General features: G+C 36.9%; 9 protein-coding genes and 1 long non-coding RNA gene across 14 annotated transcripts in view; 8 read left to right on the top strand and 2 right to left on the bottom strand.

The window, feature by feature from the left end:
- sardh (sarcosine dehydrogenase) overlaps window positions 1–12,425 on the top strand; it is a 36,543-nt gene extending 24,118 nt beyond the window's left edge. Inside the window, exons 16-22 of the mRNA XM_077498090.1 lie at window positions 2,024–2,137; window positions 3,256–3,403; window positions 7,052–7,145; window positions 10,085–10,247; window positions 11,049–11,217; window positions 11,758–11,893; window positions 11,968–12,425. Of these exons, the coding sequence (XP_077354216.1) occupies window positions 2,024–2,137; window positions 3,256–3,403; window positions 7,052–7,145; window positions 10,085–10,247; window positions 11,049–11,217; window positions 11,758–11,893; window positions 11,968–12,096 (953 nt within the window). The 3' untranslated portion in view covers window positions 12,097–12,425. The remainder of the gene's footprint in view (window positions 1–2,023; window positions 2,138–3,255; window positions 3,404–7,051; window positions 7,146–10,084; window positions 10,248–11,048; window positions 11,218–11,757; window positions 11,894–11,967) is intronic.
- Window positions 12,426–15,806: 3,381 nt separating this feature from the next.
- On the bottom strand, window positions 15,807–30,947 carry dbh (dopamine beta-hydroxylase (dopamine beta-monooxygenase)). Its single transcript, XM_077497844.1, has 12 exons — window positions 30,461–30,947; window positions 27,085–27,231; window positions 25,449–25,706; window positions 24,049–24,225; window positions 21,206–21,308; window positions 19,447–19,613; window positions 19,179–19,322; window positions 18,810–18,848; window positions 18,166–18,225; window positions 16,346–16,473; window positions 16,079–16,238; window positions 15,807–15,944 (listed from the first exon to the last, which is right to left on the bottom strand). The coding sequence occupies exons 1-12, from the start codon at window positions 30,839–30,841 to the stop codon at window positions 15,831–15,833; spliced, it is 1,878 nt and encodes a 625-aa protein (XP_077353970.1). The 5' UTR covers window positions 30,842–30,947; the 3' UTR covers window positions 15,807–15,830.
- LOC144002535 (protein FAM163B-like) lies at window positions 29,692–57,765 on the top strand. 3 transcript variants are annotated; one of them, XM_077497848.1, is made up of 4 exons: window positions 29,692–30,855; window positions 36,500–36,576; window positions 50,588–50,703; window positions 54,731–57,765. In XM_077497848.1, the coding sequence occupies exons 3-4, from the start codon at window positions 50,611–50,613 to the stop codon at window positions 55,199–55,201; spliced, it is 564 nt and encodes a 187-aa protein (XP_077353974.1). In that variant the 5' UTR covers window positions 29,692–30,855; window positions 36,500–36,576; window positions 50,588–50,610; the 3' UTR covers window positions 55,202–57,765. The 3 variants fall into 3 exon arrangements, with proteins under 3 accessions (XP_077353974.1, XP_077353972.1, XP_077353973.1); XM_077497846.1 differs by lacking the exon at window positions 29,692–30,855 and adding an exon at window positions 35,820–36,323; XM_077497847.1 differs by lacking the exon at window positions 29,692–30,855 and adding an exon at window positions 35,820–36,323 and having other exon boundaries at window positions 36,505–36,576.
- Window positions 57,766–62,020: 4,255 nt separating this feature from the next.
- On the top strand, window positions 62,021–65,382 carry swi5 (SWI5 homologous recombination repair protein). The gene is made up of 5 exons (XM_077497542.1): window positions 62,021–62,186; window positions 62,722–62,770; window positions 62,852–62,955; window positions 63,093–63,187; window positions 65,192–65,382. Exons 1-5 carry the CDS (start codon window positions 62,083–62,085, stop codon window positions 65,254–65,256), a joined length of 417 nt encoding a protein of 138 aa, XP_077353668.1. The 5' UTR covers window positions 62,021–62,082; the 3' UTR covers window positions 65,257–65,382.
- Window positions 65,383–66,614: 1,232 nt separating this feature from the next.
- Window positions 66,615–82,007, top strand: slc27a4 (solute carrier family 27 member 4). The gene is made up of 14 exons (XM_077497541.1): window positions 66,615–67,071; window positions 68,220–68,381; window positions 69,666–69,876; window positions 69,969–70,152; window positions 72,193–72,351; window positions 72,759–72,828; window positions 72,923–73,014; window positions 73,388–73,497; window positions 73,595–73,804; window positions 75,076–75,202; window positions 75,280–75,417; window positions 75,490–75,654; window positions 76,238–76,384; window positions 77,336–82,007. The coding sequence occupies exons 2-14, from the start codon at window positions 68,221–68,223 to the stop codon at window positions 77,491–77,493; spliced, it is 1,932 nt and encodes a 643-aa protein (XP_077353667.1). The 5' UTR covers window positions 66,615–67,071; window position 68,220; the 3' UTR covers window positions 77,494–82,007.
- An 845-nt stretch (window positions 82,008–82,852) lies between these two features.
- ptgdsa (prostaglandin D2 synthase a) lies at window positions 82,853–86,385 on the top strand. 2 transcript variants are annotated; one of them, XM_077497367.1, is made up of 7 exons: window positions 82,853–83,045; window positions 84,531–84,670; window positions 84,760–84,836; window positions 84,945–85,055; window positions 85,141–85,242; window positions 86,105–86,133; window positions 86,222–86,385. In XM_077497367.1, exons 1-6 carry the CDS (start codon window positions 82,950–82,952, stop codon window positions 86,131–86,133), a joined length of 555 nt encoding a protein of 184 aa, XP_077353493.1. In that variant the 5' UTR covers window positions 82,853–82,949; the 3' UTR covers window positions 86,222–86,385. The 2 variants fall into 2 exon arrangements, with proteins under 2 accessions (XP_077353493.1, XP_077353494.1); XM_077497368.1 differs by lacking the exons at window positions 86,105–86,133; window positions 86,222–86,385 and adding an exon at window positions 85,758–86,097.
- Window positions 86,386–86,578: 193 nt separating this feature from the next.
- On the top strand, window positions 86,579–88,544 carry LOC144002431 (protein AMBP-like). The gene is made up of 4 exons (XM_077497653.1): window positions 86,579–87,489; window positions 87,559–87,701; window positions 87,911–88,179; window positions 88,316–88,544. Exons 1-4 carry the CDS (start codon window positions 87,388–87,390, stop codon window positions 88,450–88,452), a joined length of 651 nt encoding a protein of 216 aa, XP_077353779.1. The 5' UTR covers window positions 86,579–87,387; the 3' UTR covers window positions 88,453–88,544.
- A 1,179-nt stretch (window positions 88,545–89,723) lies between these two features.
- Window positions 89,724–95,260, top strand: LOC144002430 (protein AMBP-like). Its single transcript, XM_077497652.1, has 10 exons — window positions 89,724–89,924; window positions 90,077–90,219; window positions 90,849–90,919; window positions 91,923–92,039; window positions 92,142–92,243; window positions 92,534–92,583; window positions 93,898–93,994; window positions 94,067–94,234; window positions 94,865–95,032; window positions 95,119–95,260. The coding sequence occupies exons 1-10, from the start codon at window positions 89,808–89,810 to the stop codon at window positions 95,142–95,144; spliced, it is 1,059 nt and encodes a 352-aa protein (XP_077353778.1). The 5' UTR covers window positions 89,724–89,807; the 3' UTR covers window positions 95,145–95,260.
- Window positions 95,261–96,084: 824 nt separating this feature from the next.
- On the top strand, window positions 96,085–107,843 carry LOC144002432 (uncharacterized). Of its 2 annotated transcripts, none has more exons than XR_013278737.1 (4): window positions 96,085–96,234; window positions 102,140–102,171; window positions 102,283–102,415; window positions 105,988–107,843. It is a non-coding gene; the product is annotated as an uncharacterized LOC144002432 (long non-coding RNA). The 2 variants fall into 2 exon arrangements; XR_013278738.1 differs by having other exon boundaries at window positions 102,283–102,309.
- Window positions 107,844–136,750: 28,907 nt separating this feature from the next.
- nrarpa (NOTCH regulated ankyrin repeat protein a) lies at window positions 136,751–138,970 on the bottom strand. The gene is made up of 2 exons (XM_077498115.1): window positions 138,807–138,970; window positions 136,751–138,669 (listed from the first exon to the last, which is right to left on the bottom strand). The coding sequence occupies exon 2, from the start codon at window positions 138,371–138,373 to the stop codon at window positions 138,035–138,037; it is 339 nt and encodes a 112-aa protein (XP_077354241.1). The 5' UTR covers window positions 138,374–138,669; window positions 138,807–138,970; the 3' UTR covers window positions 136,751–138,034.
- Window positions 138,971–141,713: the final 2,743 nt, after the last annotated feature.

Genomic DNA, 141,713 nt, shown 5'->3' on the forward strand with positions numbered 1-141,713 from the left:
CGCACTTTTTTACAGTTATTTGAAAGGAATAAACGTCACATACTAGAATAGTTTCAAGTTGAACTTAATGCTTCTGAATTTATCGGAAGTGATGATCCAGCAGACTGGTAGTGTGGGAAATATCCAATCAGGTCCAGTAGTATGAGGACGTTTTTTGAGCATTTAAAAAAAAAAAAAAAAAAATTTTAAAAGGATTTTTCCACCATGTATTAAAGTTTAAAGGGCCTATATATATTCAGGGTTTTCGCAGGTCATTATAACGCATTAAAAGTCATTAAATGGATTTTGCTAAAATGACGGCTTTAAACGGCATTACGGAGCATGAAATACGATGTCCATTGTTATTTATGCTTTATTTTACATACAGTAAAGGAGTCACTTGAATGCAATTTAGCAATAATAAACGTGATAAAAATGTATTCATTTGTGGTGACTGGTGATTAGTTGTAATTTAGTTGATTTGATTTGATTTGATTTCTTGAACATATAAACATACAAACAAACAGCAGAGAAACAAAAGTTAAAAAAGAAAAGAAGAGGAAAAAAAACAAAGTCATCATAGAGTTGCTTCATGAATACCAATTACACTGAAATTTTTTTGGGGAAAAATTTACTGTTCCTGTCAAAAACGTCCAACATGAAACACTATTCTCACCTAGTGGCATCGTTTTGGCTGTTTTAATATATCGTTTCAACTTGAAATAATACATTTGTATAAAATTACTGTACAGAAGTTGAAAATATGCAACCACATTTATCCACTTTTATTTTAACAAGAGTATGAAAAAAACTTAAAAAAAAAAAAAAAAAAAAAAGTTTTCTTATATTTTGTCCAGACGTAATTAGATAAATCAATTGTGCTGAGGAAGTTGATAACGACCAATCATGGCTCACTTGGTTTCTGGGTTTGGTCAGCAAACTGAGCCGTGATTGGCCGTTACCCATTTCCTCAATACAGGTGATGTCATCTTCAGTTGACAGCAAGTGGCAACATTAGTTTTTAAAGGTTTTAACTTTTTACTGCAGAAAATGGCTCAATGCGTCAAGTGTCCCTTTAATGTGCATTGTCCGAAATAAATAAATAAATGAATAAATGGTGGGAGCGGGTACTAGTTAGCCCCAAGGACAACATGTCTTGCCCATGGCTCCGTTCTAAAAATAGCTCATCAGCGATTGGACACTGTGACTTCTTAATAAGATTTATAACAGGAGAATGTTGACGTTTATTTATTTGTTTTTTCACATGATGTGTTTTGCGTTGGATCATTCTTTGTCGTCATTTTGTTTTTTTCTTTCTATCCTTTTGATATAACCGGCGGTTTCCGTAGAAACTATCACTTTCCAAATGCCGGCCTCGTTCCATTATGCCGAGAGAGGCTCGTGACATAAACATCCTTCATTCCCCCTTATCTTGTTTGAACTAATCCGAAATTGCGACGCCGTGTTGAGGCGCATCAGTCCCGAGTTGCGTTCCGTTGCCACACCGAGACGCAGGACGCTGTCACGCCGACGTTTGATGCAAGTCATTCATTGCGGCGCGTGCCGGCTGAAGGACAAGCGGCGGTTTAGCTTTTTGTCCTCCGGCCAGCCGGGTGACGGACGGACACGTTATCGTTTGATGTCTCTCGAAATTACACACACGCGTCGCTCGACACGAGGTCGCCGGCGGTCCCGCGGTGACCGCTTTTGTGCGCCGGGTTGACGTTCTCGCGCTTTAATGGGGATTCACGTGTTGGTACATCTTGTGACAGTCTGACAAACGGGAATCCCGCACAGGCTTCAAATGTGTGTCAAACGCAAAAGAAAGAAACGAGGCAGATCTGACGTGTGCTGCTTTGCGATTTGACTTCGGCCTTTGAAGAAATTGTCGTCTGTCTGAAAGGTGCTGGGGGCTGACAGGCTTTTTCACATTGTACAGACAAGCTAACTCTTACAAAATGGCGCTAATCGACATTTGGAATCGCGCCAATCAGTCTTCGTTGTTTGAGTAGCCTCCACACTAATTTTTTTGTGCGTGTTCCAGGTTCCACTGTGTACACCTGCATGCTGAATTCACGAGGAGGGACGGAAGCTGATCTGACGGTGAGCAGACTGCAGCCCGGAGCTGCCAACCTCCCGCTGGCGCCCGAATCCAATGGTGAGTAAACTGTGTATGGCAGGGGGGTCCAAACTTTTTCATTCGAGGGCCACATACAGAAAATCAGAAGGACGCAAGGGCCACATAATGTTATGAAGAGAAATCGTGTTTTGTCTTAATAATTGTACGAATAATTTACTATTTCGAAAAATGCTACAGTATATAAACCAATTTATTTGTAATATGGCAGTCGGGTTATTATAGTTTTGGAAATTTTCATTTTAGTTTTTATTTTGTTTTGAGTTTTTTTTTTTTTTTATTTAGTTAGTTTGAATTAGTTTTCAAGGTGGGGCTGTTAGGTTTTTTTTTTTTAATTAGTTTTACTTCTTTAAAAAATGCTTAGCTTTAGTTAGTTTCAGTATTAGTTTTAGTTTTTGTTTTTTGTTTTTTATGTTTTTTTTTAAATGTGTATTACTTGTGTGCAATATTTTAAAAAACACCATGGGCGCAACGTCATTATTCCGGTTTATATCTAAATAAATCTACTAAAAATCACATTTAAAATCATCCCCAAAGGCTCATGCATTAAATTTATTACCAAAGATTAAAACGAAGGACAGTTTTGCTATAATTATAGTTTTATTTTAGTTTTGTAAACATAAAATGTTAATTTACTTTGTTTTTAAAAGCATCTTCGTTTTTATTTTATTTCGTTAGCGAAATTGTTGTTTTGAATTTTAGGTTTTTTTCCATTAGTTTTAGTTAACTAAAATAAACTTTAATAGCGCCTGTATTTTTCGACACCCTCCCTTCTTACTTTGACCATCTCCAAACATTTTTGTTTTTATTTTATTCTTTTCGAATCTTGCGCCGAAAAGTTCGCATTCTGCAATGTGTGGTTCGTCCTCGCCAATTTTGAAGTATTTCCGAACCGGAGAAGTTTCGGTGGAAAATGCAGACATACTCGTGGGCCCATTGTTGTCAAAACAGGAAGTGATCGTCATGATTTGCCATGGTGTTAAACTGCTGCAGGGTAGCGCCAGATACCCTGTATCTGTACTCGCCCATCTCTAAAATAAATAAATAAATAAATAATAATAATAATAAACACGAGAAGACCCGAAGGACCACACAACGCTCACGCTGACCTAAATTTATTAATTTTGTTTCCACTCCAGGTGACGCATACTACCTGGCCATCGGTGGCGGTGTTGCCGAGCACAACTGGAACCACATTCGAACGGTGCTCCAGGACCAGGGCTTCCGCTGCCAACTGACGGACCACTCGGAGGACATGGGCATGATCAGCATCCAGGGGCCTAAGAGGTAAAAGTGCAGGCCAGAAAAAAATAGGATTGAGGTGAAGTAAGTCGTTTTTAGACGTCACAAATAACCCAAATTTTTACAATCTTTTCGTCTGTTTGTTTATTTTTGTTTTTAACTCATTCACTCGCAGCCATTTTCACAGAAGCAATCCCGTTCGCTCCCGGCTGTTTTACTGGATTTGGACTGATTTTGCAAGGCCCACAGAATATTGTGTTCTATTGCTATAAAAGCATGGAACCTATCGAAAGAAAGATTAAAGTCTCTTCTTTCATCAGGAAAAAAAAAAAGTATGTTTCTACCTGTTTCCGTTTTGCAGCAATTAGCATTAGAAGAGAGCTAAGTTTCATCAGTTTTCACAAATCTATTTAAAATTCTAAGTAATTGAGCTTTTTTTTTTCTAGATGGCCCTGGTTGATCTCCTTTGCTCTGCTGCCACCTGCTGGCTGTTTGTGTAATAACTACCATTTCAGCAACCGTTCTTTGCAGTTGAGAGGCTGCATCAAAGCCCTCTGTATGCTCTAGCATAAAAAAAATAAATAAATAAAAACTTAAAAAAAAAAAAAAAAACGTCTTTGGGACACTTAGAACATTAAAAAAAAACGTATTTACACGTTATTGGGAGCAAATGAGTTAATAAACTGTGCATTATGTTCATGGTGATTGGTCACCAGTGGATGGATTTTAGTAGCATTTGAAGGGCTTATTTAAGTTTTTTTTAGATTTTAAATTCCACAAGGATGGCGGCCACTTGTCCCGTTGCTACTTGTAGGTGTCTTTTGCGCTACCATCCGGATTATCTTAAATGATCTTAAACAAGCTCACTGGGTTTAAGACCAGATATTGCAATTGATTTAATTCTGAAATGTACATCATTTTTCAGTTGTGACCCTGCTTACCCTTTGACCATTTCAAGCTATCCGCTGGACTTGAACTGCTTGACTTTGAAAATGAAAAATGCCAAATTTGCGGCGTTCTTGAGCTTTTAACGTGTGTGCGTATAAATGAGTTCTCTCCAAAATACTTCTGACTACGTTCTGCTCTGCATGTGTGTTGTGTTGATGTCTTCCCCTTGAGGAATAACCCCCCCCCCCCCCCCTCCCCTCCATCTTCTCTTCTTCTCTTCATCTTTATATCAAACCTACTCTCCACCATCCGCACTTTTCTTTCATCCTCCAACAACTCTTATAATCTTAAACCTCCATGCCCCCTTCCCCTCTTGCTGTGAACGCTTGCGTCAAAGCAGTCTCGAGTGCGTCACGGGCTCCAGGAGCCTACTGCATACACGCGTGTGCGTGTATGTGTGTGCTAGTTTGATTGCATACACTCACTCAACTAATTGAATGTTGACTGTGGGGATTATTGAGTGGATCTTGACTTGTGTGACCGTATGAGCTAATTAAGGCATGTTTTTAGCTCCAGAGAGAGAAAATTTGAGTGCTTAGGGTAATAATGTTTTCATTGGAATTCTGCCGGGCCATATTTAATAAGGTTGTGAGAATTCAGTAGGACACTAATTTAAGTGCTGTTTTATTGAAAGTGCTCTCTTATTAATCAATATGAACCTTGCTGTGCTAGCTCTACGGTTTGCATTGATAAAACATGTTAACACATTTGCTCCCCAAAAATGTATAAATACGTTTTTTTTAATGTTCTAAGTGTCCCAAAGACGTATTTATACGTTTTTTTGTTTTTTTTTTAATGCTAGAGCATACAGAAGTCTTTGCTGCAGCCTCTCAACTGCAAAGAACGGTTGAAGAAATGGTAGTTATTACACAAACGGCCAGCAGGTGGCAGCAGAGCAAAGGAGATCAACCAGGGCCATCTAGAAAAAAAGCTAAATTACTGACAATTTTAAATAGATTTGTGAAAACTGACGAAACTTAGCTCTCTTCTAATGCTAATTGCTGCAAAACGGAAACAGGTAGAAACAATTTTTTTTTTTCCTGATGAAAGAAGAGACTTTAATCTTTCTTTTGATAGATGCCATGCTTTTATAGCAATAGAACACAATATTCTGTGGGCCTTGCAAAATCAGTCAAAATTCAGTAAAACCGAACGGGATTGCTTCTGTGAAAATGGCTGGCAGTGAACGAGTTAATTGTTCCTCCTTGTGTGTTCGTTCTCAAGTTGAATGAACAAAGCGTAGCTTCGGGGAGGACAAGAAGTCGGACGCCATTGCTGCATGCGCGACTGCACGCTTGCCTTCTTCTTCTTCTACCAGCTACAACCGCATTGATTGCTTTTTGAGAAAATAGATAACGTGTTCGCGGAACTTCACTCGCGGCTTCCTTTTTTTGTTTTTGCTCCTGCAAAAAATATCCTTCAGAAGCGTTTTGTGTTCGATCGCTGCCCCCTTACAAGTGTACAGTACAAGAAGCAAAAGTAAGCTAAACTTAGTCCTTTTTTTTTGCTGCTGACTCATTTTTATGTAATATCGATTTTGTGCGTGTGCGCGTTTGTGGGAGAGGTTACCACAAGAGCACCCTTTTAGATTGCTTGTGCGCGTTTAAAAAAAAAAAAAAAAAAAAAGTCTTATCACATCTATCTTGGTGCAATGCTTCTTAGAAGGGAGCAGGATTTTCAAAGTGCGGCACAGCGAGCTGCTTTTCAAATTAGCATCCCAACATTGTGTGTAAATCCCTTTAATATCAGCCCTCTTCAACAAAACTGCTTTTTCTGAAACCGCTCTGCTCTCACCGTAGGAACCATCAAAATCAACCATATAGAGGTTGGATCACTACACTGGTGTCCAAACTATGGCCCCGGGGCCATTTGTGGCCCGCCATCCATTTTCAAAAATGACATATGTGACTAATACATGTTTTATATACTGTGTAAAGCTTTTCTAAAAAAGGCAAAGATGTTACAATTAAAACAAGTAACAATATTATATATCATAATTTTACAAGCAAACATGGTTTCCTCCACTTTCTGCTGTGTGTCAAGGTCCAAATTGTGAAAATATAAACAATATGCAATTGCTTGGCTGAGCTTGGTGTGATTGTGTGATTGATAAATTAAATAAAAAAAAAAAAAAAATTAAAATAAAAAAAAAAATACAAAAAAAAAACTGGCCCTTGATATTTCTGTATGTGGCCCTTGGAGGAAAAAGGTTGGACACTCCTGGATTGCTAGGTTTAAAAATATTCCTCATTATATTTTTTTTCAAGCTGCTTTATTCTAGTTTTGCAGTCCATGTAGTGTTAAAGAGGAAGTCAATAAAAACATTTTCTTTATAATTATGTTGTATGTGTCCCTATAGTCTAAACACGACATTCTGATTAATATTGCCTGTGTGGAATTTGAGTTAAGCGAAAAAAAAATTAAAAAAAATCCATCTATTTTTAGCCATCTCAGTGGGCGGCCATTTTGCCACTTGCTTTCCATTGAAAATGACATCACTGTTGCTCAGGTCACAACCAATCACGGCCCACCTCTTTTCTGAAGCTGAGTCGTGATTGGTGGTTGCCTGAGCCCTGAGCAACTGTGATGTCATTTTCAGTCGACAGCAAGTGGCAAAATGGCCGCCCCCGAGATGAATAAAAACAGGTGGATTTTTTCTTTTTTTTTTTTGAAAGAATAGATTTAGAAACTAGATATTTTGAATGAATCTTATTGATGAGTTCTTTTTTTGGTCATCTTGTGCAGTCGGGAGGTGCTACAAGAGGTGTTGGACACAGACCTGAGCAATGAAGCCTTCCCTTTCTCCACCCACAAAGTTGTCAACGCGGCCGGCCATCAGGTGACAACACACAAATATATTCACTGGCTTGACTTGTGTTTGGAATTCATGCGTTGAACGGCTTCAAAGTAACCAACTTGTAAGCAACTTGCGCTGTCCCAGGCACACGCAAACGTCCGTTATTCAACTGTTAGTCCAACATTAGAATGTAAGAGAAACTTTGTGAAATTCTTATGTTGTGAAAGTACCCTGGATGCACACTGTTGCTTGTGTAGCAAATGTGTGACCCTTTAATGGCACCTCAGTTTGCTCTAATATGAAACTAAACGCACAAAACAAAATGCTAATGCTAGCAGTCAATGTAAAATCCCATTGACAGGCTAGCAGAAGATTAGCATTGAGTTCCAGAAGTGATATTCCTTCGAATATTTACACACAAAAACTGTAACTATGTACAAACAAGTAAAATAGCAATACTCAAAGGCAAATAATCTTTCTAATCTGTGAAAAATTAGCTAATATAATAATGCTCAGTCGCTAATTTATTATATTCTTTTTATCGCAATGTGTCTCCATACAGGCATAAGCCCATTACTGCCCCTAAGAGGCAAAAGTGTGCACAGCAAGAAAAGCCAGTATTTTTTTTTGTTTTTTTACTATTATTTTTATATGTTTCCTCTGTTAATCATTTTGTTCTGTTTTTTTTAAGTTATATTTAAAGCTGAGTTTTGGTAGTTCAATAAAAAATGACTTTTGAAGTCAATAATTGTGTTTATTAACTCATTCGCTCCCAGCCATTTTCACAGAAACAATCCCGTTCATAGAAAAAAAAAAAAAAAGAAGCAATCCCGTTCACTCCCGGCTATTTTACTGGATTTTGACTGCTTTTGCAAGGCCCACAGAATATTGTGTTCTATTGCTATAAAAACATATAGCACCTATCAAAAGAAAGATTAAAGTCTCTTCTTTCATCAGGAAAAAAAAGTATGTTTCTATCTGTTTCCGTTTTGCAACAATAAGCATTAGATTAGAATGTAGCTAAATTTAATTAATTTTCACAAATCTGTTTAAAATTGTGAGTAATTGAGCTTATTTTCAACATGGCCCTGGTTGATCTACTTTGCTCTGCTGCCACCTGCTGGCCGTTTGTGTAATAACTATGATTTCTGCGACCGTACTTTGAAGTTGAGAGGCTGCATCAAAGCCTTGTGTATGCTCTAGCATAAAACAAACAAAAAAAAAAAAAAACGAATAAATACGTCTTTGGGACACTTCAAACTTTTTTTTTTTTTTTTTTTTTTAGCACAAATGAGTTAATTGTGATTTCAACATAAATATAAAAAACAATTGTGATTATTTTTTTCCCATAATTTACCACCTTGTTCTTTGTAAAGAGCATGTGCGAATGTCTGCAACTTGAGCCTTTGAGCCTGACCAACACGGTCACTGGCCTGCCACCAAAGCAAGCGTGTTGTTCCGGCTCATGCAGCGACTAACACATGCCCGAGCCCTCTTGTCTTCGTTGCTCTTGCGTGAATTATTCAAGGCACAAGTGACCGCGGACGGCGCGCGTGCACAAGTGTGTGTCGCTTGCGCAGCGTTCGGTGCTGCTCGCTAGTCTCGTCCGGGTTGACATTTTCGTGGTCGCGAGAAGACAACCCGGCAAGTGTGCCCGCTCGCCTCGTCGAGACGTTTGAATTCTTCTCGACGTGCGTTTGCGTTCGGCAAGTGTGTGCGTGCGTCTCCAACATCTCTGCAGGTTTGCGAGCGTGCGGTTTTTGTGAACGCGCATATGGGGCCCGGGGTGAACCTCGGCCGGCCAGATGGCCCAACTGTCACAGCGCCCACTGGGGAAACTGTTGGAGACATTTCTCTCCGTACTTCACATCATTTGCTCACTAACCGACTTTCTCTATCTTGCTTCTGAGCTTTCGCGTTGCCTCCTTTATCAAAGCATTATTCGAATACAGTCGAACCTCCAAGGATGGACGCAGTCTATTTTGGGACGCTAGTCGACCGCAGATTTGTTCTTATTTAATTTCCCATAGGGCATAATGTAAAGTGGATGTCTCTGCGTCAGTGTTAAAATGCTTTTTCTTTTTGTCACGTGCGCAGGGAATTTAAACAGCCCGGCGAACGTGTCAGTTGCGTGACGTCACTCCCGCGGCAATTTGAAAGCACGCACGGATTTTTTTTTTTTTTTTTTTTTTTTTTTCACTCACTCACTCACAGAAGCTCACATGTGTGAATGAGTGAGTGGAAAAAAAAATCCCTGCGTCACGCAGCTGACACGTTCGCCCGGCCCCGTTTGCGAACCCCCCCTGGTGGTGTGGGGGTTTAAGGACAAAATCACCCCCGCACGTGAAGAAAAGCCCATATGTATAAATTGAGAAGTAGTTTGTTTGTTTAAATCCTGTATTTAAAAAGTGCATTTTCCTGAGTGAAACCGGCAGACAGCCCCTTTAAGAAAAGCAAGCTATCCTGTGTCCTGTGTTGGAAACTGTGCCACGTAGAAGTGTCTGTTTTCCAATGACTAGCTTTAGAGATGTTATCTCGCATCCTCGTCCCATTTTGGGACTCCTGAAATCTCTGCAATAGAGATTGCAAGATGAGGATGATGATAGGAGATCAGCCAATTTTCAAATGCTGCTTTTTCTATTAGAATCCAGATTTCGTTTTAATTCTTTAGCTTTTGCTTCAATGCCTTAAGCTCTTCTGTCCTTTTCCCTCCTCTCTCTTCCATCATTTCAACTTGTTTTTAAATGTCCTTTGAACATGCTGTTTCCAAAATTAAGATAATAATTGCATCTTTCTGGTTTGCTGTGGGGTTTTATTTGTGCTTTCGATTCATTTTGCTTCTCCTCTTCCTGGCTTCTTTCCTCCGTGTACAGTCACTATTCAAATGCAAGTCAATGTGGAGCCTCGAGATTAAATGCGCGCGTGCGCGTGTGCGCGCGCCGCATCCTTTCTAAGCCTCCTCGTCCGCCTCTCCCTTCCAGGTGCGAGCGATGCGTCTGTCCTTTGTCGGCGAGCTGGGCTGGGAGCTGCACGTTCCCAAACATTCCTGCCTTCCCGTCTACCGCGCCGTCATGGCCGCCGGCGCCAAGCACGGCATCATCAATTCAGGCTACAGGGCCATCGACTCGCTCAGTATAGAGAAAGGTGACTTGAAATCTTGAGTGGAGAAATTATTTTGGATTGGGACGGAAGCTTTCATTTATTCGTGCTTGTATTTTTTTTTTTTTTTTTTTTTTTTTTAAAGAATATTTCTAAGTGATCATGGACATACTTAACTCATTCACTCCCAGGCATTTTCACAGAAGCAATCCCGTTCGCTCCCGGCTGTTTGCAAGGCCCACAGAATATTGTGTTCTATTGCTATAAAAGCATGGAACCGTTCAAAAGAAAGATTAAAGTCTCTTCTTTCATCAGGAAAAAAAAAGTATGTTTCGATTTGTTTCCGTTTTGCAGCAATTAGAAGAGAGCTAAGTTTCATCAGTTTTCACAAATCTATTTAAAATTGTAAGTAATTTAGTTTTTTTTTTTTTTCCTACATGGCCCTGGTTGATCTCCTTTGCTCTGCTGCCACCTGCTGGCCGTTTGTGTAATAACTACCATTTCTGCAACCGTTCTTTGCAGTTGAGAGGCTGCATCAAAGCCTTCTGTATGCTCTAGCATTAAAAAAAACAAACAAAAAAACGTAGAAATACGTCTTTGGGACACTTAGAACATAAAAAAAAAACGTATTTATACGTTATTGGGAGTAAATGAGTTAAAAGCTTATTATGGAGAAATTCAGAAAAATAGTCAAAAATCGTGATTGACTCGGTGGTCACAAAAAAATCCCACCTGTTTTTTTGTTTTTTTTTCCGTTAAGTGATGGGTGAGACCAAACCTAAATATTTGAAACGGTTGATCGGTTCCTATATTGGATTTGTAACCGTCCCCTTCTACTTTTGTCAGGGTACCGCCATTGGCACGCCGACCTTCGCCCGGATGACACGCCCCTGGAGGCGGGGCTTGCCTTCACCTGCAAGTTGAAAAGCTCCATCCCCTTCCAGGGTCGACATCGGCTGGAGAAGCAGAAGGAGGAGGGCCTCAGGAGGCGCATCGTCCCCTTCACCATCGACGAGTCAGTCAAGCTCGCGCAGACAGAGAAAATGAAGGAATTTATTTATTTTAAACATTTTTATTAATATATGTATGAATAATATGGGTGTCAAAATTAGTGTGTTAATTTTTAGTTAATTTAAAGTTCCTATAGCAAATGCAATTATGCCATCTAGTGGCAGAAAAATGACCTAAACACAAATCAATATCACACTTTTTTTCAGTACATCTTTTTTATTTTATGAAATATGAAATTACTGTGTCAATTACTAAATGATGCAGACATATTTCTATCAGTTTAACATTTTTTCCACTTTTATGTGAACAAGGGTATGAAAAAAAAATAGTGTACACTTTATTGTACATTTAGAACAGATATAAAATGTGTGATTAATCGTGAGTTAACTTTTGGTCATGCGATTAATTACGAATAAAAATTTTAATCGCCTGCCACCCTAATTAATGACCAAGCAAGAATAACGCCGCTAATCATGAACAAACTTTAAATTAAGAGATTTTTATGCTTTTTTTTTTTTTTTTTTTTTTTTTTTTTTTAATACAGGAAAGTACCAATGTTCGGGCTGGAGGCAATTTTCCGTAATGGCGTCCCCGTTGGTCACCTGCGTCGCGCCGACTACGGATTCTATATCGATAAGACAATCGGTTATGGATACATCCGCAATCCCGATGGAGGAGTGGTAAGCTTTTACAACAACGACGTATTTCTCGGCTGCTCGTTTTGGCTCCAGTTTCAACTGTGCCCCTTTTTCAGGTAAGCGGAGATTTCATCAAGAGTGGCGAGTTCACCCTGGAGCGGATGGGAGTGACGTACAAGGCCAAGGCCCACCTCAGATCTCCGTTTGACCCCGAGAACAAGCGCGTGAAGGGCATCTACGATTGACGTGGACCTCGCCGGAGTGAAATCTCCGACGTTTGGCATGCAGGTGCAAAGGTTCCGATCGTCTCAGGCAAACGCAGAACTTTCATTCCTGCTGTGAATGGATGAAGATTTGATGGACTTGATATTAACTTATACCGAGAGGTTCTGATATGAATTGAATCTAGTTTGAGTGACGTATCGCTGAAGGTCCTCTCTGCACTCGGCTGCTCGAGTTTAATGGTGAGTTCGCTAATCATTTCCGAATCAATAACGCAGAATTGATCTGGAATGATGAAAGGCGGGGTCTTCCGTTTTCACTCAGGAAAATGCACTATATAAATACAGGATGTATACACATGAACTTCTTCTCAATCGACACCTCTGGGCATCTGTTAATGTGTGGTGGTGATTTTTCCCTAAACACCCCCCAGCCTGTATTTCGCCATTTTGTGTTTGTTTTGGTCAACAGCAGGAAGTTTCTGTGGACAGACAGTTGTTTACCCCTCCAGCCAATCGCAGAGCGGGGGGGGCGTGTCACTCGCTGTCTGCAGACGGGCCAGGCGAATTTGTCGGCCGCATGACGTCACTCCCGCGGCAACTTGACAGCACGCACGGATTTTTTCTTTTTTTTTCTTCACTCACTCGCAAGCTTCTTGTGTGAGTGAGTGAAAAAAATAATAATCCGTGCGTGCTGTCAAGTTGCCGCGGGAGTGACGTCATGCGGCCGGCAAATTCGCCCGGCTCCGTCTGCAGAAAGTGAATGAAACCCCACCCCACCCCCCTGCTCTGCGATTGGCTGGAGGGATAAACAACTGTTTGTATACAGAAAGGTCCCGGGAGGGGTGGGGGTTTAGGAAAAAAATCACCACCACACATTAACAGAAGCCCAGAGGTGTCGATTGAGCAGGAGTTCACGGGTATAAATCCTGTATTTTTATAGTGCATTTTCCTGAGTGAAAACGGAAGACCCTGCCTTTTAAATTAGAGAAGTTTTAAAATTCTGGACGAGCCACTAAAGTAGCAGCTCGCTTTCATCAATAATTTGTTAATTTACATTGGAAGCAGTTTTAAGTTCATTGCTTTTGGCTAAAATGTTTATGTTTAGCCTCAGGTCACTTGTCTGTCTGTGGTAAATACTGTCAAAGTAAAGAGTGATCATGTGATTTATTGACACGAAAATGTAAGAGAAGTCAGTGTTAATATCGCTTCATGTCTTAAAATGTATCAAAAAGAGTTTTTGATAACACAGCGGCATCCACTATGATCCGCCAATTGAATAAAATGAGCTATTACAAGATGTACCCATCTCCTTATAACGAGGCAAAATTCAATCAACATGGTTTTGAAGCGAAAAAGTATGACAGCTTGTTGCTTTACATTCTCAATTTGGAGGTTAAGAAGAATATCTGGTCACAGTCAAACAGTCAGTTTGCCCTGTGTGGCAGGAGACCTCAAAAGTAGAACAGAAATAACCTCCTTTCTGGCTCATCCTGTGCGATCTTACCGTATTACATTCTCCAGTTACACACTACAATCCCTGCAGGCACTTTTGAGTCACATCACAGATGACGGATGCCTATTATGAGAATCATGACTTGAGGGAAAAAAAATATATATATATATATGTGCACAGTATGACTTCAATGGCATTGGCGAAAGCAATCGTTTTGAGACGGCTCCTTTTGGTGCAGTCGCAATGACTTCATGTTTTACCATCCGGAATGAATTAAGAAGCACTGTTGAAAGGCCTGCTTACTTGAAGGACCTTCTTGCCTAATTATGTGGGGGGGAAAATTGTTTACAAAAACAAATTGAGTGACGGCGCTTTCAGTTGAATTGAGATGATGGCGCCAATCCATCCTTCTAATGGGCCATCGGGTTTTTCAGCTTCTACTGGATGAATCCGACTTGTGTGATTGACTGGGTCTTAACTGTGGTTGTGTTCAAGCAAGCGGCCGGTCCGTATCGCTAATGCGGCAGCTGCTGGTACGTGTATTAATATCAACACACTGTGATTGATATATTGTTAGTTACTTGCTAGAACGCTACTGAAATGCTCTCATGCACTGTGAAAATTCTGTCACGTAGCTGAAAAGTTTTTCAGCGGTGCGTGTGAGAGGATTTTATAGAGAATCATATTAATCCAGTTTTCATTTCACTCAGTGGTGTCTTTTTTTTTTTTTTTCCCAGAATATTTTTGGTCCAACTACAAATCAAATGACCTCAAAGGTATTCGGGTTTCAACTATAAAATTTCTACTAATTACTTTTCATCCTACTAAGGCTAAATATGAATACAATAAAGTCAAACTCAGTCTGGGTTATTCTCAAATGTTTAATAATGACGTTGAATATATTCATGCTTTCAAAGACAATTGTTGAAATTGAATTGAAATTCTATTTGTTATTGTATAAAAGGAAATAATGAAGCCAGACATATAACTGCAGTAAATATTTGTTTTACTTTTTTTTTTTTCTTCACAGTACTTTTCCCGCCTGCATCAAGGTTATTTTAAACAAAAACAAATGCAAAAACTAATTCTAATTTCTAAAAACAATTTTGTTAACAAAATAAAATAAAAATGAAATGCTAACTATAATTATAGCGAAAATGTCCTTTGCTATAGTCTTTGGTAATTAATTTAATGCATGAGTCTTTAGGGGTGATTTAAAATGTGATTTTAAGTACTTTATTTCAATATTAACTGGAATAAGGACATTTGAAAGTGTGATTACATCATCTAGCAGCAGCCAATAGAAAAGCACCTTCAGATGATGTTGCTCTTAGGCGACAGTTTTGCGTGCTTGACTTTTGGCTCGGCTCGCCTGCGCTTTCATTTCACTCAGCTGAAATGCAACGCTAGGTAAGAAATGCCTTACTTTTTTTTCCTTTTTGCCAAGGTGTTTATTAAATATTGTGCACAAATAAAACAAAACGAAAACTAATACTGAAACTAACAAACTAAACTAAAACTAAGCATTTTTTAAATATCTAAAACTAATCAAAACTAACAGAACTACCCTGAAAAATAATTAAATACTTTACTAATTACATTATAATTTAACTCATTCACTCCCAGCCATTTTCACCGAAACAACCCCCTTCGCTTCGCTTTGCAAGGCCCACAGAATATTGTGTTCTATTGCTATAAAAACATGGAACCTACCAAAAGTAAGAGAGTATCTGCCTTTATCAGGAAAAAACAAGTAGTTGTATATGTTTCTGATTTGCAGCAATTAGCATTAAAATATAGCTAAGTTTCATCAATATTCACATTCCTGGTGAAAACACTGGCAAAAAGAGCTTGTTGCAACATGGCCCCGGTTGAGCTCATGTAGTCATAAATACCATTGCTTTAAGCCACCTCTTCATGTCAGAAGCTGCATCAAAGCCTTCTGTATGTGCTTGCATAAAAAAAAAAAAAAGCATAAAACACGTATAAATACGTTTTTTGTGAGTGAAGGACAAAGTATTAAAAAATGTGTTTACACATTTTTGGGGGTTTGAATGGGTTTATTATTATAAATAGATACTAATTAAGTTTTGAAACAAAGTAAAAACTGACTCAAATGAAAATTCCAAAACTATAATAACCCGGCCTGCATCAGCGCAACACTCCAAACAACAAGACACAATGACTTAAGCGTATAATTAAAGTGGGAAGTCATCATTGAACTGACGGAACACATACATCGAATGCAGCGTAACTTTTCCCCATGCAGAAGTGGGACTTTCCTTCCTAGGCCGAACGTGGCTCAGACCGGGGGCACATCCGGGCGACCGGTGGGGCGCGCGCCAACCTCACACGGGTAAGGGGGCTTCTTGAGCGGGGAGGTTACCGCAGGTAGAGTCTGTTTATCCCATTCTCCCTGGAGAAAGAAACATGATGTTAGTTTGGTCTCATGAAAATAAAGGAGGAATTTATTTAAAATAAAAAAATAGTTTGTACTGAATACATGGAGTCATTAAAAAAAAAAAAGTCAGTTGAGTGTTTGAGACTCACAGGAAAGAGGCGTGCAGTGGATTGGTTGCAGTGCATGGAGACGGGCGCCGTGTTGTAAAGCGAGTCCAGCACTTGCGTGGCGAAGTCGTCCCACCGTAGTCGGGAATATTGCTCGGTCACGCCGTCGTTGCCACAAACGCACTGCTCCTTTCCTTGGAATCTAACAAACAATCACGCACTTTGATGTCACAGGACTGCTAGGGAAAGTGTGAGTCTAACGATCGATCGATCGATCGATTGATTGATTGATGGATGATTGCGCGCGACCTGTTGATGAAGCTGAAATATTTGTGTAGGTGATCCAGGTCCACGTGACTCTTGCACAGCTCCAGCTGAGTGCGAGGGTAGTAGTGGACGTAGTTGACGCACATTTCCTCCATGATGCCGAAACCACCCTGAGGAGCCGCGGACAAGACGACCATTATATTACTTGGGTATGCCCCTTTATTATTATTATTATTATTATTAAAGGGAAGTCAACGCAAAAACAAAAACTTGACAATATATATGTTCTATGCAGTCAATTTTGGTTAATACTGTGTTAGTAGAATATGAGTTAAGCAGCAAAATCTATCCGTTTTTATCCATCTCAGGGGGCGGCCATTTTGCCACTTGCTGTCAAATGAAAATATCACCAGAGTTGCTTAGGTCTCAGGTAAACCACCAATCACAGCTCAGCTTCAGAAAACAGGTGAGCTGTGATTGGTCGTTGCCTGAGCCCTGAGTAACTGTGATGTCATCTTCAGTCGACAGCAAGTGGCAAAATGGCCGCCCGCCCTGAGATGGATAAAAACAGCTGGAACGGCCAATCACAGCTCACCTGTTTTCTGAAGCTGAGCTGTGATTGGTCGTTACCTGAGACCGAAGCAACTGTGATGTCATTTTCCCTCGACAGCAAGTGGCAACATGGCCTCCCCCTGAGATGGATTAAAAATGGTTGGATTTTTGCTGCATAATTCATATTCCATAAAAGTAACACTTAGAATTAGTGAGGCCACATATAACATATTACTGTCGAGAAAAATTTAAGGTTGACTTCTCTTTAAATGGATACTTCACTTATTTAGCCCATTATAGCAATAAAAAGTACAATTTTTGTCTATAATTAATTTGATACTTTCATTCTTTTTCACATACAATTAGTACCATTAAAAACACATTTTGCAACTTGCTGTCGACTGAAAATGACATCACAAGGGCTCAGATAACCAATCACAGCTCACCTGTTTTCTAGGTTTGGTCATGTGACATTCACAAGCTGAGCTGTGATTGGTTACCAGAGCCCTTGTGATGTCATTTTCAGTCGACAGCAAGTTGCAAAAATGTGTTTTTAAAGGTACTAATTGTACATGAAAAATAATGAAAATATAACATTTATTATAGGCAAAATATTAATGTTTGACTGCCAAAAATGGCTAAATAAGTAAAATATCCCTTTAAGGAATAAAGATGTGACAATTTCATTCATAAATGCATTATACTGTATATCACTAATAATAGTCACATTTTGCCCTTTTATCGGCAGCCCCTAGCTGAGATTTATCCTGCTCTTTTTTTTTTCCCGTGTTGTTGACAAAAGTGAATGAATATCAGCAGTAAACTTAAAAGCATATCTACATACTGTGCAAATTTACAATATAATGCAATATGGTAATATATGGTTACAATAGCAGCAGTGAAGTGGCAACGAAGGCAGTTGTGCTACTCGTGAATATGTAGATGTCCTGTTGTGTTTCTCTCCAGTCTACAACGCAATGCAAATATACAGGAAAGTGTGAGTGGAATTTTCCCTTGAGGGATTATGAGTACAATAAATACAATTGAAAAATAGTCTGCAGTGGCGTACAACTGCTTTGTATCGCATTGAGAGCTTTTTCTAAGGTTGTGATTACAGATGCAATAGAAAGATGGATTAAAAAAAAAAAAAAAGATATTTCATTCATCCTGTGAAGGAAATTACATCACTTGATGACATAATAGGTTCATTTCTTCATCACAATAATCAAATGAAAATATTGTTTCTATAGATTTTTTTATTTTTTTTAATTATTATTATAGATGGCATTTGTGTTGTAAATAAGACTCACCACAGTGGGCTTGTCCCTATCTTCTGTGTTGTAAGTACACTTTGTTATGAGGACATCGCCCTGTCAGAAGATGTACACCATTTCATTTTTTTTTTTTTTTTAACTATAGCTTATTAACTCTTTGACTGCCAAACGTTATACAAAAAAAAAAAAAACAACGGTGCCAGCCGATTTCGAGCATTTTCACTCACCTTTCAAAGCAAATAGAATATTGTGCGGTATGACTACATAAACATGGTGGTCCATATGAAAGATTGGATTCCATTCTTTCATGAGAAAAGAAAAAGTATGTACTTTCTACCTTATTTCGTTTTCTAGTAATCACCATTTGAAATTAGGTCATTTGTGACATAAGCGAAAATACAATAATATAACGAGAAAAGAGGCTTTTTGTAAAATGATAAATTTTTTTGCACAACAGGGACTTTGACACTAATATTTTTTTGTTTAATGACAAGGCAGCGCTGCACAAGATGTTGCACTGCCCATTGAGAGAGAAAAAATTTAATAAACGTAAATTAACGTTTATGGCGGCATTCATTAGGATTTTAAAATACGTCATTAAACGTTTTTGGCAGTCAAGGAGTTAATGGCACTTTTTTTTTTTTTTTTTAAACAGAAATTCTCGGCATCTTCATACTCACCGGTAAAACGTTTGTCATCTTCCTCAGAACTCGGATAGTCTAGAAGAAAAAAAAATAAAAAAATAAAATGGCACAAGGAAGGAGCCATATTTGGTTACTTGAACTAGCGTCAGAATGGACGTCACACAACCATGTGACTTCATCAGCCAATCAGTGAAGACGACTGAATTAAACCATTATAAAACAGGTTAGAAGTCAAATGTTTTTTTTTTCTTACTTTAAATTATAAGGATGACATGACTGAATCGTTGATTAGCGCTAGTTTAAAAAAAAAATAATAATAATAATTGAAGCAATATCCCGAGCACTTCCTTGAATCTGTCAGAATAACACAGCTCCTGCAAGAGCGGGTCTTATTTTGTCGCTCACCTGGTAGTGTGTGCTGAAGTGTTGGTCCTCCTGCACCACCTCCACCTCTTTGCCCCCCCTCACCAAGACGGTGCGCACCCCGCGGCCCGCCAAGTGCGTGTGCAGCTGAGACGCGAATATGAAGATGCCGCCCGGAGGCAAAGCCTATTAAAAGCGGACAAGGTGATCACTTATCCGGGAATAGATTTTGCTGCACTAGCCAGTGCTGTAAAAAATCTAGATGATGAGCCACACTTTGAGGACCACTGCACATGTCACGTGTGCTTACGGTGCGTGTACACTTGGAGGTGCAGTAGCCAGTGAGGTAGAAGGCGTGTTGTTTCGGCGGGACGGCCATGATGGGCGTGTAGACCAGGCCCAGCTCCATGATCCCGGCGTCGTAGCGCCGCAGACTGGGGGTGTAATGTAACCTTATCCCCGACGAGTCACGTCTGCCTGCGCGCATTCAACGTCGCGGGATGGTTAATGCGCCTTAACGTGCGAGTCCGCTCGCTCCCTGCAACATATTCACATGCTCGCGGGGCAGAATCATTCCAGCGTTCATCAGTGAGTGTGTTTGAAGGCGGATGTTGTTTATCTCTCGTAGTTTTGTTAGGGGACAGGGATGACGGAGGAGGAATTGGGATGTCACTGACTTGGGGCGAAAAAGACAATGTCATCATTACGATTTCTGATGTGCAACATCTTTCTAGTGAAGCAGTGGCTCTGGAGCCACATGTGGCTATTTGGTCCCTCTCCTGTGGCTCCCTGTGTATCTCTAAAAAAAACAATAGAAGAAATTATTATATTTTTTAAATATTTATTTGTATTTTTTTTTTAGATAAAATAGTCTTCAAATGAATTAATGCTTTAGATAAAAAAAATACAAATAATTAAATAGTCCAAAAAATGTCAAATTTTTTTAGTTGTCAGAAAAATAAATAAAAGTTTTTAAAAATTACCTTTAAATGTCCAAAAAGTGCCCATACAATGTCCAAAAAGAGAGAGAGGAAAAGCAGGAAAATACCATAAAATGTCCCGAAAATTGCAAAAAAAAATACATCAGACAATTGAATGAAAATGCAGAAAAGAAAATGTTGAAAAAGTAAGTTAGCAAGAATGTCCAAAAACAAAAGAAAAGCACAAAATTACCATAAAATATTGTTGGAATTGCCCCCCCAAAAAAGTAAAAAAAATTAAATAAAAATGTATTAACAATTATAATATTTTTTTAAATAAATAAATACAATCAGAAAAGAAAATATAAAAAAAAAAGAAAAGGAGAAATCTCTCATAGTCAAAATTTAAATACTCATACTGGTATTAGTCTGGGGGGGGGGGAAGTTGTATTAAATATCCCTAGCATAATAGCACAAGTTGTCTAAGTCATATTTGAATGTTTTTGTATTTAAAAAAAAAAAAAAAGGTGGGGGGGGCGGGGGGGGCAATCCAACAAATTCATCAAGCAAGAGCCTCAATTCAACCTTGGTGGTTTAAGAGTTCAAAAGTTCAGAGTTTGTTGCAAGGATTTGGTCTTAATTTCCTCATTTTGCCTCTAACTTAATTTTGTGGTTTTACCTCCAATAGTAAAGATTGCACTGACAAAACCAGCAATTTGAGAGTCATTTCAAAACTTTACAACTGAACCACTCTAACATTGTTTGTGCAACTTGATGGATGGTTTGTAGCTTATGTTTAGGCGACCCTGGCGGAGGTCGGCATCATCATATATTCAATAACGTGTATTTTCACTGCATGACAACAGTATATCTGCTCTGTCCTTCGCCGTGTTGAATACAGTAATATGGCGCCGCAGTCTTACTTGGTGAAGAGTCCTCAAATATGGAAAAAAAAGAGATAATATAATATGCAAACATGACATTGAAGGTCACATGAGGAGAACACAATGTAGAGTGTGTCATGACGAGTGTGGCCAAGATGAAACGCGTCATCTGGAACATTGAAAATGAATTGCTCTGTTGGAAATTAGCCTGCAGCTTCTCAGGAACACTCTCCTGCTGCTTGCCCGTGTGCATGCGTGTGCGTACCAGATATTAGCAGAGGGTTGTGGTAATGGACTTCCAGGCGAAGGAACCTTGAGGAGCCTGGCCCGCCAATAGGGAGGCCTGCGTCAGGAGGGTAATAAAACGCCTGCAAACACAAGCAAAATATGTTAGAACTAGGGGTGTCGGGGGATTAAAATTTTTCATGAATTCAATTGTTTTTTGTTCCCCCCCCCCAATTCAATTCAAATTTTTTTCATTCCGTAAAAACTGAGAAATGAAAATGGACAAAAGTAAAACTTATGTTATCTGCCCCTGACGTTAACTCACGATTAATAACAAATTTTATTTTTTTTAAATGTGCAATAATATATATATATATATATATATATATATATATATATATATATATATTTTTTTTTATAGATTTCCTACTCTTGTTAACCTACAAGTGGAAAAAATGTATGTTAAACAAGTAATTTCATAATATAATTATAAAAAAAAAAAAAAAAAAAAAAAAAAAAAAAAAAACATAACTACTGTACACATACAGTAGAACACAGCATTAGATCATTTCTGCTTAAATACGCAAGTGGAATAGAAAATGCCATTTTTACGGCCATATTTGGGCGATGCGGAAGCCGGCTCTGCTTAGTTTTCCGTGATGTTCCATGAAATAACAAGCCTTTGGGGTATCTTCGTCGGGAAATCTCGATTCAATCTTAATCATCATTTAATCTTGCACCAGATGCACCCCACATGCCTTCTGCTGATCCAATTGAAGAGTGTTATTTTCATATATTTTCTAATGTTATTGTTCTTATCGGCGAAGCAAAAATATTTGAAGACTCGCTGTCTCCACTGCACGCATGCACACTCAAGTTTGTTTATTTTTTGCAAACTCGCATTTTTTTTTTGTGCGGCGCTGCCAGGGAGAATTGAACAGCGCTATTACGAGGTGATGAGAGAGGCCTGAATATTTCCCACCTAATCTCGTCTTCGCGGCTCACACAAGGCAGGCAAGGGAGGCATCCCGCTTGTTGTTGTTTGGCTGACACATAATCCAATCAGAGAGCAGCCTGGCTGGGGAGCACAGAAATATGGTGACAGGCTCCCTGTTCCCCTGTCCTCTTTGTTTTACGTGACACCCCCCACTGCTTGCTGGCCCTCTCACCTACTATCTATTATTTAAACCGGTTTCCTCATGGCCTCTGCAAATGTCCATAAGTCTCATTAAACGATGAAGAGTCCCACTAAATGTCCTATTTTTGTGAAGTGATACTAAGGTCCTCAGGACTTCCATAAGAAGTAAAGTGCAACCTCCACATTTCAAGGCGCCAATTAAAATTTTTTGAATTTGGTCCACATTTGGGGATCGTTGGGAAGTTGACCCCAAATTTCACCAAGTCTCGTGAATCGTGAGACTTCAAATACTACGGGACTTCTTTTAAAGATTATTGCAAACCTTGTGAAGCTTCAAAAAATCTTAAACAAGTCTTACAAGACCTCAAAAAAATCTCATGAGAATTCAACAACTCTTGCGAGACCTAAACAAGTCTTGCAAAAACCAAAGCACATCTCGCAAGACTTCAAGTCACATGAGACTTGACAAATCCTTCAAGTAAATCTTGCAAGACTTCAGCAAATCTTATGAGACCTCAACAAAACTTGTGAGACCAAGAACAACTCTCTTAAAACCTCAGCAAATCTTATGATATGCCAGTAAATCTTCCAAGAGACAAACAAATCTTAAAAGAATTCTTCAAGTCTTCCTAAATTCTCGCGAAACTTCACCAAATGTGAGACCTAAGTCTTGCGAAGTCTCAGTAAATCTTGTGAGAATTCTGCAAATCTTGTAAGACCCAAATAAGTCTTGGAAGACTATCAAATCACATGAGCACCAAGCAAGTATCATGAGACTATCAGATTTGCCAGACTCTGGCAAATCTTGCGATACCCAAGAAAGTCTCACAGGAACTCAGCAAAATCTCAGGAGACATAAGTAAGTTTGGTAATAATTTATCAAATTTGATCAGGACATTATTAAATCTTGTAAGGCTCCAGCATGCCAGATTCAGTCAACACAAGACTTGTGCTAATATTTTGACCCAAGACGTCTCAAAAGACCTCAAAAGCATTGAGATTTCAGCCGTCTTTTTTTTTTTTTTTTTTTAGACCTAAAAAGTCTCTCGAGACCTAAGCAAATCTTATCCGACTTAATCGAATTTTCTCAGCAGCACATCTTGGAAGACACAGAATTTAAAAAAGAAAAAAAAAAAGTTTGACCTAAACAGGTCTCACAGGATTTCAGCAAATCTGAGTCTTTCACAAGTCAAGCAAGAATTCAGCTCTGCAAGGATCTAAATTAACATTTGGGGGGGAAAAAAACAATCAATCAATTTACATTCAAAACATACACATCAGACGTTCTTTATCTATTGTTGAGTTTATTGCAATTTGAGTCCAATGCCCCTTTAAAACCTGAACCTACTGTATATCTTTCAGTTTGTTTTTCTCCATGTATGTGTGAGGCCGTGCAAGCCTTTGTGTGTGACTGCTTGCATGTGAATTGTCTTCCCACATGCCGACTGGCTGCACAGTAATAGACTTTGCGCAGACACTTCCAGGCTTTCACATTATTTGAGTAGGAGTCTGTGTCCAATGAATAGAGTCGAGGATTGCGCCAAAAAAAAAAAAAATCTAACTGAATTCCAAGCTCTCCAATTAGCTGCTTCTTGCGACTGAACTCTATTGTTGGGAGAATCCGACGTCTACGATTCTGATTGATCTTCAAGGCTCTTTGTCATTTCTATTCACCACAAAGACGTTGACGTTTAATTTCACAAGAACCGCTGCATTAAGGGGAAAACATCCAGATTTCATCATACCTCGGCGCCCATGGCCCAGGCGGCCAGAACATGGCGGCAGAAGTTGAGATTTGCCGGCACCATCGTGTTGTCGCACGAGCCGCTGTACTGGGGGACGTCGCCGTCGTCCGGCGAACATTCAAACACCTCGATGTGGTGCACGATGGCCTCATTTCCTGGCGTTATCGCTGACTCGTACTTGCGTAGAAAAGAACGGAAATGCTCTGTTATAGAAGCAGTAGAGTCTTGTGAACATTATTGTCTCATACTCATTAGTATTCCGTTATTGTACCTACAAGTTAATCAAGAAAATAAAAATACACACAAATAATTAAGATAATAAAAATAATATTTGCCCAAGTCAAGCATTGGCTATCATAAAACCTTTACAACTGCACAGGCAACGTTTTATGTAATGTTTTAGTCAAAATGTCATACTACAAAACACTACGCACGTACCTTTGATATTGCGTTTTGGAGGCAAACAAGGGTGAGTTTACTGTCTTAAAGTTGTAACAAAAACGTTTACTACTGCAAAGATAATACACAAAACCACTCAACTTTCGATAACTGGCATTGCGCTGTTAGCGAGTTGGTGGCTAGCTAGCTAGTGGCCGCGCAACTAAGTGGGAAAATTAGCTAACAGCTACAATAACATATTAAAACTGTAAAGTACTTTAACTTTGAGAACAAGTGACAAGTTCGGTTACAAGTTAGACTTGACTGTCTTCTAAGTATACTGCAACACTCATACATTCAATGAAAGGCAGCTAGCAAGTATAGCTGCCTTACAAGTATGAAAATAGTTGAACAACTAATGAATTAAAACATAAGTGAAGATCTAACCTGTATCACAGTTTAATTTGAATTTCCCTTTGAGGTATTATGAGTAAAATAAATTAAGTATCAGTAAGTTTTTTAAAATATATACAGAAGCTATGTGGAACACTAAACCTAGCTAAACAAATTGACTGTTTTAAAATTCTAAAAAAACAAATGTGCTAAGTAAAACTTGCAATGCCAGTTAAGTGTCATATAAGTGTTGTAGAATTAAGTTAACCGCTCAAACTAATACTCTGAATTACAAATGACCACAAATATAACAGTATTTTAAGTAACAGCATGTTTTAAAAAATAAAAGCCAATTCCTTTAATAACATGTACAGTAATGTTGATAAATCAGTTATCCTGTCTGCAGCAAATCTAGCAGATATTTTATGGTGTAAAGCATACTGTATGTTAAAGCAGATTAGCATAGGAATGAAATTTGTGGGGGGGGTTCTGCATTTGCCATAATGTATGCTTCTTCCTGCCAAGCATGACAATCCATCTGTTGTTTGCTTCCTCCAGATGCTACCAAAAAAAGCCGCAATAATTGCAGCTTGTGCACTATCTCCACGCCTTGACACCCCCCCTCGTACCATGACGATGTGATTCTCGCCCATGTTTTCGGGCAGCTTGTGGATGGAGCACCAGTAGGTGGTCTCCTGAGTGGGGATGACGACGTTGGGCGCCAGCACATCCAGCGTCTGCACGTCGGGGGGCAGCGCGGGGGCCGGCGTGTCGGGACGCAGCATCAAGATTCGTTGGAGGCCCGTGTGGATGCGCGACAGGTTGAGCTGCTCCGGTGAGGCAAGTGGTTGATCCAAGAGGCCGTATATGATGTGCACTGTTCCCTCCTAAACCAAAGCAAAATTATTAGGCTAATAGAAGAACAGGATCTAGTCTGTTGGCTGTAATGCTCTTTAATCAAAATATTTGATTTTAAAAATAAAATTATAAATGACAATGAATAATTATATATATATATATATATATATATATATTTATATATATATATATATATATATATATATATACATACATATATACATATACATATATATATATATATATATATATATATATATATTCAGGTTCATTTGCAAATTATGCAATAAATTGAGTAATTTTAAGGTTTTTGTGCTCATATTTTCTTACGTTACATGAGAAAATTCTTGTTGGAACATTTTATAATGTAACAAAAAATAGTCATTGAGTAAATTAAGTTTTTTGCTCATATTTTATTATATTTTATTAGGTTATATGAGAAAATTATTGTTAGAATATTTCATAATGTAAAAAAGAAAAAAAAAGTCATTGGTTAATTTCAGGGTTTTTCTGCTCATATTTTATTACATTATATGAGAAATTTGTTAGAATATTTCATAATGTAAAAAAAAATAGTCATTGAGTAAGGTTTTTTGCTCATATTTTATTACGTTATATGAGAAAATTATTACTAGAACATTTCATAAAGTAAAAAAATAGTCATTGAGTACCGGAATTTAATTTTTTTTGCTCATATTTTGTTACTTTATATGAGAAAATTATTGTTAGAACAATTCATAATGAGAAAAAAAAGTCATTGAGTAATTTACATTTTTTTTTTTGCTCATATTTTACTACATTATGAGAAAATTATTGTTAAAACATTTCATAATGTAAAAAAAAATAGTCATAATGTCATACGAAAAAAATCATATCAAAACATCTGTTATAGGAGCAAAGTTGTAATGCTTGAATGTCATAAAAAAATTACATTGTAATAGAAAAAAAATTACAAGTAGCATTATTACCAAGAGACGATGAATTCTTATTTTACAACTTTAGTAAATGTTATAAAATAATGTATAAGAATAAATATGTTATTTTATGAGACTGAAATCATATAAGAATAAATGTATATAAGACTGAAGTCATAATTTGAGAAAGCTGGTAGTACAATCACATGCAGAATAAAGGGAAAAATATTGTAATTTTGCAATTTTACTAAAGTTTATAAATTTAGTAGGATTAAGTCGTAATATGACTAGAAAATATATGTAATGTTACAAAATACTATTAGATGCAAATGTAGATTGCAATACAAAAACTTTTCAATAGTTGGAATATTACTGCCATTTTTTTTTTTTTTTTTATCTTGTAAAGAATTTTCTCATAAGGCTTTTTCTGACTTATTCTTGAACAGTTCTTTAGTCCATCGTGTAATTGAATTGCTTAGATGAGCGGCATCACCTCAATGAGGTAGTCTCTGGGGTCACACGTGCTAAAGGGTCTCTTGAAGAGCAAGTCGAGGCCTCCGGACTTCCATTTGGCTTCTATCAGCTCGTAGTCCTGTTGGCCGTCCAGCGTCACCTTGCCCTCGCTGTCGCTCCAAGCGTCCTGACGGGAAACGCCGCAAATGGGGAACATTAACAATTATGGCCAAATGACTTCCAAACCGGGCAGAACACGCTGCGGCAACAGATTTGTCTCGGAAAGTCCAAAATGTATTTTTATAGCACCCTGGAATGTTAAAGTAGCCAATTTACTTATTGACGATTTAGAATATTCACCCAACCTAACGTATGCTTTTGGAGGACGGATGTAGGAGGAAACTAAAGTACCTCTAAACGCAACAAATGCAAACTCTGATTAGAAAGTATGGAAAAGAACTATAATAAATCTCATAATCGTTTTTGCATTATTGCCTTTGTCACCGCAGTGTGTGTTTTGCAGCAGCTGCGCGTGTCCGCTGGTGTTATCTTTCTCACCTTTTTTTTTCTTTGGCATTTTAGTCCGGAATAGCGCCCAAGATCCAGCGCTATACTTGTCTGTGCTCCTCTTACATAAGAGCCTGCACACATCTCACCATCCATCCGTACACTCTTTCATGTCCATCGAAAATACATGTGCGCAAAGACACAGTTTGCGGCGGTCATGTATCGATTGCTCTATTTCAGGTTCTCAAAAGTGGTATACTGTATACAGTCTTGCGTTTGATGATTGATTCTAAATTTCTCACACGCAGACAAATAAAAATATACAAATCTGTGGGAGACAAAGAGTAGTCTTCATTCAGTACTTGCCATCTGCAAAATTAGAAAAAAAAATTTGAATCCATGTTCAAATTAATTTAGTTTAAATAATTCTTAATTTGAAAAGAAAAATCTGCTGTTCTTGTCACCAACTTCCAGCATGAAACACTAATGCCTTCCAGCGGCAGAAAAATTAACTCAACGCACATCTGACTCAATGTTTTACACTCCTTTTAACTGTATAGTATATCTGTGTAACTTCAAATAACTTAGTACTGCATCATTGAACTATAAAGATGCAGCCATATTTTTATTAGGTAAACATTAGTCCACTTATATTAATTAAGAAGAGTGTTGGACCTTTAGAACAGATATAAAATGTGTGATTAATTTGCGATTAATCGCGAGCTAACTATGGAACTATATAATAAATTAGGATCAACTCATTTGCTCCCAAAAACGTACAAATACGTTCTATTTTAAACGTATTGTGTCCCAAAAACGTGTGTGTATATATATATATATATATATTTTTTTTTTTTAACCCTAGAGCATACAGAAGGCTTTGATGCAGCCTCCCAACTGCAGAGAACGGGTGAAAAAAATTGTAGTAATTACAAAAACGGCCAGCAGGTGGCAGCAGAATATAATAAATCAACCAGGGCAATGACGAAAACAAGCCGTTTCTCCACAATTCTTAGCAGATTCGTGAATAACGATGAAACTTAGCTATATTCTAATGCTAATTGCTGCGAAACGGAAAAAGATATAAATATACTTTTTTGTCCTGAAAAAAGAAGAGACTCTAATCTTTCTTTTGGTAGGACAAGGGAATTGTATTTGTTAGATTGGGTCAGTCCAGGGTGTGGTCTCCCTTTTGCCCAAAGTCAGATGAGATAGACCCCATCTCAAAAACAAGGACAAGTGCAAAAGAAAATAGCAAAATAATGAAGATGAAGAGTTTCTCATTCAACCCCCGATCGATTAATGCATTGATGACGAGGCGTGTACAGTCCCAGTGCAGAAATCATTTGCTCTTGCAGCCGTCCTCGAAACGTGTCCGCCAGTTGACAACAGCGTTTTCAACAGCGGACGAGCACAGGTGGTGACGTCCTCCTCCTCCTCCTCCGTTACTCGGGTGTCATTTGTGCTCTCGAATGGCCTCCGGCGCGGAGGGTCGCGTTTGTTTGCACCCGGCGAGCCGCGCGTGCACCTTATACCGTTGATTTGTTTCAAAGCCATTACACAGAACCTGATGGAGGTCTGCTCTCTGCGTCAAGCCACCACAACCTGGCACCAAGCAAAAAATGCATTTTGTTCATGATTTCCGCTGCAGTATTAAACAGTTTAATTTAGTGTCGTCACCATTGAATATTTTTAGAATTAATCTATCGATTATTCAATTGATTAATCGACTTATCAGATTCATTTTAATTTTGCATTAAAGTCTCTTCTTTCATCAGGAAAAAAAAAGGATATTTCTATCTGTTTCTGTTTTGCAGCAATTTGCATTAGAATACATCTAAGTTTAACCAATTTTCACAAATCTATTTAAAATTGTAAGTAATTGAGCTTTTTTTTTTAACATAGCTCTAGTTGATCTCTTATACTCTGCTGCCACCTGCTGGCCGTTTGTGTAATAACTACAATTTCTGCAACCGTTCTTTGCAGTTGAGAAGCTGCATCAAAGCCTTCTGAATGCACTAGCATAAAAAAAAAAAAAAAAAAAAAAAAAAGCATATAAATACGTCTTTGGGACACTTAAAACATAAAAAAAAAAACATTTATAAGTTACTGGGTGCAAATGAGTTAATGTATATTCACCAGTGATTGGTGGTTATTTTGTGCTTTGTATTTGTGATTTTTATTTTTATTTTTTTAATGTTTACGTTACTGTTTCAGTCACATAATTCAGACACAGAATATAATCAATCTTATTTCATCAAAAAGTACAGAAATCAGTCAACAATTACGGTGGATTTGCTGAAATCAGAGGATTTGGACAGTTTTAAATTAAAAAAAAAAATGGCTCCACATGGTTTACGTGATTATTGGGTTTAGTTTTTTTATTTTGTTTTTCAATTCTATTTTTTTGCTGCAGTAGATTATTTATTTATTTTACCTGCCTGTCCAAAACTAATGTAGTTTGGTTATGTTGTTTGATCAATGTCAGTTTGTCCATATTTTGTAGAGAGTGGGGACTGTTTATAATTTACAATGGAAAAAAAAGGGCACAGGAGTCCACGGGTTCCTTCATGTTCCAATTAATTTGCTCTTAATTTGAAAACAAAAAATGGCCTGTTCCTGTCACCAATCTCGCACAGACTCAAGCGTCAGATGCACTATTCAAAAATGCATCTAAAAATGAATCTAAAAATCCATTTAACGTAATTTAGTGACTAATCTGTTCTATTATTTATAGTTGAGTATTAAAGTGACTGTATTCTTCTATATCGAAGCCTTCTTAAAATAAACGCTTTAAGTCATTTTTTCAGATTTTCGGAGATAAACAAAAAAAAACAATCAAATGTAAAAAAAAAAAAAATGACCTGGCAACAATTTTAAGAGGCTGATGACATTGCTGATTGACTCACCCCAAAGTAACTTTTCCTTCCCGAGTCCCAAAGCATCACCAGATCAGCGTTGGTCAGCTCCCCCCGCTCGGACATCCCCAGCACCACGCCGTGCTTCAGCTCGGCCACCTTCAGCTCCATGTAGACCTCCTGCCGGGCGTAGCTAACGTTCCACGCCAGCTGGAGCCGGCCCAGCGGGTCCAGCAGCACCCGGAAGGGCATTGGCAATGCGGGCGGCGAAAGGTCCGAGGGCTCGGCGGCGTCGGGGCGGGACAGCTCCACCACTGTGACGTGGGAGGGAGCCTGGTAGGAGGCCACCAGGATGACCATGAGGGCCGCCAGGGCGGTGAAGTACATGACGGTGACGTCCTGGAGGCGGAGTTCTTTGCTCAGGATCCTCATGGCCAAAAACACGGGTGAGTTTATTTTGTCAGGTTGACTCTAACGTTTCGAAGATGTAACTGGAGAAATGTCCTGGCAGGTCACGGAAGCTCAACAGTCGGTATCATTCCTCGCGTCGTCTCACCCGCTCGTACCCAATCTGTGCTTTTTAAGAGACTCCTCCCTTCGCGATTTGTCTGTTTTGATGCAGACTAATGCTATTATTTGTTGAGCGCAATTCAATTGTGTCCCAGAAGGCCCGCGGGGTCAAACATGATGTTGCACGTCTGCTATAGCCTAATTGATCCAAATCCTACCATGGACATTATCAATGACAATCATCACTGTTATTGCTCAGTCCTTTTTTTTTTTTTTTTAAAGATGCATATATCACATATTTTCTGTTCAAATAAATCTGACCTTTTGGCAATGTTATTTAGTTAGGCAGCAAGCATTTGTGGAGCCATAAACAACTTAATGCATTTGTAGCTTTCCTCAAGCCGCCTCCCCGGGCTGCAAGCAACCTAATTGCGCTGCCAATTACGGCCGGCACACGCAAGATGGACACTTTAAAGTTGCCTAAAAAGGTTAGCGCATCCCCTGAGGGAGCATGTGTGTGCGTGTAACAGGTGACCCCACCTCGCGTCAGAGTACTGATGGGAAGCAAATGTAAGATACTGTATAATCAATACACAAGTCAATAAGTTATATCAAATTGGGAATTGCTTTGGCTTTTCAGTTTTAAAAATTAAAGTTTTAATTAAACACTTATTTTTTTTAACAATTTTGTGGCAATTAGCAATGTACCTATTATATCTATTTAATTTTATTTACCAATTACACATTTCATTTTTTTTTTACTATTTTGCAGTAATTAGCAATTTATTAAATTTTTTTTATCAAATACACATTTTCTTTATTTATTTATTTATTACAATTTTGCGGCAATTAGCAATGTGCCTTTTATATCAATTAAACTTTATTTACAAATGCAAATTTGTAACTATTTTAATTTATTTAACAAATACAAATTACATTTTTTTACAATTTTGCAGCAATTAGCTATGTACCTATTATATCTATTTAATTTTATATTTTATTGTCCAATTACACATTTCTTTTTTTTTTTTTTTTTTTTTTTCTTTTTTTACAATTTTGCGGTAATTAACAATGTAGTTAATTTTATTTACCAAAATACAAATTTTATTTATTTATATATTTAGTACAATTTCGCGGCAATTAGCAATGTGCCATTTATATCGATTCAAATTTATTTACAAATACAAATTTGTATCTGTTTGATTTTATTTACCAAATACAAATTTGAGGTTTTTTATTTTATTTTTTTTGTACAACTTTGCGGCAATTAGCAATGTACCTATTATATCTATTTTATTTTATTTTAAATTATTTAACAAATACAAATTTTATGTATTTATTTATTTGAAATTTTGCAGCAATCAGCAATATACATATCTATTTTATTTTATTTAACAAATACACATTTAATTTGACTTGAGATTGTACCACAGAAGGGGGAGGTAATTGTGCAGAGCAAATGCATGGAAAACAGTATACAAGTAAAAATACAAGTACTTGTTACATGAAACAGAGCGTCCAAAATAACCTTACATAATAAGCCACATGCTGCTTCCCCATGTCTAAAGACAATGTCTATTTTCTGAAGAAGTTGTTAACTGGTTCTGATATATTAATATCATTTTGAGATGACATGTAGCAACCCGGTAAATTTCCGTTGCACTTGGCATAGCTCATGTTACAGTTGAACTGTAAGCGGCTAATCTGATCAATTCCGGGTTCCCTTTAAATCCGGTGTCCTGAATACAGACCTGCACTTTTTTATTTTTTTTAAATTGAATTTTGTCCATGATAACATTGAATTGTCTTTCCCTGGACCAAGGGATAGAGTTTCAGTAAACAATGACAAACCAAGGGCGGCGGAGATGTGGTCGAGATGGTTCGCATCCTGTAATACAATCAAAACGTATCGTCCACGAATGTGTTTTCCTTGAATGTGTCCCCTGGCTGTCACGTGACCCGCTCCGTGGTTTGTCACGTATGCGTACACGTTGGTCACGTTTGTGCTGACGTGTCAACAAACACAAACGAGGCCAGACGCCACATTTGTAGACATTTTCGCCACAGGGAGTGATGCACAGAGAGAGTGGTTGGGGAGGAAAAAAAAAAAAAACGGGGGATGGGCACTGAAGAAGGGATTTTGGATGAAGATGACAGAACTGTGTGCGCATGTGCTGGTGTTTATGTGGCCAGCCGGTTTTTCAATCACTGCCCCCGGAGACGACCGGAACAAGAACGTACATGATGCCATAACATGCCCAAATACATTTATTTAATTATTTTACTTTATTTTCTTTTTGACAATCAGCATTGTATCGACGAAAGCTGTTAAATTTAAATAATACATTTTGTGGAAATCGAAGAGATTCTCCAACCAGTGTAACGAATTATCCAATTTCAATTCATTTCAATGGGGAAAGATGATTTGAGATACAACACAAAACATAAATAAATACTGGGGAACCATTTAGAATCGCACATTTCCTAATCAGATGTATACTTAAAAAAATTAAAATTAAAAAAAAAATTAGGACAAAATACGTGCATACGTGCTCTTAATATATTAAATTTTTCATAATACATTTCTCAATGCACGTATAAAAGATACGCTATCCTGAAGGAGGAACAACAAAATAACCACAAACTGTGATTTCCGCCCAAGTGCAAAGGGCTCCTTTGCATAAAAGATTATGTTATGTTTGGCTGGACATTTAATTCCAAATCTGCAAAAAAAATTTTTTATCATGACTCACATTCTAGTATAGAGCAGTATAAGACCTAGTGTAAAAGTAGAACTAAGCCATGTCAGCCATCTAGTGGTGAATGGTTATATTACAACTTAAAACTATAAAAAAAATACATAAAATAATATTAATAATAAATTAATACAAAATAATAATAAATTAAAACATTAAAAAAATATTTTTACTTTTTTTTTAATTAAAAATATAAGGCTACCTATTGAATGATTATCAGTGTTTATTTAAAAAAAATATTTGGCTTAGAAAAAAAATAATAAATAAAATATTGTGAGGGGGGCATGGGGGAGGGGCACTCAGAGTGTAGTCGTGGGCCACATGCCAGTTGCCCAACCCTTGGCTAGGTTGTAGATGAGCACAGTACACTCTACTGGACATGCTTCTATCCAAAGTAAATGGCTTAAAAGAACAATCGGGTTCCGAATATGAATGTATTGAAATAGTGTTGGACTTATGATGGCATTTGCATCTGCAGACCGTTCTAACTACTAGTAGCAAGGTCTTAAAGCATAAATCATCGAGAGCCACAGGATATGAAGTAACGCGCAGATCGGCAGCGAGAGAAAAATGGAATAAAAGCCAATTTCAGCCCAACGCCGCCAATCCACCTGGACTGTATTCTCATATTCCTCTGATATTAAATAATTCAACCGCATACACTCTCCAAGTGCACTAATCTCCATGTCTTTTGAGTGTGAATAATGAATGCAATAAAAACTCACACACTCATCCGACATGGAACGTGGCTGGCGAAGGTGGACGGGAGGAAAGTGGAGATGGAGGGAAATGAAGAGACAGTTGAGTGTTGGGGAAGTGGGGGCTGACAGCTGCGGGGGACGTTTGTCACGCCCGCAGCCGAATGCCTGATCGATGTTGTCATGAGGAAGTGAACAACCCCTCAGGGGACAAAAAAAAAAAAAAAAGTGTGAGGACATGAGACTGAGTGAGACACTTGCATCATCCAAATGGAGTTAAGGAATATTTTCTTCCTGTTATTGATTTTCTAACTCATGCCTAGAAGAAAAGACTGGTAGGCTAGTGTACAAAAGTATTGGGACATCTGGTCATGACGCCAAAAAAGTTAATATTATTATTATTATCATCACAGTTTCCATGTTTTCTGTGCCACTAATTATTTATTTATTTATTTACTTCTTAGTTTGTCTATATCGGCCTCGCATTTACATTGAGTGCGATTCCACTACCGTCCACAAGATGGAGGCACACTGGCGTGGTGTAAATCAGAAAGAAGAAGAACAAAACAGGAAGTATTTCAGCTAACTACTAACTAACTAGTCGTAGTTTTTGTTGAAAAATATTGACTGTCACCGTTGTTATCCTGTTTTTTTTTTTAGTCTATAGAAAGTAGGTTCATTTTATAATATACATCTTTGGTTATTATTATGATAAGTTTGTTAGTTTCGAAAAATTGTAAGCACATAGAGGGATTGGGGACACTGTTAAACTACAATATTTGTATTATCCACTGCTCTCTCGCTATACCGTGTGGCCCAGTTTTCCGTAAAAAGGATTAATACGAAATCTAGATTAATTTGCATTTATTCCAGGATTTATTGGAATAGCTTTCATATATATGGATTAAAATAGTCAGTCCTAGATTTGACCTTCACCACGACACCACATAGTTTCCTTCACTTATTTAGTTTTATTTCCCCTCTTGATATATATATTTTTTTAAACAGTAATTTTACAGTATCATGATTACCTTATTTTATATTACCAACTGACTTTTGAACAAGGATCTGTAGACTCTTTTTTTTGTTTTTTTTATAGCCGTATATTGATGTTTATTCTGTATCAGTGTGAGTCCTCTCAGTGACAACAACACTGCAATTTTCATGTAATTTTTAATTGTGGACATATAACTCGGGTGCCCTATTGTTCCGTTATTTCCTCTGCATGGTGCTGATTTCTCATGATGACATTTCATTGCATGCACCCCTCATTCATTCATTCATTCATTCATTCATTCACTTTCCAGCCACATCCTTCCACTTACTCAGCATCCAACCAGGCGCCGCCTGCAGACTTAAAGACTCAAAAGGGACTTGTCCCCCCCCTTTTTTTTTTTCTTCTTACCCCCACCTTCTCTCTCTCTCGCTCTCTCTCTCTCGTCCCTCACATCCAATGTGAGGCTGTGACTAAAGCGCCATCTCCCCGGCTGCTCGCTCATTGAGCGCGCTCACTGGCACCACCTCTGCACGTTTTCAGTCAGCTCTGAAAGGAAACGGCGCGCATTCCTCTATTCTCTTGACACAAATCCCCCCGACAGAGTTTATTTTTGATCATGCACAGGGGGTGAATAGATCGCCGAGCTCGTGCTTCGACCGACTGTGGATGAGCCGGAACCAAGCAGCCAAGCCGGACCTCCTCGGATGTTTTTTTTATTTTATTTTATTTTTCTCCTTGAGTTTTAATTTTGGGATGGAGGTGTTGAGTTTCGCTGTCACGCTGTCTCCTCCTCCATCACATATGCCGCTGATGCTGAGGGGGGTGTTTGCGTAGGAGGTTTTTATTTGCTCCATCAGCCTCCCCTGCTCATCTTTTCTCCCAAAACAACCGGAGCTCTAATTGTTTTGTTGTTTTTTTTGCATTTGGATTCAACAGTTTTGCATGAACGTAATGTGAGAGACTAATACCTTCTCTGCACAGTCCTTTTTGTCTGTTTACTTTTTTTTTTTTTTTTTTTTTTTTTTTTTTTTTTTTAAGTCCAGCTCTTTTTTTTTTTGACTTAATTCTTTTTCCTCCCCTTTCTTTTTCATCCTCGTCCTATTATTTCGTGACTGGGGTCGACCTGAAGTAAAGATCAGCACCTGGCATCCGATCAGCCACCGCTACCCTCGATGTGACCTGCTTTGATTCATCTTATCTCTGAAGGTAAGGCTGAATTCTCAAGACTTTCGCCTATTGGGGTTCGATTTATAACGAAGGCATCCTCAATGTGTTTGTTTCCTGCTTTATATCCCCCCCCAAAGTAAAGTTTGCAAGGCGGTGGCGCATCCGATTTCAGCACCGCGGACAGTGCCACTGCCTTCTGCTTTTTATCTCCCTGTACACTGTACTCAATTTAACGCATAATTGGTTATGGTCGATCGACACAGCACTGGGTGCAGTGCCGGTGTGCGTTGTTGGACATGGAGCCGAGCACAAAGGCGAGAAAGAGCGGGTTGGGAGGTGAGCGCAAGTTGCCACATGCTGACATAACAGCATGACTTGCCAGTCACTGCGACTGTAGACAACTGGTAGTCATACTCCGTTATTTTTTAGACATTGGCCAGCAACAAAAATAACATTGTTAAAATGGTCTGCGATGCTAATGATGGTCTGTTTTTTTTGGCTTTGAGCACAGATTTTAGGATGTTCATGTTGAAAACTTGTGAGTTCAACAAGGGGTTAGTTAGCCCAAAAGCGGACTAAACTGCTGGGCCAAAAACAACCCAATTTTGGTAGAAAAAAAATGGACCGACCCCCTACTTGTATCAATCTGATCAATTTTGTATTAAAACAACCCAATATTTGGGATGATTTAAATGGGAAAATGCTCAATGGACTGCTTTTTATGTCGCACTATCTACATTATATGGTGCCCAAAGCACTTTACAAAGGCTCACATTCACACACGAATACATACACCAGTGGTCCGCTGCTGTCATGTCCACTGAGAGCTAATTAGGGTTTAGTGTCTTGCTCAAAAACACATTAACACGGTCATAAAGGGCTGAGGGTCGAACCCCACAATCTTCAAGTGAGGAGATGACCACTCTACCACTGAGCCATGCCACCTGTTTTGTACGAAAAATAAAAAAGGTTGTTTTGTATAAAAAAAAAAAAAGATTGACCCAAGTATTGGTTCGGTCAAATTTTTGACCAAAAATTGGTTATTTTTGACCCAGTAGTTTTAAGAGTGTATGATTATGAGAGCAAAAACACTTTTCCATACTTTCTGTAGTGTTTGTTTTGTATAAATGTGTACAGTAACTTTTTTTTTTTGTTTTGTTTAAAGGTAGCATTGAAATAAATCCTAATCCTAATTTTAACCCCAGAAATTGCTCAAAAAGATGCTTTTCCCCATTCACTGAGTAGCTGGCACATAATCCTTCTGTTTTTATCAAGTGTGTGGCGTCCATTTTGATCATTTTGATTTAATTGACCAAATATGGTTGTGAGACTTCCAGGTTTGGGGTATAACAAAAACGATTTTTTTTTATTTTTTTTATTTGAAAGACGCGAGTGTACCGAACCGAACTGAATCACATCATTCCACTTTGAAATATATGGATATGTGTTGATAGTTTTTTATTGGAGTGCTAAATGGCATTGACAAGTTCATTCAAATATTTGTAAAAAAAAAAAAAAAAAGTCATTGCATCATACCGTCTCAAACTGAGCCGTATCATATCGAGTCGAAATGTCACGTCACAGAGTCAAACCGAATCGACTTGTTCCACTTAGAACTCGAATCGTCCATTTTTCATGCATTTATACACCCAATTGAACCAAGAAGCAAATTTTGATGAGATCAATGTTTATATAAGCGTTGATAATATTGTCCCTCCACATTTCTCAAATGGCCCCATTGTACAATGTAGTGATGTTAAATAGTAATTAATATAACAATACTATTGTGTTTAAGTCATGGCTACTCCCTGATCATATAGTTTCTCTATTATGAATACAGTTACAACAAGGAATAATATTCTAGGAAATAATTTCCCGTTTTTTTTTTTTTTTACCTTTTTTGTAATCTCAAACAGTCTACCCACTCTACTCTTTGTGCCTTTTAAGAGGGCCTCCAGCGATGGGCGAAAAGGCGGGGCTTGGGTTCCCATGGCGACGTGCACCAGTGACCCTCCGAATAACCTTGGCCCCCTGGGAGATCAGTCACACACACACACACACACACACACACACAGACACTGAACTCCCTCAGAGCATGACTGTGTGTTTTTTTTGTTTTTTTTTTTACTGCTGATGTTTCAGCACAAGACCCTCGGCCATTAGAGAGCTGGAGTACAGATGTGGACATGAAGGGATGAGGAGGAGGAGGAGGAGGAGGATTGGAGATAACTAAAGAGTTTGATGAAAAAACATGAGGAAAGGTGCAGCGAGAGGAGGAGGAGGAGGAGGAGGAGGAGGAGAGGGCATATAAAATATGGAAGAAGGAGGTGACGGGGGGGCTTCAACAGTGGTATAAAAGCGGAGAGGTAAATGCAATTACATGTCCACTTGAGTGCTCACACAGCAGCCTTAATTACCTTTAAAACGCACCACAGGGGGCGAGCATCACTGCAGATCCGCCGCGGATCGCATGAAGAAGGGGGAAGGATGTGATCATGTTAAAACAGTCGCCACCCTGCTACCCCACTCAATATCCTCCCCCGCCCCTCACTGGGCTCCACCCAGCCTTGCTCTCTAATGGAGAGTCCTCACACGCCAGCCGATGGTCAGCTGACCTCATCCCACTGAGTGATTGGGGGGGGGGGGGGGGGGGGGGGGGTTAACAGGAAGTAGTGGGAGAGAAGCATTACAATTAGAGCTACAGTGAACATGCAGTACAGATTTTGAAGTGGTCTTTTCTATGGGGCATATTCTGTTGCACGCCCCGACGCAGTCACCGAAAGTCGACTAGATTTTAGACTACCTAAAACTAGGTCTAACTCGTGGCGCAGGTGTTGTAAAAGATGGGGTAAATTCCAGAAAAAAAAAAGAAAAAATTGTGTGTGTGTATATATATATATATATATATATATATATATTGTATATGTATAGCTAAAAAAAAAAAGAGAGAGAAAAACAATCTGAGAATATGCAAATCCATGGATGCCAAACCGTCAGTATGCAGCAGTCGCCTGTACTTTTAAGTTGCAATATCGCTGTTCACCACTAGATGGCAGACATGGCTTAGTTGTGCCTTATACTGCCCTATATTCCAAGAGCAAGACTAACCTTTTTTTTTTTTTTTTTTTTTTGTGGATTTGGAATGATATGCAGGACAAACATCTACATAATCTGTCCATTTGGACTCGTTTGAAGTCATTTTATTGCTGACAATAAGTAGGCCATAAGTGTGTCATTTTGCTCATTGAGAAACATCAACCCGATCATTTTGCTGCGCGCAGCCAAATACATTTTTGGATATGCGTCTCATTATTTCAGCTTGAACTGTCCATATCATATTTTCCTTGCTTGACGTACTTCAAGTGAGAAACAGGTTCGAACTTTTCGTGCAAAAGCGCCCACTCGAGCAACAAAAAGGCGATGGTAAGTCAACCCAGTCGCCATAGTAACACAAGCCCTCTTAAGGTTTTTTTTTCCCATCTACTTTTTCTTCAGCTGAACTGTATATATTTGTCAAGGATATCTTCTCATCCTTCCCAAGGTTTTATGGCCGTGTGTGTTTGTCCAAGTTATCTTAGCAAGTATTATTTTGATGCTGTATTATTTCATGCAACATAATACACAGCCATGTTAGCTACAGCATTTAGTAGCATAAAGTGCCCGATTATGAAAGCGCTGATGGAAGAAATGAGACACCTGTGCACATCTGGCCAGCCGCAGAGTGTGAAAGCAATGTGAGAGCGCTGTGTTCCGACTCTGAAAGGAAACCAGTCCATCAAACAACCTACCACACTCTTTAATTATTCAGCATAATTTTCAGTCACCAGGTTTTGAACATTTGCAGCCTTTTGTTTGGGCAAATGTAATACCGAGCACTGGGTTGCATTTTTAAGCAGCATTATTGTGCAGAAAGAAGCAGAAGCTATTATTTTTCTTTATTTTTTTCAAACTCCGTTCCATTGCCAGATTTTGGTGAGTCACCATGTTCTATAGTGGGAGCACTGAGGAAGACAATGTGGGTTGCTGGCAATTTTCAGCCATGTTCTACCATATATGGTCGCTGTCACGGCTACAGAAGTTTGACATTCTTAACTGTCATACAAGTTATGAAGATTAGATAATTGTGGGAATTCTAACCTTTATTATTATTGTGGGAATGCTGAAAATGTATCATTTCGAATTTTCATACAATTTGTCGTTCGTTATCATTCATTCAACACATATTTAATGCATTCAATTCAATGTTCAATGACACATTCACTGGCATTCGGCGAGACGTCCCTCAATGACATTTCACGACACTTCAACGATGACAGCAAATCTTCTAGCTCAGAGACGACTGAAGCAGACCTGTGACTGGTAAACAGGAGGCAAGGGTTCAAATCCCACCATTGGCTTGTTGCATTTCAACTTTTGATTAATGATTTATCTACTATTGATCATTTGTAATTTTCTCACAATTTATCGTTCATTTTCATTCGATTAACATGTTATATTTATTGCATTCAATTTAATGTTCACATTACTATTATTAGTAATTACTAGCTACTAGTAATACTACTACAGCCACTATTACTTACTAGTTACTTACTTTGTAATTTTCACATAAGTTATCCTTCAATTTACTTCATGAGCATTCAGCTATTAGCGTTCAGCTTTCAGCATTCCCACGCAATTTCTTAGAAATTGCACTGATTCTAGTTACTTGTTATAAAACACTGTCTTTGATAGCAAATGTCCATGTACAGTATATAGCATCTAGCTAATTCACTGTGCTATATAAACAAAGTTGAGTTGGGTTGATATGGAAATGGGAAAGCATGGTTGTGGAGTGGTGAAAATTGTGTTAAAAGTTAACCACTGTAAAAAAAAAAAAAAACACTCACTGGCTTAACTTTGCACTTTGAAAGAAGTTGTAAAGTCAAAATGAAAACACTGTAACAGAACCGTGGCTAAGCTATGTTGTGCTTCGTGACCGCTGCGCAAGCTAGCATTATTGCGTTCCGGTCACAACTTGAAACCTCGTATGTCCGGACCATCCCAAAGGAGTGAAATTTGTAGTCATATTTCCAGTAGTATGTTCACGGTAATATTATTCTGGCATTGATTCAAAAACAAGTACAAACAGAAAAACACTTTATTGAGTTGGCTACTGTCATCTCCCAGCTACCAAATTCAACTCGCATTTCCTTTTTTGTCTGAAAGACAACTACATTCCAACTTGCGAGACTTTGACTCACAAGTTGTGTCGTCTCTCCATCTGCGCATCACAGGCATTGTCTTTCGCGGCTCCGTCGCTGTTTCAAGTCACGTTGAAACAGAAGACTCGCAGCGCTTTCCGCATCAACCGAGGAAAAAGGAGGCAGAGGGGAAGGAAGAGGCTAAACTGGCAGGAAACCACCTGCTTAATGTGTCTGCGTTCGTCACGCTTTTCCCGGCAGGAGGTCGTAACTGCGCTCGCTCTATCACAACAAATCGTGTCCCCTGTCAGCACAATTTCTCACGGGCACATTTCACTGACATTGAACTTATGAGCAGTCCTGTTATGGAATATGTCAACAATGCACATGTATTGCAATGCATAGCATGAATCTAACAAAAATAATAATAATAATTTGTCATATTAATACGGTAACAAAACGCACAGATTAAGACGAGCCTCGACTCTGTCACTCTATTCTGTACTCTTTGCACTGCAGTGTAGGCAGCATGTACAGATGACAGAATGTAATTACAGGCAATTATTTTCCTATGACTGGAAGGTAAAAGGTCATTTGTTTCTGAGAGGTTGCCAATTTGTGCTTTGCATTTCTTTTTCTTTCTTTTTTTTTAACCACCACTCATACCAGGAAAGTGTTCTGCTGCAGATACTTTGTGCATTTATGGGATGTGAGAAGTAAGAATTAGCAAAACTAACTATTTCTTGATGAATATGTTGCTCCAATATGTGATTGTTGATTAATCGCAACTTGAAGTAGTTTAGGTGAAATGTAATGCACTACTTGACCAGCAGAGGAGCTGTTAGTTCACTCTCACCTAGTTTGCTGTCTGAAGAAGTCGGAGTAAAATGATATCAGCCATTTTAAACACATTCACTACCATTGACGTGTTTACATTTTTTCAACGGGGCTAGATGATGCTCCACTGTAAATGTCAAACTTGGAAACAACGTTATTGATGCATAACCACCAGATGACATCATTCATTGCCCCATTTATCAAATTAATCGACAACTACTTTAATAATCAAATAATCGTTCGGAGACATCTTTTTAATTTACAAATTGTCCATATCATCTGATTTCAGCACATCTGATTTTTTATTTTTTGATAAATAAGACTGATTATCATCTGTGTTTAATCAAGATAAGACATTTGCAAACATCTGTTTTTGCTTTGAAAAACAATGACTGAACAAATACGGGGTATCAAATGACCACCAATGGCTGGTTAATAAACATTAATCAGGATGCAAAATGCTTTTGTAATACACTTCAATGCAAAATTTAAATGAATCAGATTAGTCGAGTAAAAGATTCTAAAAATATTTAATCGTTACAGAACTAACAATTATTGAACATAATATCGCGTGGGTACTGAGAATTTTAAACTTTTCTAAAATGGCTGGAAGTGAATGAGTTAACGGAGCAAGCAAGTGCATAATTGGATTGTTGTAGTAATTTCATGTCCTGCATATTGCATACACACGTGACGTGTGTATTGTAAGTTTGGTTCCTGGTGAGGAAACGAATTTCTTTGTGCTGAAAAAAAAGTTTGGGAAACTTGAGCTTGTAACTGTCCTATTTTTTGCAGTCAAAGATGGAAACAAACCACACTGCACAGCCAGAAATGTGTGGCTCATAAATTCACTGCATGTTTTCACTCTGCGACGGAGTGTGCATTGAAACGTGGCTCTGTCGGAGTGAATATCAAGCTTATGCGGACATGGAAGTCTCTTGATGAAACGTCAAATATGGGCCTGTATTGACGTAACTCCATGTATGTTTTGCCTCTGGTTCCCAAGTTGGCATTTTTTTGTGCCTTTGTTTTCCCTCCACCTCCATTTAGTGCAGACTTGTGACATTGATGTCATTCCATGGTGTCTGTCTGGTGATCGTAAGGCACGCACTCTACGAGTGATTAGAATTCATCTAAATATCTGACAGCGTTAGATATCAGTTGCATCTCGTCTTTGCCCCGCAAACCATCTTTGGATCTTTGCTCCCGTCTTCCTGTGAGATGTACGAGCGCCGTTTTTCAGCCCGCCGTCGTGAATCTTTCACCTGCGGTGGCCCAAATCGTACATTTCAGCACGGGCTTCAAAGGGAACGTTAATCTTGGATGTTTATGACTTTGACAGGATTGACTTTTAGGCTGTTGTACTGTGGAACCTTGGTCCACAGATTTATGTCATTCTGGGACTCTTGGTTAAATCAAAGCAATTTTTTTTACCCGTTAAAATTACAGTCCAGTTATATTTATCTTGTATTTATGGGTTTAGTTGAAAATAAATTAATCCTCTATTGTCTTTTTAATCTGAACTCTTTTGCTCCCCAAAACGTATAAATATGTTCTATTTTAAATGTTTTAAGTGTCCCAAAGACGTATTTATACGTTTTTTTGGTTTGTTTGTTTTATGCTAGAGCACACAGAAGGCTTTGATGCAGCCTCTCAACTGCAGAGAATTGTTGAAGAAATGGTTTATTACAAATTCTAAATAGATTTGTAAATAATGAAGAAACTTAGCTAAACGGAAACAGGTAGAATACACTTTTTTTTTTCCTGATGAAAGAAGAGACTTTAATCTTTCTTTTGGTTGGTTCCATGTTTTTATAGCAATAGAACATAATGTTCTGTGGGCCTTGCAAAATCAGACAAAATCCAGTAAAACAGCCGGGAGTGAAGGGGATTGCTTCTGTGAAAATGGCGGGGAGTGAATGAGTTAATATTTGTTGTTGTTGTTTTCCTGACGCCAGTGTTATGCAGTACACAAAATAGTCAAGTAGGGCAGCCAGCGATGATGTTGGAGCATTTTTCTTCACTTGTGGTCATGACGCCACAGGGTGACTGCAGAACTGCAATGAGACATGTGAAATGTGACACCGGGCCAAGGCTGAATCAGGTGACGCTGCAGTCGTGCGGACGGGACATCGCATTGTGTCACGGCTCAAAGGTGTCCGATTGTCCGCCTGGGCCAAACATCCGGCGCATGGCGACCATGCGGATGATTCTGGGTTTTTTTTCGTTCCATGATTGACTTCATGTTTTATATAAATCAGTCATTTCGTTCTGCTATTCGCACAGCATAGTGGCCATTGAATATGCTAATTTTCATCGGGCTGTTCAGGCTTTCCATATGGGGGCAATCCCTATAGACTGAGCGCTATGAACTTTACCAAGCATTCATTGCCATGACAACCGGGAGTGGAGTCTGAGCATTGGACTAGAGTCCAGAGCAGTTTTACAAACCAAATGACTTTTTGGGGGGGATGATCTGCTGTAATGGATTTTTTTTTTTACTGTGAAAACCTTATTAATATATTTTTAGTGATTAAGCCACTCCTGGTTGAAGTACACTGTAACGGAAATTAATCCATTTCCGGTTCTGGTTCTGTTTAGCGAGTACAGTGTTCCCTTGTTTTCCGCTGGGATTAGGTTCCAAAAAATACCCGCAATAAATGAAATCTTCGAAGTAGTTAGCTTTATGTTTTACAACTCTTATAAATGTTTTAAGGCTCTAAAATCCCCGACCGCACAATTTATACACTTTTCTCATTGAGGCATTTACATGTTCTCACATTTCTCTCTTGTTCAAACATTGACAATGTTCAAACCTTCGTAAATTTTATAAAATGGGTATATTACTGTAAAAAAAATAATGCAAAATTGCACTTAAAAAAAATCTGCGATACAGCGAGACCGCGAAAAGTGAACCGCGTTATAGTGAGGGAAGACTGTAGTGTCCTACTCTGGACTTTTTTGTGACACTTGACATATTTCCCACCTTTTAACGAAAACGCTCGCCGAAAATAAGGCTCTCCACATTCAATCAATCAATCAAACTTTATTTATATAGCACCTTTCATACATTCAAATGCAACTGCAAAGTGCTGAACAATTAAAACATCCATAATACCATAAAAATAAAAAGCCATCCCTCCCCCCCATATCCCCATGATCCATAGACACACACGCAAACCACAACATGGCGGGGCACAGAAGAACCCTGTGAGGAAAGGCAACCAGGAGGAGTTCATCCACACTGAGAGGGATGACTGCCAACCACCACAGGGAGGAATGCCATATTAAGTTAATATTTGTTGTTGTTGTTGTTGTTGTCATGGGATGTTTGCCCTCCGGGAGGCGCAACAGGGGCTAAGCGGTGACGTCAGCTGGAAGGGTCTATAGGTGACGTGAGCCCAGCAAGCTTTTTTGGGTGCATCTCTATGAATTGGAAAATAAAAAAAATAAAAAAATTCTCAGTTTCGTTATTCAACGTGTATTGATGAGGCACAAAATGCAAATTTTGCCTCGCAAACTGCGATGTGAAACCGCTTATTCAATTTTAATCAATTTAGTTACATTCTCTTGAAACGTCATTGATTCAATAGCCACTTTGCTTTTGATTAATTAGTCAAAATGGTACCAACTATTTTTCAGTTAAATACGTTGCACTGTGGTGAACGTGTCATGTTGCTAAATTCAGTTTTCCGAACTAGGAAGTAGCTTGATTAGTAAGACTGAATGAATTAATAATGATGATGATGATGATGAATAATCAAGAACAAAAAGCTTGTTGATGGACACTTTCTTTGTAGAAATAGATTGCATTTTTTTTCAAAGATGTCACAAAGCGGCGGAAGTTATTCACAAAACGCCCCACCGAACACACACACACACACACACACACTTGCGCGTGCATGCGCGCGTATGCGTGTTGACAGCCTAAACTTGTAACAGTGCCAGTCTCATTGTTCACCACCTCGCAAGTGTTCCCGCCCCGCTCGGGCTGAGAGCCTGTCGGCGGCCATTATTTCCAGCAAGACCTCCGCTGTGATCTCTGCCATGTTCCATCAAAGTGTGGCGCTTTATTCCCGTGTTGTTGTCTGAGCGCGTTAGCGGCGACCGAGGATTTGCCGCTAACTTCCGTGTCGCCGTGGCGGACCAACACCAGCCAAAGCGGCGCTATTACGCACCGCGGCGTGTGTATGCAAGTGTGTTTTATGCGCGCGTTTGAATAATTAACACGGCGGTATAACACTCTGATCAGGTTAAGGAGGTCTCAAGAGACACGCACGTTGCTAGCTTACTGTGCACAATGACTAATTGTCATATGCGTGTTGACAGTTTCAATGTGCTATGTGTATGTTGGTTAAGAAATTGTGTGTGTTTGTGTGCGCCAATTAGAGGAGGGTGAAAGGTTAAAGACTAGCAACCACTGCTCAAGAGGAACAGCTGAATACCGCCACACAATAGGGACTGTGCAGACTAGCCAACTAGTATGGTTAGAGCTTGACATCGACTAGTTGCTAATCGTGTTTTTGACTTGAGAGGGCAGCGTAGCCTCTAGCAACATATGAGTGCGATGAATGAAATCTATCTGTTCCTCTCGAGAAACACATCCAAGCAACCCCTACAATATGTGCACACACATATGAGCTCATTATTATTCTCGAGCAAACTGTTTACGTTTAAATGATAAAATGAGTTCAGGGCACGTTGAACATTCATTTCTGAAGTTGTCATACTTGTAGCCATTAGCATAATGGTTAGCATTATTAGTGTTTGCTGCAAATGTCCTCATCTTACTATGGTTGTGTGATGAATTTTATTTCCGAAGTTGTCATACTAGATAGTAGGGGTGTTAAAAAAAAATCGATTCGCGATATATCGCGATACTACATCGCGCGATTCTCGAATCGATTCAATAATTGGCAGAATCGATTTTTTTTTTTTTTTTTTTAGGATTCGCACCTTGAGCATGGAAGAATGTTATATGAACGGAACATTAAGCCTTAATATTTTATTTTAATGCTGTTCAAACATGAAACAGATTACAACCTCTATAAGACTGAAATTTCAGATAAATAAATCATAAATTTTCATATAAATCTTACACTCTACAAGCTTACTGATTAGAATTTTCTAAATTTGAATGAAAAAAATCGCAACAATCGACTTATAAATTCGTATCGGGATTAATCGGTATCGAATCGAATCGTGACCTGTGAATCGTGATACGAATCGAATCATCAGGTACTAGGCAATTCACACCCCTACTAGATAGAATACTCATTAACGTGGTGGATAGCATGGTTAGCATATTGCATGGAGCTCAAAATCATCAATATTGAATGTGTTGGGTTTTTTTTTTTAAACTTATCCCAGCAATGTTAACTATTTGCTACACTATATAATCATGATATAAAATGAGTTTGGAGCAAGTGGAACATTTAATCTAAAGTTTTTAAGTTTTACAAGAATATCCATTAGCGTGATGGCTAGCATTATTAGCATATTGCAGTGACTTGTTTGATTTCATGTTCATTTTTTTAAAGTGTTCTCATAAATTCAACACAGCCAGAAATGGTAGCTACATGTTTTAAATTATTAAATAAAAAGCATAGATTAGGTGAATTTCTAATGTTGTCATACTGCTATCACGGTCGATAGCAGGGTTAGCCTTTGTCATGAGCCCATTTGTAAATATGACTAAAGACTTGTTCAAGGTTGTAGGACAAAGTGAATATCGCTCAAACTGTTGTATCTACGTCCTACATAATTATGATAAAAATCATTTTGAGTTGGAGTGGTCCCTACTCCTTAGCATTGTGGCTAGCATGATTAGCGGATTTGCGGGTTTGTTTTACTACATGCACCAGTTGCGTGCTGCTTGCTGATAATAAGTTGAAAATATTGATTTGCTGAATCCTTAGTAATCAGTGTCTTAAGTTGTTTGTTGGCAGTTTCATATTTGTGTTTGTGTTTTTTCCAACATACTGTGCAAAAAAAAAAAAAAAGCAATACTCTTTACTGATGTAAGGGTGAGTAAATGTTTCACACCCGCTGCAATGTAAATCTTCCACAAAATGTCTGTGCTCTTTGCTGTTTCCTCATATTGATCTGGTTGGCCCGCAGATTGGATTAGAATCCAGCTGTATTACAGCCTGGGGGCAGCTGCTGCGTCGTGTTAGTGGACTGGATGCATTGCTTTTGTTGCCTGAGCCATCTTATAGAACAGTATGAGGGGAATATACAGTACATTGAAGGGCAGTAAAATCAATGCAAATTCTGTATGTTGAGATAAGTACCATACTGTACATTATGTTGATGATATGAAGTGGATATAAAACTCATTTTCTTGCAATGAATGTGGCCTATAACCAGTACAGCTCAATTCCCCCAAAATGAATCTTTTAAAGAAGGGAAGTAAAAAAAAACAACAACAACAGGGATAATGTGGTTGCACAAATGTGCACACCCTCTTATAACTCTCATCACATTCAGACCCATTTTTGGGGGGAGTGAGCACACACCTGCCACTATTCAAAGCATCTCTGATTAACCCCAAATAAAGTCTAGTATGGTTTTCTTCTCACAAACATGAGACTAGAAATGCAGTTATTGTCCGATGAAACCAAGGTTGAATTTTGTGGCCTTATACAACTTTATTTGGCATTTTAAATGGTGGCAAATCTGTGCTGACTTCCCTTAAACATGAGTTTGAATTGCCTTTTTTTTTTTTTATTCCGAACACAGGCATATCCATAGTTTTTAGAGGATGTTCACTGTTCACTGTTTATTTTTTTCTTTTTGTGTCGTCGTCATGTTCACAATATTTAAAAGGAACGCATCTGTTAAAAAAAAAAAAAAAAGTCAGGTTGATTTCCATTTGTGCAGTTCTAGCACCCTCTAGTGGCTAGTTTATTAGTGCAATTTAATTTTCATTAGGGATGTTTTGGCCTTCTATGTTTAAAATCTATGCTAATTGTCAGATGAAGGGGAACCTAATTTGCTTGTGAAGCAATCAATGTGTGCTTGCATTAGCACAATATTGTGCTTTTTTTGGGGCAATATTGTGATCTTATTTAAATATCGCCAACCCACTCACAATATTGTGATAATTATCGTATTGTGACCTTCATATCGTGATGTTTGGATATCGTTGCATCCCTATTTTTTTTGTCCCCTATCATAAAGGTTTTTTTGATCAATTTAATTGGGATGTACAAGTTATAGGCTACATTCATGTTGGAAAAAGTTTTGAATGATTTATCGTCATCTTATTTTAGAAATTACAATAACACTCAAGGTGGGTTTTCAAATGTGTTACTATTGGTATGGGATAAGAGTGTATGCAAAATTTAATAAAGGGTTAAAATCACCCCAAATAACAGGTAAAGTATTTTAAAGAAACTAACTAATTTTCATGAAGCTGACAATTTTTGTCCTCAGGGACAAATAAGTGAGCATATTTAAAGTTGAATTGCCGAGTTGGTAAAAATAATGTGTCCTGTTTATTTATTGACGTCTTCTTTTCATGACATAATCGCACTCTTTTTTTTCCCTTTTGTCAGCATCCCGACGCTACATTTTATCCCGCTATCCTGTTTCACTTCCTCCCGGCACCTTCAATCCCGCTTGTCTTCATTTCATATGCTCTCATCATATTTGTCTCTCATCCTGACCTTCATCTCTCTCGCTCTCTCCTTCACTTTCTTGTTTTTGTTTTTTCCCAATGTGCTGGGTTTTTTTTTTTCAGCATTTCATCTTGATTGCTTGTAATCAAGCATTCTCAAACAACTTTTATTTTTCCTCCCCGTCCGAAACGCTTTCAAGTCTGAGTTGACAGAGTGAGCAGCTCTTGCTAGATGATTCTATTACATTTATTTGTAACAGCTGGATAATTCAATAAGCGGTGCTGAGATGACACGCTGGTGCAATCTACTTGATGGTGCCTCTCCATTGTGAGCCTTCTGCGCTCTTGTTTATATGTCGTCCTGCTCTTCAACTCGTTTTTTTTTTTTCTTCCTCCTCTTTGCTCCGTGCAGGCAGTTGATGGAGAGCCATTCGAATGACAGCCGGGACAGTGGTCATCACCGGTGGAATTCTTGCTACGGTCATATTACTCCTTATCATCGCAGTACTGTGCTACTGCAGACTGCAGGTGAGCGGACATGCGGAGCATCCAGCGCGTTAGTTGCATTTTAAAAAGCGACAGATCCAAACTTTGGCGACATTTTCCATTCGACAGGGACAAACACAATGTGGACTCGCACAGCCAACTGATCACAAATTACAACGGTGTAATAAAAATGTTAATTTAAGCCTGGAACAACATCTGATATGGCCTTTGTCAACCTGCTCCTTGTCAAAGAATGGTTTTTAATTAAAGTCAAAGTCAAACCCAAGCCCCGAGGTATAATTAGGAACCGGACCCAAGATTGTCTTCAAAAATATGTTGCACAATACCTCGTAGTTTGAATGTCAAATGACTTTTACATTTTATGATTACCAGATTAGTTTTTTTTCACACTTCAGCAAAGTCGAAATGCAACACAGTGTATGGCGTCGCAACCAGGGACGCGTTCTGCCGTTGCACAAAAATACAATACGGTACAAAGAAACGTATACTCTTCATATTTGTGCTTTGCTCTGCCCTCGTGATTCGCACAGTAGGGCTGACAAGTGCATAACAGCTAGCTAGGAGTGAGCGAGCAACCGGTTTTTCAGTATCTGTAGCAGAAAGATGGCAATGAAACATGTCAGCCTCCTGTAAGGCACGGCACAACCTTTGTAATATACAGTAAAGTGATTTACTAGAGCTAGCTAGCTAGCTAGCTAGATCTAGTAAAGATAGATAGATAGATAGATAGATAGATAGATAGTGGCGCTAAATAATACCCACTGCCCGTTAGATGATTTTTTTTGTTTAAGAGGTCAGAGGCCGAAGGTCCATGTTACAATCAGAAATGGGAAATTCAGGTCCAGAAAGTAAAAACCCTGCCAAAGTTTGGCTTTAGCCACAGGTGCTTTTCTCCAAAACTGGCAGGTAAACAAGGCCGGGTGAGTAGAAGCACCTGTGGCTCCAGCCAAAATGTGGCAGGGTTTTTACTTTCTCGAACAATATTTCCCATCTCTGGTTACAATATTCTACATATCAAAACAATAAATCGATAGATTTTGTGACAAATGTCATTGCCATGGACAGCTTTTAACTCATTCAGTGCCATTGACGGATATAGACGTCAAAAATTAATTTTAACTGGGCTGGCAGTGAATGGGTTAAACATACATTTTTTTTAACTGCAAGTACTGGCAGTGAATGAGTTTTAATGATGTACAGCACAAGATGGCCGATTCCTTTTCTCATTTCTGCCTATCACAAAATCGACCAAATGCTTCAATGCCAAAACAAGACCCCAATTTTAGTAAGAAAATACCAGTTACAGAAATACTTGGCATTGGTTATTGATCACTAGCGACTCATTGCAGCCATCTTTAAAACAAAAAAAAAAAAAAACAATCAGCTGCTACAAATGTTGAAGTCAAATTTTCATTATTTTATAGTAAACCTAAGTACAGGAAAAAAATTATTTTTAAGATGCATCTAGAGAGGACTGTGAGAAACGCGTCCAAATGCTGTTTGGCCGAAAGTAATGGCAGCCGGACATCACTGAGACGGACGGGCCAAAGATATATTACATTATAAAGACATTATAAATGGAGCTGGACACGGTGACCCTCTAGAATGGAAAATTAACTTGTGCTTGCCAGATTGTTTGAGGAGAGTGCGGACCAAAACTCATATCTGCACTCACCAAAGCGTGTTTGCATAGTTTTCATTTCACGCCAGCCTCGCAAAGAAAGGAACATGCGCTGCGACTTACATCAGCCATTCTGCCTCAGTGGCTCTCCCGTCTGAGCCTGCGGTAAATCATTCATGAGACTTTTTTTTTTTTTTTTGGCCAAATTCCCCTGTCACTTGTCGTCGTACATCAGTCTCATTTCCCAGCGAGTAAGTTCTCTCTTCTTAACAGTGTCTGATTTCATACGAGACAAACCTGAGATTGCTATATCACACTGGTGTGGTGTAGTTTGAGCACAAAAAAACAAAACAAAACAAAACTGTGAGAGTGGTTTCTTAATTACACACAAAAAAAATGACACAAACTTGCACATGATTTCCACTGCAAGCGAGGGCAGCATTGATTGAATGTAAATGATATTATCCTCTGTATTTAGGGCATATTATGATTGTTTTAATTGCCAGACAAGTCCATGTGATCTCTTTATTGCGGTTTGATATTAGCTGGCGGGATGCCCGGGATTCATCTGCAAGCTAAATTTTGTGAGTCACAAATAGCAGCCATAAATTGTTTTGCATAGGTACAATTGCATTTGAGCAGCTAGAACTCGCAACTGTGTGAATGCTGTGAGCTGCTGTCTCTGAACTGGATATAAAAGATGGAATAAATTTAGGATAAGAACCCTTGTTATAGATTTATAGGGAAAAGAAATGTATTTGCTAACTTATAGCACAAGGAACCATTTGGTAACTTTTTAGGGAAAATTTGGTGAGGCTGCAGGACAAGGAACCTTATTCAGTAAGTTTAGTGCATGGGTATCAAACTCAAGGCCTGGGGGCCCGATCTGGCCCGCCAAATCATTTCAAGTGGCCCGCAAAAGCAATCAGAATCAAGAATAATGTTATGTTGCAAGCAATTTTTTTTGTTTGTTATAAAACCCCCTTTTACAGTGACAATTTTCCTTGACTTCGGATTTGAAAATGAGTTATCCATCAATATGTTGTGTACGTGTAATAATATGATGAGGCGATTAAACATTCACAGTCATAAGGGAAACAATATCTTCAATGTGGCCTGGGGTTTGACACATCCGGTTTAGAGGGTAAGAAATCATATTTGACCGCATTTGACAGTTTTATATAGCAGGATCAGAAGCTCTATTTTGGTAATTTTGTCAGGCAAGGAACTACACGGTAAATTTTGTAGAGTACACAAGGGTCTGTTTGGTCCTACTCTAAACAAGAGTAAAATTTACACTTGGAAGTGAGTAAAATATTAGTAAATTTTACTCTTAGTGAGTACGACGGAATTTGCCTATCCCATGAAAAAAAAACGAGTAAAGGTTTTTCACTCAGAACTTCTAAGTAAATTTTGCAAGGAGAGATTTTGACTAAATTTTATTAGGTACTTTAAAAAAAAAAAAAAAAAGTCACTCAAGGGTTGTGGAACAAACCCACAACTTCAGGTTGGGAGATAGCCAATCTACTCCCTACTGTGTGTTTGTATATCGCTCATGTCAGATGTAATTTTTGTTCACTTCAAGACCCAAAATTTACGTTTTTGGTCTCCTCTTGGATATAAGCAAACAGTAGGAGTGGCATAGCTCAGGTGGTAGACTGGCCGTCTCCCAAGCTGAAGTTTGTTTGTGAGTTCGTTCCTCAGCCCTTGTGTAACTTTTTTTTGTTTTTTTTAAAATAAACTAGTAAAACGTATTAAAAAAAAAATCCTTCTAAAATTTACTTAGAATTTCTGAGTGAAAAAATTTACTAGGTTTTTGTCATGGTATAGGCCAATTCTCTCGTACACAGTAAAAATACTTTGAGTTAAATTTATTCTGAATATTTTACAAGTGTATGTGACCAAATAGACTCTTTAGAAAAAAAGGTACTCAACAAAATTTACTGTGCATATTTAGCAACTTTATAGACGACAAGACTTATAAATGACTTTAGAGGACACGGAAACTTTTTTTTTTTTGCTAAACATGGATAAGGAATCACATATGGCAAATTTATACAGTAAGGAAGGAAGCTATGTTTTTGATCACTTTGCCAGACAAGGAACCATATTTGGTAACGTTATAGGGCCATGGACCAAAAATGGTAACATGAGCAAGAAATTGTAATTAATAATCTTACAGGGATCATGTTTGATGACTTTACTTTTGGTCTATTTCCACTCAAACTTATTTGCCAAATCTTAATTTTAATGTGATGCTTATAGTGTTTGTTACTTAAAGGGATAGTTGACTCATGCAAATGGCTCAATGAGTCAAGTATCCCTTTAATTTCTTTTTGTATCCTTTTGAACACTCAGTTCCTTCTCTTTCCTGGATGTACCTTGAATATTTTCATTCTTTGACTTGTCTCCTCCTCCCGTCTCCAGTATTACTGCTGTAAGAAGGAGGAGTCCGAGTCGGAGGAGGAGGAGCCGGACTTCGCCGTCACGTCGCGCCTGCCGCCGGTCCACTCCAACCACAACATTGTGGCGGCCACGGCCGCCGCCTCCTCCATCCCCAATGGCCCCGCCCTCTTCCCCACCCCGCCGCTGGCCCGCAAACTGACGCGCTCGCAGACCTTCTGCCCGTCGTGCACCCACTACGAGCTGCCCTTCTACCTGCAGCCGCCCGCCCCCCCGCCGGTCCACCACCAAGCCGACGGCCTGAGGAACGGCGGCGAGCGGGTCAGCTACCGCAGCATGCCGCCGCCGCCGTTGCCGCCGCCGCCGCCGCAGCAGCCAGACATGGAACTGCCCGTGCCCGTCAACATTTCCAACTACCGTAAGCCGCACTTGGCCCGCTCGGTCACCATGAGGGACATGTTCACTCGCAGCTGTAGCATCAGCACTGATGTTTAGCTGTCCTCCCAAGATGGCTGTCTTCGTTGTGACCCCTTATAGTCCGACTTGGTTTCATCTGATGTGGACACTCAACTGGCTCTCAGGACTCACTTTGCTACGTTCAGGTCGAGGAACTCGCTCACACCCGGAACACAACACTGACTTTCGCTGTTGAAGTATTACGTTTGTTATATAACTTCTTGGCTTGATAACGCTTTTGTAAAAGATTACAAAATGTAATTTCTATAGTCAGGCCCCGCTTCTCCGGGATGACATCACGGTCAGGGATTTTCTCTCTGCCATAGCTGCTACAAAAACAAAATATGATTAGGAGCTTGTGTTTCCCTGCCATGGAAGGATCTGTCTGCTCCTCCATGCACAGATTATGGAGATTATGGAACCTAATTCAGCGCCTGTGGGACGGGGGTGCCTTGTTTTTTTTTTGCAGATAGATTTCACTTTGGCTGTGATGTGGAAATGACATAAAGGGCTCGCAGAAGATAGAAATCCTCTATTTATTTTCCCCCAGAATATTTTGTGTGCTTCGTAGATGGATGTCCACAGCGGTAGTGTGAATCTGTCAGTTATATGCTCACATGACTGTGAATGTATAACTATCTTGCTAATCCTTCAACACGTTCTCGCAAGAATTTAGTAGGAAATGGTGCAAAGGGGCTGCACGAAAACAAAAAAAATTCATTCAAAAGTGTATTGTTAAATGCGTTTTTGACATAAAAATGATCATTTGCCACAATTTCACAGGTGTAAGGTAATAAAATGTATGCATTTTGTAGCTCTTTATAGGACATGGAACCAGAATTGGACTACATAGGGCAAGGGTCTTTCCTGTATTTGGCAACTGCATATAGTAAGGAACCATTATTTCGTAAAGTGTCAGGACATGGAACCATATTTGGTAATTATGTAGGAAAAGGGTCTGTTTGGTGACATTCTAAGGACCAGGGACCGTATTTTTAGACTTCATAGGGAAAGGAACCATATTTGGCAACTTTGTAAAAGTATGGAACCACATTTGGTAACCTTATACAGAAATGATCTGTATTGGTGGCGTTGAAGTGTAAGGAACCACATTTGGTCAGTTTGTAGGGCAGGGAACCTTATTTTGTGGCTTTTCAGAGTAAGGAACTATATTTGGTAACGTTACAGAGAAAATGAGTCAACTTATGTGACTTTTTGGAAACTACATTTGGTAATTTGCAGGGCAACTAATCATATTTGGTAACTTTATAGGGCGAAGAACCATATATGGATGCACAAGATCATATTCACAAAACTTATAGCGCAAGGAACCATATTTGGTTACGTTAAAATCCCATTTACTAACTTTATAGAGAGTAGAACTGTAACTGCAATAACCCATATTTGCTAACAAGAGGCAAACAAACCTTGTTTACTTTATAGGCAATATATATAAGTATATTGCTCACACCTTTAAAAAAAAAAAAAAAGTCAGCAAAGTTCAGTATAATTTATCACGGCTATTCAAACTAAAAAGTAATCAAGAAGAAAAAAAGGACAGCTCATGAACAAAAAGCATTTATAGTATGCTTTGACTGATCGTGTTGAATTATTTAGAAAATGTTACTGAAGACAAAAGGCATTTCTTTTGTATGAAATCCTACTAAATTCTCATGGGAACGTAGCCATGTATATTATTTTTTTTTTCTTTTATGTCACCCATGTGCTAATCTGCAGCAATAATGCTGAATATGTTTTATTTAAAGGATGACAGCATGAACTGCTTTCTGTCATAACACAATTATGGACTATTCCTTAAAAAAAAAAAAAAAACAGAGAGAGAGAGAGAGACTCCAATCTCCTTTTGCTGAAGCTTCGTGGACTCTTCTAGCCTTTGTTTTTTCTGTTGACTTTGATTTGTTGATCCACGCTGAAGGTTAAGCAAGCTTTGAAGGAACTTCTCTACATATTCAACAGACCACTTTCTCTCCACTCCTAAAACGCATCAAGGAAAAGTGGGTATTCCTACTCCACTTGACCGTCCTTGCTGGAAGGCTGCCGCTCGGACAAAAGAAGCAGCGGCTTTTGAATTTGGATGGTCTTAATGAATGGAATTCATGACGGCTTAATTACAAGAGGAAGTGAAAGCGGACGTGACTACACTGGACACCCTTCCCTCTTCAAGTGGATGCTATTGCGCATCCTCATTTTTTCTCTCTCGCTCTCAATTTATCCTTAATACAGGGCAAGCTCATTTATTTTTCCAACGGATCAAACATGGAGTGATTGATGTGCTTACACACACACACACACACACACACACACAATGCTATGCTTTCCTTGTTAATGAAGCGACGAGACGGTTGCACAGGGAACCTGGTGCCATAACGAAGGTTACGAACTCTATTCTTGTTACTATTATCCCCGTTATTACAGACATGTATTCAAATGCAGTGTTGCTTTGACGTCAGAAGTATTTGAATTACTCTCTTCATTTCATGAACCAGCTGTTTTGTTTTCCAAAACGTACAAGACACGTTTATGTCCTTGTTTTTAATGGATAACAGACACAATGTTGATTAATAAAATGGTGTTAAAACATATTTGATGTCTTTGCGCCCATGATAATCAGAGGTGGCAAATCCAGTTCTGGAAAGTAAAAACCCTGCCAACAGTTTGTCTTTAGCCCCAGGTGGTAGCTAGCGAGCTCCCTAGCTAGCTACCCGGGTGCACCGTTACCTGCTAGGGAGCTCGCTAGCTAGCTAGCACAAGGGGCTAAAGCCAAACAGTGGTGGGGTTTTTACTTTCTGGACCTTTTTTTTTGCCACCTGTGATGATAATTATTACAAAAGTCTTGATTCATTTTGCTTAAAAAAAACTAAAAATAAATCATTCTAAGGTTTCTATTTTGGTAGAGTGGCGCGTATGCACTGTGTAAATAAGAGGCGAATTAAGAGTATCCCCCAATTGTTAAATCACATTTGGCAGGGCTATGAACACACAGTTCTAGACAACTTGTATAACATTAGATAGTAAAAAAGTGTGAATATACCGGTGTCAAAAAGAGATCATCTGAAAGGTTTTTCATGTCTGAATGTAGCCTGTTGCAAAAAAAAATGTCATCACAAAGCGACAATTCATGTCTGTGCCAGGGAGGCTCCTCACACGCCTCCATCTGTCACAGTCTTCTGTGCTATCTCTCATTCATTAACTCTGACTCACTCGTCTAATAAGTGCATCTATTTCCTCTCCCGGATCGTTATTCTTTATAGACTGTATATTCCCCCAGTCACTTCATTGTTGAAATAACTCCCTTCTTGTACAGGTTGTGTGGCTATCGTTCCCTCACCTCGCTGTCAGGTTGCTTCATGATCACTCCCATGCGTCTTGGGCAAAGTTAGCGATCTTCGCAAACGGGCGTCTTCGCCGCAGGGCTGACCGAAGATGTGCGCAAACTGCCAAGGCGCTTCCATCACTGCTGATTTGATCAGAGCTTTGACAGGCCGCACTGGGCTCCCATGGTAACATTTAACTGACTGGCGTGTCTGCCGTTTGACTTGAAACGCAAAACACTCGCCGGATCACCGGTTCCGTTTGTTTAAATATCTCACACGGAACAAACAGCTTGTAGCAGACAGCTGCGAAACAAAACAAAATGGAGTTTGCTTCCTTTGTGAGTCGACGTGAGGAGCAGATGTGGTCTCGTATCAAAAAAAATAAAAAAAGAGTGGCCAGAAAACAGAAGAGAACCATTAGTATGCAAAAACAGCTGTAGCATGGTGGTACACTATAACATTTTTTTTTTATTTTTTTTATTAAATATTAACTGTAAAGTTAACACAGGTGACTCGTGTGGATCCTGAATCTCTCCATTGTGAGGCAGACATGTTAACCACTAACTCGCCTTTCTCACCAATTTGTAATCTAATGTAAATTTAGTCATAATCTAATATAATTTGATTTTTGCACCACATTTCCGCAGTTTATCCCTACTGACGTTGCACTGTGGACTGGCCACTGAGTCGCGGTTCGCCTGTCAGGTCTCAGCTCAGGCCCTCTTGTGTGAACTTTCCTCTGGTGTCCGCTCCTGATCCGAAAACATGCATGTTAGGTTCCTTGAAGATTTTAAATTGCGCATAAGCGTCCACGTGTATAATGTAGTGCACCGCAGTTCGCTGGCAACCAGTCCAGCTCCAGCCAAGTAGTCCTACTCGCACCATTTTTACGAGCAATAACATTCAACGTGAGCTTCTCTTTTCTGCTGACAGCTGTCTCAGCTAGTTGTCTAACCAAAGCCTGCAAATCCCTTTTGAAAACTGCTGTTTTGCCCTCGTTTTGCTGAATTAAAGCAGAGCAATATGACAGTTTGTGCTGTATGTGTACAGCCATAATCTTAGTACACATTGCTGCTCGTGGGCTTACTCGCATGCTTTGTGTTTGTGCTGTACTCGTGTAAATAAGATGCAAATTCATCAGCAGCGCAAGCAGAAAGTAAATTGCTGTGTATTTATGTTTGTGTATATCAGCATGTGGCCATTCTTTGTTCCCCTCACCATATCTCCAGCAGTGGAATTTGGATGCAGCACAGCAGACTGGCTGGGATTGCCCATGAATTATGAAGATGATAGATATGAAGCTTTCCAACAAACGCTGCTAACCAACGTTGCCTTCTCCATCACTGTCTTTTTTTTTTTTCAAATGGGGATTTTGTATAAAAAGCTCATATGATTGAACTGCAGATGCAACTTAATAGGACAGTGTGTAATATATTGTGCCATCTAGTGGTGAATTGATAATTTGTTCATTTTAAAAATCCACTATTAATTTCAATAATGTGCAAAAAAAAAACTGTTCATAACATCAATGTACATTTTTTAATATAGTCGCAGTACTCTTGTAACCGCTAATTATATAACACAGGTCGTGCAGCACCTTACAGGAAGCTGACATGTTTCACCACTATTACGGATATCCAAAGGTGGAGAACTTCACGAACATAGCATCTGGTGGTCGTGCAGCTCATGTTGGACCCATTTGGTCAACAGCCGCTACGTTACACAGCTGGGGCCTCCTGCTTTGCTTTCGTTAGCTTTTGCTAGCTTCTCACGCTAGCTAGCCACTCCAATTAGTTATTGCTAGCCGCACTGGTTAGCTGTTGCTAGGCATTCTTGCTCACCGCTCACTCCAAATAATAACTGGTGGTAGTAATTGGTGGAGTATTTGTGGTGGGCTTGCAAAGTGGGGTCTCTCTGTGTGTGCTTAAAAATCGTCGCATTCTGTTAATTCACCACTTGATGGCACTAAATCCTACACATTGTCACTTTTTGTTTTGTTTGTTTCTACTTGGCTCCCTTCAAACTTCTTAAATTTTAATTAAATTATGAATTCAATAAATTGAGACACACACCAAAAAATGTTTGAGATAAATATAGCGATGCGATAAAATCTAACATAATTAAATATTAAATAAAATTACTGGTGTTTGAATGTACTCTGTCTTCCTTCCACATAAAAAAACCAACATGTTAAATAATAATAATTACCTAAAATTTAGCACTTAAATTGATTTAAATGAAGTCGTTTTCATGCTTGCCAAATGACATGTTTACAGGCAATTCACACTCACGGGCCACCACAACTCTCTAATGACATCCATTACAAAAGATGGATGTAATTTTTTTTCTGCAGTTTTTCTCCCTTCAAATAGAACTGCACTCTGTCATGTGCATCTTTTCATTATCTAAGTTGCTTTGGGGAAAAACATCTCTCAACATTTGATACGGGTCTTCTGTCGTAGATCTAATTAGATTTTGAAGGTGAAACCAAATGTTGTGTCCAATGAGTGCACACTTGGGCATAAACAAAAACAGCTGCTGCATACATAGTTGTTTGGGAATGTTGTGCAGCAAAACTCACATTTAATCTCAGTACTGCTCTATCAACTGGGGGATGAAATCTCAGTCAGGACGCCATGCATGAGCCATTAGCAACCGGTGTGTGTGATCTTTCTAAAAGGAGAAAAAGGCCGTGTCTCCTGTCTGAATTTTTTATCCCCACACTCTCTGTCTTTGTACAAACTGATAAATAAGCAATGAATCCTGAGGACATAAAACTGAATGGACTTGATTTTATGTCCTCCATTGCCAGAAGCGGCACATTTTCTCCATCTTTCTTTCTGGCTCTGTGAAGCCTTTCATCTTTATGTGTTTTAAAAGCTAAATCTTTCACCGTGTTCCTCTTCCTCCACTTACTCAGTGAACCGTGGTGATTGTGAACCTCTCAGGCCTCCCAATGTGTGTTGGAAAAGTCTTTAGCTCCTGTGCGCGCGTGTGCCTTGCACACGGCACTTGACCTTTTGCTTTGTTAATCCACCAGTGATTTAGATTTAGAGCGCCGGTGGCGGTGAATCAGTCTGAGAGGCAGCCTTGGAGCGTGAGATCTCCAGAGAGGCCTGGGTGTAGATTAAAACATGAATATATGTGAAAGTGTCACTCTCCGATTATGCAACATGCTTCTTATTGGAGACAGGACTGAAGAGTGCAAAGGGACAGGGAGAAGGCCTGAAGCGTCAGGGTGAATTTAATTGGTAATTTGCTGCCATCTGGTGGTTGCATTTAAAATAACCCTGGCATTTAAATCACTACGTTAGTGGCGACTCATTTAACTTAATGTTTGTGTTGTTTTTCTAATAATGCTACTTGCTTCTGTAATTATTGAATTAAATAAATATTTATATAGTTCAATAAAGTTTCGCTTTTGTCAGCCGCCGTAGTTTCCAGTCACCAAAGTTCCGCCTTTCAAAATTGAACAACCAATCACATATAAGTATGACCACAACCCGCCAGGAGCGAACTTCCTGTTTCTCTCGCGGTTCAGTGGCAGCCACTGCAAACACAAACTTCCGTAATTTCAGTGCAAATATGAATTCAGAGGAAGCGTCTGAAGATGTCGGGGAACAAAATAAGTCAGCAAGCCCAATTTCGACACCAGAAGGGAATGACCTAAAAAGAGGACCGTTTAAAAGGTCAATTTTATTGACGTTCGTTTGATGTACTGCCCGGTAAAAGTTGGACCTTGTTGTCACCAACCATACAACCTTTTAAAAACTGACTTTTTTTTCTTTTCTTTTTTTAATGCCAGTGGTTATTTATTTTGCCGTGACTCGCGCCTCGCCACTTATCGTTATTTTGCCGTGAATCACGTGAGAATAACAACCACAAATTCTGCTCGGTCACGAGTTCAAATACCGCGCTTTACATCTTTATTTTCTTACTATGTTTACATTTTCTTGGCAGCCAGTCGGGATTTGTAAGCGAGCCGTTTTGTTTCAAGTGTTTCTTGAAGAATTAAACTGTTGAGGGTTGTGGTTAGGGTTTCAGTGGCAAAACAACATGAAAAACGTCGTGAAAAGAGACAGAAATGTAGTGAACAAGAAAATGGATGGATGATTAGTTTATTACATTCATTATTTTACCAAGACAATTACTTGTCAATTATTTTCATGGTATTTTAATCAGCAGCTATAAAGAGTCCCACTCTAAAAATCATTGTCCTTGTAGAACTCCTTTCTCAACGTTGAAGAAAGTACACTCCAACTTCAAATCACCGGTAAGTACCCACCTCAAATCCAAACACATTTCTCGAATATGAATGATGTCATTTATTTATTTTTTATTTTTTGCATAACAGGGTCAAATAACCAAGCCCTCTAAAGTGAGTCCTGAAGAAGAGGTGGAGATGTTGGAAACGAGGAGAATGCAGCTGGAAGCCGAGATTGCACAGCTGGAGTTGGAGTGAGTACAGCTGCTTTTACTCCTTCAAAATGGAGTGAGCATGTAATGCATTTATTTCAGCAGCGCGATAGAAAATGATACCATGAAATTTAATCTTACATCTTCATTCTAGATGAAATAAAGTTGTGTTTTCCCAGAGGATACAAAGTGGAGGAGCTGGACTGTCACATTGATATGCTGCATGAGTACAACGACATCAAGGACATTGGACAGTCTCTCCTGGGCAGAATAGGTATGAAAAATGATCATATACACACTACAGATCAATACTTTGATGGATGTATTGTACCTGCTGTAGGTATAAAATAACAATTTGTTGTGTTTATCTGATTTTGTAAAGTGTCTTTAAATTATTGGATTACACACAGAAAAAAAAACTATATGCACTTATAGTACTGGTGGTACTCTAATTATTCAACTTTACGTAACAGAATAATTGCACTATTTGATTCCAACCTGTGAGGGACGAATTGACCTCTGGCAACATTAAAAACAAACACTACTCTGGGTTTGGGAACATTTGCGACAGCTGTTTAGACTGCAATCATGATTCAACAGCCATCTTCTGTAAATGTCATCTTCAAAAAGGTTTGTGTTAATTGTGACATCTCAATCTGCATGAATAATGTGAACAAAAATGAAAATACAGTCTTCGATGTGGACAAAAGTATTGGGACACAAAGCAACTCATTGCAAGAAGTGAAACGAGAACGTATGTGTAGATTTAAATCTTTTGACACAGAGAAACATAAATATCATATACAGTATAATACACACACAGACATATACAATAATGTACATACCTCCCCCCTTAAAAAAGATTGCAGTTCTGCAGTTAGCCAGTAGAGGCCACCAAATTGTTGTTTTTAATCTAGAGAATTCAAATACAGTATGTAAACAGTGTTGAATATTACTTGTACAAAGGTGCTTTTACTTCGCCCAACACACCACATGAAATAGCTCTTTTATAGTGTACTGTAAATGAAAATTTGTTTCAAATAGTGTAATAACTATTCACTGAATGTGTGTGTGTTTAGATAAGTCATCTTCACTCAAGGTTTTAATCAGATGATGGTGTGGTGCAATGTTTAGAAATGACAAGCTTCAAACGACTGCTTGAAAATGCGGAAGTTTGTCTAATTTAAGACTTCCTAACTGTTAGGAAAGTTTGGATGAATCATAACTGGGGCGGGGGGGAGGACTTTTTACCCACTTTTTCGCACACACTTGACAAGGTGACATCGCCACTTGTGTTCTGTTTTCATTTTCCCACATTTATTTCCAATGTCTATCATGACTCTTCAGTTTTATTTTTAAAGCTTGCCTCATCCACAACTACACTGTAGTCACGTCAATAATGACGGCTTTGTACATAGAGGTAGCATTTCCCCTCCAGCACAATGGCCGTCATTTACAACACTTGGGCACAATCACTATCTCTGTCCATCATTTACACACGAGTGCAGTCTAATGCAAACACACAGAAACTTCCTCGATTCTGACCTCGCTCATTCAGTTTAAACGCGCTCGTTCACAAAGAGCCCACGCTTGGACGTGGAGTTTGACGCCATACACGCCGTCACTCTGTGGGCGGACATGGGTGGGCAGCGTGTCGCGAGAGAATGGTGATGTGAGGAGATGCTCTGCAGTACTCGCCGGAGACAACCGTCACTTTGTCTCTCGTGCTGTTCATCTGTCAGCCACGGCATTGTACATCTCTAGAGGTGCATTTTCTTCTTCTTCTTCTTTTTTTTTTTTTTTTGTTAAACCACAAACACATTGATGTAGATAGGGATGTTCAATACCATTTTTTTCCTGACTCATACATACAAGCATCAATACCATTACTATGTTTGATAAATAGAATTTCCTCCAAAAATGACAAATTATTTTACAATTTGTTTATCACTTAAATTTGATTCTCATCAGGAATGTAGTCAAAGTAATTGTTTATAGTTTAAAACAAAATGATGTAAATAAAACATCTTCATTTGCTTTCAACTATGAAAACAAAATGGCATACGGACAAGTTTTCAGCAGCATAGCCGAGGACCAAATAATTTAAAGTGTAAATAAATCGTTTTAGTGTAAAGCCACCTCGGGTTGTCGAATACACCAGACGTCAGCATGGTCAGTGCTTTGTAGTTTGTTTTAAGAAGTCAAGAGGGTTGGGAGAGTTGACCCCACCATGAGTCAAAGACTGGTCTAACTCCTCCTGCTTTTCTGTTTCTTGCAGCTGCTCTACGCGGGACCACCACACGAGATCTCTACAGCCACTTTGGTCTGGAACTGGAGGACTGACAGTAAAAATACAGTTTGGCAAATGGGTCACACTGCTAGCTTTAATTTATTTCGATAATTACCTCAACAAGGCTGCATGATAACACATTTGTTTTAATTATTAAAATAAATAATATTCGAAATGTGTTACATCGTTGTATGTTATGGGTTTTACTCTGACCATCCAATTTTTTCGATTGGCAACGTCTCACAATTCAGCCACTTTGGGTGCAGTACTTTTAGAAAGTAGTAAGTATATTGCTTTTTAGTTTAATTTCATTCACAGCATCGATAAAGCTGTGCAGACCTTACAGCTCCATGGCGCCCTATAAAAAAAAAAAAAAAAAATTCTTGAGTAAATTCAATCACCAATTGAGCCCGGCTTGTCTGACATGTTGACTATAGACAGAGTTGGGTGTGTCCTTATCTGTCTTGAACCACAGTTTGTGGGTCCTTCACTGGAGCAGCGCGGGCATTTTTGTGTCATCCTTTGTAAAGCCATAATTTCCAGAAACCAGAAATATTCTTTGGTCTACTTCAAGGATAAAGCAGCTCTTATGTTCTTATCTTGATCTGTAGATTTGTGTATCAGATCTTAGCAGATAATCACATATTAAGCTTTGACGTTTATCTCTTCAGACTTTGCTATTGTTGAAAACGCCACCAACAGCAACTATTGATAAGGTGCTGCAAGAATATCTGCTGACAGTAAAGGGTGCGTTCCAGGCCACAGGAGGGGTGTATGCAAATGTAGCTTGTTTGCCATGAATTCTAAAAATCAATCTGATGTCAATTTTGACCTTTTTGTTTTCGTCATTGCTCAGTTATCCGGTTCACTTATGGAAGCAACTTGTGGTGGTTAAGATCTGACATACAACACGCGCAGTATTGGAGTTGCAAGGTCAATTCCATCACAACTACCACAGGTTTCCAACATTTTCACAGTACACTAAATGTGTGTAACTGGCAACAAAAGCCAGGCACTCTTGTCTGTCGGCTTCGTGGTGTTTTAAAGTTGTTTAATGATCAACTATATTACATTAAATGTTTATTATTAATGTTGTGAATTGCAAAACAAGTGTTGAAATGGTTCATTTGTTGGATAATAACCTAAATGTGGCTCAGCAAAGAGATTTTGTCCATTTCTGAGTCCACACATGCGCATTGGAGAACACAGCAATTCTAACGCATGCGTAGTTGACAGTGCCTGTTAAACTCCCTCAACAGTTCCGCATCAGGGCCTTTTCCACTACCGGCTACACAAATACTGTGTCTCTCTCTCTTGTCAACGAACAGCAGCAGGCGGTGGCGACAGGCAGGCAGGCCGCGCCGCATTTTCCTTCCCGTCAAACTCCCTCCCCTCCCAGCCGTGACGTTTACAAAAAATAGAAGGCCTCGATTGGTCGTGGTCCCTGTCAATCATCGTTTATTCCCTCTGCGCTGGCGGTAAACTACCGGCGGTGGGCGGGGCTTAATGAGAAAACTGTAAGGTCATTTTGAATTACGCCAGCTAGAGGACTGCGTCCCTCACAATGAAACGAGAAATCATAGCGCGAGTCGGCACAATGGACGGATGATGCTCGCCGGGTCAAAGTCGATACGCTCACTGAGGCCAACCGGAGCGGAGGCGCTGCGGTGTTAACAACGAGAAGAGTGGAGGGCTATCCCCGGTGCGCGTATCCGTCTCGCTGCGTCTCTTAGCGCCGCTATCGAGCCGAGCCGAGCGGCCGTGTGCGAGGCGGAGAGGAGGCGACCAGCAGGCTGGCCTAAGCCGATCAAAGTAGCTTGGCGTCTGGGATTTCTTCATTTGCACATTACATGCTGTGAGCGGGCCAGGTGAGGGGCGTTTGTGTCTCTTGTGTGTATGGAAGTAACAAAAGGTTGACGTCACGTGATGATGACCGTGTGCTTGTCCTCTGTCAACCTTGTGGGCGATCAGTGCGCTAAACCCATTTGAGTGGGAGCTCATTCGGACGCTTCGCAGCAAACGGCACACCCGCCATGTGTTTTTTTTTTTTTTTTTTTTTTTTTTTCACGCTATTAAAACGGCACCGCGGCTCCACCATGCAAGCATCAATCAACCCATCCATTCGTACAGGCCCTCCTGAGTCAAAGCGCACATGGTACACCGGGTGACGTCCCACAACCGCAATATGATGCTACGCGCCTTTTAAATTTCCGGTTGCAACAGCAGCTGCTCTTGGGGAAACGCTTTGCTCTCGTGACTCACCTTTAAACGCCTAATGAGAGATTTTCTGTCTAATATCATAAGAATGTACCCTTCAACTAGGGCTGCACAATATATCGAAAAAATATCGATATCGCGATATTGGCCCTTGCAATATGCATATCGCAAAGGCATGCAATAAGTTTTATATGGAATTTTACGCTTTTTATATGAATTTGACCAGATGCTAACTAAAATGTGTATCGCCATTCAATAGTTGAAAATTATCAAGACATAATTACAATTAATTAACTAAGATTACATTAAAGTTACTTATTTTGCCACATGAACATTTTTTTTTCTTTCATTAGGTAATAAAAATGTAATTTCTTTCGGTACATGTTAAATATCGCAATAATATCGATATCGCTATGTTCAGCAAGTATATCGGATATCGCATGATTTTCCAATATCGTGCAGCCCTACCTTCAACGACGCTAGAGCTCTTTTTTTTTTTTTTTCACTGCTGTAAGTTACATGACTGCATCCTGAAATTGAAAACTTCATCATGAGGTGTCACCGGACACCTTCCCAGCTGTCACTACACACCTGTGACCTCAACCAAGGAAGCTCGGTTTTCATCCGCATGGTGGGGGTCACAAGCTGTTTTGCACTGTTTTAGAATGTTGGTGTGTTTTGCGCAAATACAGCACAACAAAGAGTCTTATCTGTCATGTCACCTTTCTTCTACTGGGGTGTTTGCTATGAGATTCTTGTCACACAGCCTTGACCCTTTCACGTGCGTTTGCTATTGCAGGATGCTGCGTTTAGCGTGTTGCACGGCCCTGCTGTTCGTCTTGAGGCTGCTGATGGGCCTGCCCTGGTTCCAGGTCCTGCCGGCCATCCTGATCTTCTACCTGGGTAGCGGAGGATGGCGCTTCCTGCGGATTTTCCTCAAAACTATTGGCAGAGACTTGCAGTAAGTTTTGAGATGTCCTGTGTATTTTTTTTCAACTTTCTTTCTGGTCTATAGCAACACTTAGGACTTATTGAAAACATATTTTTTTGCCCATATGTGACATGTGTATGATTTTTTTTTCCCCCCCCATGCAATCAGAATAGTACAATTCTGATGTTTTTCAAATCCGACCCAGGCCTGTTTCATTTGTGGTTATGAATCAGATATCATTACAACTGCAGTCTGGATGTACAAAAAAAAAAAAAAAGGTGGACAAAGGAACAGAAAACAGTCCGTGGTGAACAGAAGATGTGTTAGAACTGATTAAATATATATTTAAATGTAATACAAGTATGGACTTACCAGTCAGTTTAATCACAAAATCCTTGTAAAAATCCACAAACTACTGCTGCCAAATTGTTACTTTATAAAAGCATATTGGCATCATGCCCTGCACTGTGAACATTGTTTATCAAAATTAAGACAAAGGTTTTATTCCTAATAAGTATATTTAAAATAATTGCAAGCGACTATCTCATTTTGTGCAGTTTGAACACCAACACTGCACTAAAATATAGACAAATAAAAACGACTTAATGACTCAAAATAATATTACATGTACAAATTAAATTAAAACAAATATTCAGAAGTTTAAAAACAAATAGTTCCAAAATATTAAATACAAACAATTGTACTAAAAAGTTAAGTAAACCTAAAGCTGTACTACTGCTTTGGTTTTTGCCTTTTATTTCATTATGATAAAACATAAGGCTGGATGGATGAATTTATTTTAAACTTACACTTGACCTAAATGATAATATAACATTGTAGCAGCAACACGATTGCACTCTCACATCCTTGTGTGGTGACAAAAAAAAAAACGTTATCACCCTTGTTCAATAGGGAATTAAACCTATTTTGCTGATTCATCAGTAATTACAGTATCCGGCACGCTGTCTATTATCCGGATCTCTGCACCTTTGCTCCATATTTGAAATATCAAGTCAAGTCCTTTTCCACCTGTGCTGTAACGTTTTATGGCAGGTGTCATTATCGTCACTATCTATACTCGACTAGGTAACAGATGACCTTTGGGTTTAAAACATAGAGATGGACGTGATACTTATGGCACTCTTGTGTTTTGCGTAATCTCATCAACATCATTATTTGGAAGCATTTGGTTGAACGTTTTTACCATTTTGTGTTTTGAGTGTTTACTTCCAGGCACCACGAGTTACTTGCAAGATTTGTTTTGCACGGTTTTTGTACGCCAACCCTGCATTTCCATTTGAAACTCTCCTACAGCGCGGCATCGGTGCTGCTGCGGGTCAAGATGAACGTCAAACGCCACCTCCGGGAGAAGAACACGATCCCCGCCATCTTCGCCGAGACGCTGCGTCGTCACGCGGACAAAACGGCGCTGATCTTCGAAGGCACCGGCGAGACGTGGACCTTCCGGCAGTTGGACGAGTACTCCAACCGAGTGGGCAACCTGCTGCTCCAGCGTGGCTTTAAAGTAAGCCACATCTATAACTGTAAACGTCCGCTTGTCCAATCTCCCAGTTGGTTTGACACTCACTCTGCTTTTTGTGTGTCTTCGCCAATCAGGAGGGCGACGTGGTGGCCGTTTTCATGGAGAACAGGTCCCAGTATGTCGGACTCTGGCTTGGCATGGCCAAGATTGGAGTGGAGGCCGCTCTCATCAACTTCAATTTGAGACTGGAGGCCTTGGTGCACTGCGTAACCATTTCCAATGCCAAAGCTGTGGTGTTTGGATCCGAGTTGACCGATGGTAAGGAGCAGTTGACTGTCTTTTGTATCAGGAAAGCTAGCAGACGCCGACGTGTGTATCCGCTTGTTTAGGGGAGCATTTACAGTGTTGACGTGCATTGCTGAGTGCTCTGACAGGAGACGTTAAGTGGAGCAACGAAAATGCACAGGGCTCTTATAAGATTGATGGCTTTGGAGGGAGGGGCCTCTCTTCGGTATCAGCCAAATGGAGCTTTTAAATGTATCCTAGATTAGATGAAAGTATGAAGTGATGAAGTGAAGTCAAGCCAAAAAAATTATTTCCAATATGTCGTATGTTCCCCCACTATTCTAAACACGACATTATGATGAACATCCATCTCAAGGGGGGGGCGGCCATTTTGCCACTTGGTGTTAACTGAAAATGACATCATAGTTGCTCAGGATTCAGATAACGGCCAATCGTGGCTCACCTGTTTACTGAGGCTGAGCCATGATTGGTCGTTATCTGAGCAACTATGATGAGATGGATCAAAACAAATAGATTCTGCCACTTAAGTCATATTCCACAAACACAATATTGATCAGGATACCATGTTTACACTACTGGGGCTGCATAGAACACACTATAGAAAAAAAAAACATGTTGTCTTATCCGTTAAAAGATTGAACTGCTAAGAGAACAGAAGAGGTGCTCATTGAAACATTTGGAATGGAGGGTGTGCAGCAGAGCTGAATGACAGATTTGCACAAATTTTATTTTTTATTTTATTTTATTTATTTTTTGTATTTTCCAACAGGTTTTTAACTTTTAAGTGCGCAGAATACAGATCACATTTTTTTTAATTTAAATTACATTTAAAAGAGATACAAATGTCTTCATAAAACGTCTCGCATTGTTTGGTCAAAATATGCAATTACAGTACAGCAAACTTAGCATCCACTTGTAACACTGATAGAAATTAGCTCACAAAGTGATAGCAAGAAAAACAAAAGAAAGGTTGAGGTCATTATTGTTGCTATTTATTTGTTTGGCTACTCTGTGTCTATTTCTCTATTTTTTTAATTAAAAAACATTTCATCTTACATTTATATTTGATATGTATGAAAGCCCTAATTATATATATTTTTTAAAAGCCGCACATATCTAGTATCATAACTACATGTTTGGTGTTTCAAAAAAAACAACAACCTGTGTCCAAATCGGTCAAGAATTTGTTGCGTTATGATTAATTTATTGGAGCCAAACAATTACCTCAAAGCAAGTGAATGGAATAAATTGCCAGTGACTCCCGTTTCAAGATGGCGGTTAGGTCTACGCCACTGATAGGCCAAGACTTTTGAAGCCCCAAGGCCACCATATTGCCACTCCCAAGAAGTAGTTAGTTAGTTAGTTAGTTAGTCGAAACAGCATGATTTATGATGTCTTAAATTTGTTAAACATAAGAGGATTTCAGACATTTTACAACCTACCTTAAATACATGTATAAATTATATGCTTAATGATGTTTACAGGAGGAATATTTTTTATTAAAGATTGATACCGCAACTTTATTTATAAAGCACCTAAAAACAAGCATTGCTGTATACAAAGTGCTGTACATGACATATGAGTTTTAATTGACTTACTAAGAACTAACTGAACAAACAACCTGTAATGTGTTATATATTACCTTACCTTCAGTATTTTTGCTTTTAAACATCAGAGGCTGACTTAGAGTTGGGAAAACTGCAGCCCAACATTGTGGAGTGCTCATAAATTAATCTTTTACTGCCTCGTGGTGCTTTTTGGTTGGCTGCCCAATGTTAAAATCAAAAAAAGGTGCTGATCCCAGCCTCTTTGAAGAGTGATTTAAGATGGACGCTTTCCATCAAATCCTCACCATGTTCATTTCTTAATGGTTGTATCTAATTTAAAAGGTAGTAGAAAGGGAGCACAAGAGCAAATTTTAGGGCGGCATGTTTCCTTATAAGGCTTGTTGTTTTGAAATGATACAAATAAGCAGTTATGTGAAGTTCAGTATATTGCAACTCATGCTTGTTTTTCTCAGCTAGGATAACAAATGTGCCTTATTTCCTCCAGCTGTGTCCGAGGTTCACATTTCAATGGGGAAGACGGTGCAGATGTTTTGCTCCGGAGACTGGGACCCCAAACGGGTACCGCAGGGTACCGAGTGCCTCGAGCCGCTGTTGGCCGCGGCCCCTTCGCACCTGCCCAGTCGACCACAACGCTGCTTCACAGGTAAGAATGTGTTCTTTTTGTTGTGACTAACTTAATTGGAACCATTTTTTTTTTAAATCCACAGAACGAACAGGTTATATCATCTTTACATGAATAAAAAGTATCAATGTACTACTCATTTACTCCACATCCGCTCACTTAATCTCTGCGTGTGTAATCAGTGACGACCATGATGCAGCTGTGGTGGCAATAAAACTACTGACCTTCGCCCATGTTCATACTTGGTAAATAAAGGTCATCCCGACAGATTAAAAGCAAGAGTCATTTGGATCAGTCACTTCAGGGTTTGATCGGAGTCTCTTTATGCTGCATAACATACACACATTATGAACATGTACTACAAGCCATTTCGTGAAAAAAAAAAATAAATAAATAAAATGCCATGACCTCACTCGACTGTCTTCCAGATCGCCTCTTCTACATCTACACGTCAGGAACCACCGGGATGCCTAAAGCGGCCATTGTTGTGCACAGCAGGTAGGAAGCAAGCACGCTGCTTCATGTGGCCTTTCATGAGTGGTGCACCAAAAATGTAGTTTTGACTTGACTCGCACATTCTTCTGGTCAAAAGGTATTACCGCATGGCTGCTCTGGTGTATTACGGCTTCAGGATGACACCAGATGACATCTTGTACGACTGCCTTCCACTCTACCACTCTGCAGGTGAACACGTGACTGTACAGTAGGATATATGTGACGAGATACAATTCACTGTAAGAAGAAAAAAAAAAATCTTAAAAAAAAAACTGTAGTTTCACGGCAACTCGCGTGCCAGAAAAATACTCAACTCAACCCAACTTTATTTCTAAAAAAAAAATTACAAATTGCTGTACATAAAACATAAATCGGTTGTGCAGTAAAGAATAAGGTAGTGCTTGTACAAGGTTTTTTTTTTTTTTTTTTTTTTTTACACAGTGTAGTGTACAGTATAGTTTTGGGAGCGCAAAAATACAAACCAAAGTCTGATTAATTTTGCTTTTCATTTCATGTCGTCAACATCATGTCCCCAGTGTATCTAATGCAAATTTGTTGACAGGTAACATTGTGGGAGTGGGTCAGTGTATCATCCATGGCATGAGTGTTGTCATCAGAAAGAAGTTCTCTGCCTCCCGTTTCTGGGACGACTGCGCCAAGTACAACTGCACTGTAAGCAAACACACAAGTGATTTTTTTTTATCTTCATAATGTTGATTTAATTATCATAAGCTACAGTTGCCTTCCATCCGTATTCTTGTCCAATCAGATTGTGCAGTACATAGGTGAGATTTGCCGCTACCTGCTCAACCAGCCAGTTCGGGACACGGAAAAACGGCATCGTGTGCGCATGGCGCTGGGTAACGGCCTGCGTCAGTCCATATGGGAGGAATTCATGACGCGCTACAACATTCCGCAGATTGCAGAATTCTATGGCGCAACTGAGTGCAACTGCAGCTTAGGAAACTTTGACAACAAGGTGGGCATGTGAGGTCATCAATCACTTGAGGTCTTGGCGAATGGTCCAAATGGACGCACAAGTATTTAGTCAGCATGTTTTGCATATAATTGTGAACAGTAGGAAATAAGAAGTGTGTCAAATCATTTTAATTCAGGGGCCACTTTCACCCAAATTTGATCTCAAGTGGGCCGGACCGCTACATCCATGGACTATTAAGCTATAAATAACAGTTCCAAAACATTTCCAGTTATTTTTAGTGCAAATAATTACACGTCCATTCAGAAATAATGCAGAGTAATCTGAAATGTTTTATTTTGTCTATAATTAATGTGGTAACTTCATTATTTTTCACGTACAATTAATACCTTTGAAAAGTAATTTTTCGACTAGCCGTCGACTGTTGATGACATTACCTGTGCTGAGGAAGTAGGTAACGACCAATCATGACTCAGTTTACTGACCAATCCCAGAAAACAGGTGAGCCATGATTGGCCGTTATCTACTTCCTCAGCACAGGTGATGTCATCATCAGTCGACAGCAAGTAGAAAAATAACTTTTTTAAATGTATTAATTGTACATGAAAGTTTTCAATTTCATTCAAATTCATTCTGGACAAAAAATTTACTTTTCACTGCTGAAAATTGTTCAATGAGTCAAGTATCCTTTTAAACATTTCTTAACAATAATATGTTATATGTGACCTCACTAGTCTAAACATGACATTTTGACTGTACATTTGTGCAATATGAGTTATGAAGAAAAATCCAGCCTTATTTTTTTCTTTTTCTTTTTTTTTTTCTTTTTTAATGTCCATCTCAGGCAGACAGTTTGCCATTGGCAGTCGACTGAAGATGGGGCTCAGGCCCCAATGACCAATCACAGCTCACCCGTTTTGTGAAGCTGAGCTGTGATTGGTTGTTACCTGAGACCCAAGCAACTGTGATGTCATTTTCGCTCGGCAACAAGTGGCAAAATGGCCGCCTTCTGGTGTTGATATAAACTGCTGGATTTTGCTTCTTAACTCATATTCCACTAACACTATAGAACATATTACTGTCACAAAATGTATTTTAGGTTGACTTCCCCTTCAACAAATACTAGTGCAAAATGTCCCCATCAATTCCCCACAGCCATATTTCAGAATGTCATTTATGTGGTCGCCCGTGTGCCCTCCAGTGGGCAAAATTAGCAACAACAGGTAATTTAATTTCAGTGAAAGACTGGACCCCTTGTTGGGCCGATTCTAAATGACTTTCCTCAGCATTTTTGGCGTCGTGGTGTCCTGCAGGTGGGAGCGTGCGGCTTCAACAGTCAAATTCTGCCCTTCATCTACCCTATCCGACTCGTGAGGGTAGACGAAGAGACCATGGAGCTCATCCGAGGCACCGATGGTGTCTGCATTCCCTGTAAACCCGGTGAGTGTCTTTAGAATTACTTGATGCAGTGACACTAGTCTGCTAGCTCCTCACTTTTCAAATGTTCTCCTGTTTAGGCGAGCCTGGTCAGCTGGTGGGCAGGATCATTCAGAACGACCCTCTACGCAGGTTTGATGGTTATGTCAATCAATCGGCAACCAGCAAGAAGATTGCTCATAGTGTTTTTAAGAAGGGAGACAGTGCTTATCTATCCGGTAAGTGCATGTACTGTATATGCAGTAGTATTTGTAGAGCATCGTATATTTAATGTTTCCTCCTCTCACCAGGCGATGTGTTAATCATGGACGAGTACGGCCACATGTACTTCAAGGACAGGACAGGAGACACGTTCCGCTGGAAAGGAGAGAACGTCTCCACCACCGAGGTGGAAGGGACCCTCAGCAGGCTGCTCGACATGAAAGACGTCGTGGTCTACGGGGTGGAAGTACCTGGTAAAATGTTTAATACTCATTCAGTGCCACTGACGGCTATAGACGTCAAAAATCTATTTGAACTGGGCTGGCAGTGAATGAGTTAATGTGTTGGTTCAGTTCTCTTGTTGGAGTTAGTCATCAGTACTCACGTCACATGAACCTGCTTGATAATACCATTTTTTGTTATTACAGTGTAGAATACATGGTATTTGTGTCGTGTTTGGATGTGGATACAGAGACCACACTAATCCAATATTTATACAACTAAAAACTTTCAAATTCAATGAATTGATGGAGTTTAACCACCTTAAAATGATGTGTAAAGCCCATCATGAAATTTTACCAACTAACATGCAAATCAAATTTAAAAAAAAAAAGGGAACGTGAGTACAAATTAAGAGGTACAGATATTTTTTTCAAACCTAAATACAGAACCAAACAAAAAGAACGATGTATTTCAACTCAAGGTGTCAGTTTGTGGAACAATCTGGATTATAAAACTAAATCATTTTAGTTCATTTGTATTTAAAAAAAAAAAAAATGATTGAATTGAATTGAACACAGTTGACCAATCCTCCATTTTTTGTGTGTGTGTATTTAGGAGCAGAAGGGAAGGCTGGGATGGCCGCCATCGCTGATCCCAATCACTCCTCTGACTTGGAGAAGTTTGTGAAGGATCTGGACAAGGTTCTTCCTCCATACGCCAGGCCGGTCTTCCTCCGCTTTCTTGCAGAAGTCAACAAGACTGGTAAAAGAACTCCCTTTTAGAAGATTATATGTCCGTGCACGTCAACAAACAAGAATATTGCACAATAGTTCTTTTTTGAAGTGAAACTTGTATATTTTTCAGCTATATTTAACTTAAAAAAAAAAAAAAAAAATAGTAGAGCGACTCATTCACAGTTTCATTTGATGGTAAATAATGGGTTTTCGTTAGTTGTAAGTTTATAATAATTATGAAAAGTAAAATCCAGCAATATTTCATTTTGTGTGCTGAATCTATAATGTGTATAATGTGTGAGGAGTACTATGACTGAAAAGATAATATCTCCTCTACTGTATATGCTTATTTATTGAGATGCATCAAGTTTGGAAAGTACGCTACTGTATGCTTCAATTTAAGCAAACTCTGGTGGCCACTTGTCCACTACAATTCCATGAAAATGTATAGTAACAGTGAGGTTTTATTTTATTTATTTATTTATTTATTTTGTCTAATGTTAAAATGTACAGTTAAATAGGGCTGCTCAATTATGAAGAAAATATTCATCACGGTTAATTTGGTAATAATTGAAATTACGATTAGGACAATCATTTGTTTTTTGGTACAAAACAAGAATGTTAAAACATGGGAAAAAAAATATTAAGACAAATGAATTTCTTTGAAACAATCTAATTATGAAAGTTCCTTTTGGATCTGCCATCAGCCGATTTACACGTTTGAAAAGGAATAAAAAGTATAAATGTGATGTATTTACAAAAATACAATAAACTACCGGTATTATAAAATTCAATATAACTGTATTTAAATGTAGAAATGCATTTTGTTTTAGTGATTAGCACGACTGCCTCAAAGTCAACAGGTCTCTGAATCTTAAAAAAACAAAAAACAAAAAAAAAACTTTTTAATCATACTGTGCAAAATTTCTCAACTTTTCTGTATGTTTGAAATACTGACATGCATTTCCTATCATCTCAGGAACGTTTAAGTTCCAGAAGACGGAGCTTCGACGAGACGGCTTTGACCCCAGAGTGGTGTCAGACAAACTATTCTTCCTGGATTCCAGCAGAGGGCGCTATGTGCGGCTGGACGAGGAGTTGTATCGCTCCATACTTTCAGGGAAACATAAATTGTGACAACGGAGCCGGACGCTCGACATCTCCACGTGTATGTATACCGCACGCTCACACACAAATGGATACAAAAAAATGAAGAGATGTGGTGCAATCGAGATGGAAAATTGCAGGAAAATGAAATAGCCACATTCCCCTTTTTTTGGATTGCGCCAACACACACAGCAGTTCTCCCTTCATCCCTGCTCAAGTCGTCCCTGGCAACCCCTCAGCCTACCTCAGTTAACACACACACACACACTGCAGCAGCATTAAAGCCAGTAAGCGGATATCTGTGGTATCTTGAACCCAACTGGATGATGAAAGTCTGTTTTTGCTGGAAGCTGCGCGCGACCGCCCAAAAAGTACAAGGAACCACACAGACTTGACGGGACGCTGAGAAGGGTTGTGACCCAGAGACACGGGTCTGTTTTCATGTTTTTGTCTCTTGACTTTGTCTGGCGAAGAGGCTCCAAGTGCACTATAAGCCAGCTGTGGCAAAAAAAAAAAAAAATGTAGCTCACGTGCATTTCAAATTTGGCCCATCACGAGACAACATGTGGAAAAGACATCAAGTGTTGAAGGTCCACTCGAGTGGAGTGCAATACTCAAAACACCACACCACAAAGGAGCTGATGAGAATCAAAGATTTGTTTTTATCGAATATGTTGCACCAAATATTTAGTTTGTTTACACATTTAACGGAAATGGAATTTATTTATGTTGGTCACAACATCATTTTTCTTTGACGAGCTTTATTTTGTATGCAGAGTGGTGCTGCAGAACGTGTGTTTTGTTTCTGAAGGGGTAATGGAGACACACTGAAAAGAAAAGAAATTGTAATATTATCAACTCGGAACTCATCATTTCAAGAAACATAAATAAGTAGCTTATTTTTGTGAATAAAGTTGCAATATTGCTAGACTTAATAAAGTTTTATCACTAACATTCTAACTTCAATGTTATAATGTTATTCTCAACATTATAGACTTTTCCTGTAACATTTCAGCTTAGTCCGCCTTTTTATGATTATCCGGAGATAAAATAACTTTATTCTCTCAAATACAACCATTTCCTTGTAACATTATTGTTACTTAATTCTTGTAACGCCCATCATATTACCACTTTTTCTCATAATAATGTCGACTCAAGTAGCGTAACAACTTTAATTGTGGGAATGCTGAAGCATTCCCACATGTTATTGTGATTTTTATTCCACACTTTTTTGCTGCGTAACAAGTCCCACATAATACTTCTAATTTGCACTGTTCAAATTTCAACTAGCTTCAAAAATTCACACCTCCCGGGGTATATATCGTCTGATTCCACATTACTTACAGTATTTGCACAATGTAACTTGTAATGTCAACTTTTCCCCATTCATTTTCAATGGGACAGACATTGAAGGTTTTCAATGTATCGCTTTCCACACCCACTTCCATACATATCATCATTACCAGGTGTCCGATACTGCTTGGTGGCAGAGATGGTAAAGCGTATTGTCCAGTAACCAGGAGGTCATAATTTATCTCCCAATTTACTTCATAAGCATTGCACATGCATTCAGCTATTAGCATTCAGCTTTCAGCATTCCCACGCAATTTCTCCAGAAATTGCACTTAGTCCAGTCATTGTAATTACGATTTCTCTTAACATAATGACTATTCTGTTTAACATTACATATGTCTTGTTCCTTGGAACAATATGACCTTGTTCAGATAACATGGCAACTTGTTTCTCATAACATTATGATTGACAACATAAATTGCATTCTTGTAACTGTACATTGCAGTTCGTTTCTCTTAAGCTTATTGGAACATTCCAACACATTTTACATAAAATTAAAATACGGTTTTTCCCTTCCGGAATTTTCATTCTTTTGAGTGTGGCCCTAATATTCCTTTGTGCATAACTGACTTGGGCGAATGCAGCGCTATGCGGCTTAGACAGAAACGTTTGTGTCTGTTTGAAGCTAAGTGAAGAAAACAGATGTTTAGTGAGCACCTTTCACTTGAGCCGGAAAAGATCCAAAGAGTTTGGTTCGAGTCGGGGAAACTAGAAAACTCCAAATGTCTTTATTTTATTTTTTGGATTTTGTGTTTGCAGTGTCTGTCGTCAAGAGGTTGTAAAATGAGCATTTGTCAACCATTAGCAGAGCACTGTGCCTTACTGTGATTCACAGGCGAACAATGTGGTTCTCAAGCTCGCTTTCCTAATTCAGCTTCTGTCTTCAATGGTCCCTTCATCTTCAAATTGAAATCTTCTGAGTGCTACGTTATACTTGTGAGACTCCAATCCAACAGGCAAATCCTCCATGTTGTGTTTTTAGAACTGTTTCATTCACTGCCCCGTCCAGCCAACCTACTTCCTGTTTACATTCTTGCGACCATAAGAAAAGAATCGAGAGCCATCTCATGTGGTTTGTTGTGGTGCATTTTGAAACTGGAGGGGGAAACACCAAGTTTACCCATCAGCTGAGTGCAACTATAGTTTTGAAAGCACCCTGAAAAACATTATTAGTCTGCTTAACATCACACTGGTAAAAAGATTGATCCCGTCCTCATTGTGGCACTTTTTTTTTTTTTTTTTGTTCTTCTTTCATGATGACTATCGCACAAATGTTCTTTAAAGGGGAAGACAACCTTAAGTAGTTAACATGCTAATGCTAAGTTAGCATGCTAAAGCTTGCTTAGCATGCTAATGCTAATGCTAGCTTATCATGTTAATGCTAATGCTAGCTTAGCATGCTAATGCTAGCTATGTTTCTTTGTTTATTCAGCTTAGCATGTTAATGTTAGCTTAGCATGCTAATGCTAAGTTACCATGTATGCTAATACTGTGTTAGCATGATATTGCTAATGTTAAGTTAAACATTTCTTGACAATAATATGTTATATGTGACCTCACTGGTCTAAACATGACATTCTGATTAATTTTGGATTTGTGGAAGATGAGTTAATGCAGCAAAATCCAGCTGTTTTTATCCATCTTAGCGGGCGGCCATTTTGCCACTTGCTGTCGACTGAAGATGACATCACAGTTGCAACGACCAATCACAAAAATGGCCGCCATCTGATATTGATAAAAGCTGCTGGATTTTGCTGCTGAACTCATATTCCACCAACGCAATATTAACCACAATACCGTATTTCGAACATATTATTGTCAATAATTTTTTGTGGGGTTGACTTCCACTTTAAGAAGAAGAAATGAAAAGAGACGGTGATGTACGTCGATGTTGATCTCATGGGAACATTCGCGGGTTGTTAATGATGCTTCCAAGAGTCAACCTTGATCAAGAAGGGAGCGAATGACTCAACAGCCTCACAAGAGCAGCACAATGAAATAGATGCTTTCCATTTTCACTTTATTTCATTTTTTTTAATTATGTTAAATTATTTCTGAGCAACTGTTAATTGTATTTTGATTATTCCGTCAGTGTTTGTGTATTTTCCATGTTGCGTGTGATTATTATTATTTTTTATTCTTGTAAAAGGGAGGAGGGGTTAATGCCTCAGTGGAAGACAATCTGCTGTAATTTGTTGCAAATTTCTGAAACGGTCTCGTTTTAAAATATATCATCTTTTTGAAGTGGCAGCAACTCTGACTAAAAGTACAGTACAAGGGAATGAGGGTGTTTAGAATTTGAGACTTTTTTTTTTTTCCCCACAAAAATACAGTATTTAAAAACATCTCAGATTGTTGATTGTCATATCAGGATTGAAATCACTGTTTGCAGTCTGTGTTGTCTCATAAACTGCTGAGTGAGGATTTTTTTGTTTTGTTGAAATGATGAGCAACCAATTTAGTGTTATGAGACTTGTGCAGATATTCAACCCGCCACTGCCCAACTTAACCTTCTTCTACACTGTTTAATTTTACATTTGATGGCTGGGAAGGCACTCCAGAGACCAAACTATTTGTATACAAGCAATTAAAATGTCTTTTATTTCACAATATGTTTCAATGTGATGCCATGAGTGACTATTATTGCATCTATTGATTATAATTTCTATTGGCCTTTTAAATGATTGCAATGTTTATTAATATATTGGCGCTTTGTGTTTTACATTGTTGATGAAATACACACGTTAACATTATTTAAAAGTGATTTATACAATACAGTGTTCCAGTGAAATCCGATACATGAATTTTGAAGAACTACTGTATGACATCATTATTATGTGGCACTATTGTGTCTTCCTCCTCCCCTCAACACATCCAAACTTCTTTTGCACTTTTTTTTTTTCTGTTAAGTTCCTCGACAACAAGTTTGTGCACGAGCGTTTTAAATCTTCTTTTTTGTTTTGTTTTGGATTTCAAATATCACGCCCCTGCACTGGTGGCAGCTCTCGGCTCATGCAGATTGTGTGGACTGTAAAAGGGAGGCGTGTGAGGTGTGCTGTGTGTGTCTGTGCGACACACTCACGCTGATGTCCTCTTTTTTTCATTATATTGTTGCATATGTGAATTTCAAGCAAATGAGAAAAGCTGTGCTGAAAAAATGAAAAGTCATGAATAAAAACTATTTAAATTGTTGGGTCGAAATTGATGAATGATGACAACTCGTGTGTGGTTGTGGTTGATTGAACTAAAGTCACAATGGCATCCTATGTGTGAATCCCCCCCCCCCCCCAAGTATCACTGAATATTGGTGAGTTTCCAAATGTGACATTTAGTGTGTTTAAAGGGATACTTTACTTATTTAGCCATTTCTGGCAGTCAAACAATATTTTGCCTATAATAAATTTGATATTTTCATTATTTTTCATGTACAATTAGTACCTTTTAAAAACACATTTTTCAACTTGCTGTTGAAAATGACATCACAAGGGCTCAGGTAACCAATCACAGCTCAGCTTGTGAACGTCACATGACCAAACCTAGAAAACAGGTTGTGATTCAAACCAATCACAATCACAGCTGTTTCAGAGCTGTGATTGGGTACCGGGGCCCTTGTGATGTTATTTTCAGTCGACAGCAAGTTGCAAAATGTGTTTTTTAAAGGTACTATTTGTACGTAAAAAAAAAAATAATGAAAGTATCAAATTAATTATAGGTAAATATGGGTAATTAATGGGTTAGCTGTACTTGGCCCACCAAAACTCTTGAAGGAGAAGTTAAGTGCGCGAGTCGTGACCCAAAATCTCGTGAAACCAAAGCGCTTGTGCTTGTGAGGTCCCCACATGAACCTCAGCTGATGCTCCAAACCCACAAAGCACTGATTTATGACTCCGCTGAATTTATCGGAGCCAGACGCTTGTTTTGGCTCCAGCAACACTTGGCCCCCCGTTTCCTGCTCCCTGCTGCAGCTCGGCCGTGATTGGCTGACCGCTCGATGGGTGGATCGCACAGAATAAACAAATATCGCTGCAGACGGGCTTCAAGTCCACTCGAACCACACTCGCTCGGTTGACTCTCTTTGCAGCTCGTCCACTTTAGTCCTTTTTTTTTTTTTCCGGTCCCCCCTCCACGCCACTATGTGGACCGCCGTGGTGGCCGTTGTCATGGTGATGTTGTGTACATCAATGGCGCACAGTGACGTGAAGCCGCAGAGGGATTTCAACTTGCAGAGGGTACGTCCAGCTTTGTTTTTGTTTGTTTGTTTGTTTTCCCTTTTACCTTTACGTTGCCATTTACTGTTTCCTAAAACCTGCAAGCAGGTTGGTTTTAAGAGAGCTACTTTAGTCTAACAGACGTGCTAGATAAGTTGACTAACTTTTATAGCCGCGACTAAAACACTGAAACTTTTGTTGACTCAAGTTTCTATAGCTCAAAAGTACTGTATATCTAAAATGAAAGTCACTATGAAAATTCTATTGAGAGGCTGAAATTCAGAGGATTTAGACACTTTTAAATTAAGCAATATCTCTATAATTATTAAAATATTTATCGACTAATTTGATAAGTGATTGTGGATTAATTGAGCAATGGTTTTAAGGTTGTAAACATATTTTCCTTTTTTTATTTTTTTATTTTATGAACTTAATTTCCTGTATGTGCCTGTTTTGTTTTATGTCTTAAATGAGTTAAAAACATAAATAAAGGTAGCTTATAGGTTAAGATAACAATAATAACTAATAACTGGCTAACTATTGTAGAGCCTGCTAGCGAACTTGCTAACTCAATTTTATAGCTAACTTTCAAATTATTTTGAGGACATTTGCTTTTCATACAATAATTGCCATGAATTTGAAAAATACATTATTAAAAATTCTCTTAAGACCAGCAGGCTGCATTATTAATAAGATGACTAACAACTTTAATAGCTCGCTTGAGAAGTAGTTTGATCACATTTGTTTATCATTTATTGTGCTAGGCATTTAAAAAAAAATAATGGAACGTTTTTTTTTGTTTGTTTTTTTTTGTGTTGTTGTTGTTGTTGTTTTTTTAAATTGACCCAATTATCAACAGGATAATATTTTCCCAAAAAATGTTTCTTTCAAACTGCTAACAGGCCACTAAAAGCTGAGTTAAACACACAAGGAATAATGAAAACTATTTCTACTGTAGTCAACAAGCTAACTTCAAAAGAGTTAACTAGCTAACATGCTAATTAGCTGTCATAGCTGACTTTAAAAGCTTAAAATTTTAAAAGGCGTAAAACTATCTTTGTAATATTCACTAAGTTTAAAACAGTTCATCAGTATTTCATCATAAGTTCATATGTAAATCTGGACATTGTTTTAACATGTTTCTAATGCAGTTTTAAACATGTTTAGCGCTGATGTGTTTGCTTAGCATGTTGCTAAAGTACGTTGATGATATTTCATTAGCATATTACGTTGTTTTATGTTGAATTTTTGCTAAGCATGTTAATAATGAGGTTTGATGTCATTTTTGTTACGTATGTTCTTCTTGTGATGATGACATTTGTTTTGCTATTTGCTAATTTTAGCTGACTAGCTGACACTGACGAAAACTCTGCTGATACCAGAAATGACCTCGAGTGCTATCTGAAAAGATAACGGCAACATTTGAGAACGGACAGAGAGCTTTTACCGCACGTTTTGCGTACTTTTACGGGCAGCGAATGACTCATTGAGGTTATGTGTGTTTAGTTTACGGGTAGGTGGTACCGCGTTGGCCTGGCGTACGACTCGGCGAGCTTTGTCCCATACAGGGAAAAACTGAAGGCCTCCCTCGGCGTTGTCACAGCGCAGGCAAATGGCAACGTTAACCTCACGATGTGGGATGCCACGTGAGTGATTTAATGTCTCAACAGAAAATGTGGACAAAAGTTAGAGCAACTGGAGATGCTTCTTAGTGGTTCTTCTTCATGTGTACTAGGCCCGCGGGGTGTCATAGTAAAATGTACTACTATGAGAAGACAAACATTCCCGGACAATTCACCTACTTCAGCACACGTAAGTCACCTGACTCATCAATTTTATTGTAATGTTTTGGGATATGTCTAAATGTGAGCCATAACTTTTCCTGTTTTCCTTGTTTTCTGGTCCCCTTTCTATGCTCAGGTCACAACATGGTGAAGGACATCACAGTTGTGGAGACAAACTACAACGAATATGCACTGGTGCTCAAACACAAAGTTTTCCACAGAGAGTACACCCAGGTGGCCCTCTACGGTGAGACACGCACGCGCACACATTGTTGTTGTTGTTGTTGTTGTTGTGTCCGTAAGCATTGCAATGACTGCATTTTGCTTTGTAGGTCGCACTCAGAGGTTGAGAGCTGACATCATTCAGAAGTTTAAAACCTTTGCTTTGTTGCGAGGGTTTCCAAGAGAAGCCATTCTCACACCGCCAGCAGCAGGTACCAAAATGCAGGGAGGGACATGTAATCCTGTCAGTATGAAGGGAATAGTTAGTTATATGTATTTATTTATTTTATATGACTTTGGATTTGGCAGGGGTTGTCACACATTTCAAAAGAAGGAACGCACTGGAGAGTAAAACAAATACATAAAAAAATGGATGTCTTTAGATGACAGTACAAGAAAAAATATGATACTTATTTAAGGAGCATTACAATATTAAAAAGAAAAAAATGTTATATCCTTAAAAGAAGAAAGCATATTTATTTATTTTATTTTATTTATGTATTTAATTATTTATTTACTTATTACTTTTTCCTGCTTTTTGCATCTTTCTTTTGCAACCCATTTCAAAAGAAGGGACACTGGGGGAGAATTGGAATTATTTTTTTAGGCTGTTGTTTTTCCCAAATTCAAAAAGAACCCCAAAACACCCACTCCCTATTTTGTTTTTTTGTTTTGTTTTTTGTGTGACTTTTTTTTTAATTAATTAATTTATTTTATTTTTCAACAGATGGACAGTAGCGGAAACAAATACAAATATTCCAACCAAAATCAGGGTAAAAGTTATGAGCAAAAATGTAAGATTCTAAGGTAAATGAGGCGGATTTTGTTTTTTCTTGTTCATTTTTTTTTTTTAACTTTTTTTTTCATTTTCAAAAGGGACACTTAAAAAATGAGCAAAATTCAGAGGAAACTTAAAATTCATATTTTTATGAACATTGTGTTTTTTTAAATTAATTAATGTAAACAGAGTTCATAAAGGTAAGTAGACAAGTCTTTTCAAGTTTCTGTTTGTAAACAAACAATTCAAAACGGACTCCTCATTACATTTTATTTATTTTTTGCTCTCACCAACAGACAACTGCCCTCCATCGCCATCTGGATAAGTGAGTTTCTTCATAATCAACCATTTCAATACATAAGGATTTATAATGTATCCAGCACCTTTTAACTTTGATGTGTTACATTCTGCAGGTCCCTTGTCGCTTCGGCAAAGTATTCAATTGGCCTTATCTGCCATCAGTTACTGTAAATGTCTTTTAATAATAACCTGACTATGAGGATGATGATAATAACAAATCTGCTGTTTTACATTTCCATAATTAAATCATTTGCAAATTACAACAGTATCCTCTAAACTGTGTGTCATTGTCATATTTGTCTATGTACATTTCAACACTCGGAGATGAGAGGTGAGATACCTTAAATAGCCACAAGGAGGCAGAGTTCGCTTGTAGTGTCCCAATACCCAACCAGTGAAGGTCAGAACCGGGAATTAAAATATATATATATATATATATATATATATATATATATATATATATATATATATATATATATATATATATATAAAATAAAAAATTGGGTTGCATTAGGACTAGTCGAAAGTCACAACAACAATTGTAATTGCTGTAAAGTATCAGAATTTTAATATTTAACATAATTTTACCTCGGAATTAGTTTCAACAAAACAACCGTATTATTATGAAGTATGACAAATACTTTGACGGCCTTTAAACAAGACGATGCCAAAACAGTTGATTATAAAGACATATTAACTATTGCAATGGGCATATTTAAACATCGAACTATTAGGTTTCTGTTAATGGCTTTATAGATTGAAACAAAAATCAGTTGCTAAAATAAATGCTCATAAATAATCAATGTTCACCACTAGTGGTAAAAGGGCTCCCTCTAGTGGCACATGAAAGATTTTCATTTATTTATTTATTACCGGTATTTTTTGGTGGCTTTTTTTCCCGCCTTTAATGGGCAGGACAGCTGTAAGATTTCGAAGTATTTTAATCTTCGAACGGTTCATAATGTTGTAACTTTTTTTTTTTTTTTTTTTAATTCAGTTCATTTGCATGTAATTTTAAAGTTTGCTTTCATTCCTTTCGAACAGTTTTTTTTAAATACTGATATATTTTTTAATGTAATTTGAAAACGATATCACGAGATAAAATGACATTATTATTGGTAGTTTCAAAACATGAGGTCTAGTTAGTGCAGACATGCTGCGCACACAAACACAAATATGCACACACACAAAGATGCACACAGAACTTTGCCCCAACCTACTACAGTCAACACAACAATCTTTTTGAGGCAATTACCAGCAAGAATCAAACACCGAAAGTATGACGCAAGGAATTTGGCGTTTCCTGTTTCTGTTGGCCTGTGATCGGATCCTCCATGGAGAAAGTGTAATCGTCCCTCAGGAGAACTTTAATTTGGACCAGGTGACCACATCTCGACTCTTAAGTTTGATTTTGTAGTTCATGCTTAATGATAACGTGCTTCCTTTGCAGTTCCTTGGGAAGTGGTACGAGGTGGCGGTTGTTTCTGATTGTCCTCACTATATGCAAAACAAGATGGGAAACCCTGTTGTTGTTGCGCTGGACCTGAAATCGTCTCAGCAGGGTAACGTCACTGTGTTGGCCAAAACTCCCCGGTGAGACACCAAAGAAAAAAAAGAAAGTGACTTTTAAATTAAACTAAATAAATAAATAAAAATCAACTCCTTTGTAAATTGAAAAAGGTACAGACTGAAAAGTACTTTAAAAAAAATTAAATACTCAAGTAAAAGATAAATAGTTCAGTCGCTACAAATTTGTACTTTGCTAATAATGTTGCACTGCTCCTACATTGTTTTACATATAGGAATGGCTCATGTAAACAGACGTCCACTCATTACGCTTCAACAGACACCGCGGGACAATTTTTCTACCACGTCCCAAGTAAGTGCCATCATTTGTGTCACAGTAACTTTCCAGACATCCAAGCACATGAAGCACATTACCTCCCGCAAGGGCTCAGCGTGGATGTTGATGCCTACGTGGTCCATACCGACTATGACCAGTATGCCATGATGGCGCTGCTGAGCACGGAGAGAGCCTCACAAAATAAGACCACCATCTTCAAACTTTACAGTGAGTTACGATAATAAAACTTGGATTCGTTTATTGTGTAAAATCAGTCTAGAAATACTGTATATATTTCAATATTGTATTTAATAGAGAGGCCAGTTTATTATCAAAAAAACATTGAAAGTGATTGTCTTGTTAGGTCGATCTTTGGATGTGAGGCACGCCGCGTTGGACGACTTCAAGACGCTGGTCCGAACACATGGAATGACGGATGACATCATTGTTAATGAGAACAAAGGTTCTAATCATACGTGCTTTTCAAACTTCACTCGCTAACCAATTCTAACCAAGTTGTCTCTGAGCCTGTTACTCAGGATGTTACTACTTTTACATGCCTAACTACAAATAAATGTTACATTCTAAAGCTGTGTTTTTTTTGGGGTGTTTTTTTTTATTTTGAGTCTTTAATATACACATACGTAAAAAACAAAGACACACAGCAGATAATCTTTCAGGCGTAAGAACTGGGCCAAAAATGTCACAAATTGAGGAGACAGATCAGAAAACAGAAATGGGCAACTTAGGGTGATTTATTAACAAATGGGCAAGAAAAGCAAAACTTCGACGAGACAGAACAGGACTTGATAGAGCTGGACTTGATGTGAGGGAACTGGAGTTGACTGGCATTGATTTGACTGGAGTTTACTTGACCTGACTGGCCTTGATGTGACTGGACTTGACTTGACCTGACTGGCCTTGATGTGACGGGACTTGACTTGACCTGACTGGCCTTGATGTGACGGGACTTGACTTGACCTGACTGGCCTTGATGTGACGGGACTTGACTTGACCTGACTGGCCTTGATGTGACTGGACTTGACTTGACCTGACTGGCCTTGATGTGACGGGACTTGACTTGACCTGACTGGCATTGATGCGATGGGACTTGACTTGACTGGCATTGATGTGACTTGACTTGACTTGACTGGCATTGACGTGACTTGACTTGACTTGACTTGACTTGACTTGACTTGACTAAGCTTTACACACGAGACACCCATCATGACCCACATAACACCAGCAACGCACCCACACCGACTGGACAAACACAACAGACTTAATACACCAACACTAATGACCTAAAGAGACACACCTGGGGGTAACACAAGTGGCTGAGGGCTGTGATTGGTCGCACACTTGGGACGGGAAGACAATCAGGTGGATGTGGTTAGTAGACATAACGAGACAAGGGAAGAAACGAGGAATACATGACAAAAACACCAACCACAGAAAAACACATCCAAAAACACCAAAACAAAACAGAATCCCAACCCCAACATGACAAAAAATGCCCGACTCCATTTTTGAAACACATTTCTCTTCTTCTGAACGTGTTTATTCTACAGGAATGTTGGTTCAAGTGTTTGACTAATTCCGGGGCAAATAAAATAGAAGGAACCATGCACGAGTTACTCATTAATGCATCAGATAATCCCGTATTGATTTGCCAATTTTGCCAGAATTCTGAAGTCCATCGGTAGATGAGTGGCAGAACTTTGCTCCTTTTTACTTGTTTGTTTTGTCATAGGCCGAGGCACACTTATAACACGGGTCAAGGTCTGTGTGGACTTTATGCTGACATTTCCGAGCATCGGCCCTCACAGAGACGAACGTGCGGAAAGACTGAGATCATGCAGAAAGTTGTTTTTCTTGCTTCTGTGCTCATCCTGGGATGGACACGGACCAGTCAGGCTCTTGCTGTCCCAGAACCTGTGTATCCTACGCAGGAGAACTTTGACCTAAGCAGGGTGAGTTCCTTCCTATTACTTCCAGGTGACAAAATACTGATTGTGTTGTTGTCCATCTATCCATTTTCTAAAACACTCATCCTCATACGGTCACATTACTAACTCATGTGTCGAATTTCTGCCGCTGAGTGTCAGATGTGTTTTCATACCAGTTTTTAGGGACTTGGCATGATGTCGCCGTGGCAAAGACGTGTCCAAATATCGAGCACCACAGAAAGGACTCGGCAATCGGCAAGCTGGTGCTGCAGAGGGGGTCCTCGGACGAGAAACTGGATATGGTCAGAACCGTGCTCAAGTCAGTATTTGGGGATACATCACACACAAGCAACCTAAAAGCCGCTTTGTTGTCATTTTTAATATGCTACAAACACTTTGACAACATCCGCAATCATTCGCAATACACAGAACTCGAACCTTTTGTGTTTACAATTACAAAAGACCCTTTCGAGCAATAAAAACAAAATAAAAAAACTAATCTACAATAAATAAAATAATTGATAGGTACTGTAGATAGATATAGGTAGATAAATGGACTGAACTCATAATTAAATATATGTTGTCCAATCAAAATAATGTATCACAAAGTTTTTGCCTTGAATGCTGAAAACAACAAAATTCTCATATTTCTCATAATTCTCACTGAAAATATTCACATAAATGACGAAATGATGAAAATAACACAATTCAAAAAAGTAGACAAATTTGAATTTGAATGCTGAAAACGTCAAAAATCTCAAACCTCACTGATTTGCTGATAACTGTATTAAAAATGAAAATATACATACAAATGATCTATATTCCCCCCGCTGCAAAACAGTTCAATGAAAGTCTACAAAATTGCTCTCTTTCTTAAACAGCGACTTTTAATTGAGCATGCTATGTGATTTATATTATTTTATAATATTTTTGCACGTGTGTGTTCAGAGACGGAACCTGTAAGCAGAAAACTGGAGACTATAATCTGACGACAACACCTGGACATTTTCGTTTTGCAAGTACGTTTCTTTCTCATCATATATAAGCCACTCAGAATGAGTTGGGGGGACTATGTTTTGCACAATATGTGATCACAATGGTTGAAAAGGTAAACTATATTAAATGTTGAACATGACAGTAAAGTGTTGAAATGCTTCACTTGTTTGAGAAATATCCTCACGAAGGATTTTGATGACTTTTTTTTTTTTTTTTAGCTCAGTAAACGGGAGGATCTTGTCAAATTCATACTTTATTTTAAATGATGCAAAGCATGAATATTCCAAGTCTTTGGAGGCAAATACAGTTTTGGCAGGCTAACTTAACAGATTTAAAAAGCAGGCCAAAGACGCCTACATTTAATCGCCCACTTTTTTTTTTTTTTTTTTTTTTTTGCTAGATCGCCCACCTTTTGTCAACATTGAAATAAAGTACATGGGGTCAAGGGAGCTCTGACTAATTGTTTGCCTTTGGCCTCCACATGACTAGCTATTTGCCTTGGATAGAGTCAGATTTTTGTTTTTTGTTTTTTTTTGTTTCTCCTCAAAACTATGTAAAATTTGACAGATAATGTAATATCTGTTCATTTTCAGTCCAAGGTTCTACATGTGTTTTGAGAATCGGAGACTATCATATACATTCACAGTAAAAATTGCAGTGTTAAAATTTTGGTGTTAAATGTTGACAGGGTTGATTGAATCTCCGCCCACTTATAACTGCTCTGACGCAAAGACTTCTGGGATATGATATGAAAAACGGTACTGTATATAATGTAATAATGCAATAAGGTATTACCTTATCAGTAAAAGATGTTATTGTAATAAAAGTCAGGATTTTGTTTTGTCCATGTGACAATGTTCAGTTACCCTAATAAAGTAACTTAGTTACTTTACTGATTACTGTATTTTAAAAGTAACTAAAGTAGGTTACAAGTTTATAACAGTTAACCACTCTAGTTCTCAGTGGCTGAAATGACTTTGACAGCCCCAATGTCCATCTGTGTGACTCTGCGTATTTTCCCTGCAGAGTGGGACACTGAAGTGGACGCCTACGTGGTGCACACTAACTACGACGAATATGCCCTCATTATATCGGTCAAGGATAGATCACCGGGCCAGAGAAGCATCTCAGTGAAGCTTTACAGTATGTGGACGCTCTTCGTCGTGCAACATCACCTTTTTTTTTTTTTTTTTTTTTTTTTTTTTTTTACTTATCGTGAGCCACATTGTTGCGAACTTCCCACAGGTAGGACCATGGACGTGAGGGACACGGTTCTGGATGACTTTAAAAGGCTGGTCAGAGAGCAAGGGATGAGCGACAACACCATTATCATTAAAGAGAACAAAGGTATGGCACACACCAATAACGTCGATGCTTTCCAAATGGCAGTGAGTTTATATTCTTTTTTCTTTTCTTTTTTTTCTGGAATATCTGAATATGTCGGAATATATATCAGCCCATCCATTTTCTATAGTGGCTGTCCTCATCACGGACGGTCACCCGTATGACAGCTGGTTTTGGTTTGGTTTGCTTTTGGTGAGAGTTGGGTACCAGTCTAGAGTGGACCTCAAAGTCAGCCGGGATACACAGCAGCTCACTCACCCACATTTTTTATTTTTTTTTTTTTTTAAATACAGGTGACTGTGTTCCAGGAGAAGAGGTAGAAGAGCTGGAAACAGTGTTTCAGGTAAGCTAACTTATTAATATGCACAATGCCAGAGGTCTGCAACCTGCGGCTCTGGAGCCACATGTGGCTCTTTAGTCTCTCTCCTATGCTAAACAAAAAAAAAAAAAGAGAGACAGTCGAAATTAACATTTTTAACATATATATTTTTTTTTAGATTAAATAGTTATTAAATGAATTAATGATTTAGAGTTTAAAAATTCAATATTCCAAAAATGTCAGAGTCCACATTTTTAAGTTGTCAGAAAAAGGAGACATGAAAGGCAAATGAAAAAGTTTTAAAATTTATCTAAAGTACAAAACGTGATCATAAAATGTCCAAAAATGAAGATGAAAAGCATAAAATTACCTTAAAATGTCCATGAAATTGCCAAAAATTGTCAGATAATTGAATAAAAAAAGCTAGAAGAGAAAATGTTCAAAAAGTAACCATAAAATGTCCAAAAACAAAAAAAAGAAGTCCCGAAAATTACAATAAATTGTCTGTAGAACTGCCAAAACAGTTAGAAAATTGATTTTGAAAAAGGCAGAAAAGAAAATGTTCAAAAAGTAACTATAAAATGTCCAAAAACAATAAAAGAAATCCCAAATATTACCATCAAATATACACAAGATTGCCAAACAAAGTCAGAAAACTGATTTATAAAAAGGTAGAGAATAAAACGTAAAAAGTAGCTATGAAATGTCCAAAAAAAAAGAATTTCCCAAAATTACTATGAAATGTCCACAAAATTGCCACAAAAAATGTCAGAAAATTTATTTATGAAAAGGTAGGAAAGAAAATGTTTAAAAAGTATCCATTAAATGTCAAAAATTAAAATAAGAAATCTTGAAAATTACTATAAAATGTCCACCTAATTGCAAAAAAAAATTTCAGAAAATTGATAGCAAAAAAGACAGAAAAAAATGAAAATAGCCATGAAATATACAAAATAACGGAAGACGAAAGGTAGAAGAAAATGAATCTCTAAAGTATTGGATACTGCATATTTTTTCTGTTGTAGCTCTAATGTGCTCTTGGGCCCTCAGTACATTTGACTACCACTAACGCACTGTTTCCTTTATCACAATGTTCAAACGTTTTGCTCCAGGCATATTTTTGGTTATTTATTTGGATTAAATGGGCTCTTTTGACAGGAAAGGTTGCTGACCCCTGCTCTATAGTCAATATGCTCATGCTCAAAAACTGCGAATGTAAGCCATTTCAGCCAACGTGTGTCACTGACATCTTCTGACAGCTCTTTCGTCTTGCCCATGGGCTTATGAAAATTTATGACAGCTCATAATGTGCCAACATTGGACATGTCTGTGACACAGAGGGTGAGGAGGGACGTAGCACCAACCATGGCACTGGCAGATTTAGAATTGGACGGTTCTGGTGATGACATGTCCACGTCCACATTCAACGCAACTGGTAAGAGCTGCAAATATTTATATTTGTATATTGAGAGGCCACCGAATGTAAAAATGGTCGTCATCCCCTCAGAGGCGTGCAGTCTGGGGCCAGAGGTGGGCGCGTGTTTCGGTATAAGCCAACGCTACTTCTACAACTCCAGTACCATGACCTGCCACGTGTTCAACTACGGAGGCTGCTTTGGCAACAAGAACAACTTTTTGAGCGAGAAGGATTGCATGCAGAAGTGTCGCCCTGAGGGTGAGCATACTTTGGGGCAGTCTGGAGAAAATCTGACTTTTACACAGGTCCCGTTTTGAATTGCTTCCCATCTAATAGATGTACAGTAAATATTATTTATTGCAGTATTTTTATTCCGTTTTATTTTCAGTTTCATTACATAACATTTGTGTTATTGACGGTGACTCAGCTGAGCAATACAGAGGCACTAAAGCGCCCTCTATTGACCAGATGACATACTGTACACTAACGTAGCTCACAAAAGTGAGTACATTCCTCACATTTCCTGGCTAGCTGTGCTCAAACGACGCTAGGAATGGCGGTATGTCGGTTAGTTACGTCATTTCCTCTCGATTTACGACACCATTTCCTGTTTACGTCAAAAAGAAAAGGGTCAACTATATTACAATATCACAATGGAACAAAACAATTCTATAGTACCAAAAAATAATAGCAGGTTCATTTACACTGTGCACGACTACTGCTACGCTAGCGTATTGTAATGATGGTCATGTTGTTGATTTTTTGAGATAGCACTTTGTTTGAATAACAAAAATGCTTGGAAAAGTACAAATTAAAAGGAAACATCAAATACATGAGTGTTCTTTTTTTAATGTATTGACACGATGCCATATGATTCCTCCCTTGCAGCTGTATGTCGTCTCCCCCCGACCGCCGTCACATGCACTGGTAAGCTCCCCAACTGGTCCTTCAACTCCACCCTGGGCGAGTGCGTGCCTTACAAAGCAGGCTATTGCCCGACTAACGGCAACAGGTTCTACAGCGAGGCCGAGTGCAACGAGTTCTGCGGCGTAAAAGGTCACACACAACGACTGGTATAAATGTCACCTTTCAACACAACATTTTATTTGATATATTCCTTTTTTTCTTCTTCTCTTCAACAGCTGCAAAAATCCTGGAAGAAGACTGAGGAGAGCTCTTCACAGTCAAAATGCCCAAAATGGCCGGATGTTTTGTGTAGGAAATATCATTAGTTGTTAAAGATATGCAAGAACATCTTACCAATAAAACATTTCATCAGTCTCAGCAATGTCTTTCTTTTTGGTCCTGTCCTCAGCCTAATTTTGTAGGCTTTCTCAGATAGACCAGACAAGTAAACACCCTTCAATTGGTGTACTGTACATGACCAAAAGGGGGCGGCATTGCTCTGCTTACAGATTGTTTCGCAAGGGCTTGAAATCACTCTCAGTGTTCAAGTCATGTTTTACATTAGCTACACAAGGTATATCTTAACATAATGATGTCAGAATGACTCAGTGTGTCAAGTGAAATCTGTTCATTTGCACACAAAGCTGTTATTTCTGTTGGATGAATGATAACAAGCTAGGAAAAATTCCGATTTGTCATGTGACCAGTCAAGGTGCAGTTTGGGGTATCTAAAGGGATGGATGCTCTTGAACTGGGCTCACCCACGGAGGCAGGCGAAAAATATTCTCACATATTGAATTTGATGCCTCCAACACGTTCTAGAAACGTTGAGATAACTTGGTCCAGACCTGTCTCTTGTGTGTTGCGCATTATGAAACACAAAAAATCGACAAAGACTCCCAACAAAATAAGATGAAATTTGTTACTATTAATGGCTGAGTTGGCCTATCTTCGTGATTTTGTTGCCACGTCTTTTTTTTTTTTTTTTTTTATTTCTTCTATACAGTGCTTTTTCTAAATTAAAAAAAATAAAAAAATCTCTGAAGGAGCCAGGCTTCCTGCTCTTAGTTCCCAGAGTTCCCGGCTTGTGCTGGTAGAATGCTGGGAATATCCGGAGAGGAAGGGGAAGTGACATCACAGCGCTGACCTTCCGCACTGGTCCGTATCACCTGCCGCTGCCTGCACCGCAGCTATGGCAACACACACACACACACACACACACACACACACACACACACACACACACACACACACACACACACACACACACACACACACACACACACACACACACACACACACACACACACACACACACCCACTGGAGGAGAGAGAGTGACAGCTTATTGTGTGTAAGTTCCCACGGAGAGTGACAGGAAGTGATATGTTGGATTGGTCGCATGGAAACTTTCCAGTCGCTTGGAGCTGGCTAGCCACAACACACTGTGCTTGACGTTACAATTAGGTCATATCATGTTTCATCGGAATTTAATGTAAAATAAAACAAACATACTGAACTAATAACATTATCTGTAAGCTGTAGATGCACCCAACACAGATGGGAGCCAAAACAGAAGCAGCGAATGAATGAAGCTCTTTTCTCCCCTTTGTGTGCGCGCTGCGTACGTATGCGACTCACGTACTTGCTAAACATGCTGAGCTCTGCACTATCGTCCCTCCTTGCCTGTTCACGGTTTTGTTTACAACCTGTGTCATGTTCGGCGTCACTGTGTCAATAACTGCCTCCCCAAGGGTATGTGTACTTGACAACCAGGAAATTTAAATAAAAAAAAAAAAAAAAAAAAGGGGAGTGGCAACTACAAAAAACAAATCACAGAGCCAGTGATTTGTCCAACTTTATTTTCTCGGCGTGCTTGGAATTAGTGTTAATTTTATCAGGCATTTTAAAAATCAATCCCACTTGTTAATTTTTATCAAAGTTAGTCAACCTCATCCCGTTTTGATTTAGTCAACTTTTAGTCGACTACAAATCTAGCATTTTAGTCTTTATTTTAATCCAAGAAAACATTTTATTCGTCTAGTTTTAGTCAAGCACGTCCGCCTCCCAGTACTGGGGACTCGGGTTCGAGTCCGGGCTCCGGCCTTTCTGGGTAGAGTTTGCATGTTCTCCCCGTGCTTGCGTGGGTTATCTCCGGGTACTCCGGTCTCCTCCCACATTCCAAAGACATGCATGGCAGGTTAAGTGGGTGCTCTGAATTGTCCCTAGGTGTGCTTGTGAGTGTGGATGGTTGTTCGTCTCTGTGTGGTCTGCGAATGGCTGGCAACCAGTTCAGGGTGTAACCCCGCCTACTGCCTATAGCCAGCTGAGATAGGCTCCAGCACCCCCCGCGACCCTTGTGAGGAGCAAGTGGTTGAGAAAATGGATGGATGGATGGATGGATGGATTCTAATTCTAACCATTAAACCACCAGGCACTTAAAAACAGGAAATATATTTATTTTTCACGCACAAATTGTTTGGTAGCTCACAACATCCACTTCACTCACATTCAGTATAGGATCTCCTTCGTCCCCGCAACACTGCATCCTTCATGTGTGTGCGTGTGTGCCCGCGCAAGGGCTACTGGTGGTAGGACAATGGGCTGTAAGGGGGCTGGCTGAATAGCACCATTGAGTGTGCTCAGCCAAACAGAAAAGCATCTTCCATCTCACTTCAAACCCCACAGTTTCACTCCGTACAAGCAGGCCTTTATTCTCTGTAATTACTCCCTGACACACATGCGCGCGCGCACACGCACACACACATACATGCATACCTTTTTATTTACATATACAGGGCAATTCTGTGTTTCTGATTTTGTGGCAACAGTTTGGGGATTATCCATTTTGACTGCCATGATTGGGTAAATGAGTGAGATGGAGTAGAAGGTCATCAAACAGATGTGGAGTGGAGTAGAATAGAGATTGAAATGTTGCTAATTACATGAAATTTCATTACATGAAAGTTGCTTTTATTGACCTTTTCTGAATATTTGCGATTTCTTAGATGAGACTTGTTATCATATTGGGTGGGTAAGAATGTTAAAATGTCACTTAATGCACATCCAATGTTGTATTATTCTGGGCGGCATGGTGGCTGACTCCCAGTGCAGAAGACGTGAGTTCGAGTCCGGGCTCTGGCCTCCCTGGGTGGAGTTTGCATGTTCTCCCTGTGCTTGCGTGGGTTTTCTCCGGGTACTTCCTCCCACATTCCAAAGACATGCATGGCACGTTAATTGGGCGCTCCGAATTGTCCCTAGTTGTGCTTGTGAGTGTGAATGGTTGTTTGTTTATGTGTGCCCTGCGACTGGCTGGCAACCAGTTCAGGGTGACCCCGCCTACTGCCCGAAGCCAGCTGGGATAGGCTCCAGCACCCTCGTGACCCTTGTGAGGAGAAGCGGCTAAGAAAATGGATGGATGGATAATTTACTCTAAAACGAGTATTTGGTCACACTCAAAACAGTCAAATTTACACTTGTAAAATATTCAGAGTAACTTTAACTCAAAGTATTTTTACCGCGTACGAGAATATTGGCCTACCCATGACAAAAAAAAAAAAACTAGTAACATTTTTTTCACTCTAAAATTCTAGGTAAATTTTTTAATTCAAGGAAAATTTTTAGTTGATTTTACTAGTTTATTTAAAAAATATATTCAGAGTAAATTATTCTCAAAGTATTTTTAGCGTGTTCGAGAGAATTTGCCTATACCATGAAAAAACCTAATAAAGATTTTTCACTCAGAAATTCAAAGTAAATTTTAAAAGGAGGGATTTTGATTAAATGTATTTATTTATTTATTTAAAAAAAAATAAAGTCACTCAAGAGTTGAGGAACAAACCCTTCATGATATTACTTTTTTTTTTTAAAATAACTAGTCAAAATTTAGTCAAAATCTCTACTTGTAAAATTTACTTAGAATTTCTGAGTGAGTTTTTTTTTTTTTCATGGGATAGGCAAATTCTCTCGCACACACTTGAAATACTTTGAGTAAGATTTACTCTGAATATTTTACTCTCGTCCAAGTGTAATTTTAACTCTGTTTTGAGTAAAATGTTCTACAAAATGTACTGTGATCAAAGTTTGAGCCAAAAACAAAACAAAAAAAGAGTTGGCTGCAGCAAGCCGATGAATGCGAACATTTCCATACAAAGTCGCGCGGCCGTGTTGTCTCCGCCACCCCACCGACAGATGTGCATCAATGTGTTAACAACCTAATTCACGTATAAGCCCCCTTTTGGACAAGAGGTATTATGGTAAGCAGGTTGCCAGACGACAGCCGCGCGGGACGCAGCATCACCGGCACGTTTGTCGTCATCGTCGCACAAGTCGTTAGCCTACATCCAGCTCCATTGTGCTAACTCACACACTGAATCATTGTGTCACTGTGTAATCCATACGGGGGTCATTGGTGGAGTGCATCATGTGACATGTCAGGACGTTAAGGTGTGCAGCAGCAGGGTGATTAACTAATTACTGTAATTGTTTCCTCCGCTGAGGCACAATTAAAAAGTGAACTTATAGAAAAAAAATATGCTTAAAATAGAAATATATATATACAATAGTAATATATATATATATATATATATATATATATATATATATATATATATATATATATATATATATATATATATATATTTTTTTTTTTTTTTTTACATAATGTATTAATTTTTTAGATAAAATATTTGAATAAATTGACAATTTAGATTAAAAATGAGTATTAAATAATAATGAATATTAATATTTTAAAAAAAATGTCAGCGTCTAAATTTGTTAGGTTTGGGTTAGAGGCAAAAGATAGATGAGAAAGTTAAAAAAAAAAAAAAAATGTCCAAAAAGAGCAGAAATTAATCATATAAGTACACCAAATAGTCAGAAAATTTATTTTTAAAATGGCAGAAAAGAAAACGGTCAAAAAGTAACCATAAAATGTCCAAAAACGAAATGGCAGAAAATTGCCATAAAATGTATTTTGGAATTACCAAAAAAGTCAGAAAATTAATTGTTAAAGAAAAAAACAGAAAAGAAAAACCTTGAAAATGTAACTACAAAATGTATAATAATAATAATAATAATAATAATAATAATAATAATAATAATAATAATAAAATAATTTCCTAAAATTATCATAATGTGCACAAAATTGTCAAAAAAGTCAGAACATTTATTTTTAAAAAGTCACAAAAGAAGACATAAAATGTCTAAAAACAAAAGAAGAAATCCTCAAAATTACCATAAAATATCAACAAAATTTTCCAAAGAAGAAGAGAGGCAAAAAAATGACCATAATATATCAATATTGTTTCGTTCATCACAGTGTTCAAAGGTTTTGTGGCTCCAGACAGATTTTGTTGTTGTTGTTGTTGTTGTTATTTAGTTGGCCTAAAATGGTTCTATTGACAGTAAAGGTTGCTGACCCCTGTTGCACATGTGTGCATCCATCTACCTGTCTGACTATGACTCCAAATCTATACCTCTGCCCAATCTAAGCACCCCCCCCCCCCCCCCCCCCCCCTCCACCCACACCAGCATGCTTGCAGCAGGCCTGTGTGTTGGAATGACACAACGTGCAAAGACAAAGGAAGCAAGCAGCAGGAGGTGTTTGTGGTGTGTGTGTGGTGTCAGGGTTGAGAGGGGTTGAAGTTCCATATGGGCGCTACCCCCACCCCACCCCCACCCCCCCTTCCCTAACAAACAGGCAGATGTCAAATGGGACATGGCTCCCCCGATGGGGCACAGGGTCACACTACACAGGCTAAATAACAGAACAGAAGAGGAGAGAGGGATGCCTTCCTGCCAAACCCCTCGCAATGCCCCTCCCCTCTTTTAAAGCCCACTAAAAGAGACGTACAAACATGGCTGACACTACGCAACATGCCAACACATACTGTGATGCCATCCAAGTTGAACATCGTCGGTGTCCCGCGGTCTGACGAGACCAAGATAAACATATTTGGTTCAAATGGTAAATTAAATCATGTGTTAGTGGCAGCCAGGTGAGGCGTACAAATACAAGCGTGTCTTGCCTCGAGTCAAGTGCGGTGGTGGGAGTGTCATGATCGGGGTCCGCTTATGCCAACTGTGACATAGAGAAACTGCATCCTTGGAAACTGGACCGCAGGGCAGCGTTCCAACATGATAATGAGATCAAACGCGTCTAGATCAGGGGTCAGCAACCTTTCCTGTCAAAAGAGCCATTTCAGTCCAAATAAATAACACAAAAAAAAGTCGCAAAACATTTAAAGATTGTGATGATGGCAACAGTTTGTTAGTGTAAGACTGAGGGCCCAAGTGCTAATTAGATCTGCACTATAAAACAATATTATGCAGCATCCAATACTTTGACATTCATTTTCTTCTACCATTCGTCGTTATCATTTTTTTGTTGTTGTTGTAATTTTTCATATTCCATACAATTACTGTATAAACATTTCTGCCTTTCTATCAAATTTCTATTCTTGATAATTTTATGGACATATGGGCCTCTCTTCTTCCTTCTTTGTACATTTCACGGCTATATATATATATTTTTTTACATTTTATCAATTTTCTAACATTTTGTTGCAATTAGGTGGACTTTTTATGGTAACTTTCGGGATTTCTTATATTATTTCTGGACATTTTATGAATACTTTCTGAACATTTTCTTATCTGCCTTTTCTTAAATTATTTTTCTGACCTTTTTTTTTTGGCAATTTTGTGGACATTTTATAGTAATTTTCTGGAATTATTCTTTTGTTTTTGGATATGTTATACCTACCTTTTAAATGGTTTATTTTATGCACTTTTAAAGGTAAATTTTCTGACTTTTTTGGCAATCTTGTGTGTATTTTATGGTAATATTCGGGATTTCTTCTTTTGTTTTGGACATTTTCTGCCTCTCTTCTTCCCATTGTGAGCTTGTTCCCCTGCCTTTTTTTTTTTTGCTAGCAATTTTGACAACTAGGTGGACATTTTATGGTAATTTTTGGGATTTCTTCTTATGTTTTTGGACGCTTTTTAATGCCTTTTTTTTTAATTAAAAAAAAATATTATTATTGTATTATTGTTAATATATTTTTTGGGGCAATTTCAAAAATATTTTATGATAATTTTCTGCTTTTCTTTTTGATTTTTTAGGTTACTTTTGGAACATTTTCCTTTCTGCCTTTTTATTTAATTGTCTTATAATTTTGGCAATTTCGTTGACGTATGGTATTTTTCATACAAACAAATAAATATGTTAAAAAATATATTAATTGCTCCCCCCTGTGAAGCTATCCTGAACTCCATGCCCAAGAGACTGAAGGTAGGTGCTGGAAAATAATGACACTTTGGGCATTTTCACTTAGGGGTGTACTCACTTTTGTTGCCAGTGGTTTATCTATTAATTCAGTGTTGTGCTTTTTCATCCATGCAGGAGGGATGCAACTGAACTCAAGGACAGGTGTGTGCGTGTGTAGGTATGGGGCACAGTCCGAAACAAAGCAAGGGAATGGTTGCGCACGCACGCGCACGCACGTGAATGGCCGCGCCCGCGGGGCAGGGCTTGGGTTAGTTACTTTACATACTGCACTTACAGCTGCCTTTACCACTGGGGTATAAAATGGATTTGAATGAGAAAGAGGGGGAACAGAGGAGGCAAGGGGGGGAGGGTGAAGGGCAGGGGAGGGGGTGATGGTTCCCTTTGTGTAACAGGAGGTCTGCTGCTGCTCTGGCATGGCTATGGAGATGGAGGGAGCGGGGTCACTCTCTCTGCCTCCCCATCTCCCCCCTTTTACTATAGGCTGGCTACTCTGCCCCCCCCCCCCCAACACCACCACCAACCCCTCCCTCCAGCCAGGGCCTTCCTCCTTATTAGCATAGCAGCTGCCCGATGCAAGCTTGCAGGGGTGTGGACTGGCCAGGTTGCTGTGTGCATATGTGTGTGAGGGGAGGGGGGGAGGGGGGGGGGGGGGGGGGCGGGGTGGTTTGTCCAGTCAATGGCAGTCCGTCTGGCTGGTGAATAGCAGCTAAAGCAGGCCCCCACGAGCGAGACAATGAAGCTACCAGGGGAGGGGGGAGGGGACGGGGTCGAGGTGCATTGGGAGGGGAGATGGGGTACCGGGTGGGGGGGGGGGGGGGGGGGGGGTGTATGAATGAGGCCGTGAATGGAGCGCCTTGTCGCCAGCGCCGTGGAGAGGAGCGCAGAATGAAGTGCGAGAATGAAAGAGGAGTTCAAAAAGGAGCGTAGGGGAGAGGGGAGAGACCGTCCTGACCACCTGTCTCTCTCTCTCTCTCTCTCTCTCTCTCTCTCTCTCTCTCTCTCTCTCTCTCTCTCTCTCTCTTTATGGGTTTTACTCCCCGTCTTACACCCGAGCAGACTTTGGTTCTGCTTGTTGGGTGGGGGACCACAGACGTGTTTTTGTTTGCGTAGGGAAAGTGCACCATCAGCAAGTTCATAGCGATGCATTGGGCATCATCTTGAATCTGCGTGCTAAATATAACCAATGGAGATTACTGGATGAAATGACAGAATATCCCGTCAGTTGAATCCAAATTTATTGTTGAACAGATAAGCAACAAATAATTACGTCTGTAGAATACTTGACTTTTAGCACATTCACATTAGTATATATTAATTATTTTATTGCCTTTAATTCAGGGGAAGTCAACCTTAGTCATTTCTTGATGATAATAACATGCTATATGTGAACGTACTAGTTGTGGGCATTCCCACATATGTTATTGTGATTTTTTTTATTCTATTCGCCTAACAACTCCCACATAATATTTCCAATTTACATTTTTCAAAAAGTCACGCCTCGCGGGGGGAAATATCGTCTGATTCCAAATTACTTACAGTATTTGCACAATTTAACATTTATTATCAACTTTTCCCCATTCATTTTCAATAGGACAAGTCATTGAACTTTTTCGAAGTATCACTTTCCACGCCCACTTCCATATATATAACTTATCATCATTACCAGGTGTCTGATCCTGCTCGGTGGCACAGTTGGTAAAGCGCATTGTCCAGTAACCAGGAGGTTCTAATTTCATAATTTATCTCTCAATGTGCTTTCCGCATTCCCACGCAATTTTTCCAGAATGTGCACTTAGTCTAGTCTAAATATGACATTCTGATTAATATTACATTTCTGACATATGAGTTATGCAGCAAAATCCAACCATTTTTACCCATCTCAGGGGGCGGCCATTTTTTGTATTCATGTGTTCATGTGTATTACTGTAGCATTCGGCTACTAGAGTACATTTATTATTACCTTTAGGGATGGAAATTGAAAACTGTTATTTTTTTAGACCTGACTCCCAGTGATGATGTCACGCACAAGAAGTGTATTTTGCTTCTGAATTTTTACAACTTACAAATACCATACGACATAATCACATTCATTCACATTAGCTGTTTCTAAATTTGCGTTCTTGTCCTTTCTTGTGTTCTTGTGATCTCGTGAAACGTCATCAGTCGTGGAAAGTAGTGTACGTATAAAGCATTGACTTAGAGAAGGGAAGCCACTGGCGGCCATCTTGCGTTGCCACTCACTAAGTACACAGCCATTTTAGTGTTCTCAAGTAGGTTCTGACTCCTCTGCGCTTATGTCAAAGCCAAAAAAGGTAAGCAGAGCTGCAATGAGTTTTGTTGGATGCATAAATTAACGATTAGCTAGTAGTGTTAGCTTCTGATTCCAGACACATTCTTGATTGCTCATTTAGTAATTTATACAGTGGTGGTAATTTGGTTATTCGTGTTTGCTGATGTGTGAAAGTGCCACTTACAAACAGTCGCATACCACAATTGGCATCTGTTTTTAATTGTGTGGGAAAACAATGTGCAATATGCCTCACTGGAATCAAAGCGACGCATTATTATGTCTGTAAAAGCAGAATTGTTGGCGCGGCTCTCATTGGATTGTGCAGCGTCACGTAATGACCTGATGATGTGCACCCGAAGCTATGAGAAAGACATTCTTTGAGTTCCTCTTTGCGGCTTTCCGCTGTACTCTCGCACCGCTTCGCGAAACCGCACGTACGCGCTATCGTGCTAACCGTCAGCGACTTTGAGGAAGTGGCGTGACGGATCGCGCAATCAAAGCCGGGACTGTTAGAAAATGAGGAATTGAGTGTTCATTTGCATGTTACACTTATCATGTGAGACGCTCCGAGCACGGCTATGAATATTTTATGAGGGGGGGCAACAGTGACATTGAAGATTGTTTGCAGCTGCTGTGGCAGCATCCATCTTCCCCCAGCAACAAATTGAATTTGTTTATTCCCAACACTTTGCGTTTCTCTTGGCTGTACTGCAGTTTGGTAGGTGGGTGCCAGATTTTTTTCCCGTCCAATCAAATTTCTGGCTTTATGTGTTGCCATGTCAATCTAATCTGGCCAATATCAGGGCGTTCATTACGGAAGCGTGAAAAATATTTTTGACTGGGAACATATTTGGAAGTACGTATATTGAAATGTACTTGTATGCTAAATGCTAAAAATGTTTTTTTTTTTTTTTTTTTTACGTAATGCCATGAGGTATTGACAAGTACAAAACGTAAAACAAAAAATATATAAAGTGTCAGGGTTACCTGACATCTATTAAACACGACACAAAAAGGATAGAAGACACTCAGTTCAGCGCTCGCGAGGAGAGAGGAACTGATTGATAAAATTCACTCCTGCACTCTCTGAAGATTCCTCTTCTCACCCTCTCTATTTATTTGGTTTTCCACGCCCTTTCCACTCCACTAGTTAGATGGGTGTTCCAACCCTAAAAATGCAAACGCAAGGCATAGTTGGAATGTCAAAAAAAAAGTTTTATTTTTATTTTTATTTTATTTTATTTATTTTTTTATTTATTTTTTGCATTTAGCTTACATTGCACCAATACGTTCGGAAATATGTATAAATAATAAACAAATATATTTACCATTCAAAAATGTTTACTTCACATTTGATGTTCCATGTTTTGATTTACATGTTTAATGCTTTTATCATGTTATTTGATAAATATTTCACCTGAATTGCTCCAGATGATGTGTGCCTTATATTGCGGTTTGGTATACTAACGATGATTTCTGAAGCCGATAAATCCAGGCTCACCCCTGTCGACCTGTTTATTTACTTTCAGCTGGTTCTTCGCTCCCAAGATGCTTTGGCGTTGTCTGTCTGGCTTCACGCAGGAGCCACATGAAGAAGCCATTAGCGGGGAGGCGTATAGGAACCAGCGGCGAGTAGCAAGCAGCAGTCGTGGGAGGCCAGCCAAGTCGCTGTGTGAACAATGGGAGCCCAGCTCAACAAAAACATCCTGAGCGAGAGCGAGAGAGTGCGAGAGAGCGAGAGAGAGCAACTTTCCTGCATTTTTGTGTACCTGTAGCGCAGAGAGCTGCAGGAGAGACGCAGGGTGCCTGTTTAAGGTTCAACTGCAGGTCAAATAGTTTTAAAATAGCTTGGGATGTCCTGCACTGTCCCCTTTAACACTCATTTTAATGTCCCATGGAGGCCCCTGTGAGTTTAAAATGAGTATTAAGAGTCTAGTAAGGTTCAAATCCAAAATTCAGCCTCTCCCATAACCTGAATAAGGACAAACGCTACAGAAAATGGTTTGACGTTTCTTCTAACTGTTCCACAGAAGTTTTATTTTTAGACTAGCATGGCGGTGCACATCAAACTCGGTACACAATGTCAAAGAGAAAGTTCTCATGCCGCAAAGTCACACGGCTGTAATGTTTTATTTAACCGTCAGTCAACGCCCACTCAAGTGTTGCACCACTAACAGGTTCAACATGCAGGCGGATGCTTTGTCATGTTGCCTTTTTTTTTTTTTCCCCCACGTCATGGAATTTGAACACTCAGTTCTCAGGTATCTCCTCTTTACTTGAGTGTTTAGTTTACTCAGTTACTTATTTGAAAACAGACATAAGTACTTTAATAATTCGTCAAAATAGGCTTCAACCTCCGCCAATGAAAACGCAACGTAAAACGTATGTAAACAAATTCGCAAAGTCAGCTGTTGATTGATTGATCTTGAAAACAGGGACAAGAACACGAACCAGGAACATTAAACGGATATGACGCGATCGATTCTGAGAAGCAAAATAGTATTCCGAGTAGTCACCACCCAAGATCTTATTTTAAGAGAGTTATTTGATGTTGTCGCCTCTGAGAATGTTTCTTGGCAAATGTGTTGTGTCTCGTGCCAGCCTTAAAAACCACAAGCTTCTCCGGTTTGAATATCTTCCACCACCTAATCTAAATTTAGATACACATACAAACAAGGTGCAGTTTTACTTAGTTAGTTTCGCATTTTTTTGGGTTATCAGTGCAAACACGATTTGATAGCATGCCCAGTGATTGTTTATTTTTCTTTTCCTTAAGCGCACTTGGTAAGTTCATAAAAGAGAAATTATTATTTGTGCCATATTATCACAACAGATATTGTATTCTAAGATGTATTTTTAATGAGTGACCAGATGTCGCAGTTTATGCGAGGTAGTTTTGGTTTTGAGGATTTCACCAGTTGTTTTTTTCCCATATTCACGGAAGTCCCATTCTGGCGGCGAGTTTTTTTTTATTTTTATTTTTTAAGTCCAGTCAGCAAGCTAATTGTTTGGGCCACGTGTAAGTCAATCTCATACTTGTCATGACAATTCATACGATTAAACCAATTAAAAATGAATTTAACTGTTAAATCGTCATACTAAAACCGTAGCAATATTGTTTGGTTACGTGCTGCGCAGTGACATGTCACGGAGTGTGATGTCATCACTGTGAGACCGAGTTGAATGTACCTCACACGCTGTTCGTTTACGATTGTCTGTAACCCAATTGAGTTAAAACAGTGAAAAGTGTATACTCGTATGTAAAAGAATGAACTTTAACATGAGGTATGAGGTAGAACTACTTCCTTTTTCCATGTCTAAGAATCATGGGAAATGTAGTCCTACTAGTCTAGTCCTGTGCCCAAGCCTTACTATACATGGTCGTTTTTTTGTAAAAAAAAAAAAAAAAAAAAAAAAAAAAAAAAAGCCTTACTATACATGGTCGTTTTTATTTTATTTTATTTTATTTTATTTTTTTTATTTTATTTTTTATGCCATACTATACATGGTCGTTTGAAGAAAAAAAAAACGCCTTAGTATACATGGTCGTTTTTTTTATTTTTTATTTTTTTTATGCCATACTATACATGGTCGGTTTAAAAAAAAAAAAAAACACACAACATACACAACACAACATACTATACCCGTTCAAACGAGCCGCGCCTTCAAAGTCCGACATCAGAATCTGGCCGCTTTGCGACGTGGCGACATGCTACGTCTTGAAAATGCAGTTTGACGCCGGCGAGGCTGCTGGAGCACAGACGGAGAAGGACCACTGGGCCATGAAAGTTGTTTTAGCTTATAAGCAAACTTAGCTTGTAGCAAATGTGTGTGACGTCATGCATGCTGAGATCATGTCTCTGATCAACTGCTGAAAGGAGACTGATTCTGTCCTCTTTCATCTAAAAACTGCTTCAAACATCAACGCGTATGTAGGGATTGAAGAATGTTGATTTGTTGTGATTGTATTGTATTGGTGTTAATGTTTTATGTTGGTTTGTTTTTTCTTTCTGTAAAGCGCTTTGTGACAGTTCAGGCTATTTGAAAGCGCCATATAAATAAAGTTGAGTTGAGTTGAGTTATACATGGTCGTTTGAAAAACAAAAAAACGCCTTACTATACATGGTCGTTTTTTTGAAAAAAACAAAAAAAAACGCCATACTATACATGGTCGTTTGAAAAAAAAAAAAAAAAAAAAAAACGCCTTAGTATACATGGTCATTTTTGTTTTTTTTTAAAATGCCATACGATACATGGTCATTTGAAAAAAAAAATGCCTTAGTTTACATGGTCGTTTTAAAAAAAAAAAAACGCCATACTATGCATGGTCGTTTGAAAAAAACAAAACAAAAAAAAACGCCTGAGTATACATGGTCGTTTTTGTTTTTTTTAAAATGCCATACGATACATGGTCATTTGAAAAAAAAAAATGCCTTAGTTTACATTGTCGTTTTTTTAAAAACAGTGACAGTTCAGGCTATTTGAAAGCGCCATATAAATAAAGTTGAGTTGAGTTGAGTTATACATGGTCGTTTGAAAAACAAAAAACAAAAAAACGCCTTACTATACATGGTCGTTTTTTTTAAAAAAACAAAAAAAAACGCCATACTATACATGGTCGTTTGAAAAAAAAAAAACAAAAAAAAAACGCCTTAGTATACATGGTCATTTTTGTTTTTTTTAAAATGCCATACGATACATGGTCATTTGAAAAAAAAAATGCCTTAGTTTACATTGTCGTTTTTTTAAAAAAAAAACGCCATACTATGCATGGTCGTTTGAAAAAATAAAAAAAATTAAAAAAAACTCCTTAGTATACATGGTCGTTTGAAAAAAAAACAAAAAAAAACGCCACATGGTTGTTTTTTAAAAAAAAACGCCATACTATACATGGTCGTTTGAAAAAAATAAAAATAAAAACGCCTTAGTATGCATGGTCGTTTAAAAAAAAAACAAACAAAAAAACACGCCATACTATACATGGTCGTTTGAAAAAAAACAAAAAAAAACAAAAAAAAGAACGCCTTAGTATACATGGTCGTTTAAAAAAAAAAAAAAAAAAACGCCACATGGTTGTTTTAAAAAAAAAAAAAAACGCCATACTATATATACATGGTCGTTTGAAAAAAATAAAAATAAAAACGCCTTAGTATACATGGTCGTTTAAAAAAAAAAAAAAAAAAAAAACACGCCATACTATACATGGTCGTTTGAAAAAAAACAAAAAAAACAAAAAAAGAACGTCTTAGTATACAGGGTCGTTTTTAAAAAACAAAACAAAAAACGGCATACTATACATGGTCGTTTGGGAAAAACAAACAAACAAAAAAAAACCAGCTTACTAAATCCATGGTCATTTATTTTTATAGTCTTCGGTGTGACCCGGCCGGGGGATTGACCCCACGACCTCCCAGTCTCAGGGCGGACACTCTACCACTTGACTACTGAGCTGGTGTTTGAAAACACAAAGAAACAAAAAAACTCCTGAATATACATGGTCGGTTTTAAAAAAAATAAAAATAATAAAAATAAAAACAAAAATAAAAAATAACGCCTTAGTATACATGGTCGTTTTTAAAAAAAAACAAAAAACGACATACTATACATGGTCGTTTGAAAAAAAACAAAAAACGCCTTAGTATACATGGTCGTTTGAAAAAAAAACACAAAAAAAAACAAAAAACGCCTTAGTATACATGGTCGTTTTAAAAAAAATCAAAATTTTTTTTTTTTTTTTAAAAACGCCTTAGTATACATGGTCGTTTTTTTAAAAAAAAAAACGCCATACTATACATGGTCGTTTGAAAAAAAAAAAAAAAAACGCCTTAGTGTACATGGTCGTTTTTAAAAAAAAACAAACACCATACTATATACATGGTCGTTTGAAAAAAATATAAATAAAAAAAAATAAAAAATAAACGCCTTAGTATACATGGTCGTTTTTAAAAAAAAAACCCGCCATACTATAGATGGTTGTTTGAAAAAAATAAAATAAAAAACGCCTTAGTATACATGGTCGTTTGAAAAAAATGAATAAATAAAAAAATAAATTAAAAAAACGCCTTAGTATACATGGTCGTTTTAAAAGAAAAAAAACGCCATACTATACATGGTCGTTTGAAAAAAAAAAAAACGCCTTAGTATACATGGTCGTTTTAAAAAAAAACAAAAAAAAACAACAACAAAAAACGCCTTAGTATGTACATGGTCGTTTTTAAAAAAAAACGCCATACTATACATGGTCGTTTGAAAAAAATATAAATAAAAATTAAAAAAAAAACGCCTTAGTATACATGGTCGTTTTTTTTTTTTTTAAAAACGCCATACTATAGATGGTCGTTTGGAAAAAAAAACAAAAACAAAAAAACGCCTTAGTATACATGGTCGTTTTTTTAAAAAAACGGCATACTATACATGGTCGTTTGAAAAAAATCAAAATAAAAAAAAAACGCCTTAGTATACATGGTCGTTGTTTTTTTTTTTAAAAACGCCATACTATACATGGTCGTTTGAAAAAAAAGAAAAGAAAAAAACGCCTTAGTATACATGGTCGTTTTTTAAAAAAAAACCGCCATACTATACATGGTCGTTTGAAAAAAATCAAAATAAAAAAAACGCCTTAGTATACATGGTCGTTTTTTAAAAAAGAACGCCATACTATACATGGTCGTTTGAAAAAAAAAAAAAAAAAAAAAAAAAAAAAAACGCCTTAGTATACATGGTCGTTTGAAAAAAAACAAACAAACAAAAAAAAAAACGCCTTAGTATATACATGGTCGTTTTTTAAAAAAAAATGCCATACTATACATGGTCGTTTGAAAAAAAAAAAAAAACGCCTTAGTATACATGGTCGTTTTTAAAAAAAAACGCCATACTATACATGGTCGTTTGAAAAAATAAAAAAATAAAAAAATAAAAAAACGCCTTAGTATACATGGTCGTTTTTTTTAAAAAAAAAACGCCATACTATACATGGTCGTTTGAAAAACAAAAAAAAACGCCGTAGTATACATGGTTGTTTGAAAAAAATAAAAATAAAGAATTTAAAAAAAAAAAAAACGCCATACTATACGTGGTCGTTTGAAAAAAATCAAAATAAAAAAAATAAATAAAAAAAACGCCTTAGTATACATGGTCGTTTTTTTTTTTTTTAAAAACGCCATACTATACATGGTCGTTTGAAAAAAAAAAAAAAAAAAAAAACGCCTTAGTATACATGGTCGTTTGAAAAAAATATAAATTAATTTTTTTTTTTTTTTTTAAACGCCTTAGTATACATGGTCGTCTTTTTTTTAAAAAAAACGCCATACTATACATGGTCGTTTGAAACAAAAAAAAAAAAAAAAAACGCCTTAGTATACATGGTCGTTTTTAAAAAAAAACGCCATACTATACATGCTCGTTTGAAAAAAAACAAAAAACAAAACAAAAAAAAACAACAACAAAAAACGCCTTAGTATACATGGTCGTTTTTAAAAAAAAACGCCATACTATACATGGTCGTTTGAAAAAAATATAAATAATTTTTTTTTTTTTTAAACGCCTTAGTATACCTGGTCGTTTTTTAAAAAAGAACGCCATACTATACATGGTCGTTTGAAAAAAAAAAAAAAAAAAAAAAAAAAAAAACGCCTTAGTATACATGGTCGTTTTAAAAAAAAAAAAAAAAAAAACCATACTATACATGGTCGTTTGGAAAAAAAAAACAAAAACAAAAAAACGCCTTAGTATACATGGTCGTTTTAAAAAAAAAAACGCCATACTATACATGGTCGTTTGAAAAAAATCAAAATAAAAAAAAAACGCCTTAGTATACATGGTCGTTTTTTGTTTTTTTTTAAACGCCATACTATACATGGTCGTTTGAAAAGAAAAGAAAAGAAAAAAACGCCATACTATACATGGTCGTTTGAAAAAAAAAAAAAACAAAAAAAAACGCCTTAGTATACATGGTCGTTTTTTTACAAAAATAATGCCATGGTCGTTTGAAAAAAATAAAACAAAATAAAATAAAAAAAACGCCTTAGTATACATGGTCGTTTTAAAAAAAAAAACGCCATACTATACATGGTCGTTTAAAAAATAAATAAATAAATAAATAAAAAAAAACGCCTTAGTATACATGGTCGTTTTTAAAAAAAAAACGCCATACTATACATGGTCGTTTGAAAAACAAAAAACAAAAAAAACAAAAAACGCCTTAGTACACATGGTCGTTTTGAAAAAAAAAATGCCATACTATACATGGTCGTTTGAAAAAATAAAAAAATAAAAAAATTAAAAAACGCCTTAGTATACATGGTCGTGTTTTTTTTTTAAAAAACGCCATACTATACATGGTCGTTTGAAAAACAAAAAAAACCGCCGTAGTATACATGGTCATTTAAAAAAAAAAAACGCCATACTATACATGGTCGTTTGAAAAAAAAAAAAACGCCTTAGTATACATGGTCGTTTATTAAAAAAGAACGCCATACTATACATGGTCGTTTGAAAAAATAAAAAAATAAAAAAATAAAAAAACGCCTTAGTATACATGGTCGTTTTTTTTTTTTAAAAAACGCCATACTATACATGGTCGTTTGAAAAAAAAAAAAAAAAAAAACGCCTTAGTATACATGGTCGTTTGAAAAAAATATAAATTAAAATTTTTTTTTTTTAAAAACGCCTTAGTATACATGGTCGTTTTTTTTTTTTTTTTAAAACGCCATACTATACATGGTCGTTTGAAAAAAAAAAAAAAAAAATGCCTTAGTATACATGGTCGTTTTTAAAAAAAAAACGCCATACTATACATGGTCGTTTGAAAAAAATATAAATAAAAAAAACTAAAAAAAAAAACGCCTTAGTATACTTGGTCGTTTTAAAAAAAAAACGCCATACTATACATGGTCGTTTTAAAAAAAACAAAAAAAACACGCCATACTATACATGGTCGTTTGAAAAAAACAAAACAAAAAACGCCTTAGTATACATGGTCGGTTTTTTAAAAAAAAACGCATACTATACATGGTTGTTTGGAAAAAACAAAACAAAAAAAAAAGCCATACTATACATGGTCGTTTGGGGAAAAAAACAAAACCAAAAAAAATAGCTTACTAAATCCATGGTCATTTATTTTTATAGTCTTCGGTGTGACCCGGCCGGGGGATTGAACCCACGACCTCCCAGTCCTAAGGTGGACACTCTACCACTAGACTACTGAGCTGGTATTTGTAAAAACAAAAAAACAAAAAAACCTCCTGACTATACATGGTCGGTTTTAAAAAAAACAAAAAAAAACGACTTAGTATACATGGTCGTTTTTTTTTAAAAAAACAAAAAAAAAACGCTATACTATACATGGTCGTTAAAAAACAAACAAAAAAAAGCCTTAGTATACATGGTCGTTTTTTTAAAAAAAAACGACATACTATACATGGTCGTTTGAAAAAAATTAATAAATAAATAAAAACGCCTTAGTATACATGGTCGTTTTTTTTAAAAAACGCCATACTATACATGGTCGTTTGAAAAACCAAAAAAAACGCCTTAGTATACATGGTCGTTTGAAAAAAAAACAAAAAAAAAAACGCCTTAGTATACATGGTCGTTTTTAAAAAAAAAACGGCATACTATACATGGTCGTTTGAAAAAAATATAAATAAAAAAAAATTACAAAAAAACGCCTTAGTATACATGGTCGTTTTTTAAAAAAAACGCCACACTATACATGGTCGTTTGAAAAACAAAAAACAAAAAAAAAACGCCTTAGTATACATGGTCGTTTTTAAAAAAAAAACGCCACACTATACATGGTCGTTTGAAAAACAAAAAAAAACGCCGTAGTATACATGGTCGTTTGAAAAAAAAAAAAAATAAAGAATTTTTTTTTTTAAAAAACGCCATACGTGGTCGTTTGAAAAAAATCAAAATAAAAAAAAAATAAAAAAAACGCCTTAGTATACATGGTCGTTTTTTTTTTTTTTTTAAAACGCCATACTATACATGGTCGTTTGAAAAAAAAAACAAAAAAAAAACGCCTTAGTATACATGGTCGTTTTAAAAAAAAAAAACGCCATACTATACGTGGTCGTTTGAAAAAAATATAAATTTAAATTTTTTTTTTTTTAAAACGCCTTAGTATACATGGTCGTTTGAAAAAAATAAAAATAAAGAATTAAAAAAAAAAAAAAATGCCATACTATACGTGGTCGTTTGAAAAATATCAAAATAAAAAAAAAATTAAAAAAACGCCTTAGTATACATGGTCGTTTTTTTTTTTTTAAAAACGCCATACTATACATGGTCGTTTGAAAAAAAAAAAAAAAAAAAAACGCCTTAGTATACATGGTCGTTTTTTAAAAAAAAACGCCATACTATACATGGTCGTTTGAAAAAAATATAAATAAAAAAAACTAAAAAAAAAAACGCCTTAGTATACTTGGTCGTTTTTAAAAAAAAAACGCCATACTATACATGGTCGTTTGAAAAAAATAAATAAATAAATAAAAACGCCTTAGTATACATGGTCGTTTTTAAAAAAAACAAAAAAAAAACAAAAAAAAACAACAACAAAAAACGCCTTAGTATGTACATGGTCGTTTTTAAAAAAAAACGCCATACTATACATGGTCGTTTGAAAAAAATCAAAATAAAAAAAAAACGCCTTAGTATACATGGTCGTTTTTTAAAAAAGAACGCCATACTATACATGGTCGTTTGAAAAAAACAAAAAAAAACAAAACAAAAAACGCCTTAGTATACATGGCCGTTTTTTAAAAAAAAAACGGCATACTATCCATGGTCGTTTGAAAAAAAACAAACAAACAAAAAAAAAAAACGCCTTAGTATACATGGTCGTTTTTTAAAAAAAAATGCCATACTATACATGGTCGTTTGAAAAAAAAAAAAAACGCCTTAGTATACATGGTCGTTTTTAAAAAAAAACGCCATACTATACATGGTCGTTTGAAAAAAATCAAAATTAAAAAAAACGACTTAGTATACATGGTCGTTTTTTAAAAAAGAACGCCATACTATACATGGTCGTTTGAAAAAATAAAAAAATAAAAAAATAAAAAAACGCCTTAGTATACATGGTCGTTTTTTTTTTTTTTAAAACGCCATACTATACATGGTCGTTTGAAAAACAAAAAAAAACGCCGTAGTATACATGGTCGTTTGAAAAAAATAAAAATAAAGAATTTAAAAAAAAAAAAACGCCATACTATACGTGGTCGTTTGAAAAAAATCAAAATAAAAAAAAAATAAAAAAAACGCCTTAGTATACATGGTCGTTTTTTTAAAAAAAACAACAACGCCATACTATACATGGTCGTTTGAAAAAAATATAAATAAAAAAAAACAAAAAAAAAAACGCCTTAGTATACTTGGTCGTTTTTAAAAAGAACGCCATACTATACATGGTCGTTTGGAAAAAACAAAAAAAACAAAAAAAAACGCCTTAGTATACATGGTTGTTTTTTAAAAAAAAAACGCAATACTATACATGGTCGTTTGAAAAAAAAAAAAAAAAAAAAAAACGCCTTAGTATACTTGGTCGTTTTTAAAAAGAACGCCATACTATACATGGTCGTTTGGAAAAAACAAAAAAAACAAAAAAAAACGCCTTAGTATACATGGTTGTTTTTTAAAAAAAAAACGGCATACTATACATGGTCGTTTGAAAAAACAAAACAAAACAAAAAAAAAACGCCTTAGTATACTTGGTCGTTTTTAAAAAAAAAAAAACCGCCATACTATACATGGTCGTTTTAAAAAAAACCCGCCATACTATACATGGTCGTTTGGAAAAAACAAAAAAAACAAAAAAAAACGCCTTAGTATACATGGTCGTTTTTTAAAAAAAAAAACCCCGCCATACTATACATGGTCGTTTGAAAACAAACAAACAAAAAAACCCCGCCTTAGTATACATGGTCGTTTTAAAAAAACCCCGCCATACTATACATGGTCGTTTGAAAAAAACAAAAAAAACACACAAAAAACCCGCCATACTATACATGGTCGTTTGAAAAAAAAAACAAAAAAAAAACGCCTCGGTATACATGGTCGTTTTTTAAAAAAGAAACACCATACTAAAAAAAAAAAAAAAAAAAAAACGGCATACTAAACAAAAAAAACCCAAAACAAAAAAGAAAAAAAAAAAAAAATGCCTTACTTTACAGGGTCGTTTTTTTTTTTGTTTTTTGTTTTTTTTTAAACGCCATACTAAAAAAAAGCAAAAAAAAAAAAAAACACCTTACTATACATGGTCGTTTTTTTGTTGTTTGTTTTTTGTTTTTAAATGCCATACTATACATGGTCATTTAAAAAAAAATTAAAAATACGCCTTAGTATACATGGTCGTTTGGAAAAAACAAAAAAAACAAAAAAAAACGCCTTAGTATACATGGTTGTTTTTTAAAAAAAAAACGGCATACTATACATGGTCGTTTGAAAAAAACAAAAAAAAACAACAACAAAAAACCGCCTTAGTATACATGGTCGTTTTTTAAAAAAAACGCCATACTATACAGGGTCGTTTGAAAAAAATATAAATAAAAAAAAACAAAAAAAAAACGCCTTAGTATACTTGGTCGTTTTTAAAAAGAACGCCATACTATACATGGTCGTTTGGAAAAAACAAAAAAAACAACAAAAAACGCCTTAGTATACATGGTTGTTTTTAAAAAAAAAAACGGCATACTATACATGGTCGTTTGAAAAAAAAAAAAAAAAAAAAAAAAACGCCTTAGTATACATGGTTGTTTTTAAAAAAAAAAACGCCATACTATACATACATGGTCGTTTGAAAAAAATATAAATAAAAAAAAACAAAAAAAAAACACCTTAGTATACTTGGTCGTTTTTAAAAAGAACGCCATACTATACATGGTCGTTTGAAAAAAACAAAAAACAAAAAAAAAACGCCTTAGTATACATGGTCGTTTTTTTAAAAAAAACAACAACGCCATACTATACATGGTCGTTTGAAAAAAAAAACAAAAAAAAAAAACGCCTTAGTATACATGGTCGTTTTTAAAAAAAAACCCGCCATACTATACATGGTCGTTTGGAAAAAACAAAACAAAAAAAAAAGCCATACTATACATGGTCGTTTGAAAAAAACAAAAAAAAAAACAACAACAAAAAACGCCTTAGTATACTTGGTCGTTTTTAAAAAGAAATGCCATACTATACATGGTCGTTTGGAAAAAAACAAACAAAAAAAAACAAAAAAAAACGCCTTAGTATACATGGTCGGTTTTTAAAAAAAACCCGCCATACTATACATGGTCGTTTGAAAAAAAAAACAAAAAAAAAACGCCTTGGTATACATGGTCGTTTTTTTAAAAAGAAACACCATACTAAAAAAAAACAAAAAACAAAAAAAAACGCCTTAGTATACATGGTCGTTTTTTAAAAAAAAACCCCCGCCATACTATACATGGTCGTTTGAAAACAAACAAACAAAAAAACCACGCCTTAGTATACATGGTCGTTTTTAAAAAAACCCGCCATACTATACATGGTCGTTTGAAAAAAACAAAAAAAACACACAAAAAAACGCCTTAGTATGTACATGGTCGTTTTTAAAAAAAAAACGCCATACTATACATGGTCGTTTGAAAAAAATATAAATAAAAATAAAAAAAAAAAACGCCTTAGTATACATGGTCGTTTTTTAAAAAAGAACGCCATACTATACATGGTCGTTTGAAAAAATAAAAAATAAAAATAAAAAAATAAACGCCTTAGTATACATGGTCGTTTTTTTTTTTTTTTTTAAACGCCATACTATACATGGTCGTTTGGAAAAAAAAACAAAAACAAAAAAACGCCTTAGTATACATGGTCGTTTTTTTTAAAAAACGCCATACTATACATGGTCGTTTGAAAAAAATCAAAATTAAAAAAAAACGCCTTAGTATACATGGTCGTTTTTTTTTTCTTTAAAAAACGCCATACTATACATGGTCGTTTGAAAAAAAAAGAAAAGAAAAAAACGCCTTAGTATACATGGTCGTTTTTAAAAAAAAAAAACGCCATATTATACATGGTCGTTTGAAAAAAAATTTTAAAAAAAAAACGCCTTAGTATACATGGTCGTTTTAAAAAAAAAAACGCCATACTATACATGGTCGTTTGAAAAACAAAAAAAAACGCCTTAGTATACATGGTCGTTTTTTTACAAAAATAATGCCATACTATACATGGTCGTTTGAAAAAAAATAAAATAAATTTTAAAAAAAAAACGCCTTAGTATACATGGTCGTTTTAAAAAAAAAAAACGCCATACTATACATGGTCGTTTGAAAAAAATCAAAATAAAAAAAAACGCCTTAGTATACATGGTCGTTTTTTAAAAAAGAACGCCATACTATACATGGTCGTTTGAAAAAAAAAAAAAAAAAAAAAAAAAAAAAAACGCCTTAGTATACATGGTCGTTTTTTTAAAAAAAACGCCATACTATACATACATGGTCGTTTGAAAAAAAAAAAAAAACAAAAAAAAAACGCTTTAGTATACTTGGTCGTTTTTAAAAAGAACGCCATACTATACATGGTCGTTTGGAAAAAACAAAAAAAACAAAAAAAAACGCCTTAGTATACATGGTTGTTTTTTAAAAAAAAAAACGGCATACTATACATGGTCGTTTGAAAAAACAAAACAAAAACAAAAAAACGCCTTAGTATACTTGGTCGTTTTTAAAAAGAAATGCCATACTATACATGGTCGTTTGGAAAAAAACAAACAAAAAAAAACAAAAAAAAACGCCTTAGTATACATGGTCGGTTTTTAAAAAAAAAACGCCATACTATACATGGTCGTTTGAAAAAAACAACAAAAAAAAACGCCTTAGTATACATGGTCGTTTTTTAAAAAAAAAAACCCCGCCATACTATACATGGTTGTTTGAAAACAAACAAACAAAAAAACCCCGCCTTAGTATACATGGTCGTTTTTAAAAAAAACCGCCATACTATACATGGTCGTTTGAAAAAAACAAAAAAAACACACAAAAAAACGCCTTAGTATGTACATGGTCGTTTTTAAAAAAAAACGCCATACTATACATGGTCGTTTGAAAAAAATATAAATAAAAATTTAAAAAAAAAAACGCCTTAGTATACATGGTCGTTTTTTAAAAAAGAACGCCATACTATACATGGTCGTTTGAAAAAATAAAAAATAAAAATAAAAAAAAAAACGCCTTAGTATACATGGTCGTTTTTTTTTTTTTTTAAAAACGCCATACTATACATGGTCGTTTGGAAGAAAAAAACAAAAACAAAAAAACGCCTTAGTATACATGGTCGTTTTTTAAAAAAAAAACGCCATACTATACATGGTCGTTTGAAAAAAATCAAAATAAAAAAAAAACGCCTTAGTATACATGGTCGTTTTTTGTTTTTTTTTAAACGCCATACTATACATGGTCGTTTGGAAAAAAAAACAAAAACAAAAAAACGCCTTAGTATACATGGTCGTTTTTTTAAAAAAACGCCATACTATACATGGTCGTTTGAAAAAAATCAAAATAAAAAAAAAAACGCCTTAGTATACATGGTCGTTTTTTTTTTCTTTAAAAAACGCCATACTATACATGGTCGTTTGAAAAAAAAAGAAAAGAAAAAAACGCCTTAGTAAACATGGTCGTTTTTAAAAAAAAAACCCGCCATATTATACATGGTCGTTTGAAAAAACAAAAAAAAAAAAAAACGCCTTAGTATACATGGTCGTTTTTTTACAAAAATAATGCCATACTATACATGGTCGTTTGAAAAAAATAAAACAAAATTAAAAAAAAAAAACGCCTTAGTATACATGGTCGTTTTAAAAAAAAAAACGCCATACTATACATGGTCGTTTGAAAAACAAAAAAAAACGCCTTTGTATACATGGTCGTTTTTTTACAAAAATAATGCCATACTATACATGGTCGTTTGAAAAAAAATAAAATAAATAAAATAAAAAAAACGCCTTAGTATACATGGTCGTTTTAAAAAAAAAAAACGCCATACTATACATGGTCGTTTGAAAAAAATCAAAATAAAAAAAAACGCCTTAGTATACATGGTCGTTTTTTAAAAAAGAACGCCATACTATACATGGTCGTTTGAAAAAAAAAAAAAAAAAAAAAAAAAAAAAACGCCTTAGTATACATGGTCGTTTTTTAAAAAAAAACGCCATACTATACATACATGGTCGTTTGAAAAAAAAAAACAAAAAAAAAAAAACGCTTTAGTATACTTGGTCGTTTTTAAAAAGAACGCCATACTATACATGGTCGTTTGGAAAAAACAAAAAAAACAAAAAAAAACGCCTTAGTATACATGGTTGTTTTTTTAAAAAAAAAACGTCATACTGTACATGGTCGTTTGAAAAAACAAAACAAAAACAAAAAAACGCCTTAGTATACTTGGTCGTTTTTAAAAAGAAATGCCATACTATACATGGTCGTTTGGAAAAAAACAAACAAAAAAACAAAAAAAAAAACGCCTTAGTATACATGGTCGGTTTTTAAAAAAAAAACGCCATACTATACATGGTCGTTTGAAAAAAAAAACAAAAAAAAACGCCTTAGTATACATGGTCGTTTTTAAAAAAACCCGCCATACTATACATGGTCGTTTGAAAAAAACAAAAAAAACACACAAAAAAACGCCTTAGTATGTACATGGTCGTTTTTAAAAAAAAACGCCATACTATACATGGTCGTTTGAAAAAAATATAAATAAAAATTAAAAAAAAAAAACGCCTTAGTATACATGGTCGTTTTTTAAAAAAGAACGCCATACTATACATGGTCGTTTGAAAAAATAAAAAATAAAAATAAAAAAAAAAACGCCTTAGTATACATGGTCGTTTTTTTTTTTTTTTAAAAACGCCATACTATACATGGTCGTTTGGAAGAAAAAAACAAAAACAAAAAAACGCCTTAGTATACATGGTCGTTTTTTAAAAAAAAAACGCCATACTATACATGGTCGTTTGAAAAAAATCAAAATAAAAAAAAAACGCCTTAGTATACATGGTCGTTTTTTGTTTTTTTTTAAACGCCATACTATACATGGTCGTTTGGAAAAAAAAACAAAAACAAAAAAACGCCTTAGTATACATGGTCGTTTTTTTACAAAAATAATGCCATACTATACATGGTCGTTTGAAAAAAATAAAACAAAATTAAAAAAAAAAAACGCCTTAGTATACATGGTCGTTTTAAAAAAAAAAAACGCCATACTATACATGGTCGTTTGAAAAACAAAAAAAAACGCCTTTGTATACATGGTCGTTTTTTTACAAAAATAATGCCATACTATACATGGTCGTTTGAAAAAAAAATAAATTAATTAAAAAAAAAAAACGCCTTAGTATACATGGTCGTTTTAAAAAAAAAAACGCCATACTATACATGGTCGTTTGAAAAAAATCAAAATAAAAAAAAACGCCTTAGTATACATGGTCGTTTTTTAAAAAAGAACGCCATACTATACATGGTCGTTTTAAAAAAAAAAAAAAAAAAAAAAAAAAAAACGCCTTAGTATACATGGTCGTTTTTTAAAAAAAAACGCCATACTATACATGGTCGTTTGAAAAAAAAAAAAACGCCTTAGTATACATGGTCGTTTTTTAAAAAAAACGCCATACTATACATGGTCGTTTGAAAAAAATCAAAATAAAAAAAAACGCCTTAGTATACATGGTCGTTTTTAAAAAAAGAACGCCATACTATACATGGTCGTTTGAAAAAATAAAAAAATAAAAAAATAAAAAAACGCCTTAGTATACATGGTCGTTTTTTTTTTTTTTTTAAACGCCATACTATACATGGTCGTTTGAAAAACAAAAAAAAACGCCGTAGTATTCATGGTCGTTTGAAAAAAATAAAAATAAAGAATTAAAAAAAAAAAAAACGCCATACTATACGTGGTCGTTTGAAAAAAATCAAAATAAAAAAAAAATAAAAAAAACGCCTTAGTATACATGGTCGTTTTTTTTTAAAAAAAAAAACGCCATACTATACATGGTCGTTTAAAAAAAAAACAAAAAAAAAAAACGCCTTAGTATACATGGTCGTTTGAAAAAAATATAAATTAAAATTTTTTTTTTTTAAAAACGCCTTAGTATACATGGTCGTTTTTTTTTTTTTAAAAACGGCATACTATACATGGTCGTTTGAAAAAAAAACAACAAAAAAAACGCCTTAGTATACATGGTCGTTTTTAAAAAAAAACGCCATACTATACATGGTCGTTTGAAAAAAATATAAATAATTTTTTTTTTTTTTTAAACGCCTTAGTATACATGGTCGTTTTTTAAAAAAGAACGCCATACTATACATGGTCGTTTGAAAAAATAAAAAATAAAAATTAAAAAAAAAAACGCCTTAGTATACATGGTCGTTTTTTTTAAAAAAAACGCCATACTATACATGGTCGTTTGAAAAAAATATAAATAAAAAAAACTAAAAAAAAAAACGCCTTAGTATACTTGGTCGTTTTTAAAAAAACAAAAAAAACACGCCATACTATACATAGTCGTTTGAAAAAAACAAAACAAAACAAAAAACGCCTTAGTATACATGGTCGGTTTTTAAAAAAAAAAACGCATACTATACATGGTCGTTTGGGGAAAAAAACAAAACAAAAAAAAACAGCTTACTAAATCCATGGTCATTTATTTTTATAGTCTTCGGTGTGACCCGGCAGGGGGATTGAACCCACGACCTCCCAGTCCTAAGGTGGACACTCTACCACTAGACTACTGAGCTGGTCTTTGTAAAAACAAAAAAACAAAAAAACCTCCTGAATATACATGGTCGGTTTTAAAAAAAAAAAAAAAAAAAACGACTTAGTATACATGGTCGTTTTTTTAAAAAAAAACAAAAAAAAAACGCTATACTATACATGGTCGTTAAAAAAAAAACAAAAAAAAGCCTTAGTATACATGGTCGTTTTTTTTTTAAAAAAACGACATACTATACATGGTCGTTTGAAAAAAATAAATAAATAAATAAAAACGCCTTAGTATACATGGTCGTTTTTTTAAAAAAACGCCATACTATACATGGTCGTTTGAAAAAGCAAAAAAAAACGCCTTAGTATACATGGTCGTTTGAAAAAAAAAAAAAAAAAAAACGCCTTAGTATACATGGTCGTTTTTAAAAAAAAACGGCATACTATACATGGTCGTTTGAAAAAAATATAAATAAAAAAAAATTACAAAAAAACGCCTTAGTATACATGGTCGTTTTTTAAAAAAAACGCCACACTATACATGGTCGTTTGAAAAAAAAAAAAAAAAAAAAAAAACGCCTTAGTATACATGGTCGTTTTAAAAAAAAAAACGCCACACTATACATGGTCGTTTGAAAAACAAAAAAAAACGCCGTAGTATACATGGTCGTTTGAAAAAAATAAAAATAAAGAATTAAAAAAAAAAAAAAACGCCATACTATACGTGGTCGTTTGAAAAAAATCAAAATAAAAAAAAAATAAAAAAAACGCCTTAGTATACATGGTCGTTTTTTTTTTTTTTTTAAAACGCCATACTATACATGGTCGTTTGAAAAAAAAAAAAAAAAAAAACGCCTTAGTATACATGGTCGTTTCAAAAAAATATACATTTAAATTTTTTTTTTTTAAAAACGCCTTAGTATACATGGTCGTTTTTTTAAAAAAGAACGCCATACTATACATGGTCGTTTGAAAAAAATAAAAATAATTATTTTTTTTTTTTAAAACACCTTAGTATACATGGTCGTTTTTTAAAAAAAAACGCCATACTATACATGGTCATTTGAAAAAAAAAAAAAAAAATGGCTTACTATATCCATGGTCTTTTATTTTAATAGTCTCTGGTGTGACCCGGCCAGGGGATTGAACCCACGACCTCCCAGTCTCAAGGTGGACACTCTACCACTAGACTACTGAGCTGGTATTTGTAAAAACAAAAAAAACAAAAAAAACCTCCTGACTATACATGGTCGGTTTTTAAAAAAACAAAAACAAAAAAACAAACAAATTCCATACTATACATGGTCGTTTGAAAAAAAAAAAAAAAAAAAAAAAAAAAAACGCCTTAGTATACATGGTCGTTTTAAAAAAAAACAAAAAAAAACGCCATACTATACATGGTCGTTTGAAAACAAAAAAAAAACAAAAAAAAAAACGCCTTAGTATACATGGTCGTTTTTAAAAAAAAAACGCCATACTATACATGGTCGTTTGGAAAAAAAAAACAAAAAAAACGCCTTAGTATACATGGTCGTTTTTTTTAAAAAAAACAACAACGCCATACTATACATGGTCGTTTGAAAAAAATATAAATAAAAAAAAACAAAAAAAAAATGCCTTAGTATACTTGGTCGTTTTTAAAAAGAACGCCATACTATACATGGTCGTTTGGAAAAAACAAAAAAAACAAAAAAAAACGCCTTAGTATACATGGTTGTTTTAAAAAAAAAAACGGCATACTATACATGGTCGTTTGAAAAAACAAAACAAAACAAAAAAAAACGCCTTAGTATACTTGGTCGTTTGGGGAAAACCCCCCCCCAAAAAAACCAGCTTACTAAATCCATGGTCATTTATTTTTATAGTCTTCTGTGTGACCCGGCCGGGGGATTGAACCCACGACCTCCCAGTCTCAAGGTGGACACTCTACCACGAGACTACTGAGCTGGTCTTTGCAAAAACAAAAAAACAAAAAAACTCCTGAATATACATGGTCGTTTTAAAAAAAAAAAACGCCATACTATACATGGTCGTATAAAAAAAAAAAAAACGCCATACTATACATGGTCGTTTTAAAAAAAATCAAAATTAAATTTTTTTTTTTTAAACGCCTTAGTATACATAGTCGTTTTTAAAAAAAAAAACGCCATACTATACATGGTCGTTTGAAAACAAACAAACAAAAAAACCAAAAAAAAACCCGCCTTAGTATACATGGTCGTTTTAAAAAAAAAAAAAACGCCATACTATACATGGTCGTTTGAAAAAAATAAAAATAATTATTATTTTTTTTTTAAAAAACGCCATACTATACATGGTCATTTGAAAAACAAAACAAAAAAAACGCTTACTATATCCATGGTCTTTTATTTTAATAGTCTCTGGTGTGACCCGGCCAGGGGATTGAACCCACGACCTCCCAGTCTCAAGGTGGACACTCTACCACTAGACTACTGAGCTGGTCTTTGTAAAAACAAAAAAAACAAAAAAAACTCCTGACTATACATGGTCGGTTTTTTAAAAAAAACAAACAAACAAAAAAACAAACAAATTCCATACTATACTTGGTCGTTTGAAAAAAAAAAAAAAAAAAAAAAAACGCCTTAGTATACATGGTCGTTTTAAAAAAACAAACAAAAAAAAACGCCATACTATACATGGTCGTTTGAAAAAAAAAAACAAAAAAAACAAAAACGCCTTAGTATACATGGTCGTTTTTAAAAAAAAAACGCCATACTATACATGGTCGTTTGGAAAAAACAAACAAAAAAAACGCCTTAGTATACATGGTCGTTTGGAAAAAAAAAAAAAAACAAAAAAAACGCCTTAGTATACATGGTTGTTTTTAAAAAAAAAAAACGCAATACTATACATGGTCGTTTGAAGAAAAAAAAAAAAAAAAAAAAACGCCTTAGTATACTTGGTCGTTTTTAAAAAGAACGCCATACTATACATGGTCGTTTGGAAAAAACAAAAAAAACAAAAAAAAACGGCATACTATACATGGTCGTTTGAAAACAAACAAACAAAAAAACCCCGCCTTAGTATACATGGTCGTTTTAAAAAAAAACCGCCATACTATACATGGTCGTTTGGAAAAAACAAAAAAAACAAAAAAAAACGCCTTAGTATACATGGTCGTTTTAAAAAAAAATAAACCCCGCCATACTATACATGGTCGTTTGAAAACAAACAAACAAAAAAACCCCGCCTTAGTATACATGGTCGTTTTAAAAAAACCCCGCCATACTATACATGGTCGTTTGAAAAAAACAAAAAAAACACACAAAAAACCCGCCATACTATACATGGTCGTTTGAAAAAAAAAACAAAAAAAAAACTCCTTGGTATACATGGTCGTTTTTTAAAAAAGAAACACCATACTAAAAAAAAACAAAAAAAATAAAAAAACGGCATACTAAACAAAAAAAACCCAAAACAAAAAAAAAAAAAAAAAAAAAAAATGCCTTACTATACAGGGTCGTTTTTTTTTTTGTTTTTTGTTTTTTTTTAAACGCCATACTAAAAAAAAGCAAAAAAAAAACAAAACACCTTACTATACATGGACGTTTTTTTGTTGTTTTTAAATGCCATACTATACATGGTCATTTAAAAAAAAATAAAAATACGCCTTAGTATACATGGTCGTTTGGAAAAAACAAAAAAAACAAAAAAAAACGCCTTAGTATACATGGTTGTTTTTAAAAAAAAAAAACGGCATACTATACATGGTCGTTTGAAAAAAACAAAAAAAAACAACAACAAAAAACGCCTTAGTATACATGGTCGTTTTTTAAAAAAAACGCCATACTATACATGGTCGTTTGAAAAAAATATAAATAAAAAAAAACAAAAAAAAAACGCCTTAGTATACTTGGTCGTTTTTAAAAAGAACGCCATACTATACATGGTCGTTTGGAAAAAACAAAAAAAACAAAAAAAAACGCCTTAGTATACATGGTTGTTTTTTAAAAAAAAAACGCCATACTATACATGGTCGTTTGAAAAAAAAAAACAAAAACAAAAAAAACGCCTTAGTATACATGGTCGTTTTTTTAAAAAAACGCCATACTATACATGGTCGTTTGAAAAAAATCAAAATAAAAAAAAAACGCCTTAGTATACATGGTCGTTTTTTAAAAAAGAACGCCATACTATACATGGTCGTTAGAAAAAAAAACAAAAAAAAAAAAAAAACGCCTTAGTATACATGGTCGTTTTTTAAAAAAAAACGCCATACTATCCATGGTCGTTTGAAAAAAAACAAACAAACAAAAAAAAAAAACGCCTTAGTATACATGGTCGTTTTTAAAAAAAAAATGCCATACTATACATGGTCGTTTGAAAAAAAAAAAAAACGCCTTAGTATACATGGTCGTTTTTAAAAAAAAACGCCATACTATACATGGTCGTTTGAAAAAAATCAAAATAAAAAAAAACGCCTTAGTATACATGGTCGTTTTTAAAAAAAGAACGCCATACTATACATGGTCGTTTGAAAAAATAAAAAAATAAAAAAAATAAAAAAACGCCTTAGTATACATGGTCGTTTTTTTTTTTTTTAAAAACGCCATACTATACATGGTCGTTTGAAAAACAAAAAAAAACGCCGTAGTATACATGGTCGTTTGAAAAAAATAAAAATAAAGAATTAAAAAAAAACAAAACGCCATACTATACGTGGTCGTTTTTTTTTTTTTTTTAAAACGCCATACTATACATGGTCGTTTAAAAAAACAAACAAAAAAAAACGCCTTAGTATACATGGTCGTTTGAAAAAAATATAAATTAAATTTATTTTTTTTTAAAACGCCTTAGTATACATGGTCGTTTTTTTTTTTTTAAAACGGCATACTATACATGGTCGTTTGAAAAAAACAACAACAAAAAAAACGCCTTAGTATACATGGTCGTTTTTAAAAAAAAACGCCATACTATACATGGTCGTTTGAAAAAAATATAAATAATTTTTTTTTTTTTTTAAACGCCTTAGTATACATGGTCGTTTTTTAAAAAAGAAAACCATACTATACATGGTCGTTTGAAAAAATAAAAAATAAAAATAAAAAAAAAAACGCCTTAGTATACATGGTCGTTTTTTTTTAAAAAAACGCCATACTATACATGGTCGTTTGAAAAAAATATAAATAAAAAAAACTAAAAAAAAAAAACGCCTTAGTATACTTGGTCGTTTTTAAAAAAAAACGCCATACTATACATGGTCGTTTGAAAAAAATAAATAAATAAATAAAAACGCCTTAGTATACATGGTCGTTTTAAAAAAAACAAAAAAAACACGCCATACTATACATAGTCGTTTGAAAAAAACAAAACAAAACAAAAAACGCCTTAGTATACATGGTCGGTTTTAAAAAAAAAAAACGCATACTATACATGGTCGTTTGGGGAAAAAAACAAAACAAAAAATAACAGCTTACTAAATCCATGGTCATTTATTTTTATAGTCTTCGGTGTGACCCGGCAGGGGGATTGAACCCACGACCTCCCAGTCCTAAGGTGGACACTCTACCACTAGACTACTGAGCTGGTCTTTGTAAAAACAAAAAAACAAAAAAACCTCCTGAATATACATGGTCGGTTTTAAAAAAAAACAAAAAAAAACGACTTAGTATACATGGTCGTTTTAAAAAAAAAAAAAAAAAAAAAAACGCTATACTATACATGGTCGTTAAAAAAAAAACAAAAAAAAGCCTTAGTATACATGGTCGTTTTTTTTTTAAAAAAAACGACATACTATACATGGTCGTTTGAAAAAAAATAAATAAATAAATAAAAACGCCTTAGTATACATGGTCGTTTTTTAAAAAAAACGCCATACTATACATGGTCGTTTGAAAAAGCAAAAAAAACGCCTTAGTATACATGGTCGTTTGAAAAAAACAAAAAACAAAAAACGCCTTAGTATACATGGTCGTTTTTAAAAAAAAACGGCATACTATACATGGTCGTTTGAAAAAAATATAAATAAAAAAAAATTACAAAAAAACGCCTTAGTATACATGGTCGTTTTTTAAAAAAAACGCCACACTATACATGGTCGTTTGAAAAAAAACAAACAAAAAAAAAACGCCTTAGTATACATGGTCGTTTTAAAAAAAAAAACGCCACACTATACATGGTCGTTTGAAAAACAAAAAAAATAAAGAATAAAAAAAAAAAAAAAACGCCATACTATACGTGGTCGTTTGAAAAAAATCAAAATAAAAAAAAAATAAAAAAAACGCCTTAGTATACATGGTCGTTTTTTAAAAAAAACAAACAAACAAAAAAACAAACAAATTCCATACTATACATGGTCGTTTGAAAAAAAAAAAAAAAAACGCCTTAGTATACATGGTCGTTTTAAAAAAAAACAAAAAAAAACGCCATACTATACATGGTCGTTTGAAAAAAAAACAAACAAAAAAAAAAAACGCCTTAGTATACATGGTGGTTTTTAAAAAAAAAAACGCCATACTATACATGGTCGTTTGGAAAAAAAACCCCAAAAAAACGCCTTAGTATACATGGTCGTTTTTTTAAAAAAAACAACAACGCCATACTATACATGGTCGTTTGAAAAAAATATAAATAAAAAAAAACAAAAAAAAAACGCCTTAGTATACTTGGTCGTTTTTAAAAAGAACGCCATACTATACATGGTCGTTTGAAAAAAATATAAATAAAAAAAAACAAAAAAAAAACGCCTTAGTATACTTGGTCGTTTTTAAAAAGAACGCCATACTATACATGGTCGTTTGGAAAAAACAAAAAAAACAAAAAAAAACGCCTTAGTATACATGGTTGTTTTAAAACAAAAAAACGCAATACTATACATGGTCGTTTGAAAAAAAAAAAAAAAAAAAAAAAACGCCTTAGTATACTTGGTCGTTTTTAAAAAGAACGCCATACTATACATGGTCGTTTGGAAAAAACCAAAAAAACAAAAAAAAAACGGCATACTATACATGGTCGTTTGAAAAAACAAAACAAAAAAAACAAAAAACGCCTTAGTATACTTGGTCGTTTTTAAAAAATAAAACCCCGCCATACTATACATGGTCGTTTGAAAACAAACAAACAAAAAAACCCCGCCTTAGTATACATGGTCGTTTTAAAAAAAAAACGCCATACTATACATGGTCGTTTGGAAAAAACAAAAAAAACAAAAAAAACCGCCTTAGTATACATGGTCGTTTTTTTTAAAAAAAAAACCCGCCATACTATACATGGTCGTTTGAAAACAAACAAACAAAAAAACCCCGCCTTAGTATACATGGTCGTTTTAAAAAAACCCCGCCATACTATACATGGTCGTTTGAAAAAAAAAAAAAAAAAAAAAACGCCTTGGTATACATGGTCGTTTTTTAAAAAAGAAACACCATACTAAAAAAAAACAAAAAAAAAAAAAAACGGCATACTAAACAAAAAAAACCCAAAACAAAAAAAAAAAAAAAAAAAAAAAATGCCTTACTATACAGGGTCGTTTTTTTTTTTGTTTTTTGTTTTTTTTTAAACGCCATACTAAAAAAAAGCACAAAAAAAACAAAACACCTTACTATACATGGTCGTTTTTTTGTTGTTTGTTTTTTGTTTTTAAGTGCCATACTATACATGGTCATTTAAAAAAAAAAAAAAATACGCCTTAGTATACATGGTCGTTTGGAAAAAACAAAAAAAACAAAAAAAACAAAAAAAAACGCCTTAGTATACATGGTTGTTTTTTAAAAAAAAAACGGCATACTATACATGGTCGTTTGAAAAAAACAAAAAAAAACAACAAAAAAAAACGCCTTAGTATACATGGTCGTTTTTTTAAAAAAACGCCATACTATACATGGTCGTTTGAAAAAAATATAAATAAAAAAAAACAAAAAAAAAACGCCTTAGTATACTTGGTCGTTTTTAAAAAGAACGCCATACTATACATGGTCGTTTGGAAAAAACAAAAAAAACAAAAAAAAACGCCATACTATACATGGTTGTTTTAAAAAAAAAAAACGGCATACTATACATGGTCGTTTGAAAAAAAAACAAAAAAAAAAAAAAAAAAAACGCCTTAGTATACATGGTCGTTTTAAAAAACAAACAAAAAAAAACGCCATACTATACATGGTCGTTTGAAAAAAAACAAAAAAAACAAAAAACGCCTTAGTATACATGGTCGTTTTAAAAAAAAAAACCCGCCATACTATACATGGTCGTTTGGGAAAAAAAACAAAAAAAAACGCCTTAGTATACATGGTCGTTTTTTTAAAAAAAACAACAACGCCATACTATACATGGTCGTTTGAAAAAAAAAAAAAAAAAAAAAAAAAACGCCTTAGTATACATGGTCGTTTTTAAAAAAAAACCCGCCATACTATACATGGTCGTTTGGAAAAAAAAAACACAAAAAAAAGCCATACTATACATGGTCGTTTGAAAGAAACAAAAAAAAAACAACAACAAAAAACGCCTTAGTATACATCAGGGGTGTCAAACATACGGCCCGCGGGCCGGATAAGGCCCACAAAGGGGTTTAATCTGGCCCGCGAGACGATTAAAAATAAATAAATAAATAAATAAATAAATAAATAAATAAATAAAAGGAGTAATGTTGGACCAATTAATCAGCCAGCCACAGTCAAAGCATATAAAGTCTTAAATTCACAAGCAATCCTCAGATGAGCAAAGCAACTTGTACACAGAATTGCTCTGGAAGTTTGTTTAAAAATAAAAATATAAACAAACAAATCAAACACAAACGTGCTGAATAAGACACACATTCAACTACACGTATGACAAGGAATAACGTCCATATAACGTCATTTATGCATTCTGTGAACAATATACAGGTATATGCAAAATAGGCAGATATAACACGCCCGGAACTCAGACAGGCAGAGTGTTGCTGCGTTCCATTTTGCATTTGTTATTTTTTTGGGACAATATATTTACAGTTGCGTCCAACAATTTAGGGCTGGCCACAAATACCGAAAATCTGCGTATAATTGACAGCATTTTTATTATTATTATTATTATTATTATTATCATTATTATATATAGTGATTTTACCAATCCGGCCCCCTTGGTAATATATTTAACTTGTTGTGGCCCCTGAACTAATATGAGTTTGACACCCCTGGTATACATGGTCGTTTTTTTTAAAAAACGCCATACTATACATGGTCGTTTGAAAAAAATATAAATAAAAAAAAACACAAAAAAAACGCCTTAGTATACTTGGTCGTTTTTAAAAAGAACGCCATACTATACATGGTCGTTTGGAAAAAACAAAAAAAACAAAAAAAAAAACGCTTTAGTATACTTGGTCGTTTTTAAAAAGAACGCCATACTATACATGGTCGTTTGGAAAAAACAAAAAAAACAAAAAAAAACGCCTTAGTATACATGGTTGTTTTTTAAAAAAAAACGGCATACTATACATGGTCGTTTGAAAAAACAAAACAAAAACAAAAAAACGCCTTAGTATACTTGGTCGTTTTTAAAAAGAAATGCCATACTATACATGGTCGTTTGGAAAAAAACAAACAAAAAAAAACAAAAAAAAACGCCTTAGTATACATGGTCGGTTTTTAAAAAAAAAACCGCCATACTATACATGGTCGTTTGAAAAAAAAAAACAAAAAAAAAACGCCTTGGTATACATGGTCGTTTTTTTAAAAAGAAACACCATACTAAAAAAACAAAAAAAAACAAAAAAAAACGCCTTAGTATACATGGTCGTTTTTTAAAAAAAAAAACCCGCCATACTATACATGGTCGTTTGAAAACAAACAAACAAAAAAACCCCGCCTTAGTATACATGGTCGTTTTTAAAAAAAAACGCCATACTATACATGGTCGTTTGAAAAAAACAAAAAAAACACACAAAAAAACGCCTTAGTATACATGGTCGTTTTTTAAAAAAAAAACCGCCATACTATACATGGTCGTTTGAAAAAAAAAAAAAAAAAAAAAAAAAAACGGCATACTAAACAAAAAAACCCCAAAACAAAACAAAAAAAACAAACAAAAAAAATGCCTTACTATACAGGGTCGTTTTTTTTTTTTTTTAAACGCCATACTAAAAAAAAGCAAAAAAAAAACGAAACACCTTACTATACATGGTCGTTTTTTTGTTGTTTGTTTTTTGTTTTTAAATGCCATACTATACATGGTCATTTAAAAAAAAATAAAAATACGCCTTAGTATACATGGTCGTTTGAAGAAAAACAAAACAAAAAACAAAAAACAAAAACGCCTTAGTATACATGGTCGTTTTTAAAAAGAAATGCCATACTATACATTGTCGTTTGAAAAAAAAACAAAAAAACAAAAAAACGCCTTAGTATACATGGTCGTTTGAAAAAAAAAAAAAAAAAAAAAAAAAAATGCCTTACTATACAGGGTCGTTTTTTTTGTTTAAAAAAAAAAAAAAAAAAAAAAAAAAACGTCATACTATACATGGTCGTTTAAAAAAAAGCACAAAAAAAACAAACACCTTACTATACATGGTCGTTTTTTTTGTTTTTTTGTTTTTTTAAATGTCATACTATACATGGTCATTTGAAAACAAAACAAAAAAAACGCCTTAGTATACATGGTCGTTTTTAAAAAAAAACGCCATACTATACATGGTCGTTTGGAAAAAAAAAAAAAAAAAAAAAAAAAAAACGCCTTAGTATACATGGTCGTTTTTAAAAAAAAAAACAAAAAAAAACACGCCATACTATACATGGTCGTTTGAAAAAAACAAAAAAACAAAACGCCTTGGTATACATGGTCGTTTTTTGAAAAAGAAACACCATACTAAAAAAAAACCAAAAAAAAACCCCGCCATACTAAACATGGTCGTTTGGAAAAGAAAAAAAAAAAAAAAAAATGCCTTACTATTCATGGTCGTTTTTTTTTTTTTTTTTTGTTTTTAAAAAAAACCCCGCCATACTATACATGGTCGTTTAAAAAAAAGCAAACAAAAAACCCCCCCACCTTACTATACATGGTCGGTTTTTTTTTTGGTTTTTTTAAATGCCATACTATACATGGTCATTTAAAAAAAAAAAAAAAAAAAAAAAAACGCCTTAGTATACATGGTCGTTTTCAAAAAAACAAAAACAAAAAAACCCCCACCATGCTATACATGGTCGTTTAAAAAAAACAAAAAACAAAGCGCCTTACTATACATGTTCGTTTTGTTTTGTTTTTTTAATGCCATATTATACATGGTCATTTGAAAAAAAAAAAATTCCTTCGTTTACATGGTCATTTAAAAAAAAAAACGCATTACTATACATGGTCGTTTGAAAAAACAAAAAAAACAAAAAAAAAAAACAAACACCTTACTATACCTCACTTCCTGTCTATTTTAGGGTACACATATCAAAGAGGTTTTTGTTCATCTGGCTGTGCTACAGTTGCCACACAATTTTCATAGCCGCAGGACAATCGTAGCGGGACAGGGATCCGCTTAACCTATGTAGGGGGCGCTAAGGAGCCATTTTTCTGTTATGTATGGCTACTTTAAAATATCAAATTTTCTGCCAGGCTTGATGCGTGTGTAAAGTTTGGTGAGTTTTCGTTCACGTATAGTGTGTAAAAAATGCGATCGTTTGCGAAGAAGAATAAGAATAATAAGAAGAAGAATTAGAATTCCTACAAAACCAATCGGGCCTCGCAGCGGTCGCTGCTCGGGCCCTAAAAAAGCAATCAGTATCTGGTGTGACCGGCATTTGCCTCCAGCAGTGCCGCACATCTTCACATCGAGTCGATCAGCTTGTTGATTGTGACCTTTGGAATGTTGCTACATTCCTCTTCAATGGCTGCGCGAACCAGAACACGCTATCAGACTCAATGGCTGGGCTGATACTGTATGCTGCAAAGTCATTATTTCATAACAAGCCGCACATATTTCCAAACATTGACAAGGCTTATAGTTAAAGAGCAAAACCTCGATGGGGATGCATGCGTGCGGGTAACATAAAACCATCTTGCAAAAACACACGCAAAGGGAGGGGAAGCCTTCTTTAAGCGGAGCCTACCCAGAATGCACCAGGCCCTTTTATGCCAGCTAGTGAAAGGATGAGGCCAGATGAATGACAAAGGGAGAGAATGGCGAACTGGGCTGGGCCCGCTTGGTTGGAAGACAAGGAGGGAGGAGAGCGAAAGGAGGGTGCGCGCGCGTGTGTGGAGGTTCACCAACTTCGATGCAGACCGCGTATGTACTTCTGCACATGCGTGACAAATAGAAAAATGCATACACTGGAAGTTTAGAGTTTAATGTTTTCTTTACTGGCTTGTACAGAAACGTACAAAAATAATACAGCACTCATCTCCACGTGACATCACGTCATCATCACAGTGTTACAAACATTCAAAAAAAAAAAAAAATAAATCTGAAAAGGAAAATCAGCCGTTTCCTCTTGCTTGAAAGCAAAAAAAAAAAAGAAAAAAAGATCTGAAACACATTTTTGCTCCAAAAAAAGACAAACTCAGCACTTTTTTTTTTCTTCACAAAAAAAAAAAAAAAGAACAACACACTCATATCATGTACACCACTCGGAGGCTGGCTCATTACGTCATAAATGTTATGACTGGTAAGCCTGACAACCACACAACCGTGCAATTTTTTTTTTTTTTAAATCGCGTTACAATGATCTTACCATCAAATGTATTATTCCCCTTTCATTAAAAAAAACAGGAAGACAGCACTTCAGAAAAGAAAGTGCTCCACGTTTTATCATCATCATCATCAGCGTTGATATATAGATATATATATATATCATATGTATATATATATATGTATATATATATATACACAAACACAAACACAAACACACACACACGCATAACTTCGCTGGAAAAACAGGTTTCCACAGACTAACACGCACATTTATCACCTGGAGTGTATATTTATACAATAGCGTTTTTGCTGTTTGATTTTTTTTTTCTTTTTTTCTACTCAGAAAAAAAATTCTTAAATGTCGGCACATAAAAAGCCAACTTCAACAGCAGTCATCAGTGCAATATTGAAACAAAAAAAAAAAATCAAAACAAAAGAGACATCAAGTTTAAGACAAGCAATGCATATTTCGTGTGTTGCCTGACACCGACCCAATCGCTTCGGTTTGTTTACTGATGCTTGAATATGTGTGTGTGCGCGTGCATGTGTGTGTGTGTGTGTGTGTGTGTGTGTTTGGGCTTCATGAGAAGCATACACTTTCAAAGAACACACACTCTTCCCATGAAGCTGCTGTGAAGCCTTTGAAAATAAAAAAAAATTAAAAAAATAAAAGCAGCATTGATTCAAATGTTAGGGTGACTTTTTTTCTTCTTTTTTTTTTTTTGTAAGTCTTATTTATTTAAATGCAGCAGTTCACGAATTTTCTTTGCGAGTCCTGCAATTGCCGCAAATTAGAATTTTTAACGTGTGCACGTGTGTGTTTGTTCAAAAAAAGTCAGTAGTAGTAACTATTCCATCCGAAGCCAAGAGGCGCTTCAAGGCTTCGTGTATTTGTGCAATTCAAACTCCCTGCGTTTAAAAGCCATTCCACTTGTTGCCTTGACTGAAAATACCCCCCCCCCCCCACCCCCACCCCTCCCCTCTCAAAAGTAGAGATTGCAGAAAGGCACACTGATGCTTAGCTTGTCTGAGTTGGTTTGGTTGTAGTGTGAAACAAACTGTCCCAAATGAGGATGCAGGATCTGTTTGGTGGGGAGTTGGAAGGGGAGGGGCCAAAAAAAACAACAACAAAAAACCCACACACAACATACTGGCATCAGCACAACATGAGAATACTTTAAAAGTCGAGGTAGCTGGCAAAAGGCAACCAATCCTGATGGGAGGAACATGGGAGGGGAGGGGCCAAACACAGAGGGGGACACCTCCACATGGGACAGTTTTTTTTTTTTCTCTTTAAAACTGAAGCAGCTTGAGTCACCCTCAGATCATTTTTTTCATTTTTTTTTTCAATCAAAATGTACCTTCATAAATATAACAAAAAAAAAAAAAAAAACAGCCTGCTTTCACAGTGAGGATGTTAATAGAATACTGAAATGAGTTGATAAAGTGATTCCAATTGTTCGTTTTATTAATTTTTTTTTTTTTTTTAAACAAAGCAGCTGTTTTGTCATTAAAGTAACAACACGATGACCATTGGCGGACTGGCTTGAAAAAGATGGACGCCAGCGTGGATGATATGGCAGCTTGAATGTTTTGTATGTCTTCAAACAATGACAGAACAAAGTAAAGCTATGGTGTGCAGCACTTCACAACCACAATGAAGCCATTTGTTGTTTTAACATGATGGTTTAAAAAAAAAAAAAAAAAAAAAAAGCACATCGGATAGCCATAATGCCACTCTTTTGAGTTCAAAACAATTAAATACATCTTGCCTTTTCTTGCTTTGTGTGTCTTCCCTTTCAAATATTCCAGCATCAAGTGCCCTATAATTCACTTTAAATAAGTTAAAATTTTAGTGGACATTGATGAGCATTATTGAATATGGGCGGGGGGGGGATTATCATCAATGAGTGGAACGCACCATCTATAGTAGACACATTCAAGAGGAAAGCTTTTTAGGACAGGGGTGGGCAACCTACGGCTTGCGGACCCTTTAGCAGCCAGCCAAGAGCGTTTGAACAATATCCGATAATGATGATGAATTTAGCATGTCGCCCGCCCCTGTTTTAGTACCAACAAACCAAGTGTGTGTTATTGAAAGATTCCAATGGAGCCCAGTTGATGTTTGGCACATGAATGAGACAATGGAGTGGAGATTTTTGTTGTTGCCATTACATTTTTTTTTTTTTTACCTGACACACAGCCGAGAGAGAGAGAGAGTGAGGGAGGAAGGGGAGTGCGCTATATCACCGGGCCCCAGACGAGTACTTGGCCTTGGTGATGAGGTATAGCACAATGTCCTGGTGACCTCCGAAGGCGGCGATGTGCAAGGCGCTCCAGCCTTCCCGGTTGGCGAGCCGGATGTCGGCGCCGAACTTGACCAGCAGCTTGACCAGCTCCAGGTTGCCGTCGATGACGGACTGGTGCAGCGCCGTCTGGCCCTCGGGTCCGAACGAGTTGACGTTGAACTCGCAGTTCGTCATGTTCTGCAGCAGCGAGTGCAGCTCCTTGGTGTTGCCCTTCTTCACCGCCTCCTGGAACACCCTCTGCGGGGCCGAGCATGTGGACACGTCCGCCTGGCTCATGGCTGCGTCGGAGGACGAGGAGGAGAAAGGGAGGGGAAAGGGGGAAAGGGGGGCGCCCAGTAATCCCGTCGAAAAAGAAGCTCTCGCGCTTGGCCACGCTTGTTTTTGTATATCCCCGAAAAAAGGAGTGAAAACACGCAGATCCTCAAGGTAGTTGATCCCGTGTTCGCGTGGAGCGGCGGCGTGGGGGTCCGTCCAGTTTCCTAGCAGCGGCAGATGATGCGATATATAGGGACACCTCGGATCACTCTCCCCCTTTTGCTTCTCCCACGTCCGGCGTTCATGCGAGAGTCTGCCTGCAAAAGCGGGACACACGCGCGCACAAAGTCCACACTCGAATCAGACACTGCACCGCATTCCAGCACATCCAAAGCCGTGCGTAATGCTTTTACGCACGGACACTTCGGGTTCCGAATGCTTCTTTCGGGCTTACCTGTGGGACGGATGGGTCTGGAACGCAGAATAAAAGAAAAAACAAACAAACAAACAAAAAAAAAAAAGAAGAAACAAATCCACCAGCGTGTGGTCCGCTTTGCTGCGTCCTCAGTGCGCTCTGGCTGGCTGGTGGCTGCGCTCTGGGGGAATATTTTACGCGTCCTTTATTTGCATGACAATAGTAGGGAGGAGGGGGAAAAAAAAAGAGAAACAAATGTGGAGGAATGGGTGAAATCCCGGCGAGGTTATAGGCTGATGCCGGCGCTGGAAGAGGGAAGGCGGGAGGGAGAGGCGTGGTCTTCTCTGCCCCCCCCCACCTCCAACTGCAGGCATGTTAAACGAGCTCGCTATCTATCTATCTATCTGGAAGTACTGCATAACGTTCTAAAAATGTATTTATTTAACTATATGGACATATCGGCATACTAATATAAATAATGAAATAATGATAATAATAATAAAACAAGTGGTATATTAGTTTCATAGGACTCCATGTAAATAAAAATGAAAAAATAAAAATAAATACTCAATTTGTAATGAAACACAACTTCTACTAGTAATAATAATAATAAACAAGTGGTATATGATTAGTTTCATAGGAATCCATGTCAATAAAAATGAAAAAAAAATACTCAATTTGTAATAAAACATAGAGCTACTACTACTACTACTAATAATATATATTTTTTTATTTTGTTGTATTATTTGTTTGTTCTTAATGGACTTGAGTCTGTCAATAAATATATACCAATAATAAGTGGTATATGATTAGTTTCAAAGGACTTCATGTCAATAAAAATGAAGACAAAAAAACAACTCAATTTGTAATAAAATATATAGCCAGTCACCTTGACTTACTTTCAAGGTAAATCATGAGGAAAATCATCATACTGTCTAATAAAACTCCAGGTGTAATATTAATAATACCAGCCACAAGGATTCCAAATGAACAATGATCTGAATGTCAAAAACTCGACATGCGAGCATTTTCCCACGAGATGACGCGTTCAGGTGCTGTTGTATTCCGACCCTTGCTCCGTTTTCTACAAATTAAAAACTCAACGCAAACGCTGAATTTCTTAATTATTTACTCACTTGTTTTTACTACAACGTTTAAGGTCATTGAACGTTCAAGAGGTTTTTATCCAGTGCACTCGAAACCGTTTGTGATGGACAAAAAGTGTGAAGCAAATGGCACCACAAATGCCCCCCAAACGCAACCCGGAAGTCTGTCCCCTCATTTCGAACAACTGCCGCGCAGGAGATTAGAGCCGGCTTCTTAAATCATAAACTGCGGATATATTGCAGTTGTTTTGAAATGACTAGACTGTGTGGGACTTGACAAAACAAAAGGGCCCGCTCTACTTCCTCCTTTTTTTTTTTTAAGCGAGTGAAAAGAGGTGACGCTGTGCGCGGATTGACACGCCGCTCGGCCGCCCCCACCACCGTGGGAACCGAGTGCCTTTGTGTGTGTGCGCGTGCGCGTGTGACTGACGCTTGGTGTGAGAGGTGGTGAGAGAATATTGTTGACGTGTAACAAACGTATGGATGGAGGAAATGAGTGCAAACCGCACAAGGTGCATGTGGGCCGTTTGCACCGTTTGTTTCGTGTTTCCCACACTCTGTACTGTACATTTGGTGCACATTTGAGGCCGCAGGTTTCAACCGCATTTTCCTGCTTAAAAAAACAAACAAACAAACAAACAAACAAACAAAAAAAAGATAAATTTTCAGATTTGTGAACGTGAACACCACAAAAAATAAGTAAATATCACCTCCCATTTGGAATTTATGTGAATTTCTTACCTTATTGTCTTGAAAAAACATTTCTTGAGCGACTTGACTTGTCCATGACCAAACTCCAAAAATTAGCCAAATTAAATGGCTGCTGCCACGTGCAAAACAAGAAAACCACATCATGTCTGGTATCAACAGAAAGCTCTGGGTTTTCCGCAGCAACATATATAATTCAAACACTGCTGAAAGGCTGCTTCCAATTTGAAATTGATGCAACACTTCACAAAAAAAGTAATTGAAAATTACAAACATGAATGAAAAATGAATACCTGTTGGGATATACGTATGAAAATTTGGCATTATAAAGGTTACGATATCGGAAGTTAATTGTGGGAATGCTTTCAGCATTCAGCTGATGTTGTTCGCAACTTGCACTTGGTACAATGAATTGTCCAGTAACCAGGAGGTCGTGGGTTCGAATCCCACCTCCGACTGTATATTGCAAATGTATCCATGGCAATTATGCTAAGTGATTACATGTATACCAAATTCTTAGTTCCACTTTTCCATCTAAATGAATGGTGGGTACTGCATGCCTAGGTGGCGCTATTGCGTGAATTTTATTTCATTTGTTTGCATTTTTCCATTGGATATCAGTACCATTTTTCCATCTAAATGAATGGAGGGCACTTCCAGATAACACTTTTACATGTAAATAGGCCATTAGCCATGATTTTCAACAAGCCAAGTTGGCTCACATGTTAAATAATTGCCTGGCGTTAAGGAGGCGTGCAATTGCGTTGGTTCAAATCTCACTTGGAAAATATTTTATTGGCATTCAGCTTTCAGCATCCCCACAGAATTTCCGCAGAAATTTCACTTTGTCTAGTTTCATGGGTTGTTTTAACTGCAAATGAGGACAGAAAAGGACAGCGATGAGATTGGTCTTATTTTATAAGGGTTATAAGGGGAAATTGGGTCCGATAACGATCACTATTGGTGCACCACTACAACGGAAAGTGTGCGTGGCAACTACTGAACTTTTGCTCGTTAGGTACTGTAAGCCCTCCTCAGTCCCCACTGCCTGAGTTGCCATGCAAGGGAGCGAAAGGAAGGATTTTTGTGTCCATTCATCCAAAAGAAGATTTGTAAGGTCTCTGTTCCTGTT

The sequence above is a fragment of the Festucalex cinctus genome, chromosome 15, assembly GCF_051991245.1.
Source record: "Festucalex cinctus isolate MCC-2025b chromosome 15, RoL_Fcin_1.0, whole genome shotgun sequence".
NCBI classification, from domain to species: Eukaryota; Metazoa; Chordata; class Actinopteri; order Syngnathiformes; family Syngnathidae; genus Festucalex; species Festucalex cinctus.

Excerpts from the sequence above, each read along its gene's own strand:
- LOC144002430 (XM_077497652.1), top strand. The coding sequence starts at position 89,808 with ATGCAGAAAGTTGTTTTTCTTGCTTCTGTGCTCATCCTGGGATGGACA. Across the intron at positions 89,925-90,076 it reads AGAACTTTGACCTAAGCAGG|TTTTTAGGGACTTGGCATGA; the intron begins GTGAGTTCCTTC and ends TTTTCATACCAG. Across the intron at positions 92,584-93,897 it reads AGCTGGAAACAGTGTTTCAG|AGGGTGAGGAGGGACGTAGC; the intron begins GTAAGCTAACTT and ends TCTGTGACACAG.
- swi5 (XM_077497542.1), top strand. The coding sequence starts at position 62,083 with ATGAATTCAGAGGAAGCGTCTGAAGATGTCGGGGAACAAAATAAGTCA. Across the intron at positions 62,187-62,721 it reads AAAAGAGGACCGTTTAAAAG|AACTCCTTTCTCAACGTTGA; the intron begins GTCAATTTTATT and ends TTGTCCTTGTAG. Across the intron at positions 63,188-65,191 it reads GTCTCTCCTGGGCAGAATAG|CTGCTCTACGCGGGACCACC; the intron begins GTATGAAAAATG and ends TGTTTCTTGCAG.
- LOC144002431 (XM_077497653.1), top strand. The coding sequence starts at position 87,388 with ATGACGCAAGGAATTTGGCGTTTCCTGTTTCTGTTGGCCTGTGATCGG. Across the intron at positions 87,490-87,558 it reads AGAACTTTAATTTGGACCAG|TTCCTTGGGAAGTGGTACGA; the intron begins GTGACCACATCT and ends CTTCCTTTGCAG. Across the intron at positions 87,702-87,910 it reads GTGTTGGCCAAAACTCCCCG|GAATGGCTCATGTAAACAGA; the intron begins GTGAGACACCAA and ends TTTTACATATAG.
- nrarpa (XM_077498115.1), bottom strand. The coding sequence starts at position 138,373 with ATGAGCCAGGCGGACGTGTCCACATGCTCGGCCCCGCAGAGGGTGTTC.
- slc27a4 (XM_077497541.1), top strand. The coding sequence starts at position 68,221 with ATGCTGCGTTTAGCGTGTTGCACGGCCCTGCTGTTCGTCTTGAGGCTG. Across the intron at positions 69,877-69,968 it reads TGCTCCAGCGTGGCTTTAAA|GAGGGCGACGTGGTGGCCGT; the intron begins GTAAGCCACATC and ends TTCGCCAATCAG. Across the intron at positions 75,203-75,279 it reads CTGCATTCCCTGTAAACCCG|GCGAGCCTGGTCAGCTGGTG; the intron begins GTGAGTGTCTTT and ends TCTCCTGTTTAG.
- ptgdsa (XM_077497367.1), top strand. The coding sequence starts at position 82,950 with ATGTGGACCGCCGTGGTGGCCGTTGTCATGGTGATGTTGTGTACATCA. Across the intron at positions 83,046-84,530 it reads GGGATTTCAACTTGCAGAGG|TTTACGGGTAGGTGGTACCG; the intron begins GTACGTCCAGCT and ends ATGTGTGTTTAG. Across the intron at positions 84,671-84,759 it reads CTCACGATGTGGGATGCCAC|GCCCGCGGGGTGTCATAGTA; the intron begins GTGAGTGATTTA and ends CATGTGTACTAG.
- LOC144002535 (XM_077497848.1), top strand. The coding sequence starts at position 50,611 with ATGACAGCCGGGACAGTGGTCATCACCGGTGGAATTCTTGCTACGGTC. Across the intron at positions 50,704-54,730 it reads TGTGCTACTGCAGACTGCAG|TATTACTGCTGTAAGAAGGA; the intron begins GTGAGCGGACAT and ends TCCCGTCTCCAG.
- dbh (XM_077497844.1), bottom strand. The coding sequence starts at position 30,841 with ATGAGGATCCTGAGCAAAGAACTCCGCCTCCAGGACGTCACCGTCATG. Across the intron at positions 27,232-30,460 it reads GAAGGAAAAGTTACTTTGGG|GACGCTTGGAGCGACAGCGA; the intron begins GTGAGTCAATCA and ends GTTTCCCGTCAG. Across the intron at positions 16,239-16,345 it reads TATTTCAGCTTCATCAACAG|ATTCCAAGGAAAGGAGCAGT; the intron begins GTCGCGCGCAAT and ends ATTGTTTGTTAG.